General features: G+C 43.9%; 8 protein-coding genes and 1 long non-coding RNA gene across 23 annotated transcripts; 3 read left to right on the forward strand and 6 right to left on the reverse strand.

Moving 5' to 3' along the window:
• The first annotated feature begins 448 nt into the window (after window positions 1-448).
• On the forward strand, window positions 449-1,851 carry LOC118775974. The gene is made up of 5 exons (XR_005004900.1): window positions 449-578; window positions 894-1,013; window positions 1,426-1,488; window positions 1,598-1,641; window positions 1,765-1,851. It is a non-coding gene; the product is annotated as an uncharacterized LOC118775974 (long non-coding RNA).
• Window positions 1,852-7,502: 5,651 nt separating this feature from the next.
• Window positions 7,503-33,574, reverse strand: msi1b (musashi RNA binding protein 1b). Of its 3 annotated transcripts, none has more exons than XM_036527093.1 (15): window positions 33,480-33,574; window positions 33,006-33,046; window positions 31,760-31,841; window positions 31,503-31,587; window positions 23,028-23,069; window positions 21,657-21,749; window positions 14,989-15,037; window positions 12,849-12,931; window positions 12,567-12,684; window positions 10,963-11,043; window positions 9,872-9,928; window positions 9,055-9,114; window positions 8,386-8,540; window positions 7,851-7,896; window positions 7,503-7,697 (listed from the first exon to the last, which is right to left on the reverse strand). In XM_036527093.1, exons 1-14 carry the CDS (start codon window positions 33,536-33,538, stop codon window positions 7,855-7,857), a joined length of 1,047 nt encoding a protein of 348 aa, XP_036382986.1. In that variant the 5' UTR covers window positions 33,539-33,574; the 3' UTR covers window positions 7,503-7,697; window positions 7,851-7,854. The 3 variants fall into 3 exon arrangements, with proteins under 3 accessions (XP_036382986.1, XP_036382985.1, XP_036382987.1); XM_036527092.1 differs by having other exon boundaries at window positions 9,049-9,114; XM_036527094.1 differs by lacking the exons at window positions 33,006-33,046; window positions 33,480-33,574 and adding an exon at window positions 32,133-32,171 and having other exon boundaries at window positions 9,049-9,114.
• Window positions 33,575-46,218: 12,644 nt separating this feature from the next.
• On the forward strand, window positions 46,219-54,455 carry hnf1a (HNF1 homeobox a). Its single transcript, XM_036528002.1, is given in 11 exon segments — window positions 46,219-46,419; window positions 46,421-46,543; window positions 48,143-48,342; window positions 49,781-49,961; window positions 50,302-50,504; window positions 50,908-51,053; window positions 51,521-51,662; window positions 52,176-52,364; window positions 52,770-52,885; window positions 53,248-53,332; window positions 53,892-54,455. Coding segments are annotated over 11 exon segments (1,686 nt in total). The 5' UTR covers window positions 46,219-46,249; the 3' UTR covers window positions 54,023-54,455.
• Window positions 54,456-55,783: 1,328 nt separating this feature from the next.
• c4h12orf43 (chromosome 4 C12orf43 homolog) lies at window positions 55,784-58,938 on the reverse strand. Its single transcript, XM_036527941.1, has 6 exons — window positions 58,797-58,938; window positions 58,397-58,427; window positions 58,138-58,236; window positions 57,720-57,805; window positions 56,798-56,885; window positions 55,784-56,315 (listed from the first exon to the last, which is right to left on the reverse strand). Exons 1-6 carry the CDS (start codon window positions 58,930-58,932, stop codon window positions 55,787-55,789), a joined length of 969 nt encoding a protein of 322 aa, XP_036383834.1. The 5' UTR covers window positions 58,933-58,938; the 3' UTR covers window positions 55,784-55,786.
• Window positions 58,939-59,622: 684 nt separating this feature from the next.
• unc119.1 (unc-119 homolog 1) lies at window positions 59,623-67,740 on the reverse strand. The gene is made up of 5 exons (XM_036527189.1): window positions 67,431-67,740; window positions 65,602-65,715; window positions 65,148-65,256; window positions 64,155-64,327; window positions 59,623-63,268 (listed from the first exon to the last, which is right to left on the reverse strand). The coding sequence occupies exons 1-5, from the start codon at window positions 67,660-67,662 to the stop codon at window positions 63,156-63,158; spliced, it is 741 nt and encodes a 246-aa protein (XP_036383082.1). The 5' UTR covers window positions 67,663-67,740; the 3' UTR covers window positions 59,623-63,155.
• Window positions 67,741-71,308: 3,568 nt separating this feature from the next.
• On the reverse strand, window positions 71,309-76,556 carry mlec (malectin). Its single transcript, XM_036527091.1, has 6 exons — window positions 76,373-76,556; window positions 75,795-76,008; window positions 74,439-74,617; window positions 73,894-74,070; window positions 73,512-73,569; window positions 71,309-72,901 (listed from the first exon to the last, which is right to left on the reverse strand). Exons 2-6 carry the CDS (start codon window positions 76,000-76,002, stop codon window positions 72,657-72,659), a joined length of 867 nt encoding a protein of 288 aa, XP_036382984.1. The 5' UTR covers window positions 76,003-76,008; window positions 76,373-76,556; the 3' UTR covers window positions 71,309-72,656.
• Window positions 76,557-80,447: 3,891 nt separating this feature from the next.
• cabp1a (calcium binding protein 1a) lies at window positions 80,448-105,720 on the reverse strand. 2 transcript variants are annotated; one of them, XM_036527949.1, is made up of 7 exons: window positions 104,736-105,720; window positions 83,336-83,366; window positions 82,893-83,036; window positions 82,251-82,360; window positions 81,784-81,858; window positions 81,567-81,639; window positions 80,448-80,762 (listed from the first exon to the last, which is right to left on the reverse strand). In XM_036527949.1, exons 1-7 carry the CDS (start codon window positions 105,438-105,440, stop codon window positions 80,737-80,739), a joined length of 1,164 nt encoding a protein of 387 aa, XP_036383842.1. In that variant the 5' UTR covers window positions 105,441-105,720; the 3' UTR covers window positions 80,448-80,736. The 2 variants fall into 2 exon arrangements, with proteins under 2 accessions (XP_036383842.1, XP_036383843.1); XM_036527950.1 differs by lacking the exon at window positions 104,736-105,720 and adding an exon at window positions 85,155-85,262.
• A 13,108-nt stretch (window positions 105,721-118,828) lies between these two features.
• On the reverse strand, window positions 118,829-123,593 carry asphd2 (aspartate beta-hydroxylase domain containing 2). 12 transcript variants are annotated; one of them, XM_036527003.1, is made up of 4 exons: window positions 123,460-123,593; window positions 120,394-121,703; window positions 119,640-119,753; window positions 118,829-118,977 (listed from the first exon to the last, which is right to left on the reverse strand). In XM_036527003.1, exons 2-4 carry the CDS (start codon window positions 121,256-121,258, stop codon window positions 118,868-118,870), a joined length of 1,089 nt encoding a protein of 362 aa, XP_036382896.1. In that variant the 5' UTR covers window positions 121,259-121,703; window positions 123,460-123,593; the 3' UTR covers window positions 118,829-118,867. The 12 variants fall into 12 exon arrangements, with proteins under 12 accessions (XP_036382896.1, XP_036382895.1, XP_036382899.1 ...); XM_036527002.1 differs by having other exon boundaries at window positions 120,394-121,708; XM_036527006.1 differs by having other exon boundaries at window positions 123,346-123,593.
• Window positions 123,594-128,403: 4,810 nt separating this feature from the next.
• LOC118776869 (glutathione hydrolase 5 proenzyme-like) lies at window positions 128,404-141,226 on the forward strand. Its single transcript, XM_036527482.1, has 12 exons — window positions 128,404-128,603; window positions 132,211-132,338; window positions 132,989-133,075; window positions 136,329-136,518; window positions 136,869-137,029; window positions 137,218-137,364; window positions 137,943-138,073; window positions 139,573-139,754; window positions 140,177-140,268; window positions 140,429-140,541; window positions 140,661-140,771; window positions 140,906-141,226. The coding sequence occupies exons 1-12, from the start codon at window positions 128,428-128,430 to the stop codon at window positions 141,050-141,052; spliced, it is 1,665 nt and encodes a 554-aa protein (XP_036383375.1). The 5' UTR covers window positions 128,404-128,427; the 3' UTR covers window positions 141,053-141,226.
• Window positions 141,227-143,120: the final 1,894 nt, after the last annotated feature.

Here is a 143,120-nt window from a genome sequence, read left to right on the forward strand (position 1 = left end):
GCTACCGTACTAAATCTACTACGTGTCTAAAATTGATTATGAATAACCAGTCTCCTGTAGGGAACAACGATTTTGTCGTGGATTCTTTATTTTTCCTTCAGCAAGGATTCCATTAATAAACGGGAGGGACAGAAATATTAGTGGATGAGTATGCACTTTTAATTTTAAAAGATTTACATCAAAATAAATGAAACATTTTAAACAAATTCGCTACAAACATGTAAATGACCCTGTCCTCCTTACTCATCTAGCTCCAGGCCATGGTGCTGATTCTGCTACAGTTCATCAGGCGCCCGGACCCGTTAAAGTGAAGGAGGGCGGGAGTGTCAACTTGAGCTGTTTTTTAAGTGGCAACTTCGCAGAAACTGTCATAGTGAGTGTGGACTGGTACAAAGAAAATGCGTCCGTTGGTTTAGCTCAACGCCACAATATATCTGGAAATCAGAATTGGACTTTTTCTCTACCTTTGAATCCACTCCAACGCAATGACAGTGGTCGATATTTTTGTAAAGTGTTCCTGGCGATACCTGAGGCAAAATTTCTGGGCAACGGAAGTGGCACATTTCTCACAGTAGTAGGTAAGAATCATCATGGGAATAAAACATTTATTAGCTCGTTATTGTTTGTGCGACGGTATTTTCACGTGAGTTCTGTGTGTATCTGAGAAAGTGAAAGAGTCAGAGACACGCAAAAGAAGCGCTCTTTCCTCAATGATCCTGAAGTTCACGCAGGTTCGAATCCACAGCATTAATGAAGAACTTGCATAACGCTCATTTTCAAGATCGTATTAATTGTCCCTGAGGAAGTGAAAAATGAACTCTCTCAAATATAAAGCGGTATCCTTATTATGGTGATGGGAAAATTGAAAGTTTTGCTTTCATTTCGACGTGCAGCAGCAAATTCAACGTCACTTGGAGCCAAAGATGAGCCCTCTCCAGTTGTAGTTTGGACATCAGTGTTGGCGGCCGTTTTGTTCGTGGGAACAGGTTGTGTGATCTACTGCAAACGTAAAGGTAAACTGCAAACTTCAGTCAATGTGTGACGAGGACAACAGCCAGGAATACGATAGTGATGATCAAATGGATGTAAGCGTTGGACTCGCCCACAAAATTACAGTCGAGCGACCGTTAAGATCCAAGTAGTATTTGGCAGTATTTATTGACTCTCACCTGTATTTTATCTAATCCGTTTAAAATATTGCAAAATCAGTGAAAAGTTTCATCACGATTTCCTGTTTTTTCCGAAAGTGGCTCATTTTATATTTAGATAACCTCTTTCTGTGCCACACATGAATGCATATTACGTTACAATCGTTGAGTGAAATGTTACGTTTCAGTGTATCAGACAGTGCGAATGTACCTGTAGAAACGTATTACGCTATTAGTATTTGGCTTGAACTCTCCCTCATTTGGACATCATTAACAGGGGAAAAAAGAAAGGATGGGATAGAGGAGCGATGCCGTGAACAGATGACACGAAAAGGAAGTGGTAAGTGGCATTTTTATATCAGCAGACAAAACCAGTTTGGGATTGTGAAAACCCCGTCCCGAATCTTCGTCTGGAGCTTCACATAATTCTTCAACAAAATTTGTTTCAGGGAACAGCAGAGCCGATTCTAATGGACGGGATTCGGAGTCACAAGTACGTATCCTTGCCGATTAACCGTTTAGTATTGTAAAGGTGGATTGCATCATCGCTGCAATATAACGCAAGATGTGTAGATAAATGAGCAAATGTGAATAAATTATTGAAATGTATTTACAGGCAACTGCTGCCCTGCCCGCACCGGTTGAGACTGAGGTCCTTTACGCAAAACTCAACATTCCATGCTGTCCAAACGCTCATGAGAAAGACGGGAATCAAGAAAATGTAAGTTCATTTTAAAAAGCATATTCAATTGAGTCTACATTTTTTATTGCTCGGAATGGGTAGAGAGGTATGATGATTCAGAAAAATCAAAGCAAATTTAGAAAAAACTCACCAGATGTATGATGAGTTTTGAATGCTTTCTGTTTCAAACAAAATATTGGAAATATGGAAGGCATGGATTGTGCTTTAGCAACTGTGACTGTTGTGAGCTCTTGATAGAGGATGCAGAAACCTTACATTTGAAATGATTGTTTCTTTCTATCCATTTTCATTTTTTGTGTGATTTCTGAATTGTATAATGCCTACCTGTAGGCAATTAATTCACATCCTCTTTACAGTAGCTTCTGGTAGCATTATTTTTTTTATTTACACCATGAAGTAACTGTTGCGCTTATGGTGATTACATTGGTCTCAATAAGCGAGCTTGCATTTAAAAACTCCATGCCTCCACTCTCAAAGTCATGAATCACCACCGTTTAAGCAAGTGGTCGACTGAAGTCAGGCTCCAAATTGCATCGTACAGTAGGCAATATGTCCTCTGAGTTTTGACATAGGTCAATTTTTATGTATTTCAGAACTGTGTCGAGCCTCAGGGTGGAGAGAAAACATCAGATTCAACATGCGTGACACCTGCAACAGAGGAAAACGTTGTGTATGCTGAAGTCCACACCTCAAGAACTTACAGTAAAAAAAGAGCTAAACAATGATTTTAAACCTGAATTGATACATTTTTAGCAATACATCCAGGGGACTGGCTTTTACATTCCAATTATAAATTGTTCCTTTAGATATTGCATGCGTCTAATGTTTTCTTGATTTTCTCATCCAAGTGCGAATATTGCATTTTTGAAGCGATAAATCCAACTATTTTATTCTGATAAACTACACTCTCTAAGTTCTGGTAGAGCTGATACCAAATTACCAGATTTTACTTGCAAGTCGGTAAATGAGTTTATTGGTAGTTTACTCAATATTTCCCAACAGTACATTGCAAGATGTGAGATTCATTTTCATTTTTATAGCACCTAATTCTCTTTTAGTGCTGTACATTAGGCCCCAAACCCAAATTTTATTATTATTTTTTTAAATAAACACTTGAAAATGTTTTTTGTTCACTGGCTATTATTTAAACAGTTTATTTTTTTTTTAATGAAATGTAATTAAAATTAATTTTTATTCTACATCTACATTTGGTTAATGTATTCACTGTATAACATCATGCATTGCTGGTTGCCCTGGTTTAGGGAATTTGCTAAATGATTTATTAAGGATATATGATTTTATATATTATATATATACTCAAATAGGATACTTGGTTATTGGCAAAAGATTAATCAACTGACAACTATAAAAAAAATTATATATTTTTAGAATTTAGTGTGATTTTAAATTTGTTTTTTTTTTTTATTTTAAACATAATAACAATCGCAGTGGATATGATATGGCATGTGGGAATGCCGTTGATAATTTTCACCTCAGAAAGAATACCATGTGCAGTGCACATTTAATGTGTGTAGAATGCTTTCAAACAGTAAAACCACACAGACAAAACTAATGATTTAAGTGAAATTAGTAAGAACTTTAAAAAGATGAGCATGTGTGATGAGACTGTAGTCCAGGTCTGTCTGCAGAGAAATGTTGTGTTTGTTACAGAGAATGACATCATTTTAAGGATACAAACTGCTGAGACTGTACTGTTAGATGGGTTATATCTTCTTGGATGCAGCATAGGTAATATGCACTTACAAGCTATAACTGTTCTAACAATTGTAGGAATGGGACATGCATGTTATGATATCGTACGCTGTTTCGCGAGTTACATTTGCTCATATTTTTGAGCTATTTCGGTTCAGGGTTTTGCCTACCTGCATCATTAAGTCCGAAACTACCTGATACAGAGGCATCAGAGAATCAAATGAAATTAGGTCTGTGTGCTATGCATGAAAGTGAGGCTGTTTACAAAATTGAAAAAAAAAGAAAAAGGGAACCTAGTATTTTTGAATGTGGTAGCACGACACGGCAAATGCAAAGCGTCTTGGTTGGCTCTTCCTCTGACCAACTTCTGCTATCACTAATTATAATCTGGGTATGGCGCTGAAGTTTGCAGAGTTTCCTAGCAGCTCGGGGCCTTGCCTGTGAGGTGGTGGGTAGCGTGACCACGGCTCTGCTGTGGTGAAGAAATGAGGGGGAGGCGGAGTGGGTGGGGGGGGGGGGGGTGTCGGGCAGGTAGCGTCTAGACCTGTGGGAGTGTGTGAGACGGTGGGTTGGTTTACTGTGACCCCCTGATTCTGAGACCAAGCGAGCGAGGCAGAACCCACAAGGGTGGGTTTTCCACACGGCGTGCTGCGCTCTCGCATGCAACACATCGGACACCTTTTCACCCACCCCGTCCAGCACTTCAAAGGTGTGCATTTCCCACGCGTTAGCATACCGTGTAGTTGTGCGTTACCCAGAAATTAGCCCTGACAAAAATAGAAAATGGATCTTGTTTTCATTTAAAAGAGGAGGCACCCTAACCAATGTACAACTGCCTTTTGAAATTTGGCCTCAACTGCCCGTAGATGAACAATTGCTTACTAACAATTACTGTGCAGAGGAGCGCAGTGTACAGATATGAGGGGCACATGTTGTCTGTAGTTTGTGCGGAAGTTTTGCTCTCACCATCTGTCTCGCCATCTTTCCCCCACAAACACCTGTTTCGGTCTCTTCCTCAAGACAGCGAAAGACGACCACAACCACAGCCGTCAGTGGAATGTTTTAAAATAATTTATTAGGAATTTTAAAATGAAGTTTCCAGAGGAGAAATAAAGGAGGAAGACAAAAAAAAAAGAAACTTAAGTTTACAGTGTTGACTAAGACATCACCTCTCCGTATCAACATAGAGCCAGGCCCCTCCTCCTCTCGCCAACCGTCATGAACACCAGACTCCATCCCCAACTGCCACCCAGACCCCCCCCGGCCCCCCCAACCCACCCCTCCCAAGACAACAAAACAAAAACACATACATTCTTGAGAACAAATCAAGATCCAGTCACCAGTCAGGAACAAACACAGCTTTGTGTTATTAAAACGGTCTCAAAAATTAAAAACATTTTCCGAATGCCACTTGATTCATCTTAGATCGCGTCGCCACCTTATCATTATAGTTTTTACAAGAAAGAAAATAAAAATCATATTGCTTTTTGTCTGTTAAATAGCTACAGTGTTTGTGTCGTGCAGTAGTCTGATGGAGTCGCGATCAGTGCGGGGGATGGGGGGGGGGATGTTTGTAGGAGCATCAGAATCCCTTAGTTTCAGGGTAATAGGTATGATCTAAAAAATAAACAGTGGAAGACAAGTTATGATCAGTGTTGTGGGGCAGATCATTCCCAATATATTTTAAGGCATTGACAAATGCAGACATTTGGGTTGAGATAAGGGAGAGATGCCAACAGAGGACCGAACGAGGTGGTTGTTGTTGCAACAGTAGTAATTTGTGTAATCCTGCAGATGATGATGTATCATTGCCATCTCTTGACCTCAATATGGGCTATAAATGCATCTTTTTTTTTCCAGTTTCACACGGAGCTTCTCTGCCTCTGTCTACCCCATACAACACTGACAGAGACTAGGAACAGTTTCAGCAACAAAGCTGAAATTCACAAGAACCATGTACAGCCAATTTACAAACCAGTACAGCCGTAAACCAACATCCCAGCTCAGAAAAACATGCACACACCCTGGCTTGCACTCGTTTGCTCACGCACACGTCCACACACATGCACACGCACACTCTTTGCCTCACAAGAGGAAGTATTCAGCCAGAACAGAACCATGATGAAACAGCCTCTAGAATTCCTTGCTTCGAATATTCGACCTTCATTTTTAAGTCAGCGATAGTTCAATGGAACGGCATAACAAAAATAAAAACACAAACGAACAAACAAACAAACAAAAAAAAAAAAACAGAACATTGTGACACCACAATTTTTTTTTGCAAGACGCAATTAGAACGTTAAGATCCCACCCCTCATACCAACCCACAGTTCTCATCTAATCCTTCAGCCCCAAATTGCATCAAACACCTCAAGTTCATATTTCCCATTATTGTCACCCCTCAGGGGGGAGGAGGGGTGGGGGGTGGGGGTTGTCCTGCGAGATCTGAAACATCCCCAACTACCAGTGTAGTTTCCCCATGCATCACACACCCAGGTTCATTTCACAACCATCTGACAGCCCATTAGCCCAGTGTGGCCCTGTGTCTCTCCTCTATTCCTACGTACTGCTGTTCTTAGGTCTGCTTGCTACTGCACTGAGACTGGCACATGCATGGCTTAAAGCCTTCTTTGTTCACTAAAGCGCGCCCCAAATTCATCAACAGTACAGCCGGTGCAATCCATCCGCACCATTGAGGAAGTTCTTGAAGGGCGTTAAAATCGCTCAGATTTCATTTCCAATGTGCAAACAAGTACAAAAGGAAAAAGGAGTCAAGAGCTGCTGGGGAACCACTGACCCCACAAAGGTGTTTTGTAAAACAGCTTAACACTGTATATCCCCATTAGGGATAACATCCTTCAACAGCAGGGGGATACATCATTACTACAGAGATGCTGACATCAGATTTGACCAGCACATGGTCCTTGTGTCATACTACTTGTACCCATTAAACAAAAATGATCAATCTATGGGTGATCAAGTGTGACGGGTGCGTAAACGCTTCTTAACATACCCTACAAGGTATTTGTGTCCTCTAAGGAAGAGTATGATCCCCAGCTCTGGATTGATGGTTGTTCAAAGGAACCAGTGGGTAGACACAGTGTGGACTGTCTTTTTCTCACCCCCATGACACTATGGTAGTTTAACACTTCAGGTATTCAACACTCAAGGTGGTTTATGCAACTTTACAATCAATTCCAGATAATAAAAAGGCCCTCCCCACCCCCCACCCCAAATTTCTCCTTCCCCTTTTCAGCAAAATCCCAAAGACTGAGCTATATTTACAATATTTTACAGGAAGAAACAAAACATTGTTTAAAACCAATTATGGAAAATACCTTCTTGATTATGATCATTACTAATATCATTATTAATATTACAAATGTTTTTGTTTAAAAACTACCAAAATATACATTTGTTTTCCTTTTTCATGTCTTTTTGTAAAAAAGCGTTCAATTAGAATTCTTCTGTTTTTTCTTAAACATCGTTAAGAACCTAACACCGAGACACAAACATCCACACACACAAACAAATCATTGCTCCCGTCCATGTACCTCATTATATGACTAGAGAAACATGTTAATCTTTTTCTCAAAAGTATTTTCTTGCTCTCTCCCTCTCTCTGTAACACCATGACGATGGTTTTAATTTCTGACAAACAGCGTAACCCGAAATAACAAAGACGACCAAACAAACAAAAAAATTAAATTAAATTAAAATTCCTCAAGAGCAGTCAAGTAAATAAGACGAAATAAAAAGGAGCTACAATCCTCCGAATGATTTCTACAATCAAACTTTTTTTTTAAGATTTTTTTTGTTTTTCTGTTTGCCTGAAAGCAGCTCTCCTGTTGTAGGAAACCCCAGGCAAACAGTTTCTAAAAAAAAAAAAGAAAACCTATCAGAAGAGATCTACGTGAAGGTAATAACAGGAACGAGGGAAGACAGGAAGTGATGTTAGTACAGGAAACAGGAAATGAAAAGATCTTCAGTGGGTGGGTGGAGTCAAGGGGAGCCAGGATCAAGTCAGAGCTGCTGCAGCCAATGTGGTGCAGGAGACAGCAACACGCAGCAGAAAAGAGGGGTCTGATTGGCTCAAAGCAGAGTTGACCCCTCCCATCTTCTGATCTGACAGCCTTTTAGAGAGACAGAGAACAGAGCTTTTTAAGTCAACTTTATACTGACATAAACACTGCAGGATACAAGTTAAGACTGACAAACTGCCAATACCATTATACACATGCAGGAACACAGGTTTCACAAGACAGAGATAAAAAGTGCTGGCTTACCTTCTCAGTGGTAGCCATTAGTGAAGGCGGTAGCAATCAGAGGTCCCTATAGAGAGAGCAGAGATGAGAGGAGGAAAACAGCAGAATTGCTCCTGATATCACACAAGGACTATTCAGTCACTGAGAACAATCCCCTTTCTTGTGTCGTTCATGTGGTTGACACAGTGAATTAACTCTTAAGTAATACTTAAGTAATACATGATTAAGTTGTGGAAGCAACACTTTAGGCCTCTGTGACTCGTGCTTGTTAAGGATACTGGGCCACTGTGACTCATCTGTCACTGTTCCACTGTGGTTTGGTTAAAGCACGTCTGTATCTTTGAAAAGATGCCCTACTTTGCCGCTGACAGAAGTCCTGGTATGTCACTACTTTGGTACGCCAGATTGCTGAATGTGCCATTTGTAATTTAGCCGTTCATCCATAACTCTGCTTGCTAGCATGTGAATACCTGTGTCAATGTCATTCTGGGCAATATGTAGACATGCTAACTGGGCTGTCAAGGAGCCGATGTGGGAACATCAGACTTTGTCATACCCCAAGACTGTGGCCAAATCCAGTGCTGGGGGCGGGACTTGCAGCACTGATGTAACTGCTGACTCCAGAGTCCTGATTAGCTGCTCCATACAAGTCTGCCATTGGCCCAGGGCTGCTGGTACCTAGGAACCCAGCTGAGCGTGAAGGGGTGGAGCCTCAAGACAAAGAAAAAGGATACACCTAATGATTGTCTGGACAGACTGAGAGGAACTTCACAACCACAAGCAACTTCCATGAATAAAAACGGTTTAAACACAGAATACGTATGTAGTTATTTTACATGACTATGTTTGTCAGAGGTGTCAAAGTCAGTTATTGGAGGGCCATTTTGTGCCATTTTTGATTCCCAACAATACCTCTGGCTCAAACAGTCCGATCATTTAATTACCTATAATCACAAATGTAATCATAAACACTGAATTTTCAAAAATACACCACAGTATACTACTTACCAAGACTACGACACAAACAAAATCTAACATAATATATTATATTAAAATATATTATGTTAGATTATATTTATAATTTAATCTCCCAATATTTAAAGAAAAATGTAAATATATTACGTTTGTCAAACTAAGTATAAGTACAAACCCTGCCTTTGGTACTCAGTCATTCACAGACAAACAGAGAGGAATAAATTAGAGGAGCAGCGCCCCCTACCTGTACCTCTAACCACTGCTGCTGCTGCCGCGGCTGCCATTGGTCCATAGGCTGTCAGAGGAATGGCTGTACAGGACAGGCAAAAAGACAGAGGGATAAAAAGGATTAACTTCTTTCCCCTGCATTCAGAACACAACTGTGTATTTCCTCATTTCTGTGGTTCATACAGTCCCTTCATAAACATCGTCTTTATCATCATCATCATCATCATCATCCCTTTACATCCTTGAATTTTTACCTCGGCAAATACAAAAAGGCAATGTAGCAGTCATTAATTGATATAACGAATACATTACAAAAGCTATTAGACTAAACTAAACACTAAACGGTTTACCTTCATGTATTTCATATATTATGTTTGCTGGCTCTCCATAGGAACACAGGACAGATGTGCCATGCTAATTATGCATACAATTTTTATATATAAGATTTTTAGAGGCACACCACTATATCAGTTCTCTCTAAGCTAAATCAGTGCATATTTTGTCAGCTCGTGTCCAAAGCCCTTAATAAAACATCAGTTTTTACTAATATGTTTTTACTAATAAGTGACAATGGTCTAGGCTCGGAAATGCACAGTCCTTTCAGCTTCCCAGTCTAAAGTCAGAGCTTTGATGTGGCGTGTTCAGTGACTGACTTTGCCCTTCTTCTGACCCTTTTTTCTTTTTTTTTTTTTTACAGCAGGTAATTTTTCCGCTTTGCACTGAGTCTGCAGAGGAACAGCGCACAGCACGGGACCGCAGTGCGTAGGGGTGACGCAGCGGGGCACTGTGTCGGACACACTGAAGACGCGCTGCTTGTAAACCCCAGAGGAGGGACCGACCTGTGATCTCGGGGGGGTGGGGTGATGTCAGAAGGGGGGTCCTCTCTAAATGGAATTCTAGAACAGAAATATCAGAGAGCGCTTTAAAACACACACCCGCACACCACAGGCTAGGGCAACACTCACCAAGAGAGGGGGGGGGGGGGGCAAGGCATTAAAAAGAAGGGAAGGAGGGAGGGAAGGAGGGAGACAGGGAGGGAGGGAGAGGAACAGGAAGAGAGAGAGAAAGGGAGAGGAACAGGAAAGAGAGAGGGACGGAGAGGAAGATGGTGTGAAAGTAAGAAGAGAGGGTGAAACAGAGAGCAGAAGGGATTAAAGATAGAAGAAAAAAAAGAAAAAAAAGAGAAAAGAGGGAGGAAGAGGAGACCAGAAAAGAGAGATAATGATAAAGGTGGTAAGTGGGTGGGTTTTGGGACTCTTAGGTGAGAAATACAAATGGCTAGATAGAGAGAAGGTGAAAACATTCCATTGGCAAGGCAAGCAGGAGCATGTTTCGTGGGAATACATGAGTTAGATAGAGGGTGAGGAAGAACTTTGGTGTGGGACAGCATGGTGGTGGCAGGGGGGGGTTAGTGGGCCCTGGTTATGAGCATAACCCCCCCCGTTCCACGTGACATGGTTCCCAACACCCTCTTCCACCCAGCTTACAGACACACAGAGGCTAAAGGCACAAGAACAATTCCACTCCCTGAAATTTACAAGCAGCCAATGACATCAGAGTTGTGGGTGTGTTTGTGTGTATGTGGGTGTGGGTATGCTCTAATTTAAATATGCCTAAAACACTTCAATACCACACCCAACAGTAAAATGAAGTCAGACACTTTGTAGTAAGTTCAGCTGCTGTTATACTATAAATTGCATGGCAGTTGAATCAATTTTCTGCATAATGCAAGATTTTTTTTCAAGTGATGTGAAAACCAGAAGAGTGAAGAGTGGCCAAGATGCATTGCTGATTTAGCACAGGCAGACACAGCAACCAGATGTCACAAATCTGACCCTGTCAGGGGCATGTGTGTTTAAGCCAATCACAAACCACAATTGGACCAAACTGGCCAACTGGTGTGTTAGATGAGGCTGCGAGGCGGGCTTACCAGGGAACTGGTAGGTGTATCCCGGGGTGATGCCAGTATAACCACGACTGGCGTACGTGGCAGCCTGGAATCCTGGGTAACCTATGAAAGAGGAGGGTACTGAGTTAGCATTAGCCTCTCTATGGAAAATAATATGTGCATATCATATTCAAATGTAATACATATTGGGGCGGCAGCGTAGCATAAGGAGCAGGACTTGTAACCGAAAGGTTGCTGGTTCAATTCCCCACTGGGGTACTGCTGCTGTACCCTTGGCCAAGGTACTTAACCCACAATTGCCTCAGTAGATATACAGCTGTATAAATGGATAACATTGTAAAGAACTGTAATCTATGTAAATCACTCTGGGTGAGAGCATCTGCTAAATAATGTAATGCATGGGATATATTCACATAATATTCACTCTCTGGATTCTGTGTTCTAGTGACTGATGTGTGGTAGCATACTTGGCTTTCGTTGCCTAGTCCGAGATTCACAAGGTAACTTGTGGTAGAGCTTGAATAGTGTTATGCTCACACTCACTGGTCTGGGGGGTGTTGCTAGCCTAGTCTGACACTGTTCCTCATTTAATTTGAACGGACAGACTTCTGTTCTTTTGTGCTGCTAGTTGCTCTGGATGAGAGCGTCTGCTAAATGCATGTAATGTCATTTAAGTTTAACATCCCTCAGTGAGACAGCAGAGCAAATACTGATAATGAAATTGTCGCACCCTTAGTTTGCGCCATAATTGAGCTGAGACTGACACCATCATTGGTTATTAGTTACTTCTATATGGGTTGCATTAAAGCACACTCAATGAGCAGCACCTACTTTGAAAATGTACCACAGTCACTTGGTGCCAACACCCTCACCCCAAATTATCTGAGCTGAAAGGCAGGGACTTATTTAGCAAATTAAGCTAGGGGATGACCACACAGTATCAAAAGAGCCAAATTAGGCATTTGTCTTGGACATTTTGTGGGAAACGCCTTTCTGTTTGCGGTAAGAGCCATGAACACCGCTGAATCAGGACCTCAGATTATTACCTGGTGAAAAAGACTGCATCTCCTACAGCACAGAGCCCCCGTCACTGTAGTTGGTTTTCTACCTGGTCCAGAGAGGTGACTAAGCCCTTCTGCCCCGCTAACATAACTTCTACCAACCTGATTTTCCCTGGGGGTCTCCTAGGAAACCAAGCCTAATCCCATTTATCTTCTGCCAACAGGGAAGCGATGGCTACAGGGTGGTATATAATCTATTACACTATATTGCGCCAACAGATCAAGACTTCTCAGAAACCATAATTAAATAAGGGAGAATGCTGGCCACCACCTCCCAAGTACAGAAGCACGGGGCACTTCAAAATGACATGTGGGTGCAGTTTTAAGATTGTACAGCAGATGGTGCTAGAGCTCTATGGTTACCCAAGTACTTCCGCTTAGGGCCAAACTCCCATAAATATTGGATAAACACGACAAGACGAATGACAGTGTTTCTGCTACTTGTTCGGAAAGATAAACTCAGGTTATTTGGCTGCCGTGAAAAGAGGTGACAGGGCACAGCACTCAGCTACAGCCTGAGAGCTCCGAGTTCAAATACAAGGTAAGACAACACTGTTAGCCTACCTAGCATGCCAATCCCCAACATAAAGGCGTCCATTCCATACGGCATAACCCTGGAGCGCCCCCTAGCTGAGCCTGTCGGTGACATCACTTCCTTTGGCTGGGCCTTCTTGCACTCCACCTTCAGAGAAAAGTGAGATATTACACCTGCGTGCACGCACAAGCGCGCACACACACAAAGCCACAATACACACAGATGCTCAGTGGGGTAAATTAATAAACAAATACAATTATAATACACTGACTAACGTCATAGGCTACAAGCACTGATGGCCCCCAGTTTACCATTTTGTTGTTGATCTCATGGAAGTGGATCTCGCACACTTTCTCCACGACGTCCTCGTTCTCGAAGGTGACGAAACCGAACCCTGGGGACGAAGAAACACGACTTTGTGACGCCACTAAAAAGCAGCTGAACGGCAGAAGAGTGCACGTGAACCCACGATTAACACAGCAGCTCGGAGAAGATGCTGGGAAGTCCCCAGCCTTTATGGGACCTGGCCTGAACTCAGCCCTGAGTGGCATACGACACAGGTGTGGGAGTTCAGCATTCCCACTGAGCCAAAAAAAAAAAAAAAAAAAAGTTTGCAATCAAGGATTTAATTAAATTCCTCATTGCACTCTGATGCATTTTCAACCCACACCCAAATTAGACCCCCCCTGTTCTACCTTCCGGTACAGAAGCCCATGCAATCCAAAGTGACAGCCACTGGCAGGAACCCTTAAGGAAAACCCCCGTCCCCCCTTCCTTTTTCTCCGGCTGATTACTGCCACGTTCGACGAGCAAAATTATTCAGATAGCAGCGGCATCGCTAATTTGAAATTGCTGGATGTTAATGTTTATTCTGCCCTGGAATGATTAAGATTTAGGCCTTTCGTTCTGCAGGGGGCAGAGCTGTTGTTGTAAAATGCAGTTGTCATCATGTTTGTTTTCTTTTTAACCGCTTTTATCCAATTTCTTTATTTCATGGTAAATTATCAATCTGGAAAGCAACCAAACAAACATACAAAGATATTGATCTCCTAACGTAGGTGATTTTCAACAGAGGCATGGTACCAATAATAATGTGAGGGTTAGAAAAACAAGGAGGAGAATCATGGATAAGATGGTTTACAAAAAAAAAAAAAAAAGAAAAACCCATCATGATCGGTAATATCCAAAAATCAAACTCGTCTGGCGTTGCTGAATCGGACATACTCTCCTGCCACTGTAATAAACTGCATCTTTGCTATGGCACTCTATCAAAATCAAAGCTGTCTGTTAATGAGGCCGAGGTTGAGGAACAGTGGGCCTGGTCCCCCCCCCCCCCCCCCCCCCTCACCCCCGCCCTCTTCACAAGCACGCATTCTAACCAACTCCATTGTCACTCTCTCTAGCATGATTAATGGCCTGACTCACCGTCCTGTCATGGCTCCTCCCTCTCTCTCTCTCTCTCTCTCTCTCTCTCTCTCTCCCTCTCTCTCCCTCTCTCTCCCTCTCTCCCTCTCTCCCTCTCCCCCTCTCCCCCTCTCCCCCTCTCTCGGATGGTCTCTTTCTGTTAGTCTCTCTCTCTCTCTCTCTCTCACTAACTCACTGGCTGCTCCCTGCTCCTCTGGTCTTCACCGCAGGCCTTCTTTATCCACCATTTCTCTCAACTCCATCTCCCGCCATCCTCTGCCACGAGGTCTCTCTCTTGCCCGCCCACCCCCGCACACCCTCTCACCTGCCCTTAAATGCCTCCCCCTCCCCCCTCCCCCTCTCACCTGTTCTACTTCGGCTCCCCTCCCCTCCCCGAGGTCTCCGGCCTGTGAGATATTGCCAAGCTGGCTTGCTGTCATAATCGATCAGTCGGGAGGTTGGAGGGGGAGGGCTTAAGGAGGGTTTATCCTGAGCCCTGATTAACGAGCTGACTAATTAGCACAGCCTAGTTCCGTTGCTTCACCTCAGCAGGCCCTGCTCATCCAGCATTGGGGGGGGGGCAGGAGAGAGGTGAGTGGAAGGTAGGGAAGGTAGGGAAGGGGAGGGGCAGGATTGACAGACGAGGAAGGGAGAAGGGAGGGGCCAACAGGTGAGAGGTGGAGAGAGGACAGTGAGGAAGCAGAGAGGAGAAGGGAGGAGGGAAGCGGAGGAGAGAGGTAAGAAGTAGGACAGTGGGGTAAGATGGGCACAGGTGGAGGCTCAGGGGACACAAAGGTGGGGGGATGAGAAGAGGTAGGAAGGGTGGAAGGCAGAGGGCAGGGAGGAAGGAGGAGAGCTGTGACTGACTCCTGAGATTCAAATGACCCATCAAACGGTTCTGGGGACAATCTGTGCTGGTTTCCAGTTGTGGTTCTTTTTTTTTTTTTCCCCCTGAAACTCCGCTCATTTTCTGTAAGCCACCCGAAACCCATTGCGCTTGATGCAATCTGCTGGAGGTTGAACTGGGGGAAAGTCAGGCGGCCTCACCTCTGTGCCTGTTGGTTGTTTTGTCAAACATGAGCATGGCATCGTCGACCTGCGGATGGACAGAGGGAGACGGCGAGTTAGAGACTGATCAACTGCGGGCACAGGGTGCACTGTCCGGCCCAGACTCCTGTTGAGACTGATAGAGAGGCCAAGGAACAGATGGAGAGAGAGAGAGAGAGAGAGAGAGAGAGAGAGAGAGAGAGAGAAAGACAAAAACAATGGACAGTACTGGGAAACAGGTGACAAAGGAGATTTGGGGGGGGGGGGGGGGGGGGGCAGTAGTGAGTGGGGCCGAGAGGCCAAAAAAAAAGATGAGGAGAGAATTAAGAGGGGAGGGGTGATAGAGGGAAAAAAGAGGGAGTTTGGGGAGAACACAGACACCCTCATCCATTTTTTTCCACCCTCTGAAAGTTAAACAGAGCTGAATGTGTCTCTCCCCAGCTCCCTTGCGATCTCGCTCTCTGAGAGGGAAAGGGGGGGGGGGTGTTTAATCTTTTCACAAACTGCGTCCACTTCTTCCTTTCACTTTCCACAAAGTTTACCATTCCCATGGAAACTGGCCGAAGAATTTCGATTAGAAGGGTTTTTACCACTCCCCGTTCTTTCATTGTGAATAGACCGGGGAGAGAGAGAGAGAGAGAGAGAGAGAAAGAGGGAGAGCGAGAGAAGAGTGAGAGAGGGAGGAAAAGAGAGAGGAAGGAAAGTTGAGAAGACCAAGATATCGGAGTAATACAAGTTGGGAGATGAACTGCTGAGGGAGAGATGTGAACAACATGTGTGGTGAGAGCCCATCCAACCGAGGGCGGAGAGAGAGAGAGAGAGAGAGAGAGAAAGAGAAAAAGAGAAAGAGAAAAAGAGAGAGAGAGAGGCAGTGATAGAGAAAGTTAGAGAGAGAGAGAGAGAGAGGAGAGAGAGAGAGGAGAGAGAGAGAGAGAGAGAGAGAGAGAGAGAGAGAGAGAGAGAGAGAGAGAGAGAGAGGGGGTAAGGACAGAGTGGGAAAGGAGGAGAAAAAGGAGAGAGACAAAAGGAGGGAGAGAGTGAACAAAGAGGAGCAGCGGCGTTGTTGTTTGTTGGCACAGACGCCTGTCATTCCTCCTCTCCCCCCGCTTTTCTCTCTCCCTCTTCTGCCTGCCTGCCCCCATCCCCCCTCCCTCCCTACCTCTGTCCTCCAGCACTGACAGCTTTCTATCCAAAAAAAAAAAAAAAAACACACCCCCTTGATTTGATGGTGGACAGATCTTTTTTTTAAACAAAACTTTCCAAACTTTTGACAAATTCTGTTCGAACTCACACTTTTTACACATAAACACACAGACATTTGCCTGTTTAAGTTTGTTCCCGTTTGGACTAGTGCTAACTTGCTATTTTGGGGTATCGCTTAATTCCACACTCAGAAGCTCAGATCCCCCTCTGGTTGAAATAGAAGTAATCTCAAGAGTGACGATGTTTCCACTGTTTCTGGAAGCACCCCAGTTCCTAACGCAGGACACTTCCCCCAGATATTCTCATTCTACCGCCAGCGAAACTTGCTCACACGCATATACTGTTCCAGCAGTGTGTGTGTGTGTGTGTGTGTGTGTGTGTCCGTGTGCGCACCAGAGCGTATGTACCTAAGGGCACCTTAGTGCAACTCGACCTGGGAAAGGTCAAAGGTAAGAGGCAGGGGCCTCCTGCCAGTGTGAAAGGGGACCTGTTGGTCCGAGCGCACCGAGGCCGCTCTCACACTCTGACATTTACACATTAGTGTCTGTCCTTCACTACTCTCTCTCCCCGCCCGCTCCTGTCCAAACCCAATGACACAGCAATGTCAGCGGCGAGGAAAACAGTCTGCCGGGCCGGTGACTCGGCAACTCGCGCCCACTGTGGCGGGGCGATCCGCCCGTTCCACGCCCTGCCGGCGTCTCCGAACGGGCGATATTTAAAATGAATGGCTGTCCCTGAACAAGTATTATTTAAAATAGGACCATGAACAGCCAAGCATAAAACTATCAACTGTACCTCTCTCTGCCTCTCTTTCTCTTTCCCTCTAAACCCCTCACCCCCTTCTCTACATTTCTCTCTTTCCCTCTCTCTCTCATCCCTCTCTCCACCCCCTCTTTTCCAAACAGGACAGCAGACAAAGGCTTCAGTGGGGCACTCTAATCGGGAACTCGCATGGGTGGCTGGAGCCTAACTTTCTCTGTCCATCTCTCCCTCCCTCTCTCTCATTTTAATCATCATTCTTTTGTGGGGTTGGGGAATGGGGTTTGGTGGTGATGGTGGTAATGGTAATGGTGGGGGCGGGGGGGGGGGGGGGTTTGCTTGGGCAAAGCAGTACTGTACACAGATTTTTCTCCTCTGAAAAAAAAAGAAAAACAACCAAACCGAAAACAGCCAATTACCATTGGCGTCCAAACCCTGAGAAGAACAGCGGCCTCACACACAAAAACAGGCCAACCGTTCGTTCCAAAATCGCAGCCGCCGCTCTGAGGCACAGCGATTCATCGCCAGGTTGCCAGATGAAATGGTGACATAATGACACTGGCATTCAGAACTGGAAGTGGGCTGAGGGTGAGATGGGGGGCGCTGGTGTTTGCGTGCGTGCATGTGTGTGTCTGTCTGTGTGTGTATGTGTGTGTGCGTGTGCGTGTTTGAAGGGGGGTGGTGATGGTGGCGGATGGGGGTCTTAGTGTTTGCGTGCTTGTGTGCATGTGCATGTGTGTGAGTGTGTGCGCGCGCGTGTGTGTGTGTGTGTGTGTGTGTGTACAGGGGGGCCGTGATGGCAGCAGGTAGGGGATGCAATAATTCGCTCTGTGGCTGTGGAGCAGGCCGCAAACGGAGAACCTGAATGAAGCGGGAGGCGTTTTTTTCCCCCACCGCTCAGTGACGGCAATAAGGCTCCTATCACTCTCACCGCTTCTCACATGAGCGGCGGTGTACCGATGCGGGGAGCCCGGGGGCGATCGTTTCACACCGACTCGGCACCTGCTGGACCTGCAGCTCCACAGCGCACAGCTGGGACGTCCCAGAGTGGCCGGGGGAACCTCTGCACTGCAACACAGCGTCCAATCACGTTGCTCGGAACCTCCTCTCGGCCAACGCAGCGGCCCGGAGGACCTCAGAATTCCCGGAAAGGGAGCATCGCGGTGGTGAATAACCACGATGACCACAATACGAGCCGCGGCTGTATTGTAGTGTGTTCTGAATGAAGTTCTCCAGAAGGATGGTGTCATCTTTCCCCGAGTTAAATGGGAATGTTATTATCATGCCTTTTTTGTGTGAAGTTTTTTTTTTCCAAAACAGCAGTCTTTCCTTTTCATTCACACAATCAATCAACTTCCATTTTGTGTAAGGGTCTTTTCGTTTCATAAGGAACTGTTTCCATAGGTAACGAAAACCCAAGAGATATTGTAATATTGTTAAGACATCACTCGGCAGACTAGGATACAATCTGCTGGCAAGAGTTTTTTTTTTTTTTTTTACCTGTTATGGTGTCTATACCCAAAGTGTATCCATCTGGAATGATTTCAATGCACTGTTAAATTAATAAAAAAAAATATGCATTGATAATATACCTGGAAATTCTATTCTATTCTGTTTTGTGTCAAAAACTGAAAAGTTCCCAGATGCAATCAGTGTTCATCCTTAACTTTGACTAAAACACATGAAAAGTGTTCCATGTTTTAAATAAACAATTCTTTAATAATTTTGATGAATTTTGTTGAACGTGTCAAGCTGTGTTTATGAAGAAAAGCACACATTTATTGATTGTCAAAGTTATGGACAAATGTTGATTGAATTGAGGGGGATATGGTCTCAGTTAGCTATCCATTCAACATATTTTGTAATTGAAATAAAATAGGGGGAAAGGGGGAAAGGAGATGCTTCACCCCAATATTAATTTGCAAGCTGTCTACCTGATATGCCTGAAATGTGGTGATTAAAATCAGGGAATGGTAAACTAGTTCAGGTAAACTAGTTCAGGTCAAACTCCTGACTAGAAATAAAAGCTAAATTAAGGAATATGCTTGTGTGGTACATTTATGTGAACAGACAGGTCAATTCTGGTTTGTGTAAAATGGGGAAATATGCCTTGTTTGGCCTCACTGAGTACTAGTCATTGAAGCATGTCACACCCAGCTCTCATTCTTAAGTACATGCTTAAGTGAAAACATGAAGACTACAAGCAGTACAGGGTCCTTTTTAAGGCCTTCAACAAAGATACTGTGGTGCCCTTTACCCTGAGTTACAAATTTAAGCAAGGTTTACTTTTTTCCCTAACTTGTACAGAATATTTTGATTTCAGTAACTGCTGATGATTTTCAAGGCTTGAAAATATTTAATACTTTCTGAAGTTAATTCACTCAAGGTTAGGAGTAAAAAAGCCACAGTGATTAGAACAACTGTTCCTAAATCTGTCCATACAAGAGGCGTGGGATTCCACCAGAACTTACAGAAGAAAAAAAAAATAAATAAAACAGCAAGAGCTTCCGTGACAGAGGAAAACTCGCTTCAGATCTTTCCAAAGAGGTACTGTAATGTACAATTACTGAGGGCCGGTGGAATTGTTGTCTGTTCCCTGAAGGGAAAAGTATCGGTGGTTAGGTGGCTGGCACAATTACTGCGACTGTGTGCCAACAGCCATTTCTAAGGCCGACGTTAAACAAGACGGGCTTCATGAAAGGGACAGAGGCTTCAGAGCACTGAGCTCATTTCGCCCCTGTCCCCCTCCACCTTGGTCAACGCCCCTCCGCGGTGAGCTCGGATGATCCGCGCTTACTCTAAATTTTTCTGAAGCGGAGCCCTTCTCTCCACTGTTCGCTAAAGCAAAGAGCCCGTGTCGCCCCGGTAGCAGGATGCTGTGAAGCAAGGTGCAGCAGCAAGGGCTTTAGCAAATTGCTCCTAATGGCATTTCAGACGTGTCAGTGTCAGCGTCAATTTGCCGTCCTGCGTGTGGATGGGAATCTGCATTTGCCTTTGCCTCTGACCCCATAAACCGAGATTGACCTAGGTCAGAGTGCGTTTCGGACAAGGCACTTTCCACAATGGAAACTGCAACCGAGTCTCTCGTCCGGGACAACCCTTCATAAAACCTCCACGCGCATGCAGTTATTACCTCCGCCCTAATCTCGCGCAGAGCGAGTTATTAAAAACTTCAGTGGCCCACAGCCCCAAAGTGCACTTCACTATAAATAACAGGCAGGGCACAACGTCGTCTACTTCCAACGGCCCTAAAGCCTCACGTCAGCAAACTGGCAAGACCGTAATCCTACACAACAAAACCTTCGAAGCAGGCAGAAGCTGATAGGCCAACAGCAATAACTGCACACAGCAAGCCTTTAAGAAACTCGGGTGTGTGCGCAGCTCGAGGGTGTGTGTCCGGTTGCAAACTGAAATGCTGGTGCGACTGTCACCGGTGTCTGAGCAAAAAATTTAATTCGCCCCCGTCCCCCTCCCCTCCCCTCCCCCCCTTGTATCCCCTTTTATTCCGCCTTTGCTCCAGCCCAGCACCCCTTCATCCTCTCTCTGTCCCTCTGCCCTCCTCACTCCTTTCTTCTCCTTTGTTACCACATCAGTGACTCTCCCCTCCCCTCCCCTTCCCTTCCCCAATTCAAAGCCCCCCTGTCGTTCCGTGGCCCGTTCTGAGTTTTCGAGAGAGAAAAAAAAAAAAACAACTTCGCAAAAAACGCACCGCTCCTGAGAGGCCTTTCAATTGCTCTAAAACGGGACCGAAACGATCCGTGTTAGGATGGAGAAACGGGCAGATCGGGGGAGCTTCCGAGGAGGCCGAGTGAACGGGACAGCTCGGGCTCATTTGCGTCTGAGCTATTTTGACCGTTAGTTGATCAGTGTTATTGTTACAGAACCGCCCCCCCCCCCCCCCCAATCACCTCCCCACAATACCCCTTGCCCGCTGAATTACTTAGGGACAATGGACAAGCCGGGTCACCAAGGCAACAGGCTGGGAGGGAGGCAGGGGGCTGGAGATGGGGGGTGGGGAGATGGTGGTAGTTGGGGGGGGTGAGGGTAAAGGGGGGGGGTGCAGGAGCAGCTGTTACATCAGATTAGTTCAGATTCTCATAATCCCTCCCCCCTTGCCCACCACCTTCTTTGACTCCCTCTCCCAAACTTTTTCCTGTTTCTCTCTCTCACGCTTGCTCGTTCTGACAGTTTGGACTTGCCCCTCTTCTCTCTCTCTCTCTCTCTCCTCCACTCAAAGTGCCACTCGCTGAAAGGAAAGGCCTTCTCCCCCATTTGACATCACGCTGCCTCTCCCTCGCTCCATTATCTCCAGACCCTCAATCCCTCTTTTCTCTACAACTTTATCTAGCTACGTTCACTGCTCCACTGTTCATTAATTCCGGTTGGTGCATCGAAAACCGGTGGTGGTGCCAGAGAATTGAAAAATCCTCCATCTCTGAAACGGGCCTCTCTGCTTTCTCCTCCCCTCTTTCCACCCCGAACCGTTCGCTCTTCCCTCTTCTCTAACATCACCCCTCTCTCCTCCACCACCATGTGCCACCCAGAGCACAAAAAGGCCTTCTGCTGACTGCCCTCAATACGCCCTGCTCCCTGCTAGGTACTGGGACAGGTCATCAGTCAGGGGGGGAGGAGGACCTAAAGCCTTGTTTTAGGGAGACACATCTATGCCATGAATCCAGGACACCCTAATAACATGCCGCATTTACCTTTCCGAACTGGTCGAAATACTGCTTCACGTCTTCTATGGTTGTGTTCACTGACAAGCCCCCAACAAAGATCTTCTTCGTGCGAGTCACCAACTGGAAGGGGAGGAAAAGATTTTTTAAAAAAATCACTTTTTAAAAAAAGTGATCAAAATAACAAACAAACCTCTGGGTTTTTATCTAATATTTTGCAACTGTTGTAGTTGGGGTTGCCCATTACTTATGAGCATGGTGTATCTTGTGTTTGGCTTTTTTGGACTTTATTATTTATGGACAGAAACAACTATTTGCCAATCATCCTAAATCATTCCCCTAGCCAATCAAAAATATGATAAAATTAAAAAAAAGACAAAAACAGGAGAATAGTTATGGTAGTCATGGGGGGTCTACCTTGGTTACCTTTCTTAATTACTATGCTTGATTATGTTTTGTGACTTCTTTATTGTGTAATTGCACAGGAAGCGTTTTACTACTTGACTAGTCATTACTGCACTTTGGATATTAATATTGTCTGTATCTATTCATATCTCCAAACGCATAAAAAGCTTACGCTGCAAGCTCCTCTGAATGAGACATCTGGTAAATGACCTCCTAATGACGTTAATAACCCAGGAAACATGCATCTCTGCTTTGCTATGTCTCCAAGCTTAAGCTCAGCTTTGATTATTCAGGCCCCTCTCCCCCATTCATGAAAGGGACCGTCAACAAATGCTCCCACACCACTAAAAGCACGCACTGTGTGGTGCCCCCTGACCTTTCCCTGATTGATTTCAGAAGTGGTCTGTAAGAGCCCATCACCGGCAAACCCTTGTTAAAGAGCCGAGGTGCCCACTTGGACTTTGAGCTTAATGCCATTGAGGGAAACAGGGCTTATGAAATTTTCCCGGTATTGTCATTCACACAAAAGCTACTTTGTCACACGGTGCTAATTGCAACAGAATAAAATGAAATCAGCTGGTGTTTGAAAGTCCGCAGGCAAACACATGATGTAACTGTCAGCGTGCTGGAATGAGAGGTGTATGTCGAACGAATCTTGAGGGTTGAAATTTGATGAGTCATAGCTGATGTAATGACTCCATCATTCGATCACACGGCAGGAAATAGTCTCCCTCCCCCCGGGCGCCGTGATGATGTCATAATGACAGCTCTGTCACTGCCCCATTGCTGGGAATTAACCCAGATTCTGCACATCAATATCCTCCTATGAGGTCAAACTGATAGGGAATCATACTGACACAAACACCAATTGACTTCTGCCCACTCAATTCCTCTCGACATACACGCCGGTTTCTGAAGCACAGAGACGCACGGCGTTCAGAAAAAAAGGGAAAGATTTGACAAGGAGAACATAACACAACAGCTACCCCCACTTACCTTCGGCTGTGCTCTGCGAGGGAATGCCACTTTTGGGTCAATCTGAAGGGAAAAAAATGGGAGAGGGGGAGGAGGTCAAATTAACTTTTTATATACATGTAACAAACATGCCCAGAGAGGAACTGGGGAGGCCTGCCACAGGTCGACCTATTAGCTCATGAGAACGTAGAGTCTGCAGTTCTGTGCCCTTGGTCCTACCATTTCCCCAGTCTTCCGTGTCTCCTTCTCCCTTGAGTTTGTAGTTCAACAAACCAGGATTTCTCTCGACTCGCATAAGGCCCGTGTGCCACTCTGCTCTCTGGAGCAGAGCGCTACGCCCTGCCCGCGCACGCATTTCACTTCCTGCCAAGCAGAACGTACGCGTTCGTGTCGGGCTGAGCTTCAAAGTCTCCACGCAAAAGAGCGAGCTTTGTGGGTAAACAAGAGTAGCGGAACCGGGTGAAACTCTTGCGCTGGAGGTGAAGTCAGAAATGAATTTGGCTCACTATTATCCCACTGTGAATGCCATAGACCCCTCCAGACAGATATGCTCTGGCTCTCTCTCAATACCCCAACAATACTCTAAGCAATAGGGAGGAGGGGTAAGGACAGTGGACAGGGAGGGGGGATACCAACAGAGGAGGGGAAAGAGGACAGCATGTGTGGGGGGGGGTTAAAAATAACGCTATAGAGGAAGAATGTTTAAAAGGCCTTCAGGAAGTGTTTGGGGAGAGATGAGTGAGTGAGAAGGAGAGAGAGAGAGAAAGAGAAAGATCGACCAGAATTAGGAGCTGTCAGTTTCACCTGTGACACAAAGGAGAGGGAGGGGGAAGGGAAATGCAGAGATGTGGGGGGGGGGGGGGGGTTGTGAAGGGCCCATTGTTCTACCTATACAGGGCGATATAAACCGCACCACCTCTTCTCATCTCTACCTGCAGCGGCACAGGAGGAGACCCGACTTCCATATGCGCCTGACCCCGATTCCCCCCTGCTCAGCTCCTTTCCTTCCTACAGGTGTGTGTGAAGAGGTGGGAGCCCGACCAGGTGCTTCCAGCCCTGAACCTGTAGCCCACTCGCCCACCCAGCTCCGAAACTCAATCTCGATCCGCGCCTCAGTTGTGGCGTGCGCGACAAGCAACAGACTCCATAGATCAAAAAAGCCCTCCTTTAAAGTTATTAGCAACACTTGATCCCCGTCCTTGGGCGAAGCTCATTTAGGGCAAAGCCAAAAGACGGGATGAGTGCGCATTTAGCGGGAGCAGGGTGGATCTCGGCCGCGCGACTTGCAGTGTGTGAAACTAAGCGCGTCCACCAGTTTGAGGCTGGCTAACGCAAGAGCAGCCCAGACTGATCAGTACTGGGAGTAGCCTCTCCACCCAGGCCTCCTTCCCCCCTCACATCCTCTATGCCACCCTTGTGTGACATGTGATCTTCTGGAATCTCACACAGCCACTAAAATCACAAACACATCTCATCTCCCACCGAACAGAAGGAGAGACACGGGGAGACGGAGAGAGGGAAGAGGAAAGACAGGGAGGGAGAGAGAGGGAGGGAGACAGAGAGAGGGAGCGAGTAAGATCAAACAGGGGAGACTGAGTAACACGCACACACTCGGACAGCAGCCTCGTTTTTTTTGTTTTTTTTTTTTGTTTGTTTGTGTTTGTTTGTTTTTGCTTCACTCTTCCTACAGAAAAAAAAAAAAGAAAAAGAGAGGATCGCTCTTTGGCAAAACTACCATTTAATCGGTTTGTTTCCTGCCCTGGGCTGGCACTCTGAATCAGCACTGCAAAAAGCCTACAATTTAACGGTCTGAACCACTCGGCCATTTTCACACCACCGGCCACACAGGAGGCCACCGGTCAGTTAAGACGCAGCAGGACTGGTTTCAACAAAAAAAAAAAAAAAAAAAAAAAAAAAAACTTAGGTCAGTAGCAGAGAACAGAATTACAGCTACAACCAACAGCGCTAGTACTGATTGAGTTAACACTGGATAATCACTCTACTCGTCAGTCGGAACTACGGTACAGTGTACAGGTTCAACATGCCACACAATAAAAGACACCAGCAGGGCCCTTAAATTTAATCTGTGCTGGTTTAGCAGCGCTTGACCATGTCATGGCGAAAAAGACGGTGTTGAAAGGCTATGTCTATGATACAGGGCTATAGAGTACAATGCTAAGATCTCTATATTAGTCTATGCTGATCTAAAAGAGCTAAAGTACAATGCTAGACTACGCCATGCTGTACTGTTGTTATACCAGACAGTGAAACAGAGAGACAGTACAGCGCTAAGAGTTCTATATTAGTCTGTAACCATGACAGGGTAGAATAGAGCTACAGTAGAGAGCTTGGCCTCTATGGCCGCCTGCACTCTGCTTTAGAGTGCGGTATATCACAGTGTTTAGTCTATATTGTGACCTCACTGAAGATTCTAAAATACGTAGCTAAAAAAAAAAAAAAAAAAGAAAGAAAAAAAAATGAACTAAGCTAGACTGTACAGAATCAGATGCGATGTCTACTGTTTAGTGCTATGGTCTCTAGACTACTCTGATAGTCACCTCACGTCACCAACCCTTCTGTTGTCCAACACTCCTGTACACATTCAAAAACAAACAGACACACAAACAAACAAACAAAATCAACAGACAGCAACTGACACACATAAGTGGGGAGGGAAAAATTAATGGACAGTCATTATTTCGGTATCAACATGTAGAACTCGAAATTGAAATTACCTGGGGGGGGGTGGGGGGTGGGATGGATACCCATCGTTGAGGAGCGTACAAAATTTATTTGTGCCTTCTTTTTGGTAACAGGAGCCCTTTCTTATAAAAAGGATGGGTTTTGAGCCAACTGTAGGAGAAGTAGGTGGAGGTGTGGCATGCTTGTGTGAGGGGAAAAGGGGCTAAATTTAAAAGGAGACCCACCGGAGGAAACATGCTCTCAGTCAGTGCTGTGACTCAGCAGACCTCCACGGCCATTTCATTAATTAAGGAGGCGGAGGAGACGCGCGCAGATGAGGCCGGCTGAAACAAACGGGGGCTCCGGAGGCGGGCCGAAGGAGCACAGAGCCGGCGGCGGGCACAACCCACCTCGCCGAGGGCAGAGCGTACACGCCCAACCCCACGTCAAACTCGACGCAGCCCAGGATACGCATGATTCACTCTTCCTCCCATTTTATTGCACGTTCTAAACTGATTGCTAGAAAATAATTACACTGGTATTTGGTGAGGTAACCATGACATATTAGTAGATTAAACACATTTTTGCTCACGGCCTGGTAAACAGTCCTTTGGAAATCGGAAAGGCGTAGATGAATAAATGAAACGCACTCTGAACGTCACTGTAAAGGACACTGTAAACGTCATTGTGAACTCCCTCTGGACACCATAATTCAGAGCTGAAACTCCCGCTGGACCCCATGAGTGATCAGGCGTTCTTTAAATGTTTGTGGAGGCGTTCATATGTCAGGAATCAACCGAAACACAGCAACATTTAGGTTGTGAAGGTAGTCTCGTTAACACAACAGTTTTGCATTTATTTGCATTGCACTTTGATTAGCTCCTTGACAAGTATTCAGATTTGGTTTTCATGGATTGACTATTTTATGGATTTACTATCTGCTGACTTCAACCGAAGGCCTAAACCGGGACAATTTACACAGGTTAATCTTCACTTTCAATCCATTTAAGCAGCTACATATCTTACAGATGCAATGCCAGTGAATTAACGTGATCAAAGGGTCAAGGGGTGTCTCTCAGAACTCAACCCCACAGCTTCAGGCTTCTGAATGTGCTCTCCCCCTCTGTAAGACTTAAGTCAGCACGTGGAGCATATGCTTATCAAAGAGAACTTTACGATGCAGCTCAATATCAGCGGTCAAGCTGGTTTGGTTAGTTTACTGTGAAACAAATGAGCAGACCCATTACCCTGCAGCAAGATGCATCAACGGGAGGTGTGTGGATATCACCAGCACCTCTTCGACACAAACAACATGGACAGCCAGTGTAAACCGCTGCCTCTAGCCATCAGGTCATTTGACACTGATCAACGACAGAGAAGCCATCAGATATCTGTCAATGTGTTACACCAAGTCTTCCCTTGCCGACGTGTAGAATGTGCGCGAGACTGGGCGGGACCGATCGGTGAGCCGAGACTCTTTGCAAACACTTTGAAGCACAAGCTTAGTTCGATCTATGCAGTACCTCGGAAGTACAACCCAGTTTGTTTCCTTCAATCCGATTAGCAGCATTTGAGATCCATACTAATCACCAAGGGGGTTATCCCCTTCACCCTCCCCCCACACCCTCTCCTGCTCCAGTCAGCACAGTCAGGGCTAATCTCTCCGGGCCAACCCCAACGGAAAGGAGACACAGGTTGGCTGCAACAAAACACCTTAAGTAAAACAGACCAGACACCATTACACCTATAAACAAACCAACTGATGCCTTTGTGCCAGACGTTATGGGGGCTCCACATTGATCTCTGATTGGTTATTAACGTTTTCATGTAAGCAACACCTACCCGACATAAGCCTTCCAAACCCAATTCTCTAGCCATATCAGCGGCCATTCCCTCACCTCAACTGTCCCTTCCCTTTACACCTGGAATTTATGAGTTACTACGGAACCTTTTCCCTGGCCTCAACCTCACCTACCCCCCCCCTTCCCCATCCACTGGGAACATGGAAACCTCCCCCCACAGCTGTCAGTGGGGATCCTTGGGGGCCACTGATTCTCACTCACTCCACTGGAGCACACGCACACACAATCCCCCTCCCTCTCTCTCTCTCTACTAAACACACATTTTCTCTATCAGAAAACACCAATCTGAAGTCACAGTAACTTAGCCAACTCGGAGACCCTCTTCCAAATCAGTTTACAGACAGGTCTCTGATTTTCAAGCGGGAGATCTGGCGGTAGATGGCAAGAATAAACAGGATGACAATAATCACCTGTGTCAGAAACCAATTTTTCTTTTTTTTTTTGGAGAACACAGTTATTATGTGCAATCTGTTTTCACAATGCAGACATTCTTCACAGGGCTGACTTTGGGCAAACATTTGCTCAGATTCCCTCCAAACACTGATATGATTAGACATCCACTCTCTCCCTCTCTCTCTCTTTCTCAGACACAACACAGCCTCTCTGTCCCTCCTTTCTCCTTCCTTTCTTCCCTCGACCTCTCGCTGGCGGAGGGTCAGGAAACGGTTCAGTCGGACCCAGCGTGTCGCATTCTTTCAGTTGTCAGAGGAGAATCTCCTCCTCCTCCTCCCTCTTGCGCCCGCCTGCCCGCCTTCCCCGGGCGGCTCAACAATGTCCGTTCCAAACTGGGGAGGGAGAGGGCAGGAAGTTCGGCCCCTGGGAGCCCCTACTCCACGCCATCTCGCTCCGCCGGCCGCTGAATGAGCATGCTGGCTCAAAGCGAGCACGCGGGCTGCAGCAGGCACAGGGTGTGAACGATGCCAACAGCCCCCCTCCCCCCAACACCACCCCCCTTCTGGACCCACCTCATCCCCCACCAGAGTGTACCCGGCTTCAGCTGGTGAGGTCATAAAAAACGGACAGGTGCCTATGTGAGACCCTATCTGCCATACACGCAAAGGTCATACATGGATTCAAGTTGAGTTCAAACTCATAAACGCCACGCTCAATGGGACTTTTATACCTTGGTTGTCTTTAAAATCTACTCGTTTCACGGGCCTGCAGTAGCCAGTGCTAACCTATTAAAAGATCCAGCTCACGAGGGATATGGGAAAAAGCAATTTAGAACAGTTCACTTTGAATGTTGCCATTATTCGTGATCAAAAGTGGCACATATGTATCTGAAGTGGCTAAAGCATAGTCTTGTTCAACAGCACATCTTTTGACAGATGGGTTCAACAACGCTGCTGACATTTGCAGATCAGGAACAGGCTATCTCCAAAGAAACAACTCCCTGGCACTTCTCCACTTAATGCGCAGTTACCAACTTCCTGTTGACAAATCAAAATGTCAGCACCCCAATAAACATCCCTACAGGTCCCTTTTTTTCCTCACTTTCCATCAGTTTCCAAAATGATTAAGAGAGGCTTGGCGTGGCTGTACTGTGTTTGTATCCTGCTCATTTTGGAGAGACGGGGGTCACTATGGAGACAATGGTCCCATGACGAAAAACCATAACGCCACCCCTGGTTACGAACATCACCATACCGATCCTGCTGCAAGTGAATATGAGGAGCTCATCCTTTAGCTGCCAATCCACATTAAGCCATACTATTACTGATCTGCAGCGTTTTAAACCTGCTGTGTGCTTATTGTTTCCATTTTCAACACTTTTGCCTAAAGCTTTTTCTGTTTTTGGCTAACTTTATACATCTCCTTTACTTCCATGGTACCTCTCTCTCTCGCTCTCTCTCTCTCTGTGTTTATTCTCTCTTACACGCTGCTTGCCTTGTGTTTTTTCCCCCCCTTGATAATTTCCGGCCCTCTGGTGTTGCGGTGCTGAGAAGGTATACAGTTCGCAACACAAAAGAGACAGAGCTCCAGAAAATCTCAATGCGCTGACCTCCCCACAGCCATCACCACTCCCTCCCTCTGACCCCCTGGGGGTGGGAGGTGGGGGGGGGGTACTCACCGATCCCCATGGCGACGAACGGGCCGCCATTGTCCCTAGACCCACCCACATTCATTAGAAACAAAGACACACGCACACACACACAAAGTTTCACACAGACTTTTCAAGAACACCAAAGTTTTCCTGTGCCAAGACGCAGTGCTATGTCATGTAATTAATACCGCATACTGTCATAAAAATGGTGCATTGTGGGATGTATTTTGTAGCAAGGATATAGTGACATCACCCCACTAGCCCTAAATTTGTCCATTGGGCCTTAAAGCATGTCAGTCCTTTGTAGGAGCACTAAAAACACTTACATGGAGGTGGGGTGAGGGTCAATGATTTGAGAAATCATCATGCTAAAACATTTATTGATTATATTTTTTACATCAGTAATACCACCTCACAAATCCAGTGAAGAAACTAAGGCATGCCATACTGCTGTATCCCAATCTGACTTTTTCCTGTGTGTGTGTAAGTCAATTAGCCCAAACCCACTTACTTCCATTTGCAATGTAACCACTTAGGATGTCACCGTTGTCACACGCTAATCCGATGTACCAGCACTTACACCCTTTACTAGCTCAGTACCTTATTCCATTAAATTGCTGTCCCGTCCTCCCACCTGCAATGGGTCAAAGAAACCAAACCACTGGAGAATCTTAAGATGGACTACAAATAAATGCCTCCCAGCATTTTATCCTTCAACATCAATTAAATTCCCTTCCTTCGACTACACACAGTGTGCACCTATAATGAACCCTCTCAGTGTTCCGTCTTATTTTTTATACCAATATTCTCCCGTGAAAAAAAATCCAAAACAAAGAGTAATGAATAAAATGAAAATCCCGTTTCAGTGTTTCTGTTATAAGTTCTCCAGTCACACTTGCAACCAAGCCCCCTCCATAGTTGGAGCGTTAAGAGCCACCCTGTCTGGGTCCCCCGGTTACCATGGCGATGGACACCGAATAAGAACGCGCTCCTGACAACCTCGCGGTGGGAGGGAGAGGCAGAGAAAGCTCATTCTGCTGTATTCCTTTTATTTCTTCAATATTTTCCTCATCAGCAGCTGGGAAATGGGGCTATAGAAAGGGATGAAAAAGTGGAACCAGCGTCCTCCCTTGCGAGGCTGGCACATTCTCTCCAGTCATATCTAATTGCGCACTTTCCCCTAAGCACATTTGCATGGCTTCTTGATTTACATTTGAATTGAGTGGTAAACTATGAAAAGTGTCCCTGGAACAACGTTTAACGAGTATGACAATTTTAAGTGTATTCAAGGTATCCTTCATAAAAGCTAATATTTTTTTTCAGGTAGCCTAGTGGCTTCGCTGGGCCAAGACTGTTGGCAAAACTCAAGGCCTACAGTTAGAGGTTGAATTTTTAAGCACTTCGGGCGGCCAGTAAACAAGTTTCTCATTTTACTGTGTTGATACTAAATCTCTCCAAAGGGCACGGAGAACGACTTATTACGTCGATTTTAACTTTCGCTTGTAACAGTATTTTAATACCGTACACAGGCTGTTTTAAATAATTGCCTATAGACAAAAAGAGTTCAGGCTTTTAAATCGGATAAATACTTAAACGTGTGGATTTAGCCCCCAAAATAATTTCAAGCAGAAACTTTCGGTCTAGGTTTTCAGGCGTGTCTGAGAAAAAAGATCATGAATCACTTAGGGGTAAATTAGCATGTAGGGTTATATTACATAATTTACAATAGGGCAAAGGTAAAAAAAAAAAAAAAAAAAAAAAAAGACTGTAAAGACCGAAAAAACACGTCCATCTTACAACCTAAACAACTACCTGCAAATGCTGCCTGTGGTGTGCTTATTCCGTATTTATTTCAGGGAACAAAAGAAACGGAGACAGAGTGACAGGGCAGAACTGATTGTAACTTACAGTTTTAGAATCCAATTCGTGCCTGGGTTGAGCCAAAACTTTATCCACGCCAGCCTGGTCTACGTAAGTAACAAATCCGAACCCCCTGCAAGTAAATATCAGATCAGATTAGACAAGTATTACGCGGACATGAAAAACAATTACAAAACGAAATTACATGAATATATATACATACATGGAAGCGTGTATCAGTGGCTTGTTGTGCACCATGTTTGAATGTCTGTGATAGGGCGCCGCGGAGCGCACGCCTCCCTTACCTCGACCGCTTTGTAACCGGATCCCGCATCACCATACACTCCTTCACTTCGCCGAATTTACCGAAGTATTCCTTTAGACCCTCTAAGGGAGAAGATGGGAAGAATGAGTCATTTTTCTGAAGATAGAAATTTACATAATGTGACAGACAAGGTGGTAACCACTGAATGATAGGGTATGCCCGTCCGTTAGGTGCTCGAGTAACGTCAAGCGTTTGCTAGCTGCTTTCAGAATGTTCAGCCATTGAAATGTTTTAGACTGACAACTACTGTATGCTAGCATAATGTATACTACTGTTTCCAACTAGCGTATACATTCACAGAAAATGTACGTCTTTCTGCACAGAACATAGGCTAATTGTGGCTCGTAGTTTACCTGTGTTGCAAAGTTGTGCGGTGGTCAGTTAGTACTTAGTTTTAGCAGTTTTTTCAGTGACTTGTGTTGACTTTATGAGCAATCTATAGTCAAGCAATCCATATGGGTATTCACTGGGTGTATATATATATGAAATCAATAAATGTTAGCTTATCTTCCAACCCATATTTTAGTAAGAGACGCCAGAGCTTAAAAACAATAAGATTCTCGTTTAGGCATGGCCTGTCTATCCCTCAATGACCGTCACTCAGCGGATTACTGCCCAGGCTGACTGTATTATTATGCGTGATTCAGCACAGCTCATGCATAGCCCAACGACAAAAACAAATTCAGTGATGTCGATTCCCGCAAAGCGAACCCTCCACAAGCCCGTCTTCCGAGGAGAGAAAAGGAGGTGGCACGGGTTAACATTAAGAGAGCAGTACCCAAAAAACAAAGTCAGAAGCGGCGTCCTAGAACCTGCCAGTTTGTTTTTTTTTCCCTTTGGAGATGTGCTCACCCCGTGCTCAGAATCTTATATACAGTTCATACTGATTTCCTAGACTTATTTCCAATTAATCTCACCCTCTATGGGTTTGTTTGTTTCCATTGAGCCTGCTTTTAAAATCCCTGCCGACTGATCCCCATTGAATGAACGCTTTGATTTCGGCCAGTACAGCCTGATCGTTTTTCTTTCTTTTACATCACTACAGGACCTTTTGTAAAGACCCCAAACACGTAAACAACTTAACCAATTTGCCTCCATACCAGCCCGGCAAGAAATGTAACAATAAACATCATTTAAAGTAGTGAAAAAAACGAATCAACGACGGACCTCTGCAGACTTTCAGAAAGTTGACTTCTAAGAAAAAAGTAGCTAGATAGCATGCTCACCTTGTGTCGTCTGCCAGCTCAAACCGCCGATGAACATTTTGCTAAATAAAAAAGAGACAGTGTGAAACAGCATGCACCTAATTGATTTAAACAATAACTACCCTATATTAGACTTTATATAATGAAGCCAATGAAGTTTAAATAAAACGGCCATGTTGGCAGAACAGGTCTACTTTTGAGGTCAGCCAGGCCGTTATTTCAGTATTAAATCTAGCCACGAACACACACACACTTCACTCCACGAGCAGCAGAAAAGTTTCGGTAAATTATAACCATCCTTGCTCGCAGTGCATATAAAATAAGACAAGCGCGCGGTCCCGCGGAGTGGATGGGCAGTGATAGTCCTGCACAGCGCAGTGAACAAGCACGCTGTCTGTCTTTGTTTCGGAACTCCAGCGGTCCTCCCTCAACTCCTGGTTCTCTCTCAGAGCAGCGTCCGGGCTGAGCAGTAGGTAAGGCAGTGGGGAGGTTTACCAGGGGTCGTGGGGGGAGTCCGCGGAGGACAAACTGCTCTGGCTCCCTTCCGTGTCCATTCCGTGTCTCTGTTCCCGAGTGTGCGGTGTGAGAAAGCAGCGAGAGCGGTGTGAGGGGCGGGGGTTTGGCCGACGGGGAAGGGGGGACGGGCTGTCTCAGGGAGGAGGGACCAGAGCGCACTAAGCGCACAAAACGCCCGCAGACTCCACCTCTCCATCGCTTTTTCTTCCCTCTCCCGACTCTCCTTCCTCCCCTCCCCTATCCATCTCCGCCTCTTTCATGTTACCTCTCCCGTGCTAACATTTTATTTCGATGTTATTTTTTTGCTTACACTTCCTCCCTCTGCCAAATCTTTATCATGGAAACGTCATAATGTGTTTTTGGGTTTTGCCACGGATACACAAACCACAAACCAAGGTGAATAAAGATTCACAATCTTTGTGGTACAATAAACTTTACTTTTAAAAGTCTTGAGAGGTTTCTCTTGACGTCTCTTCGATTAAAAGTCGGCGATTGTAATGTCAATTTTAACCTCAACGTTTATCGCTTCCAGTTTGAAAGGAAAAGAGGGATTTGATTAGCTGAATTTGCCAAATCCAGTCACCTGGTCAATAAATTCATCCCATTGAGAGTGAGGCTTGCATGTCGTGCATCCTGACCTCATGACAACGCAGGTTCAAACACAATAAGCAATACCTGAATTAACGTGGTTAAAGCGCTCACTTCTACCACATTCTTAACCTGTTGAGGAAAAAAAACTGGCAGGAAGTTATAACTGATCACGTCTTTCAAGTCAACTTATTTTCAAATCCACATAAAATCCTAACTGTACAAAATGTTAACTGAATTTTCCGCAGGCCTATGGTGAGATCTGGATGTTGTTTAATTTTTTTTTCCTATGTGATGGTCATTTGATGAAAGCGTTATATATCAGCTTTGTAGCGGCCAGTGACAAGTTGTTCATTTTTGGACTTTACCTGAACATTTTAAAATTTTCAAAATTTTATACATGTTGAAAATGACTGGTAAGTTCATGGTCAACAGGGACCAGTTCTCAATGCCCCTTAATTACAGGTTAACACAGGCACGTGTATGTTTAGGATTGGGGAGGAAGGGGGTCGACTTGGGGGGGGGTGCTGAAGCCGCTACCCCTCTGGCCCCTTAAGCCATGCAGTTTTTTGAACGTGAGCCCGTGCCCTCCAGAAAGTCTGTGCTCGGGCCTGGGCTGAAGTAATGGCAAAGCTCTTCACACACAGACAACGAGAAAACACAAGAAATTGATTCAACTCTCAACTTCATGCCAGAAATACTACCCGTTTTTAACGTATACGCTAAATCTTTTGCAGCCCTGATGCCATGAGTCGTCATAACTTTTTCTTAGCATTCTTTTACTGTAATCACGAGATACACGTGGATTTCATGCTCGTACTATGTTTACTTAAATCCAGAAGGAGAGTTCTTATATGTTAATGTTTTATTTATTATAGAACAGACTCCACAGAGCCCTCAAAATTAAATCAAATGTCTGGAGACTCTGAATATTTTCTCTAACAACAAAAGTTATCTCACGGCTGGTAACTTACCCTAATGCGTGTAGTAATAATGTAAACCTCACATAGCTAAAATGAAATAAATAACGAATTTAACACTTTATTAGTGGAAGTTAAACCTCTTTGGTTTAACAGAAGATCGACACGTATCAGTGTGTTCCTTGGTATTCTTGTACTCATATTTCTTAAGAATTAATGTACCTTTATTTGGCAATTTCTAAACAACCAATTACATTAATCATTATGACTACCATTATGATGCCATCACGAACCAGTAGCGCTCCCTCCTCTGGATCTAACGATCTTTTAAACAGATCAGTAACACAATTATTACGCAGTTATGGAATAAAACATTAGTTTATTATTTAGGTTTAAGTGCAGTAAATTAATCCAGATGCGAGCAACACTGAGTTTACTGTATTACTTGTGTCGTAACAGTATGCAAATTAAACAAATTTATTTCATTATATATTTATTTCGGTTATAACATTTCATTCAAGACTGTATAATTCGGGTCTTTTATTCGCCCATGTAGCTACTTATTAAATACACACGAATTCTTTGCAACCGTGATGGAAGGACAGAGCTACAAGGTGTATGGAAAATAAAGCACAGCTATATTCAATGGCCCTCAGTGGACACAGGGAGTTCGAACGTGCTTCTGATCTGTATGGCCGACCTGACAACTTTGCGGCTCGATCCTATTTTCATGACAACATTGGCATTACGAATGTGTTTTACTCTTTTATATCTAAGTGATTTGACTATGCGTTTCTCGAAACGACTTCACAAGAAAACTAAATCAGAGAGGAATTAAGAAATACAAAATCAACTGAAATTCTCTATCGGGCGTGGTTCAGCTATGCCTGAACCCTTGTCTAATTTTGAGAGCCATGGAGCTGACGATATGCGGATTAAAATAGTAATAGGATTGCCGGCGCGGTTCCTGGTGTGAATCCGAATCTACGTGCCTTGTCCACTCAAGTCCATGACCCCACGCCACGCCACATCTGCTCGCGACCTGCTTTAATTTACTCTCTTAACAAGCGCTAGAGGATAGTTACTAAGGCAGCTAAACATATGGCGAATTACATCAATCCCTCAGGTGGACTGCTGATTGTTAACGGGTTTAAGACGTGGGCGTCTCTTACTGCTGTTATTGCTAAATCTTTTCGTTCCACGTCCATGTTGCACATGCGTTTCTGTTTAGTTAAGTACTTCTGATGCGTCTGCTAAAGCAATTTTTAATGTCATCAGTCAGACACGTTACCGCCAGGCGAAATGTGCAGTAAATTGTGTTTACAGGAGGCATTAACTGTATACACTGAGGGGTTTGTTTCCCCTCACTTTTCTAAAGACATCCTTACTCCACATCTCACAAAGCTAGAGCGAAGACAGCAAGAGTAAAACTACTAAATGAAGTGGAAATCAGAGCCACCCCCTCCCTTTCTAGAGGTAATTGTACTAATAAGATCTCAGGAGAGCCTTCTAAGATGTTCGTCACAATACATATGCAAAGCATTGGTGTGAGGCTCAATGGGAACATTGTCAGAAGCTGGTGTCAGTAGTATCAGCCTCACTGGCAGAAGCAGTAGCCTACATGTCAATAGAGGCAGTAGCAGTAGTATCCATTGCAGTGTCAGCGGCTCTAGCCTCAGTGTCAGTAAATTCTGTATAAGCAGAATCAGTTTCAGTGTCAGTAGTCTCAGTGCCAACAGTCATACTATCAGTAGTCGGTGTCAGTAGTAGAGGTGTTATTGTCAGTAGTCTGTGTCAGTGGCAGTGCAGTCAGGAGCAGTCAGTACTCAGTGTTAGTAGCAGCAGTGTCAGTGCCGGTGCAAATGGTCAGTAGTCGGTGGCAGTGTCAGTACTCAGTGTCTGTAATGACAGCATCAACTTCAGTACACAGTGTCAGTAGCAGCAGTGTCAGTAGTCGGTGTCAATAGCAGCAGACTCAGCATCAGTGCACTTTGTTTCAGCAGTTGCACTCTCCTTGTTAGGAGATTCAGCAGCAGCAAACTCAGATTCAGTGTCAGCAGTCTTAGTGTTAGATGTAATCGCAGTCTCAGTGTCAGCCATTTCAGTCTCAGTGTCAGTAGTTGCAGCAGACTGTCAGTTGCAGTGCAGTCAGCAACTTCAGTGTCAGTAGCCGTGGGCTGCTCCTAATCTCTAGACGAGGCACAAGAGCAGCAGCAGGTTGCAGGAGTATGCTCCTTGCTGGGTCTTAAGTATTTAATTCGTGCCAAGCCAGCCCAAGTCTGCCTCCTCCCCCATTCCTGCCCCACACTGTTTGAGCATGTGACTTGGTAACAGGCTAGGTGGCAGATTACCAGCTTTTCTATGCTGCTTCCTCCTCCTTGTAGTTAAGTTCAAACTGACTGTGGTTACCCCTGGCAAACTGTGCTATTTTCACTTTGAATCACATGCAATATTCTATACTGCCGTTCTGATACAGACCAGCATTTAACTTGTGAGAAATTTATCTGCTAACAGTGTTACATATAACCTTTTTTTTTTACCAGTTTCCGGGACGCTTAACAACACTTAAAAACATATTTGTCAAATAGAAAGTAAATTGACACAAATGAAATGTTTATCTGTGGATAAAGAGCAAAGGCTTCCAAGTATCTGTAAGCAGATAAACATCAATAGTTAATTTCTCTTGTATTGAATGTACATTTCAAACTGAAGTTTAAACCCACGCATACAGACTTGCGCGCATGTACATACACACACACAAGCACACACAAATATACGTCACGCACACTGTTCCACTGTTCTGCACTCAACTCAACAAGGACAACTACTCAGTAAAGACTGACATTATGCATTCATGGCAATACCAGGTAGAATTAGATTCGATAACCTACAAATACAATCGTTATAAATAATGTATAAAGTGTTCTCTATTAAATAAAGAGATGTGAAATCACCCGTGTAATGTTTAGGAAATAAGCATAATCTTTACCCACAGCTCTGAAAGAACAGATATGTGTGTCCTTAGTGAGTATGTGCATGCATATACATATGCATGCACATACTCTATTCCCTTGGTCTCCCTATATGTATTCTCTCTACCCTCCTCTAAACTCTCTCTGCTCGTCATTCTTGAATTTCCTTGCATCCAGCATGTTTGAGGATTAGTTGCCCTTAATTGTCTGTTGAGGCTGTGTTATTGTGTTACGCCTTGCAGACAAAAATAGTTTTGCTCCTTTTGACGCTCTTTATGTGGTTGCCTGAGGGGCGGCGATGTAGAGCAGTAGGGTGTTGCTGTTTTACCTTTCAGCGGGGCGCTCTATGTGCCTTTCTTCACTGTGTACGATATATAGATAATGCATACATTTTACGTATCATGTAAAATAGCTGTGTGAGTCGTTTTGGTTAAGGACACCTGCTTAGAGAGTAAACAGTAAATGGTGAGATAATCACTAAGGGATTTTTTTATAGATGTATAGGTGTAATCCTGCTTTTGTATTCTTCGTGTGATAGTGATATTCAACATATTAATTTACACTATTGCCAGAACTGCAGGAAAAATAGGGGGAATGTTGGGAAAATGTGGTGAAAAGAGTCCTTGTTTCCCACATGGTGCCTCTAGGCCTGAAAGAAATCCTCAACTTTACAAGCAGGTTCATTTATATCCACCAGAGGGCAGAGTACCTCCCAAATATGAACTGCCTGAGCAGCTGCCTGTTAAGAACGATAAGTTAAGCGACTATTAGACAGAAATGGGGGACATTACAAAAGCTGGTCTTGTCTGGTCAGCACAAACACACACACACACACACCCACACCCACACACACACACACGCGCACGCGCGTGCATATGTGTGTGTGTTTGTATATATAGACAGTGTTTTCACAAGACATGCAACTGGTTGACAAAATTGAGCGTGTGTCTATCAGAGTATGCTAAAGACTGTGTGTGTGTGCTTGTGTGCACCTTAATGTCTTGTCTAGATTGTAGATGTTGTTTGTTTGTGTGTATGTGTGTGTGTGTGTGTGTGTATGTGTGTGTGCGTGTTTTGTATGTATAGGTAGTCTTTGTACAAGAACATAGACAAAATTAAGAAGCAAACACTGTGAGCATGTGTCTATCAGAGTATGCTAAACACGGAGTGTGTGTGCTTGTGTGCACCTTAATGTGGGCTCTAGATTGTAGACTTTGTGTGTGTGTGGGTGTGTGTGTGTGTGTGGCTGAAGTTCAGAGAGCTGACATTTGGAGAGGGTGCGGGTGTAGAAGGCTTTGGGGTGTGAGTGTGTGTGTGTGTGTGTATGTGTATTTTGGGGTGGGAGGGGGTTGCACAGTGAGAGGAAGCTCTGTATCTAGGACAGGGTCTTTTCTGACTGGAATTATGGGCGTGTTAAATTTCTGCATGCATGATCAATAGGGTTGAATAGGGAGGGGGGTGGGGTGGGGTGGGGGGTGCTGGGAGAGGGACGGGTAGGAAGAGCAAGAGCAACAACCAGAGGACAGTGAGAACAATAAGCCAGTTATGATGGGCAGGGAAGAGCAGGCAGCAAAAAGGGATGAAATGACATGGAACAAGAACAACAGGAAGAGGAAAAAGGATTTTATTAAAATGCAAGAGACAGACACAGAAAGAATACGTAAAACAAAAGAGTGAAAAGAAAAACGGAGAGAGCGTTTGTTATACATAATGTTGTGCTCTGTTATTTTTATTCTCTAAGTTTTGGAGTCCTTCAGCAGGACTTGTGTCAGTGTGGCTTTATGCAACAAGAAAAGCAGACTGAGATAATCAATTGAGATAGAGAGGTACACAAAGACAGGGAGTTTGAGGGAGACTGGAGAAAATATCTTAAGTAAAAAGTCGATTGTCCACAACATCAATGTCTTCTCTTGATTAAGAAGCCAATTTGATTTAGCAGCACAGTGTTTTCCCATAGTGAAACCCTGGGAAAATATAAGAGTGAGTAAAAAAAATGTCTTTTTTGCATGCAAGAAATCTCTGTAGTTAAAAGCTTTGTAGTCGGAACCAGCTGTTTTTTTGTCCATTTTGCAATTGTTCATCTGAATATTGTCTGGAAATGGATGGAGGTGCGCAACCTCTCTCCCTCGCTCTCCTCCACACTCACACTGCCACGTCAAAACACTGGCGTCAGTTTGTCCAATCAGAATCTTCTCTCCTTTGTTCCCTTGACCACGGCTGACCTCTTAGTTGAGAAGCTATTGTTCACTCCTGACCTACGACCTTTGACCCCCAAGGCCCTGGGACCTGCTCTGAAAGACGCAGGACTGGAGTGGGGGGCGAGTTCTGTATCTCTCTGCCTTTTTTGTCTTTGTTTTTCCTCCTCCCATTCTTCGACAGAAAGAAAGTGCAGACACAAATTAATGGCAGGGGAGAAAAGGGAGGGGGACCAGAGGAGGACTGGGAAAAGAGAAGGTGTATGATAATCTGCACAGAGTGAGGAAGACAACCTGTTGGCCTAGACAAGTGAACTTATGTATGTGTGTGTGTGTGTGTGTGTGTGTGTGTGTGTGTGTGTACTTGTACATGTGCATGTTTGTTTTTCTGTAGGTTTAATTTCAAAAGTTTTTTGGGGGGTGGAAGAGGTTGAGAAGAGGGTCCATACAGCTGTAAAATAAATGTGTGATAAAGGACCACACTCCTCACCTCATCGGAAAAGGAGCAGACATGTTCCCCTCTACAAGGAGAAGACAGCGATATCAAAGATGCAGAAACAATCTCAAGAAGAGGGTACGATGAGAGTGTGAATCTTGTGAATTGGTTGCATGCATGTGCGCACACACACGCACGCACACACACGCACGCACACACACACACACACACACACACACACATACACACACACACACACACACACACACACACACACACACACACACACACACACACACACTGTGTTAACCTCAGAACAATGTTTATGCCTCTCTTTCTCTTCCTCAGGGGAAAGGTGTGAAGCAATGGAGGATGAGGATGGGGAGGAGGTGGAGAGGGGATACGGCGGGACAGTGGTGCAGCAGAAAGGAGAGAGCGCTTCTCCTCTGCTCCACTCCTGTCTGTCTTTATGTTCCTGAAAGTGCAGAAGGTCAGAAGGTTTTTGGATGGAGCACGCTAAGAATTATAGTCTTTAGTCAAATGGGTAGCGTCCATATTGTTGGAAAGAGTGTCTATAGTTTGTATGTTCCATGAAACAATAAAAAAACTGAGGTACCTTAATGACACAACACACACACACACACACACACACACACACACACACACACAAACTCTCTCTGTCTCTCCTTCCTCTCTATATTACCTTTTAATCCTTTTTCCGCTCCCCTCCTCCTTACTCTAGAACTATAAATGCCTTTCCTTCCTTCTATTAATAGGGCTTGGTTGCCATCTACTCCTTGTCCAGCCAGGAAAGAGAGAGAGAGAGAGAGAGAGTAAAGCAGATGGAGAAAAAGGAAGCCTAATGCTGTGACTGAAGGCAGCAGCACAGATCCACTGTTGTCATTTTACAGTAGAGGAAGGCAGTAAGGACACAGTAGCGTGGTTAGTGTTTTACTAGAGGCCAAAAGAAGCAGCACAGCTTAGTGTCTGTTACAGTGTAGGATCAGGAGAGAGCAGTAAAAAGATGCAGCAGCACAGGCATGTCACTGGGAAGGATCACAGTGAAAGGTATCGTGGTATTATTTTGGCACCATGAAAGGTATAGGATAGGGGTAATTTTCCAAGGAATGGGGGGGAGGGGGGGTCGGTGTTGGTGGTTATCAAACTATTCGGCAGTGAGCAAATGTTCTGCTCTACATGTGTGAGCTGGAACGTATCACTTTGTGAGGTGTGAGGGCAGAAAGGAACAGCCGAATGAAGACTCAATGTTTTCCTGATTCGGTGATTAAAGACCAGTTGTGGGGTGTAGAATTTCCTCTCCACCAATTACCCACCAGGTTACCTCAGTATCCACTCCGCCTACATACCTGGTCACCAAGGAGACAGCCGTACCTGCTTGCCAGTCAGCCTGGAGGTACACCAGTAGCGTGTGAACTTGCGTGTGTGTTATGGAAGTGTGTGTGCATGTGTATGTGTGTGATAACTCCTGTTATGAAAAGTAAAATAGCTGGTCAACCGGAAGCTGACCAATAAGAAAAGAATACACAATTATAATTTAATATTGTGATTATGATGCTGGTCATTACAATTTTTATCATAGTTATTAATTATTATTGCTAGTAAAGTGTTACTGTGGAAAACACCATTGTATAAAGTTTGCTCCGATGTACAAAGAATTACAGAATAAGCTTTGGGGTGTCACCTGCTGTGGGACCCTTGTCAGTAGTTGCTGACTGGACCCTGACTAAATCTCATCCAGTCAGGTGGTGAAATATTATAATATGAACAAAACTGAAGTTATTGGTTTTTGTAATGATGCTGAAATCAGACCACCATAAATAGAAAATAATAAAGAAATCAAAATTTTTTTTTTTTTTTTTTTTGCTTGAGTGCTACTGAATGGACTTTATCACGATGGTGAACAAGCTTTGAGAGAGTGGGGCTGATACGCGGCTCTCAAGCTGAGCCGAAATAGCAGGACATATGAAGTGATTAGAGAGGACAGGAGGAAACCAGGCTGGGTGGGGAGTCAGGGCTCTTTTGTTGGGCTCTGTGAAGCCCAGATTGTGCTCCTCTTTGGGAAAGTGGAAACGCGACACGCTGCCCGGAGGTCCTGTTACCAGGAGAGAGAGGGTGGAAGAAAGAAAGAGAGGGGCGGAGAGGTAAAGAGAGAGAGAGAGAGGAGGGGTCAGGAGAGGGGTGGAAGGGAGGAGAAGGAGAAAGGTGAGCATGTGAGAGAGACAGAAAGAGAGAGAAAGTTGGAGGGAAGCTGGTAGACAGAGATGGCTACTGTGTGATAGAACGAGAGAGGGAAAGGGGAGATAAGGAAAGACATTGATTCACAAAAGCCCTTTATTTAAGCTATTTTTTTTAAACAAGGAGCATGAAAAAGTACTATTTGCATATTTACATATACAAAAGGAAGGACAAAAAAAGAACAGAAACACAAAACTGTACCCTCACCAGAAATAAAAAGAAGAGCCACAAGGAAAACCTTTTCACACAAAACTAATTTGGTTAGCGTGTCACTGCGATTTCATCGAGCTCATTTACTCCACACAGTACACCATTCAATTGCCCGCTTGCTGCAGAGCACAAAAAGATGATCATTCAGCTTATAATACACAAACTGAAGATTTATAGTAGGGGATCAGCAATCACTGCAACACAGTCGTAGGCCCTCCTGATGTTCTGTATCTGCTTTGTGAGTACAACTGAAGAGATGAAAGAAAGATGGAAAGAAACTGGTATGCAGAGAAAGAAGGAGAGAAGCTTCTAGACGGAGACACGCAGTGTGTGCAAGATGGAGAGAGGGTTTAAGTTGGACTGCAAGGGTGGAGTGACCAAGTTCAATTTGCCACAGTACTGAGAAAAAGAAGGTGTTTGGAGATTGGAACAACGATGGAGGCTGTGCGTGTGCCATCAATCAATCTAGTGCCAGAGGGATATTGTTTCAAAGTGTTATGATGGCCCATGATATGTGTGTACTTAATCTCTCAGTCCGTGCTCATTCTGATATTCCTCTGTCAAAAATACTCAGAGATGAAAAGAGCAAAAAAAGACAGAGAAAGAAAGAGAGAGAGTGAGGGAGAGAGGACAAATGAAAAACACTATTTCCTCTTTTTTTTTTCAATATACTGCATTCCTTTCAAAGAATTTTGCATAAAGCCTGGAGTGGTAGCCTTCAATTCCATCTGTTCTGGGTTTTTGAAATATTTGACCCTTTACATCTGATCCATATAATAAAAGGCCTAAAACACTTTGTAATGTAAATTTACAAAGTTGCAGCTTCTGCAAAGCAAAAACAGCATCTAGCTTGATTCCCTTGTCTTGCGGCAGCCGCGTTAATGGTAGCTGCAGCGTGTCTATAAAATGCTCAAAGAAGCACACAGTAACTACTTACCTACACTGATAAACACACATGCATTCTGGGGCCTGTACAGGACAATTGATGGAAAGGCAAACAAGCTTCGAACGAGGGTTCACAACAGTAGAGCAAAGTTGCAGAGGGGGTGCACACGCATTACCTGAAATCAGAGTTACCTGCCCTCTAGACCTACCAGGTTAAAAGGGGAACTGTGCAGTAAATAGCTCTGTGATTACAGTGGCAATTTTCCTCTGTGGCAAAGCTGCTCTCGATCAGGTTTGAAGACTGTGCATGTCCTTGCATTGAGCGGCCTCCAGTGGACACAGACAGATCTGCAAGACCCTCCTTCATTTCTTTAGTTGAGTTCAAACATCTTAACTTTTAAATTCGTTTAAAATGAAAGCAAACACCTTTAAAGTGTGGTACCGGAGGCTGCTGTGCAGTTGATCTTTATCTGTAGCCACTAGACAAACTGAGACAAAATCACAGAATGCAGGATAATACAGGAAAAAATATGTATATTTCTTCAGAATATGAAAGTAGGGGTAGATTATTAAACAGTATAGATGTTATTAATGGTTTCAGCCCAAATCCTTTATTTTTTTATTTCATTTTTTTATGCCAAATGCAGCAGAGGAGTCACTCATAATTGCTTTCAGGTCCATTTGCTATTAGCTGTAATTTTGTCTGATAAAATGTTTAAGACGGGTGGGGTGGAGGGCATGATGGCCATATTTCTTAATGTTCTTGATGTTAGAGTGGTGATGGTCTCTGTGATGGTTAACATGCTGTCCCAGATTTGTTTGTAACTGTTAGTAATAGGCCTTAATGCCTTTATTCCTAAGTGTTCCCTTCTGTGCGGGAAGATAAAAGAGATTCGACCGCTGAACACATGTAGTCCTCGGCTGCGTCAGTGTGCGCATAGAACTTAGTAGATTCACATCATAATGCTGACCAACCTTTTAATAATATTTCTTAAAAGGTGAGATTGGAGTGTGACAATTATGCCAGTACGCTGTACATTGGCTACCACCTACATTTTCCCTTTTCAGATTCAGTGTACTTCGCGTCATCGAACTACACTTATTTCATTTAAAAACATGCTTGCCGTTTTACTTACATTTACTTGGAGTCATAAATAGTTCAGCTGCTCAGATACATTCTCCATGGCTGCTGTGTATGTGCAGCTTGTTGTCTACTCCTAACATGTACACGGATAACTGTGTCACCCACACTTCTCAGGTAGATATGATATCCTGATGTGAAATGTGAAACAAGGACGGCCTTGTATGAAGCTATGTGATTGTAGCAGAACATTACTTATGGTTTGTGTATATCTGATCTTATCCGGGTTATACAGGCGGCCATTCCCTGAGTGCTACCACACATTTACTTCCACATGTGTGCATCCTAGAATATTTGTTCACAGTGAGGTTTTGGCCAATCTGCAAATGTTTCTGAGAGACGGCTGTCTTTCTCCAAACTAAAAGTGCTAAAATCTTTTCCTTTTTGGGCATTCATTCAGAAAGATAATTACAGTTTGACTGGGATTGAGAATAAAAAATAAAATACGATGTTAGAAAAAAAGCAATATGTGTTTGGGTACTTTGGTGTGTGTGTCTGAAGGAAATTCATTTCGATTTTACAGCTCAGTTCAGACACCACACACTGCACTTTGTCCACAGCACTAAAAGGGATGGAGGGACTTGGGGGCAAAGTTCATCCCGAGAGAGGGAGAGCGAAAGAGAGAGAGAGAGCAAGAGAGAGAAAAAAAAAATTAGACAGATAGGGGGAAGAGACTCCAGAAGAGGAACAGTTACAGGAGGGCTGCAAGTTTTTTTTTTTTTAAAAAAGCAACCTTTGGCAGCAGGAGAGCAGGTGGAAATATAAAACCAGACAGGCGAACGCAGAGACGAAAAGCAAACAGGGATAAAACGAAAGCGAGCAGCTCTCATCCGTAAGCTCTACAGAGGCAAAAAACCAAACAAGCACACTCAACCAAATCTCTGGGCGCAGGAAAAAAAAAGAGGGGGGAGGGTGGTCTTTGCAAGAGTGTCTAAGATTGTCACAGGAGGCAAGGTCTCTATATTTAAGTGTGTGTATGTGCGCGTGTGTGTGTGAGTGTGTGTGTATGTGTGTGTGCATGTTTGTGTGTGTGAGACCTGTGATTGAGACAGAGAGAGATTCCAAGCAGAGAGTGTGTAAGGGGTAAAGGTTGGGGGGTGGGGGGGGGCGGGGAGGGTTGAGGGGGGTTGGTGGAGAGGGAGTTTGATGGAAGGACAGGGGGAAAGAGAGGCAGCCATGGCAGGACGACTGTCCGCTCTCCAGGAGCAGCTGGTCTGGGCCCTGCTGGGCTCCGGACTGTCACGGGATGTCCTGGTTCAGGCCCTGGGGGAGCTGGAGCGGGAGAGGGCCTCGGCGGGGGGTGAGAGCGGGGACCGGGGGGGGCGGGGAGAGCTCGGAGGACGGAGAAGAGGACTTCCCGCCGCCGATATTCAGGGAGCTGGACAGGCTTCCCCCGGAGGAGGCTGCCCGGCAGAGGGGTGAAGTGGACCGGCTACTGCAGTGAGTGTCCTCCGCGCGGGCCTGTGCCCTCCTCCCAGTCCACATCTCTCTCTCTCTCTCTCCTTCCTTCTCTCCAGCCTGTCCCTCGATCCTCTCATATTCCAGTCTATTCCATTCGGTTCCTTCCACAATAGAACAGTCTATTTGCCAATGTATCGCAGGCCTTTTTTAATTTTTTTTTTGCTTTTTCCCTGTAGGGTTACAATATAAGACATCCTTTGAAAATCCGTAAAACTGAAGTTTAGTTGGTTGAAGATGGCGTCTTTTTCTTTGTTCCTTCTCCTAGTCCACAAAAATGTTCCGCAAAGTACCTGAAAGCTGACTGCATTTACGCGTTACCGTTCTCTTACCTCCATCCTTTGCGTGTCTCCAGTTTGGTTTTCTCCCTGAACCCCCCAGCATCCCCCTTTCCCCTCTCCTTCCCCATCCCTCTCCCTTTCTTCTCTGTCTCTATCTGTCTGTGTGGTGCATATAAAGGAGAGGGTTCCTCCTTTTCTAGTTACTAATTACCCATCCCTTCATTATTCTGTGGTCATTTCTACCTCTCTAATAAATGAGCTACATGGATGGCTTAAGATTAACAGACAGATACACACACACACACACACACACACACACACACACACACAGATAGAGCAGGAGAGAGAGTGGCAAAGAGAGTTTACATAACACCTGGAGGAAAATATCTCGTCCATGTTGTGTATTCTGAAAGATTACAGGTTTGCTTAATAGTGTACTCATTCTAATGTGCTAAAATGAGAACATTCAAATCAATGCAGGCACATGAAATATTCATTTAAAACAACCTTGGCAACATCAGTTATGTATTTCTAGGAACAGACAGTATAAGAGTAAATGATTTTTAAAAAATTAGGCCACAGTTGTGTGTGTGTAACACAGTGTAATGCACTAATGTGCAGTCATATATTCCACCTTGATTGTGGAGTATCTAAATCTAAATGGAAACTGAAGGTGTCAGGTGTGTGTGTGTGTGAGAGAGAGAGAGAAAGAGGCAGAGACAGTAAATGATTGAAAGTGTGTATTAGGTGTGTGTGCGCACCTGCATGTATTAGTATAAATGGCTGTGTGTGAGAGTGTATCAGGTGTTTATGTGTGTGTGTGTGACTACAAATGGTTGGAAGTCTGTGGGAGTGTATCAGGTGTGTACATTTATTTGCTGTTTATGAGCAAGCTTGTTTTCCAGAGAGCTGGACTTTGACCTGCTGTCCTTCTCCTTATCACTCACGGTCAACATCTCTCTCTCTCTCTCTCTCTCATGCTCAAATCGAAGCAAACATTTCTGGCAAAACCTACAAAAACCGTACTCGGAAAAATGGTTGTCTTTTGTCCTATTTACAGAGTAACCTACATTTTTCTTTACTGGCCACAAATACTTTTATACAAACACCTTAAGCATGATATCTGTGTAAATCCAAAAAAACGAGTATGTACTAGAAGCTTAACATACAGAAATGTTAGTCTATACTGGGCAAAAAGTACACTGAAACTCAATGCACCCTCTCATGAGTGAATGAAAAAGTGGCAATCAAGTGGAAAGTTAACACTGTGTGTGTGTGTGTGTGTTTGTGTGTGTGGCAGGGAGGATCCATGGCATGTAGCCAAGCTGGTGAAAAGCTACATGCAGCAGCACAACCTTCCACAGAGGGAGGTGGTGGAATCCACAGGACTCAACCAGTCTCATCTCTCCCAGCACCTCAACAAGGGTACACCCATGAAGAACCAGAAGAGGGCAGCGTTGTACACCTGGTATGTCCGGAAGCAGGGAGAAATCAGCCAGCGTGAGTATAAACCGTCTACGATGCCACACATCCTATCCGTTACTCTGGGACTCTCCTCCTCCGGCCAACAGTCAAACCAGAGGTTCCGGCCCACTGGTGTGCACTGAATCATGGGATTGGGGGAGATTAAAAAACCGAAGTTCATGTCTGTCTGTGTCCAGCGTGGGAGAAAATCCCAGGTGTGGTCTCTTTGTAGCTGGTGAAACGAGATGCCGGGGCCAAAGACAAAGTCCGTCAGGTTTATTTCAAAGCATTTCGGGGGGAAAGGATGTGTAAACCGGGCCTGCAAACACCACATGCCTACTTCCTCCTTCAACTGAAATCAGAGAGCCCTGAACAGATGGACACAAAGAACACCACACAGCCCCCGCCCACCCTGCACCCTCACCACACACACACACACACACACACACACACACACACACACGCACGCACGCACGCGAACACACACGCACGCACACGCACACACACACGCACGCACGCACACACACACACCCACACATACACACGTATGTCCCGAAACACAGGCTCCCCATCGCTTGAATGCATGTACAGTCACAGCTCACATGGTTCTTAATATTGAAACCCTTCACATCCTCACACTGAGAATTTTTATACAAATGTTTCTATGGGCTGCAAATGTATTACTTTCTTGAATGGCTGATCAATTTATAATCAGGAAGTTGCCTTGTCAGAGTTCCTGAGATGCGTATGGAAGTTATGGGAGCTACACCGATGTACCCCTTAACCTCAGATTCAGTCATTGACCATTGCTTTTTTTTTACCCTGAATAAGTCGCTGTTCTACATCATCAGAAATGCATGTGGGAATTCACAGTTTGAACACTAGCCCTGAGCTCTAGAAACATAACTCAATATATAACATTTATTAATAAACTATGAATAACCTATGAAAACGCTTGGCAATATGGTCTGCACAGCAGTCAGACCAATGCCTCCTGACCCACAGATCCACATGAATAGACTATGAGTAATAGATCATCTAGTCATGCTTAATTCCTTTCCATTAATTCACCCTGGATCATTTTAAGTGAAATTGACTTGGCATACCTACTGGGAAAATTTCCGGGTTCATTTCATTTATTGCCCTTGTGAATTTATTGTAGCAAATATGCATTTATGGTAGCTCCAGTTGACATAACACTGTTTGAGGAACTGACACATCTCCCTATGTCATTGACTGTGTTCTGTACGTAATGCTGTTCCTGTGACTTTATTATATTTGTGCTCTTATTTTGTAAGTTCCCCTGAATAAAAGTGTATGCTAATTGACAACAATGTAGTGTAGTACAATGTAATCCGAACAGTAAAAATCCTAAAACACTGATTGAAGTCCTAAGCTGAAACCAGTGAAATCTGAGTGAAATCTGTGAGTGAACTGGAGAGTGTGCTCTCCTTACGTCTGCCTCTCTCTCCAGAGTTCACCAATGCCAGCCGGGGTATTACAGTGGGGGAGGAGACAGGAGAGGACTCGAGGAAAGGTCGGAGGAACAGGTTTAAATGGGGTCCTGCTTCCCAGCAGATCCTGTTCCAGGCCTACGAGAGGCAGAAGAACCCCAGCAAGGAGGAGAGAGAGGGGCTGGTGGAGGAGTGCAACAGGTGAGAGGGTGGAGGAGAGACAGGTAACAAAGGGAGGAAGAGAGGGAAGGTAAGGGGGGACACGTCGAGAGGAAATTTGTGCTGTCCAATTAGTCCTGAAATGACACTGCCTGTGTCCCTTAGTGTCGGTGACTGTCAGTGTTGGAGACCCTGAGTGTCAGTGTTCCTGTCTAGTGTTTCTGTGTGTGTCTCTCAGTGTCAGTGTTCCTGTCTCAGTGTTTCACAGTATCACTTTTCCTCAGTGTCGGTGTCTCTTACAGCCAGTGTTTATCAGGGTTCCTCAGTTTCAGTGTTTCTGTCTCAGTGGCTCTGTCCCTCAGTATCAGTGTCTATCCCTCAGGGCGGAGTGTCTTCAGAGGGGTGTGTCCCCTTCCCAGCTGGCTGGACTGGGCTCTAACCTGGTGACAGAGGTGCGAGTGTACAACTGGTTTGCCAACCGCCGCAAAGAGGAGGCCTTCCGCCACAAGCTGGCTCTCGACACACCCTTTAACAGCCAAACCACAAGCTCCTCAAGCCACACCCTACCCACAAGCCCCTCTCATGGTAACTAGAACATGGCACCATCTGCCAATAACAAATGACAAATAATACTTCTGACCATAAACTGTGATTCAGAAAGTCATTTAGTAGTGTTCTTCATTTGGGCCTCTAAATACCGTGGTAGTTCCAGTGGCTTTGTGCATATTGACATGCAGCCAAAAACCCACTGATAATAAGAAATGTGGGTTTCAGCAAGCACCTTGAAAGCCAGTTTAAACATATGGCCGATTTGATCAATGTTCAAGTTTCTCCTGGCAGACATCAGATGTGCTAAGAGATGAAGACAGAGAGAGAGAATGAGAGAAAGAGAGAAGTAACGCTCTGCCTAAGTACCTGGATTGAAACCTCATCATAACTCAATCAACCTCACACACCTTCTGCCCTTCTCCATCCCTATATCATTCAGGCATGAAATACAGCCAGCAAGTCACCAATGAGAGTCTGGGATCTGCCACAGGTCATCATGGAGACAGGAATGTCAGTGGCCGACTGGTTGTCAGCCCTGTCCAGCTGGAGCCAAGCCACACCCTCCTGGAGACACATCACAAACCAGTGAGACCAGAAACAATGCCACACAAAAGATACTCAAAGAATACTTGATTTTCCAACTTTTTACCTAAAAAGGATAGGAATCATAGGAAAAGGAAAAAAATAAGTAAATAATAAAAATAAATATAACCGTAAGAAGGATGATGAGACAATCAAGACATATCAAAATAAGCCAGTATGGATGCCAACACTTTGAAAATTATGCGATACTTATTTTAAACATGAGATCACACAAAAATGAAAATGAGGAAAGAGTCAAGCAAGTACTGGCAAAGTCAAGACCGTTTTTAGATCAACAGAAAAATATATCAAGTATCAAGAAAAACAGCAGTGCAAATATGATTTGAGAACATGATGATTGCTAGGCAGCTGTGAAAACCAAGTTCCAAGCTGTGATACTGGGAACAAAAACTAATGTTCTGGTAATATTGTAATGAAAAAAACCCTTCCCCATGCCCTCCCTCCCCAAGGTGTCAGGAGGTGGTCCTCTCCCTCCGGTCAGCACCCTGACTGCCCTGCACGGACTCTCTGCCTCACCTGCACCCCCCCAGGGCCTCATCATGGCCTCCCTGCCCAGCGTCATGAGCCTGGGGGAATCTTCGCTTCTTATTGGTAAGCTGCCTGAACCACCTGTCCAATCACAGATGTGCTGATTGTGATGGTGCAAGTGTGTGGCTCCATGAACCTCTAGGACTATGGACTTGGTGACTCACTGATTTGATTGAATCTTTGTTCATGTCACCCTAGTTGACTTAAAAAGGCACACTGGCAGACAGACTTCCTCACACACTCACTAACTGCATGGGGAACTTTTATGGAGGCCTTGGCAAGGCTAACCACTTTACTTGAAATGCTTCAGTACATTTTCAGCTGAGTAAATGATGAACAAGAAAAAATCTACACTTGACAGTTGACCTTGAATTAGGCCATCCATGAAAAAAGCAAAGTAACATTATTATTGAGACACAGAACACATTGGGTAACTGGTATTCACATTGACAGTCGGTGTCCCGGATGATCAACCTTAATTAGGTATTTGGATTGTCTGCTACTATATTGGCAAAACTGCATTACCCAGCATGCACCAGCATCAGCATTCCATCCTGCCTGTCTCTCTTTCCATAGGTCTGGCCTCCACTCAGCCACAGACCGTTCCAGTAATTAACAATGTGGGCGGCGGATTCACCACCCTTCAGCCAATCTCCTTTCAGCAGCAGCTCCATACCTCGCACCAGCAACCAATCACGCAGCAGTTCCCAGGCCACATGGGGCACAGCTCCTTCATGGCAACAATGGCGCAGCTTCCCTGCCACAGTAAGGGCACTTGGGTGCTTGGGTGCTTGAGTTACTTGTGTACCGGTGTGAATGTGTGAAATGAAATTGGGGACAGTGTGGCATAGTGGTGAGGAGCAGGGCTCATAACTGAAAAGTTGCAGCTTCAATTCCCCACTCAGGCACTGCAGCTGTACCCCTGGGCAAGGTACTTAACCCAGAACTGCCTCAGTGAATATCCAGCTGTATAAATGGGCAACATGTAAAGTTGTAACCTGTGTTAAGTTGCTCTGGATAACGTCTGCTAAATGACAATAATGCAATGTAAAGGACGTGAATCAGATGTTTGGAGCTGATTCTGGGAAATCATAATTTGGATCTGCAGTGTGTATGTCAGAGGAGCGCTGGAGTCATGTTCCCCCCCCCCCCCCCCCCTTTCCCTCACAGTGTACAGCAAATCCGAGCTGTCCTCTTACACCCCGTCCAGTCTCCTGTCCCAGGCTATGGTCATCACAGACAGCAGCAGCATCGGAACGCTTACCAGCCTAACTGCAGTCAGACAGGTAACACTCTCCTGTGCCATGGACACAGCACACCAAACACTGTGTATTCTGTATGTAACGCACAAAAAACAGGTAACTCTCTCAGTCATAGCTACAGGCATGTATCGCACACAAATAAGATGCAAACGACCAGGAGGATGCAGTGGTCAAATGTAACCTGTTGCTGTCCTCCAAATGGGATGAAAGACTTTCTGTATTTTGGGAAATATTTTCCAGACACACCACCATTCTCTGGTTTCTCTAAAAATAAGTAATTTCACAGCCTTTCAGGCTCTTTTATTAATGTGGAATAAGACAGGTAACATCCATATGAAAACAACACTTGCTTTATAAAAATTTGCAAATTTGCTTCGGTCCTGTAGATTCTACCTACAGACCAAGAGGATCAGACAGACCCCCCAATCCAGGAGGACTCTCTTCACCTGCACCCCAACTCACCTGTTCCGGGTAATACTCACCTGATATTAAACACACAAAACATTCCAGAGCAAAATCAAGGTTCGCATCTACAGAGACTACCGTCTTCAATTCTCAGCCTATAATGCAAATATATGGATCGCAACTGCAGCAAGAAAAATGTAACCTCTTAAACTTGGTTCAATACAGCTCTTTGCTCGATCCAGAAAAAGTTAAAGGTGAAGCAAGCAAGTGACATGGTCGACCGATTTGCATTATCACAGTACATGATCTTTTGGACACAAAGCAGAACTAACTTTTAAATCCAACACAGGAAATAAAAGGGCTCTTATATACCTTTACAGTAAGCCTTACCAGTGTGGCAGAAACTGATACATTGAAATTGTGGCACCAGCTCTGGATTTTTATTCAGTTAACAGACAAAAGAAACTTCATTTGTAAAACATGCACTTTGCAATGTGATGTATTCAGATTACATCACAGTTGGTAAGGGTTTCATCAGTCTCTTATGCTTTAAAGTGGTATTATTGTATGTACCCCTAGGCAACAGACGCATCTCACTGGCTTTCTCTCACCCTGTGTCTGGCAGTGTCCTCTGGGAGTTTGGAACTTTACCCTCAGCCACAGCCAACTGAGACCCATCCACCTCATCTCCTAGCTTCTCCATCAGCAGACATCGACCCCTACATCCCTACACAGATGGTATCTACTGCACAATAGCAACAGCAGTGCATGAACCTACCATTCAAGCAAGGAGAGGGGGCCAAAACAGTATCTGTTGTATATACACAGAAGAAAATTATGAGTGTGGCAGTAATGGAGAGATGCTTTGCAGACAAAGACATAAGAACAATATATTTTACTGCTTGCTACTACCTCTGTATCAATCAGCCATTACTCACAAAGAGCTGAATGCCTTTCAGTACTACTGTATGTCACTGCCATTGGTCTGATCAGCTGAAGTTGCATGACTTCACGAGTGTCTATATCAATACCTCGGTCTCATACTTTTCCACAGTCAATGAACACTTGTGAAGAAGAATCACCATAGTTTATGATATGTTGTGATAACCGGTAATTCTCACCGAGTAAAGGTAAACAAACCCGTCTCAACAGACATGTGTGATTTGCCTACTCATTGCCAATCCATCCACGACAGATTGTTGGTGCATTTGGTAACCAGCAGTCTTACCCATGAAAGACTGGAGCAACAGCTCTGCCTCCACCACCCATCAAAGATGATTCATAAGCACGATCCACTTACGACCAATCAAAATCCATTGGATACAGCTGCAAATTCCCATCACTGTTGAATTAACTGCAGGTGACTCTCTGATGCAGCAGTTAAGGAACTGGACTGCAGGGAACTGCCACTTTAACCTTACCTGGGGTACTTTACCGAATTTCTTCAGTTTATATGCAGCAGTAAAATATAAGATATGAATAAAATAAACACAAAATATCCCGGATAACAGCATCTGCCATGCAAATAAATAGATCTTTCAAAAACTACTTTTATTGATTAAAAAGAAAACACCAGAAAAGGTAGACACTATACAATAAAAAATATTTTAATACATTAACTGTTCTCACACCCAATGAGTGGCCCACAGAGATCTGATATCCCAGCGCTGTTACCATGACACTATTGCATGTGTAGACACCATAAGTTAACAGGCAAATATTTACAAAACGACACAGCGCAATAAATGTTTCGGTCACTGAAAAGACCGTGGCAACAAGACAGTGCATAGCCCCTAATCCTCCCATTTACGTCACTGAGGTTTCAGATATATTGTAAACTGTTATGAGATAATTCACACCCATTGGTCAGAGGAGATACTTCAGGGCCAAGCACACATGCAATTCCCATAATGTGTGGCAGCCTACCTTCTCCTCATCAAACAGGTGGAGTTCGGCAAAATATATCTGCAAAACAGTTCCATCCAACCCCATATAAACAACACAGGTAGGATTATTACAAGTATAAAAGCAATGGGATGAAAATGAGAAGCCATCTACTACCAAAAAGGAATAAATATGTCCCAGTCACTCCAGCATCTCAGATAGCTCCCCACTTCTATACTCATAATTACTGTATATCTATGTCTCTAGAATGGAGGGAAATGGATTATGTGTTACATAGAGGAGGATTGAGGCTGCTTAGAGTTCTGGGCATGGTAATTCTGAGATTGCTCTGGTACAGGAAGTCTGGCTTTGGGAAATGTCACTTCATTCCTAGGCGCCAGGCACACAGACAGAATTTAACACTCCAAATCCCACATGCCACCACCTGTTGTTAAGTCCTTCTCAGCACTTCGAACCCCTTATAGACAGGAAACGAAGCCTGAAAATACAGGAATAGTCCTGGGTGCAAAGTTCAGAACACTAAAGAATCCAAAAAAAAAAAAAAAAAAAAAAAAAAAGACAGGACAGGACAGAAATCCTGCACAACTGTCTCTCAGTCTCACAGTAGTCTGCTTCTCACTCCTCACCCTCTTTGTCACTTTTTTTCTTTTTCATTTTCTTCTTCACTGGGATTTCTTCCTGTTGCGGCTGACGCTCAGAGTCTTGCTGAGGAAAACTCTCCTTCTCTGTGTTTCCCTGCTCCTCCGCCTCCTCTTTATTCTGCAAGGGATCCGTGCCGTTTGTCTCCGTCTCTCCCTCCTTACTCCCTCCCTCCGTCGGTTTCCTCTTCTTCTTTTTCTTTGGAATGGAGTCACAACTGCCATTCTCCTGGTCTCCTTCCTCTCTGCTCTGTCCTCCATCCACTTCCTGTTTCTTTTTCTTCTTCTTTTTCTTTGGAATGGAGTCACCGCTCTCCAGTTCTCCTTCCTCTCCATTCTCTCCTCCGTCCTCTGCCTTTTTCTTTTTCTTCTTTTTCTTTGCATCAGGGAGTGGCGCAGGTGAGGAGAGGGACTGAGGCATGCTGGGAAGGCAAGAAGGGGGCAGGAGGTCTGTGACCGAGACTGCTGCCTCTTTGAGCCTCATCTCCATCTCACTGTCGCTGTCACTGTGAGCAGAGGCAGGGGAGAGGAGAGCAGAGCTTCATTAAAGCTGTGACATGCATCCATTACTTCACAGAATTAGACTACTTGGAAACAGGCTGAAACACGCACGCACACACACACACACACACACACACACACACACACACACACACACACACACACACACACACACACACACACACCTGTAATCTGACCTTTATCCCTCCTGAACAGCTTTGAATACTTAATACCACATTACACCATCCTCTCCAATTTCCTACAATAACTGCACACAGGGCACTGAATGAAGCCCCAAACGAAATCTCTTTAAATGGCATATTTGCTCAAATTCCTAAAATTCAGGGTGCACCAACTGTACCCACAGGGCTGCAGTCAAAGACAGAAACCCACTGTACACATACACTCAACTGCTGCAAAAGAAAAAAGGAAGCAAATGGCAGTTCCAGGCCCTGGAAAAGGCACCACTGATCAGGTGATTGCTGACCTTGAGCTGGGGATAGGGCGTCGCCGAACAGGTGGGGAGGGTTCTTTAACACAAAGTCCCGGGACAGAGGTAGAGAACAGCCGAAAACCTGGTGGTTTAAAAAAGAAAACAACCTGCATCTCTTTCAAATGCATTGTCTGTGACTGACCAAAACAAAAAAAAACTACAATAGCTGGATTCTGACACTTCTGACAATTAGTTGCTTACCTACAACCAAGTGTGCTGAGACATCACCATTCCAATTATGACCTAATCTGTTTCAACCCTCTTTTTTCCTTGGCTGACATCTTCATGTGTCTGGATTTTGTCACCATATTTCCAAACCAATCTGCTCACAGCCTGGGCCACAACTTCAATAGCCCCTTTCAACTCTCTTTCACAATTTACATGCAATTTTTTGTTTTTATATTGACACAACTACTTGTCCAAGCTCTCCAAGCATGTTTTACATTTGATGTACTGAGGCAAATGTGAGTTAAGTACCTTGCCCAAGGGTACAGCAGCAGTGCCCCACTGGGGAATCGAACTGGCAACCTTTTGGTTACAAGCCCTGCTCTTTACCACTATACTATGCTGCCACCCACAAATCCTCTCTCTCTCCATCCTCTCCAATGCCTAGTCCTCATAAATATCCTCACCTTACATTTCAAAATCCAGATAAAAATCTGCACTCATTACTGTAAATGTTCCATTTCCTGATTCTTTTACCTATTCTCCCTGGACCCTCCATCTCTATCCCTTGTAATTCTCCACTTTTTCTGTCCAATTCTCCATCTATACTGAGTTGACAAAACCTTCCACTGTACGACTTAAGAAACATTTCAATTTCAATTCACCCCCCCCCCCCCCCCCCCCCGTTTATTTTAACATTACTAACCTCCATCCTTCCTTTGCTCATCTTAAGCACCCCCCGCCCCCTCACCTTCATCCTCATTGCCATCCTCATCCTCGGCTCTCCCACTTCCTGGTGGAACAGTGGAAGTGGCTGGGCTACCATCAGAAATGCAGCTGCACGTCAAAGGAAGAGAGAGGGAAATGGTTTCAGTTTTATGAATACTGTGCTGGTCACTCCTTGTGAAATGGTACTGCCTTTGAAACCAGAGCTGCCTAAAGGACGACTTGTCAGGCATGGCATGAAAAATAATTGCTGTTTCAAATAATATCTCCTCAATTATTTACGATATGAATTAGAAATTGCCCGTTTGCCTAAATCTCCACATCACACATGTTTCATGCAAAAGGCCTTCCTTCACTCAGAATGCTCCAAATGTGACCGTGGATAGCCAGTCAAAAAAAAATGACATTACCCATATGTCCCATCAACACCACTCAGTACCCACCTATCCAAGAGTGCACCCAATTTCTTTGCGACATGAGCACGGAACTCCGGGGTCGTTTGGAGCTCGTTTCCATCATGGTCGTGCTGGGACACCTTCACTCTGTCGACCACCAATACGGTAAAGGGTTAAATCACAAGGTCAATTTCTACATCTAAGAGGTGTTGTCTAGCTAGCCGGGTAATGGTGTAAAAAAATTCCTCCCCCCCCTCCAGTGACAGCCCAGAATCATGCAACTGACATCAGACGAAATTAAACTTACCTTCGGCTCGGCTTGTCGTTTCTGTCTCCCCCTAAACATGGAGAACACGCATTACTACACATTTTTGACTTTCATAAGGACTGCTACCTAGCCACTTTACATACATTTACCTGATTAGCTAACGCTAAAACTTCACTAGCGAACCTGACAAACCATCACACATGCTGCTTCACGTAAAGCACAGCTAACCAGCTTGCACACACCCCGAACAACATGACCAGCAAAACAGAGAACAGCCAGATAATTATTTTTTCAGATAACATCTAAATCACAAGTATTTAGCAAGCTAGCTAGTTTATTAAGTTTGAGTTAGCTAGTTTACATTGTTAACTACCTTGCTGTTTGACAACAATAATCTGTGCAGTTTTTATTTCTTAAATGTTATCCTTTACGTATCTACCTGTCGAATAACTGTGGTGGACCGTGCCGTTGGTACCTCCGGGGCCGAAACTCCATGCAGCCTCCTTGAATTTCTCCTGATCCTCATCCTCGCTACTCGAATCCTCTTCATGCACGGTGTCTCCGGGCGCCGCCATGTTCAAAATGCACGCAAGTATGGCAGGTAGGAAGGAGCGTGTGTGCAAAGCATTGTGGGTATTGAGGTTCTTTCAAACGTTCTCGCGTGCAGTGCACGAAACGACTCGGGTTTTCCGTGGAATCTACTGGAACTACAGGTAGCTAGTGATGAGACATTTTGAGATTACACACGCATTTAAAATGAACAACATTACAAGTCCTTACATTTTTAAAAAGTCGACACCGATTCACGGATGTAGGTTACATTGTAACACGTACAAAAACTCAGTATTGTTGATACTCATCTGAATTTAGGATACCTAAAAAATGAATAAGCAAACTTGAACACAACTTACTAACACGTTTCATACGCGGTTAGTTAATAAAAGAACAATGTAGTTGAATATCTGTGAATTTCAATATAATGAATATCTGTTGCCCATCTGTACCAAAGAATATATGCATTCATGTGCGCTTGCCATATGTGCTAGTTATGAATAAGAAACCAGACTCATTCACGACCAGAACAGACAAGCAGTGAAAATCAAAAGTTATTTATTATCCTTCTGTTGACAAAATAACATTTTGTACAAACACCTGAAATTCACTCTGAACATAAAAATGCAAGATGTTACAAACACAGAGGAATTACTTTTCTTACCTCATTTTTATAGAGTAATTCTACAATTCCACAAAAAGACAAGGGCAGACATGATAGCAGTAGCTAGCATCAAGTCTAAAGTCCCTGAAAAATGAGTTTAAAAAGGCAAGAACTCTTCTCAGCGAATGTGGACGATTCCTTCATTCGGTGAATTTCCTTTATTTCTGTTCAAACTGGGCCCTGCTTGGGTTTTTTTTTAAAGAATGTTTCAACAAACAACATGATAATAGTACAATTAAATGAAAACAAAAAAAAAACCTTGTATAAACCAAGTGGGTTCCAGTTTACACATTATCAGTTACAAGCCAACAAGCAATTCGATGTTTAAAAAAAAAAGACATCAAAGTAACATCAGCAGCCTTTAAACAATAGTTTGTTAATGCCGTCATTAGTGTTCATAAAAAGGTGCCATTCAAAAACTGTCTAAGCGCAATTATACAAAAACCATTCCTTTCAGCTCACCAGTCAGGAGCCATGTTGTATTTTCCATCATCAAAACCGTGTGGTGTAGTCAACCAATGTGGGTTTTCTCACGACTGACACAAATTTACCGGATACTGAACTTATCAATTACATATTTATGGGCAGGTCTAATTTCAATGGTTTGTAACAGTTTCCTTGACCAACTGAACATTCACAACTAGCAAACATTTGCAGTGCCCTGAAAGATACTAATACGAATGTATAACATTGGTCAGCTGTTTCATCAGTCAACCACTAGCGTGTGCTGCTATATCAAGTAATGGTGGGCAAGCATGATCATGTCTGGTCATCAGGCAATCTTAGGCTTGAATTGCTTGATTCTGGAGTGATAAACTGTCCTATCTCTAGGAAAACCAGCTGCTGAATAGACATGGACACCTTGTCTGAGCCCACAGGGTCAGAGGTCATCCAGATTTCTCAAGAAAGAAGCATTATTTACAGGAAACATCCCCTTGACAAGATGCCACTGCAGGGCTGCAACCCTGCCCCCCCCCCAACACACTAAACATGTGGCCATGAATCCTGCTAATGGAGGGGATTTCATGAAGGCTGTAAGACAGAGCAACCTTTGAGGGCTAAGGCTTCCCACCGCAGTCTACATACAGTATGTATTCACCATCTATGTCAAGAGAATGCACAAAAGAGCACTTCAAATCACGCATTCTTAGCACTGACAGCATTCCTGTGCCAGAAGTTCCCTCAGCTTTCTACAGAGTCAAGTTGAGACGGACGGGAGCAAACACAATTTCCTTGCAACCCACTCAGAGAAATTATGGGAATGGTTAAAAAAAGGCAGAAGTTTAAATATTTACCCTCAAAGCTGGTTCAGGAATTAAGCATTCTGATAATTACTACTGAGCTCTTGACCCAGAGTATTTGTGGGGCATTTTTCACACTCACAGCCCTTGATCTGGGACTAAATCACACATTTGGCCAAGGTACATGCCTCAGTGTGTGATTCAGTCCCAGATCAGGAGTTAAATAAGGATTTTCCCCAGACTGGGCTTGGTGAAGATCCTCAGGCACTCCAATTTTGTTTCACTGAAGTAGAGCATTGTCTGCATGTGCATTCTAGAGAGGGAAAAGAGTGCACATGCATTTGACATTGAGTGCGTGCACTGGAGGGAGGAAACAAGGGATGTACTGAAGCAGTGACCCAAGGCACAGTGACGGACAGCTGGCTTTGACAAGGAGGACACTTGCGTTACAGCCAGAGACGCACAAAGGCCTTCTGTACATGGACTGTACTCTGTGATTAATGCTGAATGAGTGGGTGTCTATATCAAACTGAGTGTGTGTTTCTGTGTGTTTGTACATGACAGTGTTTAAGGGTCTGTGGCCATGTATATAACAGTGACAGAAGCAGTATCCATGTCTTTAACTCTACTGAAAATAAACTTTTTCTTGGCTTGATTTGCCAGTGCCTCCACCAAAGCCTAAGTAAATCAGTTCCTGTTGGCTCTTCCACAGTCTAGAGAAATACAGATGAGAAGGATTTGTGGTCTTTGGGCTTTAGAGAATTGTCCCAGCATGTGTAGTTTCTCTCATACCAACTCCCCTTCCTACTGCAACTCATTCACACCAAATTTAGTTTTCTCTTCTGGCCCACTCCATTTCCTTTCTTCCCCCCTCAAAGTCGTACTTCCTCTCAACCACCTGGCATGTACTGAATTTGTAGGTCCTTTAAAACATACAGCAACATTTCAGCAGAAAACCAAATTAATTGCTAATAAGTAGCATTCTCTCCCATAAAATGTTTTCTTTTTCGGTATGTTTTTCAGACTGTAATTTGTGTTGGGAAAAAGAAAAACATTTAATGCGGAAATAGTTTTGCCAGAAAATGTGGCATCAGTCAGTTATTTTAGCATGGACTGCACAGCTAACACAATATTCTTAAAATGTTTCTACCTCACAGCCAGTAAGCTTTAGCTGGGGAGATCAAGGGCTTTTTGAGAGGTGTGATCAGAACTGTGTGCTGCCTAACATATGCACAATAGAAGTTTGAATCACTCTTCATGTAACGGAATTAACAAAAAAGGAACGCTTTTTTGATAGCAGTAGGCCCTGCGGCCACAAATGCAATCAAGCAAAGCAGAACTGGGCTATATCAGCCAAGTCTTGCTACAAGTCAAGACCACAAAATGAATACCTGAACTGGACCTGAACTGACACGAATGCTAGTTTCCGACTTTTGTCTTCCCCATGGACAACACTTCCATGGTCAACAAACCACTTTCTCCTTCTTGGAATGGGGGAGTAAGAGCAATGATCTGGCGGAAAGCCAACGGGTTTCAGATAAGAAACGGACACACTGCTGTAGGAAGCACTTGTCTTTGGGATAATGCAGGGAGGACCTTGACTTTCCGTGATCGTTAACCACCTCATAGCACAAAGAGTCGGAGAGCAAGTTCCTTGCCTAAACTGCTGACCACCTAACCATCTCCCCAGTTTTAACTGGCTACAGTAATCCTTGCTGATGCGGCACAATGGCTGTCGTGCATCACTACGGTATCTGCTACATGTGTGGCTCCTGTCGTCTTTGTAAAGCATCTGACAAACAGCCCTCTGTAGAGGCAGGGAATTATCATGATCATTACCGTCATTATTATAATTACCGCCACTATACTCCTGTGAGGCCAGGCAAGGCAGCTTGGGCTATGACAACGGCCATGTGACCCACGCATCATAGCTTTTTTTTGGAGGTGCAAGGCATGTAGAGTGTTTTTAAGTACTGGACTGATTCACAAGTTAAAAAAGGCCTGAAAAGGAATACATTACCGAGAAACATGATGAGATAGACACTGAGAGTTAAGTTTACTCTGTGTGCCCTCAGAGGCAAGCAAACAGCAAAAAAAAGAGAACTCCAACAAACTATAACTGGGTGGAAAAGAAAAAAACCCAAACTGTCTTTTTTTTTTAAATGTGCTGATCCCCAGACCTTGGTGTGGAGTGGTAAGGCTTACTGGAATGTCTGAAGTCATACGCGCGAGTTCCGGGTTCCGCAGGGTGTGTTCTGAGCGGCGGGTGTGGCCTTCCGTTGCGCTGTGCTGCTCATGCGCCTCTCAATCCCCCCCGTCCCCCCCCCCTCCATCCCCGGCACTACTGGCCCCCGTTGTAGGCGTAGTCTGCTTTGTTGTGCATGATGAGTTTGTTGTCCACGAAATAGAAGCTGTCTGATCGGGTCTCATAAGGGTTCTCCACCATCTGACGAACTGCGCGGAAAGAGTGAGGGAGAGGGGGGGTCAGAGAGGGGGGAAAAACGCCATTGTCATGCCAATGAAGGCAATATTAATGCAACTTAAAAGGATAAACATGTGAACATGGCTGCATTTGCATACAGAAGAGGGCAGAGGGAGGAGGAGAGGAGAAGAGGGGAAGGACAAGCAGACACAGAGACAGCCTTTGCATATCTTCTCCTTCATCAGTGAAATTTTCCATTGTCCAGGACAAGTATTGATTTATAGTTGTTGCAATGTAAACATTAAGTCATGACTCAACGCCGCCTCTTGCAGTTGAGGAAACTGACACACAAACACATTGAGTTTGCAGGAGGTGACATGCTGTGTTGATGTTATTCAACCAATAAAAGATTAGGATAAGCAGAGAAAAAAAAACTCTGCCTCAAAGCCCAGAAGTCAAATCCCCTCAGCCTTTAAAAAGCACAGGGACAGTCATCACTATTAGATTAATTTCCTCAACATTTTTCCCCCTGTTATTTTTTAACCATGATTGAATTCAGTACCAGCCCATGTTATCATTTAGCTTGCTACATTTTTCCAGTCATGTTGCCAAGATCTCGAGGAGATATTTCTGTCAAAAGACTGCACATTCTTATAGTGTGCGATTTCTGCTGTTCTGTCAGAAAACATTGTGGCTTTGTATGCATCAAGCCAGACAACTTTTTTCCCCAATTTTCTACACTTCACATAAGAGGAATTTAAAGTACTCAAGATGAAAGAATGAAGCTAAAGGGACTTTCCTGCCTGCATTCCATGTTGTCCAACTGTGCCATGGGGAGGGAGAGCAGTTAAAATTAAACTGCTATGAATTAAGCGCAGACAGGCTATCAGGACAGAGAAACTGGGTATGCAGACTCACTGAGGTCCTCGGGAAGCTGGGGAAACTCATATATGTGCTCGCAGGTGTTGCGACTGTTGGGGATGCAGAAGCCAAAGTCGAAGTCGAAGTTCTTCAGGAGGCGTTCTCTGAAGTAGTGCCTCTCAATCATTCGGAAGCTGTTTACTGGCCGGTCGCCCACAGTGAACTCCACACTAACCCAGAGAGAGACAGAGAGAGAGAGAAAGAGGGAGAAGGAAGGAGGCTAAGGATGTCTTCAAATGAAAGTGATTTTGGAAATACAGAAAAAAAACAGGGAAACATGGGGACTCTAATGCAGACTGTTTTATGAAACTCCTGTGCTTATGTAGTGGGGCTGCATCTATCAATCAAACCACTAGCAAGTGTGGCACTGAGGTGGAGAACAGCGATACCAAGTGGGTTAGACACTGCATCAGTTACTGTTTTCTCTCTGCTATTGAATATTGATTACAGCACCCATTGTCTTAATTCTTCAAAGTATCAGCAGGGATTTTTTCAGCTGTGACAGGAAGTAAGGAGGAGGGTGGAGTCTCAGTAGTGATTTGAGTCTGTGTCCTGTCCTGGCTGTGCAGCGGTATACAAGCCCGACACGGGTGTTGATCTGATAACATCAGAGTGACTAAAAAGGACACCAGACAAAACGGCACATCAAAAACCCCGCCCGCACGCGGCACATATCACAACGTCAAATGGGGGATCAACTACAAATGCTGGTGTCCACTGAAACACCGGAATACAGCACTGGACAGCAAGGGGGAACACAGTCATACATTGCAGGGCTTGTTGGAAAAGTAAAACTAAGAGTAAACTAACAGGAACAGCACTTTTCTGGAGCTCTGACTGCTTTGGAGGGTCCCCTCAAACTGGTGCGTTTTCGTGCATTGTAGTGAAAGGCGTGCACTGTTGTTACTCTGAGGCAGGTGCTAGCTCAGCCACAGAGGGACTGAGGGACTGAATGAGGTACGCTGCTTGACGCATCTCTAAGAAACTTACGTGGCGCCTACGGTGCGCAGACGAAGGAAGGCGGGTGTGAACTGGTAACGGACAAAGCGCCCGGCGCTGGAGTCTGCCTCTCCGTTCTCTTCGTCATTCTCCTCTGGCTCTGAGGAAGATCACACATTTTAAAACCTGCACACCCAACACTGCATGATCTCCAGCCTATATTTTTAGACCTCCCACAACTGTCTTCACACATTCTCACACACACACACACACACACACTCTTACGTACACATAAACACAAGTGCACGCCCACACATACACAGAAAAATGCATCCAAGCATAGAGAATAGCTTTTGCTATTCTGTTATTGGTTGAATAACGTCAAATGCATCCACGCATACAGAGACAGACAGAGAGACAGAGGGCCAGATGGACACAGACAGACAGAGACAGACAGACAGACACATACACGCACACACACACACACACACACACAGAAGAGTACCGCAGTTGGGAGGTTTGGCAATCTCAAACAGCACTGTCCCCGTCTCCAGGTCTCTGATCTTGAAGCGCGTGAAGTCAATGTTGTAGATGTTGTCCTCAGGTTTACACAAGTAATCTGGAGGGAGACCGAGACGTAGGGTCACCTTACAGATCCGCACGTAAAGACAGGGCTCCATAAAGGGGAGAAAGACTCCTGAGAGCCCTCATTCCACGTCACAGTCACACCTTATTTTTAGAAGGTCCTCAGTGGGTCTAGTGGTGCAATTCCCCAAGACAGCGGGATGACCTGATATGGCTATGACGTGGCTATAGTCTTCCAAAACAAGCAGACCTTACCACAGTACCTAGCTGCACCATGGATCACCACTACATTCCTGTTTAAAAAGAACTTTAATGTTCACTATAAAAGGCTACTTAGATATCATCATGAATCCGCTTTGTTCAAAGCATATGTCTGTGTTTATCTAAACAGATTAGTGTGCAATAGATAAAATCAGGGCCTGGACTTATAAACTGTTAGAATCTGGTCAAGGCAGATAGGGAATTTTTGGCTCCTTGCTTTTCATGAACTTCCTGCTGGGTGTGAGACCTACACACCTTTTGTGCAATGCAATACTGCAGGACACTGTATACCAGTCCTGGTAAAACACTAGATACACAGGTTATGGCTCAGTTTTCATGTCCCTAGTTAGGTATAAGCTATTCATTTAACACTCACACACACACACACACACACACACACACACACACTAATACTATACATATAATGAATAATAATGTAACATATCTTAATGATAGAATGATAGATAGAATTTTCCCTCTGAAAAAGTTGCGGTGCTTGAGGCGCACGTGCTAGCAAAGATAAAAGGTGTTAAAGTCAACTAAAGTTAACAATAGCTGAACATGGGGCACCTGCCTCAAATAATACAACTGTATTATACAACTGGCCTAACTGTTCTAGACACAATAACAATGCTCAATGGACACACTAGAGGCAGAGTTCAGATGAAAATGGCATGAGGACGAAAATACAGAGATGTCCGTGTTTCCCTGGGAAAGATCTACATTATTTGATAACCTACGGGACAAAGGTCTGAGAAGAATGTTACCCGAAGGCAGCTCTGGTTATCCCTGAGCGGTGGGTAAAGGAAAACCAAACAGACACAAGACTTTAGTGGAAGAGCTAGTCAATCCTCCCAATAAACCACTTTTGTTAATAGCTCTGTGGCTTTCAGTTGCAAGACAGCCACAACCGTTGCCCGGAAAAGCTGTCACGGTTAACGTTAACTCATCACCAAAAAGCCTCTTAAAATATCGATGGAAAAACATTCCCAAAAGAAACCGCTCAAGTTTGTTCTCATGCCAACTAGCTAAGCTAACGAGCTAACGTTAAGCTAACTAGCCAGATATCTTAATTGACCATATCAGTTTTCATGCTCATAGACTAGCTGGCTTTTTGATGCGTTACCGTTAGCTGAGTAGCTTCTGCATGTGAGTATTAGCTAATTGCTGTGTAACTTAACAGACCAGTTCTTGAGCAAATGCCAGTTTCATTCCAGTCTGACCAGACAAAACTCTGGTTTTGATTGTCAATAGCACCTGCCACAGCCAGACAAGGGAGCTAAATACTCAGCCTACTGGCTATTCTGAATGCGACAGAACAATTGGCTCGCTAGTTAAACGTTAGCTAATGTGGATAGCTAGCTCCGATTGCTCGCCAGCGTTAACCACAATCTAACAATGACCAAACCAACCCAAGATAAAGCAAAAAAAAAAAAAAAATGATAACACCATCCCATCCATCTCCTCTCCTCCGCTCTAGGATCGTACCGCGAGTGACAGCCCGCAGACCCAGAACTTCGTCTGGAGTGATGTCTCTCCCAAGCGCCCGAAGCTCGTCTTCCGTAACAGGCCGTCTATCCGGTTGGTTTCGCCGGGACTTGAGTCTCTTCAGCACCCCTCCCGCAGGCTTTCGGTCTCTAGTAGGACCTGCAGATGCTGGGTCGGTGTCCGGGCCGTTAACGTTGCCTGGCATTTCGGTTCGGGGCTTAGGGCCGCTCATGTCTCCCGTCTCCTTTTTTTGTGCTGGTAACTGGCTACCTACACCGAATGCGTGGAAAGAGACTCCTCTTAATTCAAGATGGCGTCCTGCGTCTCTATGGAGAGACTATGCCGAGAAGAGTCGCTCCTCATTGGCTGCACATGTTCGGCCGTTGCCATGGCTACTCGCACATATGCGCTGAGTGTTTACTCACTCTGGGTCCCCCACCTTGTTGCATCCACCTTCACGGTTTCCACCGTTTATTTCTGTCGTCCCAGCCAGTGCATCATCACCCGCTCCTTGTCATTAGCGCCGTGTGCTTGATTGGATTGCTACTTTCAAACAGTTATACGTTTAGAATTGTGCTGCAGTGGGCTCAGTAACTGCAACGACCACCTTGTACATGTAGCTGCAATGAGCTCACTTGGCTGCACTGTTGGCCCTGTCTCTTTGCCCTGTAAATGTGGCCGTATCAATATTTTGAGTAAATGGTGTTGGGTAGCTGGTGTCTCAAACAAAACACCTGTCCAATGCCGGAAGTTAGATAAAATAGCACATTTATTAAAAAGAAACAGCTGTAAGTAACATTAGTCAGCAGTTCCCCATTTATATGTATTTTGACAGCAGACTGTGGGTGGTGGCATGGGGGGGGGGGGGATGGGGGGGTTTCTCTCAGTTCTTTTGAGTCTGTCCATTCGTGTCTTAAATGTGTAAACGGGAGAGAGAACAAATAGGGGAAGGTGGATACCATACTGACAGTCATCATTGCGTTCACCTGTCTCTCACACACCTCCATTCAGCTACTTACACAGAACGTGGATTCAGTGCAGAGTATGTTGCCTACACCTCTACAAGTGGAACAGTTGTTAGTAGTGTGTCAGCATTTCACAATCCTAGTTTACCTGTTAGTATGTCTTTGGTTCCCAACTGGAGAATTAAAGCAAGGGGTGTGTGTGGGGAGGCAAATACAAATAATGCATGACTGATACTCAATGATATTAAAAAACTATGTGAGTAAATTTAAAAACAAAGAACAATGATCAACCGTGAATAAATGAATCATGCAAACTAGAAACAACTCACACACACACACACACACACACACACAGAGTGAGTCATCGCGAAGGATGGTAAAGCATGTCTGCATGTATTCAAAATCAAGGCAACAAGGAATCAAATCAAAACTATACACAAACGAGAAAATGCTCTTTAAAATTATAACACCAGGCAGTGCAAAAAAAAAAAAAAAAAAAAAAAAAAAATTCACACCAATAAAATAAAAATATCATCATAAAAAGTAAAACCAAACATAAACCGAGATCCTGAGGGAAAAAAATTAAAAAGCTACAAATGCTTATTAATCAATTATCAATATTATTAATTCCGTTTTAAATTATACAATACAAAAAAGCAAAGAAACCCACATTGTGAGATCACCCCCCCCCCCCTCTTCCTGACAGTCAGTCAGTGTGTCTGCCAGGCCAGTTTTTTCTCCTTGACCACGCCCTCCCTTCACCTCTTTAACAGAAAGGCCGTATTGCCCATATTAAACAAGACAGCCATTTTAAAAATCACTAACGCCTCAACAACAATTTTAAAGAAAAAAAAAAAAACCTCTTGCCACACTATAACAAGTGTGTCACTTTGTACCTTATATACACACGCACTGTGTAGAGATTTTAAATTTACCAGAACAAACAGAAAAGCTTCCAACTTTGGTGGCAATAGTAATTTACTTTTTTGTTTTCGATCAAAGGAAAAAAAGGTGCTTCTGTTGAATTTTTATGATTGCTTTCATGTCATTTCACTGCCCTGGAAGGATGGCACAAATCTCTCTCGTGCTGTTTTTTGCAGCATCAGACATCTTGCCTGAAACCTAGAGGGTGAAGGGTGATTTTTTAAATACCTGGCTATCAACAACTCATTGTGGCTAGTTGAGGTCTTAGGGACTACGACACCAGTGGTAATGGTTTTGAGGTTTAGGTCACACTTTTAACAGAGGACTGAAAATAAAATCTTGGCAATGGAGAAGAGATTTGTTCCCTGTTCTTTAGGGCTGTGTTCCTGACACACACTCACAAGTACAGGGAAAGATGCCTTTAGACAGACGGACAGAAAACTACACACACATTATCTATTTGTCGAGCGACATTCTGTCCACAAACACGCAGAAAAACACACACACACTGACAGATGCTTGGTGGTTCAAAAAGGGACACACACACACAGGAGTGGGTTAGTGGGTAAAACTTGAGTGCTGCTGGTCTCTGAACACTTTTTTCATCACACTCAACTCACTAATATAAGGCATATCAAGGTGGAGATTAAGATGAGAGGGGAAAGTATATGGGAGGTGCAGTTGTAATGAGGGGAGCAAGAGACAGAGAAAATGGGAGAGATGAGTAAGAATGGGGATGGGGGCAAGGGACTGACACCAAAACTTAAATATAGAAGCAGGAGTTACATCTAACCTCTCTGCTCTAGCAAGCTCTAGTGTCTCCACTGAAAGCAGATAACAGGCATTCTTGATCGACCAGAGAGTGTCTATAGTCACTTCATAAATTCACCTAACTGGGCTCCTTTCCAGGCTGTCCTGTAGGGCACTGAGGTATGACTGGTTCCACTTGATCTAAATAGGGAGCTCAAGGGACACTGCAATGTCCACAAATTGGTTTCCCAATTATAACAGCACCTGCATACACAATACATTAGACCGAAGAACCTCCAGGATTGGGAGATCTCTATGACAAACATCAACCACAGTAGCCAATCAAACACTGCGCTTGGGCTGTTCCCAAAGGCACGTGCACGCACGGAACCACAAGTCCTTAACCGTTCATGGGGTATTATACTCAACACGACAGCACCAAAGATCTGAACTCTTTAATGTAATTCAAAAATACCTCTCAAATAATATAATATTGACATACCATATGTACCTGTATTTTATACAGCGTGACGTGATGTTTCACCAAATTCTATAACACAAACCATGACCGCAGGGATTATATAGCACAGAATGAGCATCTAGCGCTATGCTCCATACTCAAGCACACACACAAATTACTATGAATGAGTGGATTGTCTTTGGACAAACAAAACCAGGCCTGCATAGCCCTAGGTGAAAAAGGCAGTGATGGTGTCAAAGGACAAGATCTTCACACAAAAAAAAACCCCAAACAAAAACCACAAACCAGTATAACAGAAAATGTCTCTTCACCACCAAGACAGAAACACTCCAAATACTTAATCAGCCCTCCCTGCCATGAGTTATCAGGCTTTGTACCGTTATTTTAAGGAAGCTCAAATTTTGATCGTATTCCAAACCTGTTTCTCAACTGTCTCTCACAGTAGGGCTTAGGTCTAGGCGGCTTCTTATCACTGAGCACTAAGGAAGTGTAAATCCAGGACTGTACCAATAAGAGGGACAAAGATGCAGACGTTGGGGCATTTCTGAGTGGTAAAAAGGAACCTAAAACCGTCACTCCCCAAGTTCACTGCAGTAATCCTCAACAAACTGGAAGCCCGTCTGTGTCATTGGTGAATGTGGTCTCCAAACAGACACCTACTACAGAACCTACTTACACAGAACAAAGCCCTAGGTATTTCACCTTTACTGTAAACATTTAAAGAAAACTGTAAAGCAGTAAGCAGTAATGCACGCTGGGGAATACCAAACTGAAAAATTGTTTTCCATTTTAAATGGTGAAATAAAATGATTTTTCACCATTTAAAAATGTACAACAAATAGCATCCGGAACAACAACCCAATTTGTGGGGAAACAAAGTTTTCGTGCTTGAAAAAAGCACATGTGGTCAGCCATGTTGCTTAGCTGTTTCAATAAGCAGCGCTTGCAGTATGCAAATGTCTTGCTATGTGTGGTCTGATGAAAAGAGTAGCAACAATGATGGTGACTGAAACTGACTGTAAAAAGGCAACGTGTGAAGGACAATATGGCTCTTGCAATCCAAGCAACTTTAAGGTTTATTCTGATGGTGACCCTTATCAGTAGCTGAAATGTCTTAAGTGTTGTAAGTTTCCTCACAAACAAAGCTGTGGCATCAAGTTTTATATCCTAAGCTACATCAATTAGCTTTATCACATGGGCATGTTTGGAAAAACTTGAAAAATTTAAAGCACAAATGATGCGATGAAAACTTAAAAAAAAAAAAAAAGGCAGGCAAGAATAAAATATATGAAATTGATGGCATGCCACACATACCGCATTTGCAATTTTTTCAAGTCTCTCTTTCAAATGCTTGCTTTTGCATTTCTCCAGAACACACAGATACACCTTGCTTTCCTCTCCCCTGAAAAGTTCACTGGATTGTTAATATCTGAAGTTATGCAAATCTCTTCAACCCGAAAGGTCTGTCTCACTGCGGCACCCAATGTCTTCACTCCCTGCACATCTAAACCTCACCCCCAACTAGAAGCAGTGCTCACAGGCATTTAAGAGGACAGCCAATTGCCAGCAGCATCCCCTGTATGGCACTTCCATTTCCTGCAAGACCAGACAATCTGGTTTGGAAACAGTCCTGTCGTGTGTGTGTGTGTGTGTGTGTGTGTGTGTGTGTGTGTGTGTGTGTGTGTGTGTGTGAGCGTACGATTTGCATTGTATACTACAGTGGTGTTGTGTTTGGTTGTGTTATGGGTCAGAGCAGAGTTAGAGACACACGCGTTCACACTCGTTTTTCTCGCTCTCCCTCCCCCACTCTCTCTGGTTAACGGAGGAGGCAAAGGTTCTCCATTTTTTTTTTTTTTTTTTGCATTCCTTTTTCAGCTACACCCATCCTTGCTGTGACCCTCCAACTTCTCCATCTCTACCAGTCTAGCTCTCTCCCACAGTGCATCTGTCTCCCTCTCGTCTCCCCCGTTTTTGCTCCGCTTGCTGTCCTGTGTCAGTGTACCTGCCTTTTCCTTGGTTCCTCCCCTTCCTCTGCTCCCCCTCTCCTCAAGTTTCTTGTCCCTTGCTTCCCCAGTCCTCCCCCTGTATCCCCCCGTTTTCTCGGTCTCACAGCCGGCAGAGGCAGAACAAGGTGGGGATGAAGACCCCGAATGCCACCAGGATGGGGAACATCAGGCTGCTGTTGTCGGCCGCGTACGGGTTGGGCGTTCGGGGTCCCGACTGGACCCTGTGCTTGGGGGCCGTTGAGGCACTCTTCTTACCCCCCTCCTCTCCACCTTCCCCGTCGTCTTCCTCCTCTTCCTCTTCCTCACGCTTCTCTAGGCCGGGGTGAGGCTGAAGTTTTGGCACATCTGACAGCAAGGAAGGAGACAGAGAGAGATACGGAAAGAGGGGACCAGGGGAGGACAGCAGAGGTGAGGGAATGGGAGGGGGGGGGGGGGGGTAAACCATAAACAAGGGCAGGAGACAAACACAGACGAGGGTGGGAGACCAAGTGGGGAAAAACAGGGAGAGGTGGGTTGGAGTAGAGTAGGAAAGAGGACAGGTAAAGAGTTGGGTTAGGGTAGCGCAGGATAAAAGATAGGTAAAGAGTTGTGTTGGAGACATCGGGGAAAGGAACAAGGAGGAGGAATGCAGAGAAGAAGGGGGGAAGGGGAGAGCGCATATTGGGAGGCATTAATACTGGACTCTACCTCTGAATGGCTGGATGCTACAGTATGGTAACACTGCTCTACGACTCCGCTAAAGAGGGGAAAGAGGCCTAGCATTAAGAGGGAGGGGAATCAGGGATTGGGGGAAAAGAGATGGTCATTTCAGCAGACAAGGACAGTTGGAGGAACACTGGAAATACAATCTCTCTCCCTAGAAATACTGACAACGCCACAATTGCCCAGAAATTAAATGTGATGACAGCTACTATCCCCTCTCCCAGTTCCCCCAGCGCACTGACGCCTTGCTCACCTTCCAGTGTCCCCTTCATCACATAGAGAGCACACACCTTGGGGTTGTCATAGTAACCCTGCAGAAATGAAAAATCAAATGTAATCAGTTTATTGCAATCAGAAATACGCACATACACGCACACGCAGGAGAACACGATACACTTCAAAATAAATTACAGTGATGCACAAACATAAAATACTTGGACAGACAGACGTGTGACAGTGTCAGGAAAGCTGGGCAGAGAATTATGTGCTTTAGCCTAAAAAAATTCCACACACACGCATACACACGCACACACACACACACACACTCATATCTCTGCGAGTGTTTAACCTTTCCAATAAAAAGACAAACACAGGAAGTCAGAGTGACCCAGTTTATGCACGTTTACACCGCTCACCTTGACAAACTCCACAGTGAGCTTGCCGTTGAAGGTGGACACCTCCCCCTGCACACTCAGCTTGCCTCGCCTGATGGAGAAGGGCACAATCTCATCGTGGGCCGTGCTGTGGCCTACCCGCTCGAAGATATCGAGGTCCTTCACCACCACGTGGCCGTTCAGTCGCACATCAAACACCTGACACAGGAGAGAAGCATTTGATCGTGGGAATCGCAGATGGAGTGGACCAGCATCAAATTTCCCCCCGTCATCTTGCACACACATGCATAATGGTCAACTGCATCAAATAATCCAGGCTCTGCTCTCTCACTCCAGAAAATCCAACACAGTAAGAGATCACAACCAGCTTCACAAAATGAACCAGTTTACCCCTGTAAACTGGTAAAGTTTCAATACTAAATATAGTTTTTTCTTATCCATTCGGTGGTAATTACTGTACGATTCTACTAGGGAAGGGAATTGCTTGAGGACACCACGGCTGTTTAAAGCTTCACATGCTATTGCTGGTTCTGGTGCGCGAGATTAAGCCGGGAGCGCCTCCGTACCTTCTGCTGGGACTGGGCAAAGTAGACCTCTGCGTACTTCATCACCAGGATGTAGTCACCCTCCTCGCGGATGGGCACCTCGTAGCCGAATGTATCCTCGTTGTATCGCTCCGTCTGGTACAGAACCTGGTCCTCCGGGCTGGAGCGCAGAATGGGTAGACGCATTCCATAGTCCGAGGCTGGAGTGAGGTGGGGGAAAAAGAGGAATAAACTTAAGTCCGCCTCCACTCAAGCAAACCTAGCATTAGAAATGAATCCATCTTGCTTTACTTTTTTTTCTCAAAACACAGACCGCATTGTTACATTGGTGTATGTGCTCAACCACCTGAAGAAGAACATTGTCTATACATAGGGCCCTACTCGACTGTTATGCTGCATTTTTTTCCCCACGTTCTGACAAACACTCAATGCAATCAGACTTTAATAACTTCATATCAACCGTCACGGCGGATGGCACATCCACTTTAGCCTGCTTTCAGTTCTGTATAATGCAAATTGTGCCTCTCTCGTCCAGTACAGCAAGAGTGGTGAGAATACTTCTGTATATTGTGGAAGTTGCTCCACTGACGTGACAGCAGGAGCGACCATCATATGACCTCCCATTTGCTTTAGGGAAATGGAGGGTTCAGGGTTGACTGGTGTTAAGATAGCCACAAGGCTAATCAGATGGGACATTTCATAACGCCGGAATCGTGTGGGACAGTGACCGGATCACCGGGATACTAAAGTTCCATTGAGAAAAAAAAAAAGTTCACTGTCTCAGTTTTTCCACAGTTAAAAAATGCACTTGCATTCGTGCGTTGGTTAACGTGTGAATTCAAACGGTAAGTGTTGCACTGAATGTCGCACTTCAGCACCTTAAGGTACCGAAAGGATAAAAATGTAGCCAGGTGTAACGTGGAGCAGCTGGCTGTAGAGGTGAGACTTCACAAACCAGTCTCCGAACTTCGAAAGCAGTGACTCGAGTCAGGTAGCCGGCTAGTTAACTACGTGTAATTATGGTAGAATGTTCTGCGGTACAAGTTTCACTTAAAATTAATTTCTGCTGATCAACTCATCTTCTTATCTGAATTAGGACTGCTGCTGATATCAGCGCTAGCTAGCTGACTAGCCATCATGAAATGTGAAACAAGCATGCTCAACACCGGGTGCGCTGGCTCATGCATTCTTTTCGACTACTGTACAGCAATTACTCAGCTAGCTTAATTACAACCAACCAAATTTAACCTAGGGCTCGCTAATTTTCTTTTCATTACGCCTGCTTAACTAGCCGGCTAGTTACTTTCTAACTAAAATCAGGTACAAGACACTGTGGCTCGGTAACATTGCCCTCACCGCGACTAAGCCAGCACTCACCTTTCCCGACTTTCCCCTCCAGCGGGTCCTTCTTGAAATGAATACCGTGCACATCCGTGTGAGCCTCTCCGCCGGCGTTCACTGCCCAGATAACGCGTTCTGCCAGGCTCGGGCCCCCGCCGTCCGCTCGACAGTGCTCTGCCAATAGCGACAGCACCGCCACGACCAACCCGGCACCCCACGGCACCGTTACCCGCCGCATATCCATGCACAGCTGGGAAACACACCGACACACACCCGTGGGTTTTGAGAGGCACACGAAGCAGGCGGCAGATGTCGAAGACAGCCAATGAAGCCTCCGAGCAGAATATATTTACAGCAAAATAGCTAGCAGTATATTACCGACAGATGAACAGGAAGGTTGGTAACTGTACCATCTAGGAAATGAGCACCTACAGTAGCTAACCTAGCCAAGCCGAATACTCCCTCTAAAGATCACCAGCGCTGCTGTTTGAATTTTGGAGCAGCCCCGGTCAGCTTGGCTGCTGTGCTGTCCCACTCAATGTGTGTCTACCTGTCTAACTGACTTCCTTCTCTGTCAAATGTTGCCAGCTGTAGAATTGCAGGTATTTTCTTACATTTAAAATTCCTATGTACAACGTGCTTCTCTGCCGGTTCCTTGTGCAAAAATATTCCGGATTATTTGGTTATTTTTGTGTCTCTACACAAAACCCACTGCAGTTATTCCTTGTATTATTGCCTCTATTATTATTAGCGTTAGTTTGTACTGAGGCCCGCACGGTACATTGGCTTGTGCTACTGGTGCAGGTTGAGGGGGGGGGAGAGGAGGGCGAATCTAACTTGCTGGTTGGGTAACATAGGGTTGGACCGACAGCAGAGACGTCCAATCGCAGAGCAATACAAGGTACTATTTACACATTCATAACGTGTTTACATATTCATTAGGAAGCCTGCCCGATTCTAGCGAATCACTACGCAGTATCAGCGGGACCGGCGACCACAATGTATCGACTTTCACTTCATTATACTAATGAAAAGGTAAAATTGGGCACATGGGAGGGAATAAAGAACTGGGCCTTGTACGTTTGGTTGAGCTGCAGTGCTGTTCAGTTGGCAGAATGCGGAAGGCAGACACACAAGCACGCAGAGATAGGGGATTTATGCAATCCCCATCTGATCACTCCTTAATAAATGACTTTGTAAATATAAGAGTACAATTATTTTGGAAGATAAGTTAGTTTTATGCGTGAAAGTATATTTTTTTCTTCCAAGTATGTTGACATTTTTCAGACATGTTGCACAGAGTTTCGTATAATCACCCTTGTTAAGAAATGGTTTTACCTATCTCGATGTCATTCAGGCAGCCGACAGTATGTGCTCGTTGACCACAGGTAGAGCTGTAACATTCTTCAGTTTCCAGAATAATGCGTTACCCAAGATAAAATATTTTCAACCTGTATCACATATTTGTTATTGCGATTGACATAGAGTTTAGTTTGAACAGGACAATATTTTACGATCATATTTCGCTTTACCTATCAGAAAATACAGTCACTCCCTTAGATTTGATAATGTGGTTTGTCTACATGTCATCCAATCAGATTGGTCCAGCGCAGCGCGCTCGCGGTGCATTCTGGGTTGTCAGAGGAGGAATGAATGAGCAGACGGAACGTTGTTATAGTGACGGTTGATGCGGTCGTGGTGTATCCGGAAATTAGTGGAAGTTGTGTGCTGTTGCGTTAGTTTGCTCTCAGGTTGAAAAATATGGTTTACAACGTGGATTACTTTTTCGGCAGAGGGAATCCTTTGTTCTCGGGTTCAAATGGCAATAGCAAACTAGACACAATGGGAGTTTAAGTCTTAATTACGTATAACACAACACGGCTATTCGATTTCTGGTTTCTAGTATGTATTTATTCCAGCTACTGTACTGTCAGAGTCTGCCTTTGACCAGGAGCCACCATTGTCCACCATTGCTAAATGTTAAAGGTAGAAAATATGGCTAATGACAACTAATTTACAACGTGAAAAACGGCTGGAGGAAGAGGACAGTAATGAAAGTATTCAGTAGAAAAGAGTAGCTGTAAAATTCCCCAATAAGGACAGTTCCTATGACCGACAGCATTCACTCACAAAACTCACAAAAGAATGTAAATTGCAGCCTCTATCAGTTGATGGCAGGGTTATAAATGCGCTTGCACGTCTGTCTTCCATCTGTAATAACATCTTGAACAGAGAGAGTTGCAGCCTCTTGTTTGTGGATAGCAGAATTGGTATTATCCTGGTACGGGAGTTGACGATAAGTACGGATTCTATACAGAATCTTCATTGCTAAAGCTACCGGAGTTTTCTGTGGTGGAATATCAAGCTACAAATAACAGAATAAACCATCGAAAATAGCGAGACGGTAATAGTAAAATAACTGCGCGCTTTACTGCTCCACGACGAATAATTATACGTTTAGCTATTTTACAAACTGAATCACTGTCGAAAAAGCGATGCCCTATATTTGGACACCTCATTAATTGACATTTCTGCTGAAAGCGATTGTGACTACATGAGAAGTACATTTTCCATGTTCACCACACGGAGGCGCCCAAGTCTTGCATTGGTATGGTCCGAGGAAAAGACGAAATTGTTGCCATGGTAACTTGGCCATTTCCGTACCTGTGGCAGATATTACTGCTGATCAGTGCGTTTGAACCGTAGTCGGGCATGTGAGCAGCGCCTCCCAGTACACCATTTCGTTTCAAAGAGGTGTGCTATGTGCTGTGGGTGAGTACATATAAAAATACACCACAATGGTTCTCACCCCCTCCCTTTAACTCCACCTATTTTTAGATTTTTACTAGCCTACTCGCTACCCCGTCAACTCTGTGGATGTGAGCAAATTCTTTTTCAATATGAGCTGCGACTGTGTGACTAGATTTTGCTATACGGTAATTACACGATTATTGTATTTTGAAGATGACAAGAACTTTAGATTCTACTTGTATTACTGCTCCTGACATTTGTGTTGACATTCATACTTGTGTTGCTAACTGGGCAATTTCACTGCCAGATCTGAAGACCTTTTTGATGTTTCCCAATCAATCTTGCATTTTATGTGTCTATTACAACAGAGGGCAAAACATTAGTAAGCATACTGAACATGAAGTAACTGTCCTTCTGCTCAGCTGCCAGTCTTATCTTTTTATGAGTTCTGTCTACAAAGAGACGACTATTGAAGGGCAGACTGGGGACATTTTGGTCCAAAGAGGTCAGTATCGGTTGTAGAGGATACTTCAACAGCAGAAGTTTTATTGCAGTAGATATCAGTAGGTATCTGCCACCAAAATTAACAAAGTCCTCACACTTTCATGATCTGTGAACAGCACGTCATTCAACTTATCTGGGCGTGAAAGTGTTGTGCTGCTGTTACATTCATTACAATACGAACTCATAATATTAATTTTAATCTACTGTTTGTATGCTGCTGATACCCAAAAGCCCAAAGCTTCGGTGACCAGTGTGAAACGAGTAAACATCAAGTCGTTATTTGGAATAGAATATTTATTCATATCTCCTCTGAAAAGAACAGATGTGTTTTTTTGAAGTCTGTATCCTTTTTGGCATGCATAAAAACACAAAATGACACAAGACAGAATGCAGACACTGGAACCGGCATACAGTACATATAAAACATATAAAACACAAAGACACAAATGTAGTCAAGTCATCTCATAAGTGCACCCATATGTTTTGATGTTGTGTACGTAAGGTCAGGATAAATGAAGTTAGTGCAACAGAGGTGCACCTGATTTTTGGTCACTCCATTCCAGTGCAATAGAAGTGAATGTCTCTCACAGATGTCCATAACAAATGAATTGAAAACATTGAGGTTGGCGTATGGGACATGGTACCCGGGCTCTCTATAAATAGGACGAACTAGTAACACTGTATGGTAAACGGAAGGATGAAGTACAATTTTGTACATTAATGAAAATGCAGACAATACAAAAACATCATGGTCATCACATGGCTTTGTGATACTGTTTAATACGGTCAATAAACCTCCCTCCCCGCTAAAACCAACATTAGTCACAAATGCAACAAATACCCCGATGATTTACAATGATGTGAGTCAGTACTCTTATATCAGAGAGATGCAACGGTTAAATCCCGAAAACAACATTTGAGTGTTACATAAGACATCGATGAATAAATAATATGCAAAACCGAAAGTACATCCTCTTCCTCAGTATCTTCTGTGTAATGATGTGATTCTACTGAGGAGACGCGACATGTTGTCTGCTACCCAACGTAATGAATGGGATGATTACACGACTGTCATTGCTTTTCCATCATTAAATGACTGTATAAGAAGTGGTGTCACACCATCAACTGCGACAAAAGTACTCTCCTGTCTCCTCCTATCTGTCTGTGGCAACAGTTGAATTACTTACTCCTTTAATTCAGTTCAGACAAAAAGTCAAGTAACACAACTTAAATTAAACACAAAACACACAGACACAGACACATACATGCATAGAGACAGACAGACACACGCACTCACACACATACAGATGAACAAACATATACAGACATTAAATATAAAGAAATGATATTGCAATTACAAGGAGGGACAGGGGGTACCCCCATTCCCCAAATTAGATATGTACAGACATTTGGGGAGTGGGGGGGGGGGGGGGGGGGGGTTGAAAGTGCTCAAACTGTCAGTCTGTCAGTCAGGGCGTCTGGTTGGGTAGGGGACATTTTGAGGAGGGAGCTCTGATGATCTTTTTTTTTTTGTAGTGTGTAGTTGAGAGTTCAGAGGTCAGAGGTCAGGATTTAGTTTCCAGTTCTCGTCAGGAAAGGTGGCTCAGCGCAGGCTTAGTGTTCTCGCTCTCTCCTCTTCCTCTCTCACTCCCCTCTTCCTCACTCGTTTACAGGGGCAGGAACGGCAGCTGACATCCAGTGCAAATGGCCACGTCCTTGTCTTTCAGCGGGACATCATTCGGACAAACTCTGAGGAGAGTAAGAGACAGAGGGAGGCAGGAGACAGACAGAGGACGAGGGAAAAAAGAGGGAGACAGAGAGCGGGGAAGGAGAGGGAGAGAGAGTGGCCCATTTAAGCACACACCATTGAATAACATTTACTACTGTGAAATGCCAGACAGCCAATAAATACCATCATGAATGATGGCAAAATATAGTGGCCTGTGTAAATGACACTGATATGTGTCATAATAACAAATACACAGAAACTACTGGAAAACCATGAAAGCACTGCTTCAGTGCCATGAAAATGTCCAAGGTAAAAGAGAGGAGAAAAATGGCGAGGGAGTGAACAACTGGCTGAACCCTTTCATCCGTCTGGTCCTCTCTATCGCTCTCTGTCTCTCTGGGTGGTGGTCCATGAGGTGACTTAATCCCTTGGAAAGGAGATAATCTCACAAACGGTTCCTGTATCCTTTATCCCCTCACCTCCGTATCAATGCACTTTTGGAACACCACACTGCAATTCCTGGGTCTGGTGTTTGCGGTTCAGTGATCAGCTACAAAATAAAAATTGTCCTTTGTAGAAGGACAGAGTTGCACAAAAACCCTCTCCCTTCCATTTTCCATTAAAACTAAAATTAACAAATGAAATCCCTCCTCTATTCATGCGCTTCTTGACATCCTTTCTCCCCCAAACCATTTTGTCTGTGTTTCTCTCTCCAGCGGCAGAAGGTCTCTGCGTTTTGTGTTAAAATGGGAAAAACAAGCATCTAAGTATAACCGCTCACTTGTTTTCTATGAGAGAGAAATGGGTCGGTCGATGTGGCTCACCTTCAAAGTCTACATGGCCATCTCCATTCAGGTCAATGTCCCTCAAAATGTCCTCTAAGTCTCTGTGACCAACCTGCCAGAAGAAGGGGAGAACTTGCTGTTAGACATACACCCAGCTGCACAGATAGACAAGCAAACAGACAGTCAGACAGTCAGCCAATCTGACAGACAGACAGACAGGCAGGCATAGAGGCTGAGACTTTCTCTCAGGTCTCACCTGTTGTCCTAACAATTTCTTCATGGCTTCTCTTAGCTCTGCTGTGCTGATCTGTCCGTCACCATTGGTGTCAAACTGGGAGAGGGAAGGAGGAAAAGGAGTTGGAGGACTCTGAGGACTCTGCCAAACAAATTATAAAGCTATCCACCTCCATTCTGCCCACCTCTCTCTTCAGTCAGACTACATTTAAAGGAGTTCTGCTCAGGCATGCTCAACAATGGCCATATTACAAACGCAATAGACAATACAACTTGTGTGTCATTTATGAGAATTTCTGAAAAGAAGAAAGGAGATATCCTGGAGGTAAGTCTATGGGAGTCAGAAGGAACAAGACACAACTCAAGACAAACAAAACAGACAAAATACAGCTGGTGTCGCTTTTGCATGTCTAAGGATTAAATGGTATAGTATCGCGCGCTCGATGGAGGCCTGTCTCTCTCGCCAGGGCCTCCTTCCCCCTCCCTCACCTCTTTGAAAGCGTCCCTCAGTTCCTTCACACCAATCATGTCCGCAGTTTCAGCCAGAAGTTTGGGTCCCATCAGTTCCACAAAGTCATCGAAATCCACGTGACCCCCCACTGCAGAGGCAGAGGGTGGGAAAGAGAGAGAAGGGTGAGGAGTGGGCAGAGACACAAACACTCTGGTGAGAAATTCCCACAGAAAGAGAGAGCACTGCAGTGCTTTTTAGTGGCCAGCATTAGACGCTTTCATGCTCGCTCAAAAAATCTGTAGACATGTTCTCTATGTGCATTTTTATCTTCTACTCATTGCCTGCGTGTTGTACGGTGTATTTTATCTTATAACTCCTCTTCAGTGGTCCCCAGTAGTGAGTATTCTGTTAATTACATGACATGCATGCATTTTTTTATTGGAATTTTCTGTGGAAATATTATTTTGAAATTGGAGAACGACACGTTACTTACTAATTTACTTATCAGTAAAAGGAAAGTATCTCATCCTCTCTCTTTCTCTCACGTTCTCTCCCTTTCTCTGTCACACAGACTGACAGACAGACAGATGACAGACACACAGACAGACACAGACACAGACACAGACACACACAGACACACACACACACATACACACACACACGCATGCACACCCACTCACGGTTCATGTTGATCTGCTGGCTCAGTTCTATCAGCTCCATTTCTGTTGGCATGTAACCCATGGTTCTCATGCAGTTGCCCAGGTCTTTACAGCCGATGAATCCATCTTTGTCCTTGTCGAACTCCTTAAAAGCCTCACGCAGCTCTGCAGAGACAAATTGTTGTTTTAATTATTATGCAGTGTTTTTATATAACCTATTTATGTAATCTGCACTGTATGAGAACATCGGTCACATATTGATAATGATTATTGTAATAACAACAGTGGAAATTATAGGCATGGCAACATAACTAGATTGGAAAACAATTCAAGCTGCCATTTCTGCTATGAAATCTCCGGTCATCTCATCACAACTTGGAGCTCCTTGATGCAACATTTTGCTCAATCTAGCCAATAATGACTGAATGTCTACAGTACATTTCCGGACAATGTGAAAGACTTACCATCAATCTCTTCTGGCCTCAGTTCTCTGTCCTGTAAAGGAACAGAACGCAAAGTGATTGACATAACCACGCTGTCTATCTATGAAGAAATGTAGTCATCATCATCATCATCATTAAAAAAAACAGTCATGTGAGTGCAGAATATCCCCCAGGGCATGATTCCACTTTGATGTGTGTTTTTGAAATTCCGTCAAATCCTGTGTCACTAACGGTGTGACCCCAGGGTGACTGAAGCTGCCCTCTAACTCGTGACACTTTGCATTAAGAGCGATGCTGCAAGGGTCTCTACCCCCCCGGTAAGGGGGGGGTTTATATTGGACGGTGACATCACTGGAATATCTGAGAGACCAGTTTCTCGTGCCTTTGTGACGCGCTGATCGGCAGACCTGTCTCAGGCTAAACAGAAGCCCGACCGGTCCGGGGGGATGCGGCTCTATTAAAACGATGAAAGAAAGAGGGAGACTTATTTTCTGCTCTTTGACGGAGGTATGACGAAGGATTCCAACGGAGTCGGCCTCGCTGACGCGGGAAAGGGGGGGGGTCGGAGAGGGGCGGCAGGGTTGGGGGGGGGGGGGGGGGGGGGGGCTTTGCACCCGACCCACCATGGCAACAGCCTTTAAAGGAGATGGCAGGCAGCAGGGGAGAGACACTTCCCAGACCCCTCAGGGGTTAACGAAAGGGAGCAACGAAGAGGATAAACACATCGCGCTTGCTGACGTCAGGTCCCTCGCGCCGCCCGACCGGAACCGCCGACACGCACCGGGGGAGCCTGAAGAGGGCCAGAGGGTAAGAACCCGCAACCCCCACCGCCCTCCCCCACCCCCACCTCCATCCGCCACTGGCCGCCCCTCCCTCTTAACAGTGTGTTAGACCATAAATCATCCACCTTTATCCTCAGTGGGCTGCTTCCCACTCCCTGTGAGCGCCTTCTGAAAACGGTCAGGTCCGATTTTCTCAGCTCTACCTCATACCTGTACACACACAAAAGCAACGGGATGCAGGTGTCAAAAGCCCAATGTTTGCCCCTTCAGTTCAAACGCAGTTCGCAAGACACAAATTTAGGAATTACTCAGCTGCCCCTTCTAGCTTCCTTTTCTTTCTTCAGCTTGACGCAAACAGGACTCTGTTACAACAGCCTTTATTCCCATGCTAGTGCGGTCACTGACGATATTTCAGAGCACCCAGGAGGTTATGTTTCTCTGTGGGTCTCAGACAGACAGGAGAGTGGGGGCATTTCCATCTCATACTGACAAAGCCAACATATCCACCAAAACCAAAAAACACAGCTCAGACACTAAGAATTCCCTATGTATGCACATAAGCACTCCCAAGCACACACACGCACACACACACACACACACACACACACACACACACACACACACACTCTCTCTCTTTTCAGCAGCAATGAAGATTTAAATTCCTAGCTACTTCTTAAGTGTGCTACAGAGCCAAGATGACATACATTCCAACTAGTACTCAGTACTCTACAAACTGAGAGGCGGGTTAGACCGCAGCAGTTAGAATCGCTGCACATAAGGGTACACTGCATTGGCAGCACTCATCTTCCCACTGCTGTGTATAACTGTGTGTGTGTGTGCATATCTGTGTGTGTGTGTGTGCGCATGTGTTTATGTTTGTCTGTGTGTATGTGTATGTAAATGTATGTGAGTGTGTGTGAATGTGAGAGTGTGTGTGCCTGTGTGTGAGTACGTGTGAGTGTGTGTGTGTCTGTGCATGCGTGCATGCGTGCATGTGCTAAAGACAGAGAGACCGTCCATAAACACGCTCCTGTCAGTATGAGTCCAGACTTACGTACAGCCTGCCTGTTCTCAGCGAAGCCCTTGCGGAGGAAGATGCAGGCCGGCCCCAGAATGTTGTGCATGAGAGCGCAGTTCTGGGCAAGGGCCATAAGGGGCTCCTGGTAGGCCCCCGGGACCCCACCTGGGCCCCCTTCGTCATAGGACCGCACCGATCTGTACCTCCTCTTCTCATCCTGGAGTATCTTTCGGGGGGGGCCCAGGACATGTGGGTGGGGGGGCAAAGACACTATTAGACGTGGGGTTTTTCAAACTGCAAGCTGAAGACACAGTGGAAACAATGCAAGCATAGCACAGGCAGAGGTAGATTTTTGGTGGTGGTGGTGGGGGGGTGGGGGGTTCAGGGATGTGTATGGCTGTCTTTGTGAGTCAATCATCCATTCCGTCCATTAGAAAGTACTGCACAAGTCAGTTTTAATGTCCGTCCGTCCGTCTGTCAGTCGAGCAACTCACATTACCAAATGTGGTACTTGATGCCACTAAAGACACTTTAAGCCCAAGTGGATTGGATTATGAGCCTAAGTTCACATCATCAAGAGCACCAGGGCTCTGCTCAGTTCCCACACCGCCTCCTTGCCATGCCCTGCACATTGTCCAGACCCTCTTATGGAGCTGCGCACCGATAAACACACAACACACATCCTGTCACACTTACTCTGTCTTTGTCTCTGTCAGGCTCTGATTATTTAATAAGCTTTTCATTCCATCTATGAGTTTGATCTCTCTCTCCCTCTCTCTCTCTCTCTCTCTGCAGCATTTGGATCACCTTGTTGCAAGTCTCATTTGAGTTCTCTGAGAGGAATGAAGATCATTATTCTAAAGTTCACACAGAAACATATTAAAATACATTAGTTACCCATTGCACCATTATTTGTGCAGGCCTAAGAGAGAGTGCACAGCATAAACTGTGTTCTGCCAAAGAATCTTTACACAATTTCAGATGCAATTACTTGGGGCTTCACAGAAAATGGCATGATTGCAGAAATATGTTGGCATCAGCAGCACTGTTCTGTGAATACTAAAAACATACAAATATGCATACTGTATTTAACCATTTAAGCTTTTGCTTGGTGTTGAAGGGAAAAAGTCTTATCGTGTACACTGAACTGTTCTTTCTTGCCTTTTTTACATCCCACTATTATTTTTGAAGTTTTAATTGGAATTAAGCATATCTTGCCCTTTATATTTACTTGTATGCTACCATAGAACCCTTCTATGAAGGCTACATATTAATTATAGGCAGATTAATAACTGAATATCTTGTTATTATTTCATTTTTTGCATCTAGGACCCTGCCTCAGTATCTCATTACTGCAGTTTTCACATTCTTAATTCTTTCAGACTTAGCAGCCATTATTTCACCACAGCACTTTTTGACAGCTTTTTTTTTCCAGCTGGTAATCTTTTGAAGTGATTACTGAAACCCAAATCCCCTCCATTACATTTTACTGGCTCCTTCCTCCATTTAGTGAGTATCATAATTGCTTTCACTCTCCCAGTTCCTGTTCTGCCATTAATTTGAGTAAGCATTCACTTTAATCTTTCTCACCATGTTAATACACACAGCAGTGCCTGGTGGATTACCGTTAGCCACAGCAGATTTAATTCTGTCAATGGTATGAAGGACGTTTTCCCACTATTGTTTTAGTTGACGCAATTTTTGTGGTGTTCTGTGTTATCATTGTTATGGCCGCTGTGTGTTTATCACACAATTCAAGCCTCTCTGAATGTGCACCGAGTTGCACAAAGACAAGAAAGACAAAGAAAGAAAGAAAGAAAGAAAGAAAGAAAGAAAGAGGGAAGAAAAGAAAGAGAGGGGCATCTGTATATCCACATCAATAAAGAAACATGCGCTCAATTTTCCATTCATCCATCATAACAGTTTACTGACTGAGCTGTGTAGACTGGCAATGCAGACCTATACACTGTCAAGAGCACTGTAAACATGCTGAGAGTGTGAGGGGAGACTAAAAGGAAGGAGTGAGGGAGGAGGAGGAGAAAGCGTGGAAACAGTGGAAAAGGGGGGGGGGTGAGAAAAGGACAGGAGGAAAGGTGAGTAAAGCTAAAAGCAGGGAAGGAGGACAAGTATTAAGTAATTGTATTTTTATCGAACCTATAATTAGTTACGTGAAATAACATGCAAATTTGAAGGGGAAGGTACCTGCAAAAGCCCTTTTTGGGCTCCTTGCGTCCCCTTCACTGTCCTTTCTGTGGTGTCCGGATTAACTGTGAATTATTCATTTTGCGAATAAACAAATCAATCAAATGAAATCGAGAACCCTGGCATAGGGGCCCCCGCAGATGCCTAATTTATGTGGGCAGATGACTAACATGAGAGCTAGTTAAATTAAACAGGACACATGTTGAGTCAAGGGCACCATGGTCAAAACCTGGGCGTGATGCCTGAAGGTGATGAAAAAGACAGAGAGAAGGAGGGGGGGAAAAGCGTACACCTCGGCCCTTTCTTCAAGAAATAAATCTGAGCTGAAGTTTGTCTGTGAATACAAGTGAAAGCACTACTTCACTTGAACTTGTGCACTCTGTTGCCAGAGTATATCCCTGCAGTCCTCTTGTTTGAGGTCTTGAAGCAAAGACCAACACAGTACAGAGGAAGTGACCTTAGCCCAGAGGTAACTGGAATAGTCTGAAGAGACACATATTTATGTGCTCTAAGGGGGAGGGAAGAAAAAGAGAACCAGAGATACACTTCCTTTTAAAATACCATGGATCTATAAATAATGCAATATCAGTCATATTTTCACTTTCTCATTTCATTGAATTTCAATGGTGCGTGTGTGAGAGAGAGTGAAAGACAGAAACACAGAGATAAAAAGACAGAGACAGAGAGAGAGAGACAGAGATGGAGAGAGAGAGTGAGGGAGAGATAAGAAAGATAATTTCATCTCTTTGTAAGAATCGCAAGGGCTTCAATTAAATCACTCAGCCATACTGTTATAATGACAAATTAACCTAGGTATAGACAAGTGGAAGAACAATCTGTAATCTTAGTTCCCAGTTAAGGGTAGGCTACAGGTTAATTTACGATGAGAAACATCTTTTTTTTTTAAATCATGACCTCTAAATGCAATCTTCAATGCAACTGAGGGTAATTTTGCTCGACAGTCAAAGAAAATAATTTTATAATAATGTTCCATTGTGAATACTGCTAAAAAAATCTCTGATCAATAAACTATGTTGAGAGCATTTGCTATTTGTCTCATAAATTCCTCTGTCTACCTGTCCCCCCCCCCCCCCCGCGCTCCCCTTCTCTACCCCTTCATTCTCAACCTTTCTTCCTGTTTCCCTACCCATTTTAACCTTCTCTTCGTTCTCCCTCTCCATCTTACGAAAACACATCTTGAACGTGACCCCCTCTCACCTTAACTCCCGTCTGCTCTCCTTATCCCCCTGAGTTCTGTTACCCTTTGGAGTTACGTTCACGGCATGCAGGCACACTGACTTGCTAACAGACACACCGAGAAACCGGCTGAATTAATCAGCAGCGCACTTACTGTGTGCGCCAGCTGACGAGCAGACACACTGACAGACGAATGAGACTGTTTTCCAAAGTGACTAACTTAACTGCACCGCCACTCTGACACATTGAGTTGTGCCTCTGCTGGTTGGTTGCGTATTGTGCGCAGCTCCGCTGGCAAAAACCTCATTCAAGATGGCATTATCGTGCGCTGCAGATTGCCCTCTCTGTGCAAGGAATCAACAGCCGTGGCACTCCATATGTTGTTGTGCCAGTTGTAGTGCCAGTGTTTTTTTTCAATTACTGCCTGCCTTTCGGAAGCAGGGTCAATTAAGTAATCTAACCGACCGAGCAAATGAAGTAGGGGTGTGCAGCTTGGAATAAAAAAGGAAGCCACAGAAGAAACTCTAAATGCATTTTAATTACATTAACAGCAACAATGTTCACAACGTTACTTGCTACAGTACTACTGCTACCACTGCTATCACTACTGGTCCTGCTACTGCTGCCTCTAACGCTAAGGCTGCTACTAGTACTGCTACTGCTATTTCTACTACTGCTGCTACCGCTATTGCTACTACTGCTGCTAATATTACTGCTACTGCTGCTAATGCAACTACTACTCCTTCTGCTGCTGATAATGTTACTGTTACTACTACCACCACTGCTGCTGCTACTGATACTATGTGGGATCTGCATGGGGTGGGTGCCAGAATGTTGCAGTATTTCACTTAAGTGAAACCGATCTGAACTTTTGGTTTACTAAGGATGAGCTACACTCTGTCGTCCGTGTAATGAGTAACGGTAATGACGGTCAGTTATCTTATATTGAGTGACAGGATCTGCAATACAAGCGGTTATACAGGCATTTGCTAGTCCTTTCCACTGCCTAAATCTTAATCAAACCGAATATAATATTACATTATATTGTACATAATGTAAACACTTTTTCCCCCGTTAATTTTGGTATGAATATGAAAAGTAACATTTACATTTAGTCAAAGTTGACTGCATCTGGGGTCTCAGTGCACTGTAATGATTTGGTAGTCTATCCACACCTGCTCATAAGTGTCTGCACAGAACTGCATCGTATGCAAAATCCATTATTGCCTCACTCATTACTTAATACTCTCTAAGCACTTTTTCTATAGTTATTTCCTATGCTTTTGGATGTAATTTAGTGACTGTGTAAAATTAATATATATTGCTCATTATTCAAACAGCAAATTACCAGTTGCAGGGTTGTGATAAATGATCAAAAGATAACAAAAATTACTTCACATTTTCTTGTCTTTAGCCAAAATGTGTTTCACATATTTCCATTAATTATGGCTAAGTCAGCATGTTTTTGTGCTACTGAGTAATACCTGTAATACGATAAAATTCCTGCTTGTCTCCTTTTCAAAATTATATCTACTATCATAATTCAGCTCTCCTCATCCTGTGGTCTAAACAGTCGTGACGAATTTTCAGATCTACCGCAGGAGTGTCCATTATTCTGTAGACCTTTTTTTTTTTTAAAGAACCTATTTCCCCTCCCTCCTTATGTTAGAGTCCTTAGACTAGTACCTGTCACAGTCATAGTAGGCAATTTGGCAGCATTACGATGGCAGGGGCTACTCTGTGAACCTTTGCCCTGGACTGGTGTGGATTTCCACGCGCGACCCACCTGCCGGGCAACCTGCCTCGCTAACACCTTCTGCAGCCCGTCCTGACCCATGTGACTCGGTGGGTCGTTGCGTAATTGGACAGCCAGCCGGACTAAAGATGCGCGCTGCCCGCAAAGGAGGCCGATGCCAACACATCAGCGCCGGGTCGCACGGACGGGCCGATGAAAGCGCCACAAAGCTCTGACACGGCACAGCCTGTGCCAGGTCTTGTGCTACATGGGCCTGCGTAGCTCACGAGATAATATTATAGTTACACGCAGCCCAACTGGTCCGAAACAGCAACAAGCAGGGAAGTGCTGTATTACAGTTCAATCCAGGGCAGATTTACAATTGTACAGACCGACAGTGCAGTCTAAGACTGCAAAGCAGGAAAACACTACACTGCAGTGCAGCAAAATAAAATACAGCCAATAAAGCCATTCAACACTACCAGTCTAATGCAGAACGTAACAGCACAATGAACTACAGTGACAGCCCGGCAAAGAATTAAACATCACAACTTCTATCCCAGTCCGTTCAGCGCAGAGAAGTCTGATTTTTGTAAAGTCTGCTTTGTAGTCCTGCTACATTTCAATGCAGACACACATTGCAGCGTAAACAGTCCACTTGCAGTCCTATACAATACAATAGAGTCCAGCATCAGCTCAGTCTAGTCACTGACAGCTAACCAGGCACGGCACAGTCCACAAGCAGTCAGAGGTTCAGGGGACACCAAGCATAGTACTGCAAAGACAAGCTTACCTTCTTGGAGAGATTTCTGAGAGGAGATTTTACGCAGTTTCCCATAGTTAAGGATCTCTCAGTCTGTCTCCCTGTGTACGCCAGGATGTGTATGTGTGTGTTAGAAAGGGTGGTCTAGCAAGGGTCTTTCTTGGGGGGATGCTGAAATTGGGGGCAGAGGGAGGCATACTGGGGTTTCGGGAAAGACATAATGAACCTAGCAAGAGAGGCTGAGAGGCTGAGATGGAGGGAGGGAGAGAGGGAGAGAGAGAGAGAGAGAGAGAGAGAGAGAGAGAGAGAACAAGAAGGGGAGAGAGGGGGGGAGAGAGAAAGACAGGTGGGCTCGAATGGTAAGCACGGATGGGTGAACTTGCTGAAATGAGAGGAGCAAAGAAGGAGGGAAAACAACAACAGCTCACATGGTTGGGGGGAGGGAGGAAGGGGGGTTGTAGAGAGAGGGGGGGAGAGAGTGACTGAGGGAGAGCAAGGGAGGGGGAAAAGAGAAAGAAGCACGCTTGTCTTCCCATTGAAATCTGAGTGCTCAAAGCAGACAAGAAGGGTGGAAGGGGAAGGAAAAAAATAATGGCAAGATCGCTTATTCATTCGCCTGCACTCTCTCTTTCCATTTCACAGTTGATAACCAGCCATACAAACAGAGGGAAGGCGAGAGACTCAGGGAGACTCATTCAGAGAAGCATGTTACCTCAAGACACTAATCCAAACACACACACACACACACACATATACTCACAGCTCATTAAACACAGAGCTGGGGCATGGAGGCTTCTAAAAATAACACATACTCACACATACACACACACATACACACACACACACACACACACACACACACACACACACACACACACAAACAGTCCATTACACACATGTCGACATGGGGCATGGAAGCTGCTGAAAACACCACACAGACACACACATGCGCACACACACAGGCACACACACGCACACACACACACACACACACACACACACACACACACACACACACACACACACACACACACACACACACGCATTCTTGAAATGCATACAAAACTTCACAAGTTTTATTGTGCTACCAACAGCCAAGATCAAAGCAAAATGAATGCAGAAATCAACTGGCATCAAAGGACTTGAGTCCCAAAGCTGTAAAGCTGGACTGAACAAAGAATTACTGCATATTCACATTGCTTTACATTCTGATATATTTTTCTCTTTTTATTTTTCCTCATTCCTTCTTTAGCTTTACCTCCTCCCTCTCTATCAACACCTGTACCTCTCACTCTTTCAGAAAATCTCTCTCTCTTTCTGCACTTTCTGCCCATTCTTACTCCGTCTCTCTCCCCACTACTTTCTATTCCCGTCCTTTTCTCTTTCTTCCTATCCCCTGTCCCACTCTCCCTCTCATTCTCTGTCTGTCTCTCTTTCCCCTCTACCTCTCTCTTCCCCCTCTCTTTCTCCCTGCTCCCTCTGCTGATGAATCATCTTGACGAGGAACACATCGAGCCGCTGCCCCCCCCAGGGGGCTCATTGTGAACTTCAGAACACGTCACAAATCAGACGCACGCGTCGTCCGCTTGCATCATGTCAGCGCGGTGTGCGCACACGCGAACAGAGGCGCACACGCAAACACGGCATGCGCTAATCAGGGTTAACCACACGCACACATACACACATGCCCTCCGCACACATACATACGCACACATGCCCTCCGCACACATACATACGCACATGCCCTCCACACACATACATACGCACATGCCCTCCACACACATACATACGCACACATGCCCTCCGCACACATACATACGCACACATGCCCTCCGCACACGCGCACACACACACACACACACACACACACACACACATACACACACACACACACACACACACACACAGCGACTGTGAGAGAGATATTGGCAGCTAATCCGGAGTGGAATGTTGATCACTGCAGTAACAGTTTAACAAAGATCTGAGGTTGAGCTCAGACAGCATGGAAGGATAATCCAGTTTGATACAGAAAGAGATGGGGAGAAAGGAAGGAGGAAGGAGGTGAGAAATGCGGCAGGAAGAGAGAGGAGAGGCCAGGATGGAGATGGAGAGGCGGAAGGGCAGGCTGGCTCACTGCCCTTTGGCCCCCTGCTGGGTCCCATGCTACAGCTCACACTCATGCCCATGGCACGTTGCCCACCTTGTGCAGTGTTTGTTTATAGGTGTGTGGGTGCTGTATATAGAAATGCAAGCTTAACAATATTAGCTGAAATCTCACACGGAACAGGTCTTGCTTGCTTTCTGTAATCTCCACCCCTCGCCTTCCAATTTCTGTTCACTCTCCTTCTGCCTGCCCTTGACTCCATCCCTCCCTCTTTTTTTCTCTCACCCCTCATTCCTTCTCTCTGTCTTCAGCTCTCTCCTCCCATTGTGTGCAGTCTCCATCCACAGGTTGCCTTGAATATTACATTACTGAGATGACAGGTAGCGTCATGTGCAGACACACACACACACACACACACACACACACACACACACACACACACACACACACACACAGACACACACACACACACACACACACACACACAGACTTGCTCACACACACACACAGACTCGCGCGCACACACACACACACACATACACAGACTTGCGCGCGCACACACACACACACACACACACAGACTCGCTCACACACACACACACACACACACAGACTCGCTCACACACACACACACACACACAGACTCGCACACACACACACACACACATACACACACACACACACATACACACACACACATACATACACAACCAAATACTTTTACACGAGCATAAACTCGCGCACACACGCAAATACATGTACATGAGCACAAACACACACACACACACACACCACACACACCCTTGCATGTGTGAATACATGCACCTACAGAAACAAATACATGCACATAAGCGCAAACACACACCGCACACACACAGGCTTGTATGTGTGTACACACACACGCAAACACATAAATGCATTCACAGAGCACTCTTTGAACTTATGTGTTAGATGTCTTCTTCATTATATCCAGATCACCTGAGATGATGAGAATTCGGATACCCCCCCCACCCCCCGCCCAAAAAAAAGGGTGTCTATACTTTTAAATGCCTCTCTAGATTTTGAACAAAAGGAGGCAAACTGACCTCACACTGTGCGCATACTGAAGCCAGAGAGTGGTGTGATAAATATAACCATGCTTTTCCAACCTACTGTCGCCCCCTCTCTCTCTCTCTCTCTCTCTCACTCCTTTCTCTGCTTTCCCTTTCTCCCCGTTCCCTCTCTATCCTCACCTCCCTTCTCCTCCCCTCTCCTCTCCATCCCCTCTTTCCCACCACTAACCCCCCCGCCCCGTGAATTTTCCTTCCCTGTGGAGACCGCGGCAAGGTCACCCTGACCTGAGCGTGGAGGCACAAGGCCCGAGAAGGAAGGCAGGTGAAGGGGGGAGATAATGTCTCAGCCGGGCTTTTACATAATGTTTTCTTACGCCGTTTTGACAAACAAATTATCACATAATATCAGTCAGAGGAAAGGAGAGAGAGGCAGAGCGAGAGAGCCTGTTTTTCTTATATAACTACACCTCGATCTGTCTGCCTTTCCTCTGTTTTTTCTTCGTCTATTTCTCTCTCTCTCTCTCCCTCTCCCTCTCTCTCTCTCTCTCTCTCTCCCTCTCTCTCTCTCTGTCTCTCCCTCCTTCCCTGCAACAGGGTATCATGGAAGAAATGTTCCCATGCTGATGGCATGCCACACGCTGACAGACACATTGATTCATTAGCGCAGTGGCTAAAAGGCTTTTTACAATGAGTGACAGACGGGGGAATCTTACTGATGCACTTGCGAGGATTCACACCCAGCCTGACTGGCATATGTTTGGGAGACTGACAAGCTGGCGATTGGACAGGCCCGCTCCATCTGATCCGGGGTGTTAGCAGTCATCCGAAATGTCACTGCAGCAGTCTACGGTAGAGCATCCCAGCACAGCGCCACCTAGTATTCAAGTGTCACTGACCCACAGTCCTGCTTACTTATGGTCCTTGCCTGCACCCCCACCCCGATTTCGAACCAGCTCCATCACCATCCTTGCCATGGTTAAGACATTGTTTAAATTTTCATATGCTTTTCTATGACCTGTGGTCTGAGGTACGTAACATATCTCAGTTAAACGTAATTCATCCTCCTCGTCTTTGTGATGGTATACTTTAGTAACAGCATGAAACTGTAAATGCTGTTTCATTTCAGGCTCACTAGAGGAACAGAAATATGAGCAGGAACAAGATAATGAGTTTTACACTTCAGAAGACTTTTTTTTTTCCTTTTCCAGACAGTGGGAAACAGACTTTTTGTTTCCCTTTCCCTTGCGACCTGGACTCTGCCACGGTGGTATAGCACTTAAGCTCGAAGGTAACTTCCTCTGCCTTTGAGGATATCTAGACTCTCGCTTGGCTCTCCCCATTATTGTCTACCAAGTGCATGCCCCCATCTACCATTGGGACCAGCGTCAGAAGTTGAATGTACACTAAACACAGCCTCTCTAGGGGGGGAGGGAGGGGTGGACCCCCTGCCTGGACCAGGTGCACGATTTCACACAGTGCCCTTGGAGAGCTGTGGTCTGGTGAGGGGCAGTAGGGTTCTGCTGGCCTCAAGAAGAGTTCCGATGATGTCATGATTTGCAGACCCACCGTGATCCTCACTGTCAGCCCATTCCTTCTCCGTTTAACCGTTGCCTTTGCGCTACAGGAGAGGCATGGGGACTACAGGAGAACAAGGGTTACAGAAACTTGTTCGATCTTTTGAAGAGTTTTATCTTCCCAGCTGGGACACAGTAATGCAGCCCTGTAATACACTTGTCCAGACAGATTCTGTCTCATTCTTGTTTACCAGCTCCTCTCTTGAGGTCCCCCTCTAATCAATGTCCTACTGAATCAATGCACTAACAATGTAAATTCCAATAAAATATTAAAGAATGAGAAATACATAACATTAAGTGGAGATATAACAAATGCTCAAGAATTAAATTACTAATCAATGCGTATCTTGCTTCAGTGTCTTTCTGAAAGGAACATATGTCTAATATTTAACTAATGAAATAATTACAAAATTCAAAATTCCTCATTTTACCTTCAGTCCATTTTGTACCTAAAACAATATCATTAACCCTTGTTGGTGAACCTTGTTAATCCTCTCTGGGAATGTATGCAGGTTTTGGCATATGACACCTGGAATAAAAAAATAAATATTTTTTCTTTTAAAATGGCTATTATTTGGTATAATGAATTTTGTTGGCTAGACAGCCATCAATGGTTAATACCTGGTTAATTTAAGTTAAATGTCTGTCTCAGGTGGCATTTTGATTTTTCATTAATTTGTGAATTCACCTTTGTCACATCAAGTGCCACACGTTGCCACAGCACGAAAAGGGAAATACCGTTAACAAGCCAGCCTTTCCTCTCTCTTTTCCTGTCTTCTAATCTGGTTTTGGAGAGGGCTATATTTAGCAACTACTGCCGGAGCGTGATTTCTATAGGGACTGTGTGCAGGGGCAGAAATTGGCGAGAGAGACTGAGTAAGGCTAGATCTGTCTCCTTTGGGATGGTTTCAGATTTAATAATAGTCAAAGCTTTTTTTGTTGGAGGGAATGTATGTGAGCAATGTAATGTGTGTGTTTATTTGTTTGTTTGTGTGTGTGTGTGTGTGTGTGTATGTGTGTGTGTGTGTGTGTGTGTGTGTGTGTGTTTGTACATTCCTGTCTAATTGCAATAAACTGATTACATTTGTGTCTGATATGTGAGCAATGCAGTGTGTGTGTTTGTGTGTGTGCATGTGCGTGACTCAGTATTGTTGTATGCATCTCTTTATATATGCATAACTACATAAAGCCCTTGATAGCACTAAGTCTTTCAGGATTTAGCCTATGTGTACCTATTATGGAGAAGAGAGAAGCTCACCACACACACACACGTCGAAGCCTTAAAACCCTCACAAATGCACACAAATGCGCATGCTTTGTGCTTCTTGTCCCTGTTACGACAACCCATCATACCCAATTTTCCAGCATCCAGATCACAGGTGTCAGGGAAGCGGGTGAAGGACAACGTGCGTGCTTAGATACTGAAACACCGAAACCATCAAAAGAAAACTGTCAGGCAACTTGATGAAAAGTACACACACACACATGTTGAAAAGCCTGGCGTAAATATTTCAGAGGATTTCCTTTTAATCAAGTGTGACAAAACTGAAAAAGATTATGACCAGAAAACATCACCAAGATGTGTTATAACTGCATCAGGTTTGTGTGTGCCACCAAAAATGAGGTTTTTTTCCCATGCAAACCTTTTATACTGAGGTCCAAAATGGCAAAACATCCTTCAGTGACACTGCCCTCACCCCACTGAACTTGATAATTATGTAACCAGTAACACAGAAGGAGACATTTTCTTTTTACTAACTTCATTTCTAGAATCAATACCAGGGATAAACTGTTCTCTATTTGCCTCAATGTCACGAAGCCGACCTTGCAGTCGGCAGAGGAAGTATTTGAAAAGGAAGATAAAAGAAGGCTGACGGCACAGATCACAACACATATCAACAAAGGAACATGAAAAATAAGCACATTAAACTCAATTTATAGCATAAATATGTTACTGAGGTGCTGTGGTCTAAATGTACTGATTTGGGACGTCACCCCAGAGGACATGTAACAAGCCCTCCACAGCAGACAAACGGAGGCTGGCCAATAACACCAGGACAGAATCCCCCCAACCAGCACCAACAACCCCACAAGGCCCACCCAGCTTCCACCTCCACACCACCAGGAACATCAACATCTGTGTGGCTGCCCACTGCGCCCCTCACAAAAACATCCAATAAATGGCTCTGCCCAAATTACATTCTGTCCAGACTATTCCAATGTTAAGTGGAGATGTTTTTATCCCGCTTGAATGGGCCATGACATTTGAAGCTGAGAGTTCTCCAACAGCAAAGCGGCTGCAGCCCCCCCCCCCCCCCCCCCCCCCCACACTTTTGACAATTACCCCCTGTTCTTGCCATACAGCAATTTCACAGCCGAGCAAATATTAATTAGGCATGTCTCCTCATCGTGGGTCCCCTAGATTATCATTTCGACGTCTCGCCACCACCGCGGGTAGTGTTAATGTGTCAGGTCTGGTCACGGGTGCGGAGATAGTCTTAGATCTTTGGATCTTTAACCGACTCCTTCCCTCATTCGCCTCCCAGGAGGAGTCGCCTGATTCGCAGCACCTCAGAGTGACGTTTCTCATTCAGGGGGCAGAAGGGCGAGAAAATAGAAGCCATGATCCTGCTTCCTGCAATTTCTCCGCTATTCAACAGATGACACCGTCACGCTATCATGCCTGATGGAGCTCCTAATGGGGTAATTACCAGTCTTGGGGGGAGGGAACTATTGTGCCCTGACTTTTCTCTGACATTCCCAGAGTAGACTTTTCCCACTTATATACAGGCAGTCCCTGTTTTACAGTGAGCTGCATATACAGAACTTACAAAAATGCCATACTATTGATTATTTTTTTTTTTTATAAGACAAAATCCTAATTTTTTTTGGTGAGAGAGAGTATGGGGAATGAGAGATAATAGCCAGCAGAGCTACAAAATAAAAACTCTAAAAAAGGAACAATTATTATTATTACTATTTTTGCCTTGCTTTAGTTTGTGGTGTTGTGCTTTATTATTGTAGTATGTTGTTTTCATTCAGTGAACCCATGAGGGGGAACTGAAAAAGATTTATTTTTATTTTATCCTTTATGCATAAACGCTTGCAATAAACACTTGTCCGAGGGCTGTGCTTTCAGTCTTCCTGCTCTCCGTGTCCTGTCATATCTGCATCATCATGCACTGCTTCATGTAAGCATGAACAAATACACAAATATTTAGACAACATTAATATTTTATGAGTATTTGACTTCATACAATATTTATCTGTTTTTGCTTGCTTGTTATCTAGTCTGCAGGAACATCAACCCTCCCTTTAACATTACCTCCATGGGAAAATAGGATTCAATTACTAACAAGTGGGTAACAGAGTAAAAAGGTGGTCTTCTGTATTTGTGCATCACACACTTATCGCCCCCATGGCCAATCAGGAGATCCCACGATTAGGCTGCTACCAGAATTAAGCCTCCCAGGAAAGCTGATTCTCTGACACATTAAAACAAAGTTATGGATTGGAGGATCATAGAAAGTTAAGTTTGGGGTCTGTTAGCACCTGGGTTTTCAGTTCTTTGAGATCTGTGTTTCTCCAGCGGAGAACACACAGTCAACTAAGTCTGTCTACACGCAACTACAAGTCTGCAACACCCTTTGTCAGAAGAATACTGCTGGTTAGAGAGGACTGAGCACAGCAGACATCAACTACAATGACCAACAAGATACTTTGAACATCAAAGTGATATCCTTCAAAGCCCAAGCTAATGATAAACAGGTTGATATGAATGTTGATGTTTTGATCAATATTTGGACTGTAATATATGCGCCAAACTGCTTTGGATTTGAAATGGCACACATTTGCTTTTCAAACGCTCCCACTCCCTCGCGCACACAAACACCGAATTAAAAAGGAAACACACAGGTCGCCCCTTCCTTTGATTTTAGAGTAATCATAAATAGATCTGCTAAGTCATTTTAAAATCCCATGTTCTGCAACTGTGCGGTAGGCTCTGACACAAAAATCGTGAGACGCAGGCCTCGGGAAAGGTAATTTAAAAGGTGTGAATAACAACCCAAGTGTGAGAACCAAGGCTGGATGACTGGACACACAAGTCATTCCAAATGAGATTTATTTAAATGTTCCAGGTAGAAAGCAGGGTCTGTTAGCTGCAGACTCTCCTGCCACCATTACAGAATTGAGTTCTCTGATTTGTTGTTGGGTGCTCAGGGTAGCAACTGGCAATGCAAACCATCTGTGTTACAGTATTAACTGGCAGTGAAATCAGTGATAGCCAAGCGTTACAGCACAGGACCAATGAAGATCGCAAGTATAAGCCAGAAGAAGATCAGAAGTAAGAGCTGCTAACCATCGACCAATACAGGCTGAAGGAAACACTGGCGCCGAATGGATGCCTCAAAAACCCTCTTGCGCACACATCCGATGGCATCAAAGAAATCGAGCAGTCTTCCACAGTCACATCTAGTTTTGAAACAATTACTCTGCCTTGACAGCAGTCATTGTTCATAAGCACAGGGAGCCAAACCAGCTGGCTGACTGGAGTAGGAGGTTCCTGTCAGTCTGCTGCTAGCCGGCAGAACTCTGGTTTACTAATGGTCAGCAAATACAATGATTGAATCAGTGAATCAGGTCACCAGGACGCCTGGAACTTAAGCCTCTATAGGGAATGCCCAATGGTTTGACTGTAGTGGCGTCGAATGCTGTCATCTGAGGAGTTCATGTGAGGTATACAATGAACCTTATAGTAACACCTGGCAGTGGTGTCACTTTCTCTCAGAGAAGTGTAATGCTCCACCATACCTGCTAATTCTTCATATGCAACATTCAGAGAATAATCATCGTCACATTTATCCTTAACCGAAATATTTTGTGAGCATGTAGGATGACCCTCACTGTGCACTTAAACACTATGAGGCACAGAGTAGGGTAGATCTAGGCTAAACTACTTTTAAGGATGAAGCAATGCGGGACTTTAAGTTAGAGTGCATGATTCCGTTACATAACAGTGTGGTGTAAACCGAACACAGTGAATTACCGTGCTTTGCTAGATAATTCAGCAAGCGTGACGTGTTTGTCACAAGCATGTTCCACTGCTCGTTATCTCCTCTGTCCTCAGCAGTCTGAAATCCAACCTGTTCCAGCTCCAAAGGCACTATGAAACACAGAGCACATATTGGACCTGAAAAACCACAAATCACTATCTGTGCTTAAGCAGTTATCAGAGAATCTAGGAAGTCAGTCGGTTAGCTACCTGTATTTCACTTTGAGAATAGAATATGGAGATACAAATTAATATAAAACATAGATTTCATCCATTTCATTTCCCTCCATGCTTTAAATAAATATACGCTGCAGGTGAGGCAAAGCAGATTTAAACCCTGCGTTGCTGCTTGAATATTTTTCTGGGAAAAGACACATAAAACGTTAATTGCCATCTTTCAGTGTGCCTTTCTGGCATAGTGTGGTCGAGGTATAGATGCCTGAGGCCAGGAAGAACATAGTTATGCACTTCATAATGACTGAAATAGGACAGGGAATGTCTCTTCAGCAGGATATAGTAATGTACTCATGGTCCAGAGTGATATTCCCCATTGAGTTAGACTGTCATCTTGTACTCCTATTTTTTTCACTTGAGGGAGACTGATTTGGTTGAAACATGCACCAATCAAGTGCATGAGTTATTTGTTTCATTTTGTGTTGTTTTGTTTCTTTTTGAGCACTTCAGGTGTGACCCTTGTGAGACAGAGAACCAAAAACCCAACTCCTGATATAAGAAAGCCACACTTTTTTCCCAGCTCCTGTGTGTACACCCTTTAATATTATCTTTCAGGCAGTTTTTTTTCCCTTTTCTTCACTAACAATGTGGGTATTGACATGACAAACTACCTTCTAACACCTTACTCTCACAAGTGAAGACAACAGGCATCTGAGGCGATTCAGTGACATTATAAAACCAAGCAAAAACGTTTTACAAGCAAACAAGCATTTATCAAACCAAATTAGACACACCAAAATGATCAGAACCAAGAAGACATTTCTGGACAAAAACCATCACAGGCTAATCAGACAAATCTGACAATAAGCCAGCCCTCTTTTCCCTCGTGGCCTAGCTATCTCAGAAAGTTGATGTGAGATATGTACCATTCCATTATGTCAGAATGCCAGAATGTGACATCTTGTGTAATCTTCGTAACATAACTAAACCTTGGCATCTGGCTTTGATGTTCCCTGTAATCACATTTGCCAGAAAGTCTGAATTTGACATTGGGATGTACGATAGCCATGTCATGAAGACTACATAGAAGTCAAAACCCTGACGCTGGGGTTTGGTTTGCGTCAGTCAAAGCTGCATAGACAAATCTGACATTGCTAAAAGACATATTCCTTCAAAATATTTCTTTTTTTTTTCTGAAACTTTGGCATGATAAAAAGCCAGGGGTTGGCACAACCATCAAATATGTCTGATTTCAATCAGACTCTATGTGACGGCTTTGGAGCAATGACAACAACAACAACGAAAAAAAAAAAGCCTGCTGGGAAGGTGCCCCAACTTGCTTTAGAGGAAATTCGTCCTAGACGAGTGTGGTGTCACTTTATGCTTGAAGCTCTGGCATGAATTTAATCTGCTTAATTGAAGACAGCTGATATTGTCTAGCACACCACTTTCAGTAATTATAGCAAAAAGCTCTATATGGTGTTACACTACCATGAAAAAAATACCTGGATTTAGATTTCAGATAATCTTCTCATGGATACATTTTATTTTCATTTTCAACTGTATGTAACCATGTGACTATATGTCATATTGCATTTTTGTGGAATTCTTTCTTTAAACAAATACTATTGTTTCTTCCCAGAGTCCACATCTCTAATTTCCCTGCATGTCCATCAGTAATGCTGAAGGCACTTCATAGGAGAACCTATGCTATCTCTTACTTTGGAACAGAGAACACCCTCGAACATCAGGTCCAACTCTAGAACTTCCACACGTAGCCAGTGACTCACTCCATACTATGCTTTTACAATATGAAAATTCAGTATGTTCCTAAATTTCTTTATCATGCAAATCTGTCATGTTATAACACACTTGGTACATTTCAGTCACAACACACACCTGTGAGTCATCGGTTTCTCAATCAGCTGACGGACAGCAGACTGTCCTGCGGGCTGTACTGTTGCAAAATGTTTAGGTAACGGGACTGTTACCAGAAGGTAATGAGGTCTGGTTTCCATGTGGTGTATTATGCCCCTGAACAAGGTACTTGACACAACCCAGTTCAAGTAATATCAAGCTGTGTAAATTCAAAATGAATAAAATAAGCTGCTGCAATTAGGGCAACTATTTGAGCAAATAAACAATGACTTACAGGGGTGGTGTATGTGTGTGTGTTTATGGAGGAGATATAAGACTTAGTTTCACCGATCCAGGCAATGACTTCAGTAAAGAGACACTTCTGGTGGAAGAAAATGCCCAGACTCTCCGCTACCCTCTAACCCTTGAGACATGAGCTTTCACAGCTGACTGAGCTCCAGTGAAACACCCGCACCCTGTCATGATTCATTAGCAACAACCAAAAAAGCGCTCACTTCAGCACCACTGGCACAAAGACAATGTCATTCATAATTGATGCCCTTGATTCACGGGGTTTATTGACGCGTGGGTCCTCGTGGCAAGGATTCCACAAAGGGATGAGAACACGATCTGCGAAACAGGCTTGTTTCGATGGCTGACACAAAGACAATATCCTTATTCATATCACCGTGCATGATCAATTGCAGTGAGACGGCAGTCCCTTCAGACTCAGAGCAATAGAGTCAGACGTCAGCGTGATTCAGACTCCAAATATACACAGTTCCGATATTCATTTTTAACTCGCACTGGCCCGGTGGGCGTCCTTGAGCCCACGTTTGGGGTTCTTTGACAATTAGTCTGTCGCCTGCGAGCTCCGAATAAACATGACGCGAAGAACGATTCTCATTTTCGGACGCTATACATCATTTATTTCTGTTTTGTCATAAAATCCAGTTCTGAATTTGAAAAAAATCGCATTTTATAAGAGGCAATGGAAGTTATATACATCCTTTAAGAATGTTGTAACGATGCCTCCCTCGGCATTTGCTTCACGTTGGAAATTCATGCAATATATGCCATCTTTTAAAATTGAAATTATTATAAAGTAGTGCATTTTCCCATGATACGCTATAATGCCGATTCGCTTGACTTCGTGAACTTAAAATAAGAATTCCGTACATAAGACTAAATCTGTGTTGTGAAACACTCGAATGTGGTCAGCTTCTGATATCTATTTAGATCGACTGATCTCTTTGACCTGGCAAGGGACATCACTTTCTCGACAGGTTATGACAAAATCAAGGCGGTTAACAGCTGGAGTAGGCTATGAGTTGCTCTGAGCAGAGTGTATTTTATTATGGTGACGGCAAGATGATAATTAATTTGAGCTAGACAAAAAACTGTACAGTGCTATATTTTGATGCTTCGTCACCACCTGATGGACCGTAGACCACCTACATATAATATTTACGGATATTTCCTGCATCGGAAGAGATGTCTCCGCTTCTCTTCCTCAGCAGAGCACGCAGCAGGAATATTTTGTACATAATGTATCACCCTCGCCAGGCCTGGAGCCGTCTCGCCCGAAAATAAACTCCGTCCGAACGGTCCCTGTCATTCTAGTCTTTTGCTCGACCCCTCTACATCAAGCATGCCCTTGGCAACACGTAACAGTTCTGTAACCACCTACTTAGGAGAAGTTAGCTTCCTCTTACGGCACTAGAGAAAGTAATCATGTGCCACTTGTAGAGTTATAAGAGGCAGGACAGCGAATGCCACTCCAGCCAGCCTACATATTTTTTTCACGTGCCGCGTTGGTGTAACAGTGACCTGGCTTACCAGGCGTGATAGGTCGTGCACGGCTGGTAAATCAGGGCTAGCGTGATCGTAATCTTGCTGCTCGGCCTTACCTGTCCGAAGACTGAGCTGAGGATGGGGTGCAGGCTGGAGTCAGGCTCAGAGGAAGCCGTACTGGATCTTCCGGAGCGGCCGGAGGACCGACTAGAGGATGCGGGAAGCGGCGAAGACGAAGCAGGGGAAGGCAGGCTAGCGGGAGGGTCGGAGGCAAGGCTGAGCGATGAACTGGCTCTGGTATGATCCCTTGACTCGAAGAAGAACGCAGCATCGTCGGCGCGCTTGGAGAGAGAGTGTGTCGGTGAGGGGACCCGGGCTGGATGGGGGTTTCCGTAGTGATGGTCTGGAAGCATATCGTCTCGAGCGGTTTTCTGGTGGTGAGAGTGATGATGTGGGTGTCTGGACTGTTTGCTCCGCTCCCTTCCTCCCCGCCCGACCCCCTGTCTCTCCGGCAGTTCTTCCTGGCCGTATCCAGGGGCGAGGTGGGCGTGTGGATGGTGGGACTGGCTCTTAGTCCCTCGTTTCGTTCCGCTACTCCGGTTGCTGGTGAGTCGGGGGTGACATAAGGGTCTACGGGCGCTAGCGTCGCACTCAGCCGGCCAGCACGTCTCCTCTGCAGTGCTGCTGCCTCGCTGAGCGGCGGGGCGATGGTTGCTGCGGCGGCCGCTTCCAGCATGTTCAGAGCGGTGTGCAGACTTACGGCTCGCCGCTGAAGATTTCAGGAGGGAGGTCGTAGATTCGCTCTTTGGGAGAGAGCTCATTATTGCTGTTCCTCTTGTTGCTAGTTTTAATTAGCAGCGCGTTCACTGTTGAAACTGGAAGCGCGTCTTAGAATGTCATGTCCATGTGCAGTTGAAGCATCCCGCCAATGTGTCAACAGACTAGTGGATCTTTTCTAAGGATGACAGCGCATCCTTACAGCAGCGGTCTAGCAACACGCATATGCTCGCTGTCTCTCACTCTCTCTCTCTCTCTCCCCACACTCCCTCTCTGAGAGAAAATGGTAAAGTTGCAACAGCCACCTGCTCGCTCTGTAGCGCTGCGCCGTTATCCCGATACTGAACATGCACGCGTGTGTGTACCAATGTTGATGCGAGGGGGAGAGACCGTGATTAACATCGGTGCTGCCGCCCTCGTGAATCCGAATGCCTTAGGTGCTCAGGTTCATACGACAGCTGTGTAGCGTGTCGAGCGCTGTCCTTGGCCGCTGTACCACTGTACCTTCATTGCCTGGTCCCATGTGACGGCTGCTTTAAATGACCTGTTTTAAAGCCCTATATAATGGATATTAATTAGTTTCGAACCTATCCTATTTTTAAACCTGATTGGACGCAGTTTTAGAACCTCGTGAGATTCTTTATTTCGTCTCGTGAAAATAGCACCCAAAATGAGTTGGAACAAAATTAATTGACATCGGGTACATGCAGGACCGGACCACATCTTTGCGTATGCTGAACATGTCGCGACAGTGCCTTGCCAAAGCACTTTCACCCTTATGTTACCCTGCTTGTGGCTGTCGGTCGATAGCCAGTTATCGCTGTGTAACTGTTACAGGTCACACACACCGCAAACCTTCATGGGGGGAACTAGACTGGGAGCAGAGGAATCACCAGTATGGGGTGTTAGTATTTTTTCTATGACATTAAAAATTACTATCAGTGGTCAATGAAAAGCCTGACCCTTTTCACACAAGGCAATGTGGAACCGTTATTCAAAGAGGCTCTGAGAATAATACTCTCACCTCACAGAGAATTGGTCTAACTCAAATGGAAATTCCAAGCTATTCTGTGCTTTTCCAGCGTGGAGTTGACTACGGGGGATAGAAATTCACTCTTATTTATTCGTTTTATATAAGGAAGGGGTTACTTTTTCGAAGCTCTGACGCTTTGGTTCCTGGATCAGGTCTCCTTATATCCAGATTTTTTTTTATTGCAGTTTTAGTTTGTTTGTGTACAGGGTTTTCTGCTTCGTGTCGCCCATCTGGTCTTGTTGCTATTGAACTGTTGCAGTTGCAACCATCTAATGAGGAGCGACATGCTGAGCTGACAGCTCTGGAACTCTGAGTTCTGAGCTCTGAGTTCTGAATTCTGAATTCTGGAGCTTTGCGTGGTCTCTGCGGAAAGCCAGGACGTGACGTTCAGAGTGTGCCTAGAAAAAGTGAAACATGGCAAAGTCAGACGTCATACAGGGAACAGAGTTACTAATTTGAATTAATTTAATCATGGTCGTGGTGACAAACAAAGCCAACAGTGTACAAGCAATTCATTTCTTTTAATCTTCTTCCCGTCTTTCCCTCTTCAGACTCCCAACCCCCTTCTATTTTCTTTATGGGTTGAGAATATTCTCTACTTCTGTCTATTTTTACTATTGGATAATATGAACTCATACCAGTTATGTTAATAGGGGGGGGGGGGGGGGGGGGGGGGGGTTGCTTGGTACCCTTACAACAATGTCCAAGCCTAACCTGCTTTGAATTTCGTGAATGTCCAATGCACGTATGCGTCTTCACGTTTTATCTTACCCAGAGTGATTTAAAGAGCTCACATTTTTTCATGCTGTGACTTTATACAGCAGGAAATTTCCCGATGCAGGGTAAATACCTTGCTCTAGAGTACAATGGGAAATTAACCCATAACCTACTGTGTATTAGCCCACTTTCTATACTAACACGCCTTTTATCCTTACACTCTCCAGCATATTCAACAACCTCACATTCTCCATGAATATTTAAGAATAAAGAAGTCAATTCATAAAAAATTAATAATGAGGTGAGAATTTTGTCGTGCGGTGTGAATGTAAACATCATAAATCTAAGCCGTGATTTTCAAGATTTAAAAATTCATTTGGTACTTAGCACCTCGCACTAATCCCTGTTTTGCCTTGTGCGATTTCCCGTGAGATAGAATATGGGTTAAAATTAATAGCGTTCAGAATTCACCCTGAGGCAGGATAATGACCTTGAAGCAGGTTCACCATTACTGAACCAGCACTGCTGCCGATGCTGAGCACAGCAAACTCCTCAATGACACGGTGTTCGTCCACAGCAGAAGCGCTGCGTTTGTGTTGCCGTTGCTGGAGGATGTGGATTTTGATCACCGTGTGCAGACTTGTTGAAGGATTTGAGGTTTGGGAAATGACTCAGATCAAATTCTTGCGGTGAAAATTCCATGACAACATAATTGGATTTTCCCCTGAGAAAAAAAATAAACAGTGCGTTATTTTATGCTTCGATATAACTGCACCAAAAATATACAGGCATACTGAAAATACATACAAAAACAAACAGCTACCCCCTCAGGATCAACTCCAGTAAAAATGAAAATATTAAATCCAGCAATTCAATAATGGCACATTTGGCTAGTTAAATCCCTCTTTGGTTTCTATTAGATGACGATGATTCAGAGGGGTGGTGTTGTTTGATCTGCATTTGTAGAGAAACTACAAGATTCTCATCATTACAACTTTGTAAGCAGTTCTGTGTGACAGTTTAACCGTTCACAGATGCATGTATTTTTGTAAGTTTTAGTGCGAACTGAACTGGAGTATACCATTTTGCAGTGGAATACACAACAGCAGTGAAAGTGCTTAACTACACAGTATGTTGGACATTTTTTCTATGTACATCTCTATTAATAAATGGCACATTGATTTATACATAAGAAGTCATATAGAAAGCAATTAGAAGCCCTATCAGGGAATTGGTACGGCGAGTTGCTGTTTTCATTCCTAGAATTTTTTTTCCCATTTCAGGAAGAAGCATTTTTTTACTGAGAAAATTATATTTATAACTGTAGTTAAGAGTGAAATTACTAGGAATTTCACTCCTAATACGCACTGTTTTGGTCTTACACAGAACACACACTACATTTGACTAATAAGTTTATTGTTTTGTTTGAACATTTGTATTACATTTTACAGTCTCTTTAAAAATTCAATCCCTGAATCCCTCATCAAAAGATGAAAAATGCTGGCAATACCCTTTTAAAAAACATGAATATTACTGAGGGCAGGTTCACTCTCTTGCTGTATTTAAAGTCTATATATATAAGATATAAGATAAGGAGACATCAAACCAGACAAACAAGTAGTTGAACACACAGGGAGACAAGCTAAACCTAAATCTAGCATCCACCCATGTGTGGAAAAACTTATATTTAGGACTCTTGATGTGGATGCTTGGGACAAAGTAAGTTCACAGAGGTCCCTCTTGATACATGTACCAAGGACACGAGTGTCCAAAGCAACCATGTGACGAGTTTGTTCGCCCTAAGACTCCAGCTCCTCTGTGTTTCCATGCCGACATCTGCCTCTGCCTCTTGAGCAAAAGGCCAAATACCGTATCTCGCTCTGTCAGCCCTCTCCTCTCCACCGCTTCTTTTTGGGCGCCTGTATGATCTCTATCATTACTGTTCTCCATCTCCGTACCTCCCGCTCCTCTGTTGGCTTCCCGCCCATGGACGCCTGCCTCCAGACTGACTTTATTCCCTACTTGCCTTACTGCTAAAATGCCCCCCCCCCCCTTCGCTTTTCTTTTTCCTTTTAACCCCTCTCCCACCCACCCTTGGGGACATGCATTTCATTTCCCTCTCACCTTCAATTTATTTTCCCCGCCTGTCTCTTTCCCCTGTCTCCCTCCCTCCCTCTCTCTGTCTGTCTTCCCCGATTTCTCTCTTGATCACTCTCCTTCTCTCCGTCTCCCCAATCTCTGCTTGGCTGTCTTGCCCCATGTTTTCCATCCTCTCTCTTTCTGTTCCTTCCTCCCACTAGCTTGCAGTTTTAGCTGCCTTCCGTGTTTCCGCCACTCAGACACACTGATTTTCATAATGCATCACATTTAAAAAAAAAAAGGGCCTCCCTTTTACACTGCTCCCCCCAAGTCTTTCACTTGAGTGAGCACTGTGCAATTCAGCTCAGGACATCTGAGCTTTAGGGTACAATCTGGCCCATTTATTCTCCAGAAAAAAAACACACACACACACACACACAAAAATGACTTCTGCGCATAATAAGCAGCAAAAAGGCATGCAATCATCCCTGTGAGACAAAAATATCTCGCTGCTCCTTTCCGTATTCCTTCGCTGTCTGCGTGCAATGGTGGGTTATGTTTAACAGATATCTGTCTTCATATGACTTCTCTCTCACCAGCCTGTCCTATCTGCTTGGAGCCAGTGTACACCTTGAAATACTCCATACAGTCTATTATTTACATGCATCATATGTTTGTTGATTTGTTGCATTCAACTCAAAAGGGAACGGATCACCAGTGTCCATCGTTACTCTTGTTTCCCTCCTAATGGTTGCTGAGAGAAACATCTTATTTAACCTGAGGACCAAACATGATTGATTTCACTTTCAGATCTGGCCCCTGTAATATATTTGATGGTACAAGTGTCTAAATGAAGTGTTCCGTTTTGCCATCTCTTGCGTTTCAGTAGTTGGTCCCAGCTCCCACCACTGCTGATTGCATGTATCTCTGGTACTGTTTGGTGCTTATAAAAATTTAATCGGCAGGGTTAATAATTAAAAAAAAACAGCTGCTCGAAGCTTACAAGATTAAGCTATTCCAAGAAATTCTTGATGAGATATGACAGGGAGTTGCCTGAGTGCAGACAGAAAAAACACAACATCAGCTCAATCAGCTTTTTCAGACTAAAAGTATGACATTTAACATCTAACAAGGACAACATTTTTTTTGACATTTATTTGCTCGTGCAGAATATACTGACATACTTATAAGTATATCTAATCTCTCAAGGTATGCACTCTCATACATATATACTCACATTGCCAAAGATAGACAAGCTGTCTGCTATTGTAAAGCCAAGCAAAATTGCATGTGTTAATATGAATGTTGTGCAGAATCGAATACATTGTTTTTCAATAGAGCCTATAGATATACAGTGCATAACTAAAAGAAGGAATTCACAGAAATTATTTTAATATGAAACCCTTGTTGGCATTACCAGTAATAGTAGTGTACAGCCCATCTAAAACACGGAGTACCTCCCCAGTATTTTTTTTTTGTTCTTCTCTTTTATCACTCCATCTTCCTCTACCCTTTCCTCTCCTGACCCACCTCAACTTCACAATTTCCCCTCATTTGCCCTGTTTCATCTAGCTTTCATTTTCTGTTCTCCTCCACCTATTTATTTTAGTCATTCGCACTTTACCTCCACCACCCTCTGTATGTTTTTTTTTTTTTGTTTCTTCCTCCAAATCTCTTTCTCTCGTCTGCAGTAATGAGTCAGTGAGGTGAGCTTTCGTTGGTATCGATCTTCGCATTCGCATGGTGTGTGCGTGCGCGCGCATGGTTGTGTCTTTTGGTGTGTATGACTACATATTTTCTTTCAGGAACGTGGTGGGTCAAAAAAGAATATAAAAAAGCCAACAGACAAGAATGTCAGCAAGAGAGAAAGAGAGAAGGAGGGAGAGAGAGAGAGAGAGAAAGACAGCAGGATCTGGGCGACTGGTGCATGTTGAGGAAATGAATTTAAAAATACGCAAAAGCTAAATGGAAGGAGAAAGTGATGACGAAGAGCCAGAGACAGAAAGAGAATGTGGGGGGGGGGGGGGAGCGGGGGGAGGAATACCGTGACGCAGGAGGGGCAAAATAATCACTACTATTTATAGACACACAAAGACCTTTGTCTCTCTGTCAGTCACTCTTTCCCCCTCTCTGCCTCCCCCTGTAGCTTACCTCTTCTCTCCCTTTCTCTTCCTCCTTCCATCCTTTCCCACACACTTCTATCACCCCTGAAAACACTCTGTCTGTCTTGCTGCTGCAATGCAAGCAGCCACTTTTGCCAAAGCCTGAAAACAATATATGTTAAGAGCGCAATGGGAGAGTGGTGTCCTCGGTTTTGCTATCTCTCAGACCCAATGCAGTGTTTTGTCGGAAAACAATTTGCGTGCCGCTCGATCACTGCAGTTCATTTCTGGGGTGAGTCTTTCAGGCATAAGGGACACCTCATATCTTTCCTGTGAAAATGGATGGTTAAGTCGTCTTTCAGTTCGCAGGCTCTATGCTTGAGGATCAAGGTTGATCAGAGAAGCAGATTCTACAGGTACCTTCTGAATCCATTTTTCTGGGTTGGTATTTACTGCTGCATGTATCACACTGTACCTTGAGGTGCTACAGAGACTAAAGCTGGTACATTATATTCTGTTGTATAGTACAGCTATACTTTGTGCCATCTGTGATAGGACTATCCACCAAGGCAATAATCCCTGTGCTTCCAATAGGGTGTCATTCATATATCATATGAATATGCATATCTATCTGTCGATCTACATATACACACACAGACACGCTGCCCTCTGTATGTATTAAAATCTAATTAAATATGAACAAAAATATGATATAATAGAAGAAATGTATGTATTGGGTCTTTTTTTGCTTGAAGAATTTCCTTTAAATGTTATGTCATAATTGCACTGCATAGGGCAAAGTGATGTTGCTGTCAAATAGTGAAATGAAGGAAAAGGAGCCATATTTATTCACTGTCATTTAACAATATGGCTTTTCTCTATGCAGTACAGTTAACACCACATATAACATTCTTCAAATATTTAAAAAGAAAAAAAAAGATCCAATAAGTAATTTTTCTGTAGTTTCTCTCTTTTTCTCCTGCCACATGAATATAAGGCATCTTACCTGAAAATACATTTCAGATGTGTGGACTCCACCGAAATATTAGACTTGAGCCTAATTATGTCATGGGTGCTGATTGCTTTGATAATTAGGACTAATTAAAATTTGTGTTCTGGATAATTGGGGTCTGCAGGTCGGAGGCAAGCGGACAGCACCCAAACGTTATCACACCTTACTCTTTTTTTAGAGGAATGGAGGGAGTGTCTGACAGAGGTAGAATCAGTGAACCAAACAGTAGAAGGCAGGAAGAGAAAAGGCAGGGGAAAAAGGAAATAATCCAAATTTCCCTCTGAAATAACAATAGAGACCTGAGTATAAGCATTTGCGTGAAGCAAGGCCTATTTACCAGTTAATGACATGGGTGTCAGTTTGCACGGAGGCAATTAGCTCCTCGTTAAGATCTCTTTGTAATTAAAGCATTACAGCAAATGGCAGTGTGGGCTTAAACACGGCCTCTGTCTCCATTCATACCCCGTATTACACCCTGCAAGTCCTACGACACAGTCTACGCTATTCAGCCAGCAACCTGGGAACCAAACACAGCCCCCGGTGAACCTGAATGCCCTTCCAGCCCCTGAGAAACAGAAAGATCGCATCTGATTATATTGTCAATATGTATGAAAAGCTAACTGTTTTAAATTGTAGTCTGTATTCTGTGTGTTTAGGATGCTGGAGATGTGACTAAAGACAACACCCTTTTTTCCTCTTGTTAAAATGCAGTTATTCCTGTCAGTTTGGATTCCCGACTGTTGGCTGTAGGCCTTGGAATTTCTGATTCCGTTGCTTTGTTTTAATTGGTTAATAGGCGCTCGCCTGTACTGAACTGAATAGGAATAAATTATGATGCTTTATGTGTGATAATGAGTGTGATAAGAACATCTATACATAGTTATGTCTGTGCTGTTAATACAAAAACTAATTCACTTAAAATTATTATGCAATTTCATTTCCCTTACTGCACAGCAATTTTTTTTTCCTGTCCTATCATTAACAGGGAAACAGGGACTCACACGAATGGAATGTTTATCTCACTTGTGTACAGCAATTATTATTTTTTAAACTCTGCACACATAATCCAGCTATGTAGAGGTTTTATGGGTCAATGCTGCAGCTGATGTGATAAAGCTGATTTTTTTTTTTTTTTTTTTTAAGACTGGACAGAAATTTTTGCCTTTCATTCTCTCTGAAGATACTTAAGAATACACCACATTGTTCTGCCACTGAGGGTGCCAAGAAGTTGCGGTATGGCCCTGAGCAAGACTTTCGCACAGAATTCTTGAATAAATCTTTTTTTACACAGTATGCACACCAATCTTACAGAAAAATGACCTGCCTGCTCCCTCTCACGTCTCCATATTGAAATTGCACTTTGATCAATTCATTCCCACAGGGCACACTGGGTTATACTTTGCATACTGAAAAAGATTAGCTATTTTATTGCTCTGAGAATACTATCATTTGTATCATCTATCAAGTGTTCCTTCGAAGAGACTGGCTGCCTGCCTGTTTGACTACAATGATTGAAAAACCCTAATGTTCTAGTGTTGATGACAGTTTTTTTTTTTTTTTTGCTTATTTAGTTTTCTTCTCTGCTGCCATAATTCTAGACTTAAAATACATTTGTGACAAATTTGCACAGGAAATCATCTACAGCACTGAGAGCAACTGAACTTGCGCTCCTCAATCACTGTGCTGAGGCAGCGTGGGATTGAGGAGGTCTGCTTTATTGTTGGAGCTGTGAATTCATAACAGCCATTGCAGTTTTGCATGGATTTTTTTTTTAACTGTCTCATTGCTATGTCTCCATCTGTTGGAGATATACTAACAGCACACTCTGAGATCCCTACAGACACAACTGAACTGTAGAAGGCACTTGATTACATTACATTGCTTGCCAAGCAGATGCCTTTATCCGGACTGACTTAAACAACTCACATCTCATCCCTGTATACAGCTGGATATTTACTAAAGCAATCCAGGTTTAGGGTGTAACAGCAGTGCCCCACCTGGGAATCACTAGCCTTGGATGTTTTTTTTTTTCTTAAACCAATTTAATAAGATAAAATATGGCAACACATTGAGGAAAAAACCAACAACACAGGAAATACAGGAAATATAAAAAACATGCACATTACTTGTAAATATCCTGCAGTACAAACCAAGGCAAGCAAATAACAACTTTTACTCCCCCCCACACAGTTTAACACACATAAAAAAGGACATATCAAAGCTTTATACCAAAGTGTTCTGGAGTAATCAGTTTTGAGTTGCTCTCCAGAGAGGCGAGGCAGGCCCTTCGTGATTCACTTTCTCCACACAACAAGGAAAGCTAACTGCATTAGAATGTGAACTCGGGGGGAAGAAACTGGCAAATTTGTCCAGAGTACTATTTGACTCAATAGTGTTGCACCATACAGGAAACACAATTTAATTTGCTCTTTTGAACTTTATTACTATTTAAGGGCAAATCCCAGGCCAGTCTCAAAAAGTCCATAGAAGGAGGGACTTGAGGTGTAACTCCAGGAAAATACATTAGCGCACTGTGAATTGACCGTAAGCATACTTTGTACAACTGTTTAGAGTTCAGGCCTGTAGTCTTGTCTGAAATCCGAAAATAGGCCCAGAAGGGAGTTTTATTTATTTATTTATTTTAAAGTTTAAAGGAAAGCATGCACTTTATTCAAGAGGACTTTGAGTACTAAATCTATTTCAGAAAACCTGCCAAGCTGTCTTTTGCACATAAAAAGAATAAATCAATATAGTCACCCGTGTGATCCAATATTTCCATAGTTTTGCCACAGAAAGACTGTTAAAATGTCTTGCTTATTCAAAAAACATTCTTGCGTCAGTCTTTTAAGCTTCTTCTTTTAGATGATTATAAAATTGACTTTAATAACCATAAAAGGTATCTCTTTCATTTAGGATAAAAAACCTTCCGCACTGTAGAATACACAAATATTTAAAGCTATTTACAACTGAACGCCAATTCAATTGTATTAAAGACATAATTTACCACAGTCATGCCAGAGGAAAATAAATATTTTGAATGACTTGAAGGTGTTTGTTGTCAAAATGTAGTTATTGTCTAACCTGTCAGAAGAAAATGAAAGAAAATATTCAATGTATACAACTTAATCATAATCATAACCACAATCATAATCATATACAGCTGCAAACAGGGATCACAGGGCCTCAACATAATCAATGAACTGCAAACAAGCCTCTGCAAAATTGACTTGTTCCCCTAATATGCCAAGTTTAATGGCTTTATGCCAAACATTTAGAATGCAACATGTCCCTTGCGATCTGAAGAGATAAGTTTGCAGGGTCAGTCTTATCTGCACCACTGCACCACCAAACAGATGATACTAGTGTCGCACCAAGAGCTAAAGAATGTTGAAGAATTGATCAGCAAGTATTTACTGCAAATAAATTATGGCTGACAACCAAATAGACCCATTACAAATAGGGTGAGGGCAAAGTATACAATTTTCTATTACTTGTTAGTTATATATAGTGTTCACTTTGTCCTGGGAAGTGAATTATTGGCTGTAATCATTTGCAAAGTGTGTGAAATACAGTATTTATTGGCTTTAGGAAGTCTAAATTATTTTTGCTTCTGCATTTAACACATCTGAAAGATGGAAGTGCATTTATTATTCATACCATGTTTGTCTGAATCAGCACCAGATTTTTCTTTTTCAAAATGGCTGATATATGCAAAACACTGCCATATAACAGGAAACTTTTCTGCTGATCTGTGTCCGGTGGTCGTGAGATTTAGTTTTTGGTAAGATTCTAAATACTTAACATCCTTAAGGATGGAAACCAGGTTATTTGCATTACTGTTGCTTGGCAGATATGCCTATCCAGAGGGACTTGCATAGGTTACAATTTTATCCATTTATACAGCTGGATATTTACTGAGACATTTATGGGATAAGAACCTTGCCCAAGGATACAACAACAGTGCCCCAATGCGGAATCAAACTGGCAACCTTTCACTTGCCAGCCCTGCTCCTTACCACAATGCCGCACTGCTGCCACAGCCAATGTGCATTAAAAAAGAAATAAATGCTATGGTAAGGGGACAATGTGTGCAAAGTTTCAGACAACATCATCATAGTGATGGTGAGTGGTGAGTGGTGAGTTCTGATGACTTCTATCCATTCCTATTTAGTGCTGCCAGAAGTCTGGTAAGAATCATATTGTTGGACTGGCTATTTGGGATTGCCTGCCAAATTTGGTGACCTTCCAGTGATCCATGTGGGAGACAGAAGTAGAATAAGAACCAGATAACAACAGGTCTCCGGCTTCCCCCTAAATAATCATGGCAGTATTATTAACACTAACACCAATAATAACAGTAGTGCTGCAACTACTACTGCTGCAGCTAATAATAATAATGAATTACATGTATATGCCTTTCATGGACATCAAAACACTTCACAGTTAAGAGAGGGTGACTCACCTCAATCACAGTCAGTATGTGGTGCCCACCAGGGTGATGCGCGCTGGCCAGAGCGTTCGTAGCTCAGTGGAAACGGGTGGAAAACTAGGGGATCATTAGGTGGACAGATGGGACTCTGGTCTTGACCAGAACGCTTACCAGCATGACTGGCGTGCTTACTTTTCCAGAGTGGAAAGATTCTGTCCGGCCAGGGTTTCAGGGTTCACCCAGGACTTCTCCTTTGCGTCTTTAAACTACAGGATCATTAGGTGGACAGATGGCCAGAGGGGGACTCTAGTCTTGACCAGAATGCTTACCAGCATGACTGGCATACTTACTTTTCCAGAGTGGAAAGATTTTGTCAAAAAAATGTGTTCGGCCAGGCTCCTAGGGTTCACCCTTACTTCTCCTTTGGGTCATATCTTATTCTGACCTCCAACAACAATGCATCAAATATTCAGTAATGAAACAGCAGTCATCTTCCTTTGTGTACATCGGACATTGATACGGGCAGAGCCAGTGGTTTCTTCACTGTTCTTCACCGATGAAAAGTTTAATTTGACCAGTTGAAAAGAAATTAAACAGACTGGAAATTCAGTGGGCACACTCCATATGAAACGACAAGAATTTTGAAAATGATAATGACTACATTTGTGATTTAATCTTTTTTGTGAGATAGTTCCACTTTTATTGCTGTCATTCACAAATGCAGGGAAGTCAATTTCTGCCTGAATAAGAGTGTCAAATAAAAATCTACAAAACAAGTAGTGGAAATCTTGTGGCAATTTTGCCCTTCACAGCCAAGATAACTTGTAGTTCAGAATGAACTACATTTAATGATGACTTACTTCTGTCGTACTTAATTCTGAATCAAATGTCAAAATTAATATTAGGTCAAAATTCAAATGCCAAAAGAGAGTGAAAAACTTGACAGCACCTGCTGTTAAACCTCTCTGCATCCTCTCTCCCTGTTCAGGTGATGCCCGTGTGGTGTTGGGGCAGGAGATGCCAGTGAGAAAGTTGCAGGGCATTCTGAGCTCAAGAGCACACCCTAGTGGCCCCAGAAAATGCTGCACCTCCACCTGAAATGTGTGCAAGAATAAGTAACGCTGGGTTAAATAAATGACAAAAACACAGACATGAATAAAAAAAAAAAAAACACTAGTAATTTTTTTTTGTTGACCAATTTACTGTTGCAAAATTCACAGCACAGGAAGATATGGAAGCGGAATGTCACCATAAAATTGGAATGCAGCCGAAAAAAATCACAGAACATTGAGTATAAAATCTCACTCAACAGTAAAACCACTTCTCTTATAATTTGGAAAACTGTACAAAAGTGTGTCCGTACAAGAAGACCAAATATAGGAACAACTGATGCAATAACCTCAAAGTCACCTGGAGAAGAAAGCACATACACAGAAAAAGAACAAATCTAGCTAGATATGCATGCCCATTGTTCACGGAATGAGCCCATAACAGCTTTCACGTTACAAATTCCAAACAGTAAGAAATTGGTTGCTGTTTATTCCCCAACCTCGTCTGAACAGTAATACAAAGCGTTTGATTCTAAATTCAACATCTCCCTTGTAACCCCTAGTTTCTAGTTAATAGTAAAACCATACTAGAAATTTTTTACAGTACAGTGCAGGTCGCCTCAGACCAGTAAACAGGATTTCATATGTGCTCATTCATCTGTATGTATACAATGCGTGTGAAATGTCTATTTCTATTTCAGTAAGCGTTTCGGGGAGCATACTGATATTTACTAAAGTGCCTCTGATTGACAGCACAGTTGATTAGCACACTGGAACAGGTGTAAACCAGGTGTAAGGGTAGCTTAAGAGTGGAGATTGTAAACATTAAAATTACACATTAGATAGTCTGATAGTCTGTTTGGTCAATGTAAGTCCCAACAAGAGGAGAGATCTTAGTGTGACCGGTGATAAGAGTGGGAGAAAAGATATGTACACAGGGAGAGAAGAAGTCTCTTTCTTCTCTCCCTCCCTCTTTCTCTCTCTCTCTCTCTCCCTCTCGCTTTTTTTCTGCTTACTCCCCCTTTTCATCTTTCATGGTTTCTCTCACTCTCAGCGACCGGGAGTAAAGATGTAGTCCAAAGCCTGCCTCTCTGCAGCTGCCACATTGGGATGCCAGAGGTCCACCATGAAGACCACCCTGGGGCCATCCTCTGGACTGCCTGAATAAAAACACATGTTGGGATGGAGGGAGTTAGGTGACTTCACACACTCCCCAGTAAGAAGATCCCAAGACCCCCACTCCCTTCTCTCTTCTGTCAACTGCTCTTCACTTTTGCTGTCACTGACTGCAGTATCTTAAACTCCCCAATACCAGCAAGACCTCAATACCCCCACTCCCTCCTCTCCTCTTCTGTCAACTGTTATTCTCCTCTACTCTGCCATCCTTTACTTTTTTCCAATGTCATTTCCTCTGCCTGTGCATCACACCCTTCTCTCTGTTGCCAAATCCTGCAACTCCCCTCACATATGACCATCCTTCTCTCCTCTCAAATTTAAATTCAAAATCAGCCTTTAATGGCATGATCAACACATGGAACTGTACTGCAAATGATGCAAGCAATCAGTAACAGGAAGGAAGAAAGAAAACAAATAAAATAACAGCAGCAGTTATAATGTCAATAACAGTAGCGACTCTTCTTTTCACTGTCTCTCTAGTATATTAACTGCCCCCCCCCAACACCATAGTGTACTGCTGGACTGACCTCATTCTGCTCAAGTGGACAGAGGGAAACTGTTTGATATGTGAAGTTCCTTTTAAATTTTTTACATTTTCTCCCCCTCTCTCTCTCTCTCTCTCTCTCTCTCTCTCTTAATCCCTTACCTTCGTGGAAGGCCGTGTGCAGGAAAGAATCATCGAACAGCAGGCAGCTCCCCTCTGACCAGCACTGAGGCTCACCCCCGACCACCAGCTCACAGCCAGAGGGCACTCTCAGACCTGGGGAGGAGACAGGAGAGAGAGGGAGAGTCAGCTCTCAGTCTGCAACACAACAACACCAAGACAGACACAACCGAAATACCTTTGGGGGTTTGTTAACAGAGCACATTGGGGATCCCGAGGACCCCAGGGGACGTGATGGAGAGGAGAGATGAGCACCTTCGTGACTGTCTGTGCACACGTTCACGCTCGCGGTGCACACGGCGTCCTTTTTGATCTTTTGGTCACTGCATTGCAGTGGCATGTTTTTTTTTTTTCTTTTTTTTCTGTATCTCTTTGTCAGGAGCAAAGCAAAATTTGAAACACTGCCAGATTTAAAAGAGCAAGGTCGCCCAGCTGTAACAAAGGTGAGAGTCTAGTTTGGGGACTTCTGTTGCTGCAGCCACATTTTAGAAAATAATGTCAACACCCACGTAAAATAGCCCACAGCAAGTTAATTTTTTTTAAAGAAAAACACGATATCTTGGCTCACTCATCAGTTAATAAACCAGAGTAACATTTGATTTGACTGCGTCACATTTTAAATAGATAGAGGTTTTTTTTTTCCCCAATGGTGCCAATCTTTATTCAGGTGTAGACAGATAGATACCTTCCCCCCTACCTGCACACGAGTACCTTCCCAGAATCCCCCCTATCTTACCCAGATGGCAGCGCAACCTGACGTTGGTGGGGCCGTAGTGCTCGGTGATCAGCGCCCCGGGGCTCAGCACGGAGAAGCAGGCGTTGCCGAACACGTTGTTGGCGATGAAGGTGCGCAGCTGGCCCAACACTCTCCACGCCCGTGGGCACCGCCTGGCGTTGAGGGCGAGAGGCGTGCCCTGGTTCACCAGGTAGAAGGTCCACCACTGTCCGTGTGGGGTGCTGTTGGCCTTCCACCCGGGCGGCAGCGAGGAGCCGGTGCGGGCCGGGGGGTGGTGGTAGACGCTCTCAAACTCGGCCAGCAGGGCGGGGAAGCTCCTCTCCAGCAGCTCCACGTCGTGCTTCTGCGCCTCCCGCGAGAAGAAGGGGGCGGAGGGCAGGTCGGGCAGGAAGAAGACCTCAGGCTTCTGGATGGAGGGGCGGCTGGAGAGGTAGCGGCCCTGGTCCCGCACGCCCTTGTGCACCCGGCCCATTCCTGCCCAGGTGTAGCGCTTGGCGTAGTCCTGGAGGCTGTGGTAGAGCCGCTGGTTGAGGCCCTCACCGGCGTGGATGCAGCGGAAACATTCGGGGGAGTGGCAGTAGGCAAAGCCGTTCTGCTCCTCCACTCCAGCCGACTGTCTCCCTTTGCCCCGGCCGCCAACCTCGGGGCTGATCAACGCGCTTCCCGGCCCGCCCCCCCTGCCGGGGTCGGCGCTGTAGCCTCCGCGCAGAGGGGGGGAGCTGTGCTCGCGGCCCACCCGGTAACAGTACCAGACAAAGAGCAGCAGGAGGCAGAAGGCCGTCCCCACGGCGCTGGACTCGCACTCCCGCACCGACTGCATCCCGCCCGCCACCATCTCACGCACCCTCTCCAGGGACCACTCCATCCCGCCTCGCCTCGCCCCGCCTCGCCTTGCCCCGCCCCGCCCCGCTGCCGCTGTCGCCGCGCTGACTGACCCGGCCGATCTTTAAACTCACACAAGCGCTGACCGATTCCCGCAGCCAGGCCGGCGCATCGATTTCCGTTTTTTTTTGCCCAAAACTCCTCTCCCCCCGAAACCTCTGCCTACAGAGGGTGCGACCCTGGCTATTCCGATAGTTCCTCAGCCTCCCACTACTGTGCACTCTGAGACTCCCCGCTGTGGCACTCCGATACTCCAATCTGGCATTCTACAGCATGCACGGCGAATGTGTTTACATCCTCATGAGGAGGGTATAGTGCAAAAGGCGTGTGACATTGGATGCAGTCTGGCAGTGCGATATTTGCGCCGCTTTCTTCCTGTTAACTCTGACGAGACTCGAGCAGACAGCAGACCCCGGGGCATCTGTTCTCTGCACTGGAGAAGAAGGGGAGAGAGAGAGAGAAAGAGAGAGAGAGAGAGAGAGAGAGAGGGGGAGAGAGAAAAGGAAAAAGATATGAAAAGGGTACTGGAGACAGGGCTCAAACAGAGATGAGAGAGGGTCTGTGGCTTGGCGTGTCAACCTGTATCATGTGAAAGTTAGCCAAGTCACGGAACACCCACGGGCTAGAGCGGAATCATATTTCTGCCCAGGTCTGTCTGCCCCCTCCCCCCCAAAAAAACTCCATTTACTGTTTGACTGGCTAACTCCCACTCACCACACTACCACCCCCACAACGCTCACCCACACATGGCACTGTCCTGTACTCATAGGAATCAGCTGCGTTACACACACACACACGCACACACACACACAGTACACACACACAGAGCACTTAAAATTCAATTTTCTGCACACCTCCGCACTGCTCTGTGCAAAGCCATGACTCATGCGCATTCTGCTGCATTCACGCAAACACACGAAGAGAAGAACATACACGTTTGATGAGGGAAAAAAAACCGCGTATTGAAACACGCACGCACACACACGCTATCAAAATGTCCTTAGAGGTGTATGCACCTGTCAGCAGGTAGAGAATAAACAAGCTTTCTATTTGTAATGGTAGTCAGCTGCCAAAGCGCGTGCTGAAACAGATGAATATATGGTCAGACAAACGCATAAAGGGATGGATGGATGTTGGATTGAACGCAATGATATCACCGACGAATGCCTACCTACCCAGCGCACCGGGCTATCGAGCTTAATCAACATGGTCAATACCGCAGTGTAGCAAATGAAAAGGTTTTGCTCCAAACGGGGAATCACCACCACCACCACAACAACAACAACAATAACAGATTCCAGTACACACACCGACAAACTTCCTCGCTCCTGAACGGCCATCTCACCAAGCACGATCCAGCTCAATCCATCAAAGCCAGCAGCCGCTCCCGTACACTCACGAATACGACAGCCTCGGGGAAGGCGCACCGAGACCCCCGCACACTGCACCTACTGCGTGGACACTTCTCTCGTTATCTAATCAAATCCTATTTGGGTAATGACAATTATCCCCCCCAGACTAGCGTCACTGTTTCTTCCTCATCCCTATACACGTCCCTCCCTCTCTCCCACTCTCTCCTGCCTCTCCCCGTAATCGCTCTGCCTACGAAAACCTGTCAACCCGTCGGCCATGAAGTCAATGACTCACTGGAATAATAATACGGCAGATGCCCCGATCATGTCACTGGCACTTATAACATGCTATCTATCTTTTATAATGATATACACGGCACTGCAATAATAGAAGGCTAGCCATTAAAAAAAATCAAAAATCAACAATAATAATTACAATAATATAACGGTAACTACCTCACAGGCGCCGCTTTGTACAGGTTTACCCTGAGAAGATGAGCTTGGAGGAATCAGTCTGCGAAATACAGCTAGCTAGCTAGCTAGCTGCTATGGTTAGCTAGGAAGCTAGTTACACACACTGCATCATTCACTCCTGTCAATCACAACCGCCTACCTGACTGGCTGTCCACATATATGCGCACTGCAGAGCAACGGTAAATGCGGTTTATAACCGTGTAGCTTGTAGCGCTGTCAATATGGATTGCTCACACTAACTTACTGTTAAAAAAGCGAATCTCTGCTGAACCCCGAAAACCTCAGCAAGCTTGCCGCAGAGATAGCTAGAAGCGTGCCGTAAAGTGCTCCGATCGCCCTCCCGTTCGTAACAAGTCACCTTATTGATATGTCAGTTTATTTTCCCGAGGAACTATACAGATGCGTGGTCCATTTTCACGCTAAAACTTCAAAGTAACAGGTTATTCGTGACCGCAGCGTCTGTGTCAGCGACTAGCCAGCTAGCTGGCAATCATAGAAACTTCACTTCCCTGAATGCACCTCTTGTGATTCAGGGACTTCCGTCAACGTCAGCAAATCAATGACGCATATCATTAACTACAAACGCTGCGCTACTACCGTACTGCCAAAGTGAGGGAAGTAGTTGTATGACTGTTGCTACCGAGGAGGCCTTACTGTAATCAGTTTTTTTTTGTGCCGGAATTCACACTCGATAAAAACGCATATAATGTAAAGTAGTGCAATGCAATATTACTCAAAACTGTTAATTAAAAAAGAAGATATTAAAGAAAACATGCCTGCTGCCGTGGAAATATGATGGCCTACGCAATAGGCTGCCATTGTGGGTCACATGACAAAAGAAATCATCATATGCGAGATAAAATGTAAAAAAGGTAAAAATCTGTGTGATGAGTTGAGTTATGGGGCATCAGAGATGACATACCAGAGGCATGGAGAAATGATATGATTTCATCTTGTTATATTTATGATACATTACATTACAACCTTGTTACATTTCATTCTGAAAAATCTTACAAATCTCATTTACATATTCAGTAAATTGTTTTCATATTCCTCATAGGTTTTACTCTCAGTGTTGAACCGTCATTAGATTGTCACTAGGTGTCAGTATAATCTCATAGTCTCAGGGGTATCTTTCTTAACCAGTCCATGATTCCTCTCTCCTTCACAGTCCACTTGCTTTTCAGATCTGATAGGTGCTGGGTTTGAGATCAATTATTTGAAATATATTTTCTAATCTGTCATTTTACTGTGCATTAAAATGTACCATTTGATTGATATATCTGTCATCCATATTTGATTTCAGGGTAAATGTGTGGGTAAATGTGCTTGAAATGTAAGAATAACTATTGAAAACTTCAGCGTAGAATGACTTGCAACAAGGAATGGTATTTATACCGTGATACTTTCCACAAGACATGCAGACATGGAAACCTCACCCCACCTCTTCTTAACAGCTCAGGCAGTTTGATAAATCTGTTATGGCAGAACGAGATACCCATCAACTTCCCTTGAAAAACTGCCTTACGCCAGAAATAACAAAGCCTCTTTAAGAGCTAGCCATGTTCATAATTTCAGATGTGAAAGGGTGCCTGGAAGTTATATTTCCCTCCAACAAGGGTCTGACTGGTAGCAGGTGCCCATTGTTCGATTTGTCATGTTGAAAGCATATTATGGCAGAGGGAAACTGTGCCTTTATTATGAAAGCAGTTTTTCATTCTCTGATGCCAGTGTGCTTTCACAATCATGCAAAACCAAAGCCACGATTTCTTGATGTACAGCACTGATAGCCCATTTGAAGAAAATACAAATTTACTAGAGTGATTAGTGGTATTTATGGGGAGCTGTAGTACTTTGGCACGATAGTCACACAAACAGACATACACGCAAGCGCACACGCACACACACACACACACACACACACACAGAACTGACTCTTACCTGAGGCCTGTTCTGCGGTATTGATACAGTTGAACTGAGTGAAAATGATTTCAGCTGGAAAATGAGTTGCAGACCAGGGTCAAAACAGTTGCTTAGTTTATTATTGGTTCAGAATGTGAAATTTTGGTAACACTCTTGACTGATGGTGATCCCCCCCCCCTTACATTTACATTTATTCATTTGGCAGACTCTTCTTTAAGCGACTTACAAGTGAGGTACAATACAACACAAGCGAAAACCCATACAGAGTCAACAATATTCAAAAGCACTGCATGACCAAGTTTCAAAGGTTGGCCAGGCAAGGTACAAACTAGCAGGTAAAGCTAACAAGTATGTTAAACCATTAGATAACTTTATTTTTTATTTTATTTTATAGTTTAGTAGGAGACAAGGAGCTTGAATCATGAGAAGTTCCTTTAGGGGGGTAGTGTCTCAGGTGCTCCGGTGAGAGCAGAAGAGCTGTGTCTTCAGACGTTCCTTGAAGACAGAGAGAGACTCGGCAGAATGGATGAAGCGTGGAAGTTCATTCCTCCATCGGGGACAGCAGCGGAGAAAGTTCTGGATAGTGATTTTGCACCGTGATGCGATGGGACCACCAGGCGCCGTTCGGTAGCAGGGTAGCGGTCGGGAGGGAACATGGGGTTGCGGCAGCGAGTTCAGGTAAGTAGGTGCGGTTTTGTTGGTCACCCTGTATGCGAGTATCCAGGCCTTGAACATGATGAGGGCAGCTACAGGGAGCCAGTAAGACTTCAGCACATAAGTGAGACTTCAGCTTTGGGAGGAGATTAAAGTTGGATGGTGCAAGAGCTGCAGAATAGGAGGTGTTAGGTAGCTTTTCTTCTAGCGTTTAAGCACGGCTTGTTTTCTCCATTTGCAAGGTTGGCCCTCAAACTATCAACTTCCCCAGTGATTAACCTCAAAAATATAAACAAAAATATCAGTTTTTAACAGAGTGTTTCCGCATGACACTTAATAATAACTCATGTAAATGATATCAATCTACCACAGAGTGACTCATTTCTCGACGGGATTTCTGCTTTCAAATCCATACTTTGTGGGTTGTAAATTCACCACGGCTCCACGTCTGCAATAACAAAACTCTCATTGTGCACATAAGCAAAGTGGAGCCTTGGGCTTCCAGTTCACAATCACCCATTCAATCAACAGCGTGCTCCCAAATCTTTACCAGAACAGCCTCCCAAATCTCTACAGCAGCAAACTCCTGAAATCCCCCCAAATCGTTACATAAACAGTGCCAAGTAAGGCAGGTCAGGTATTTCCAGTCTTGGAGTCTAATTGCCTTCATTCACTTGTAACAGCCATTCCTCTTGCACCATAAATTTGTAAACAATATCACAGCCTTGATATTGGCATGCTAATTGCTGGTCAGGTGTTTTTTGAGGGGCCTTGCAGGAGACAAAAAAAAGGTGACACAAGTAACAGAAACATTGAACATTCTAATAGGTACTTAATAAGGAGGCTGCTAAGGGGGCTCTGTCCATGTCAAACAAATTTAGCTCGAATTCAACTATTCTCCGTGCTGCTCCACTGGAGGTCAGACACTGTCTAGCACTCCCACAGTTTGGCATGTCAGACAGCATTTAGGGTGAATTTATTTGACCAAGGTGCTGAGCTGAAAACGCAGTTTTCTGTGTTTTTGATACTTGCACAGCCAAAATATACTATCAAAACACCAGGGTGAGGGAAAATCGGCTATAACCAGAATTAGCTTCTTTATAGTGGATAGCAGGTTAACCTGCAATATACTATGCTTCCTTATAATAGACAGTAAGTTAAACCCTCTAGAGTCTAGACCCTGCAGCCTACCCACTAGCTAGCAAGCTGGACGACTATAGTGACTATCCACAGTTTCACTTACCAATAACAGGCTTGCCAGTTCTTGGTCAGTCTGAAGCTGCCAATCTTATTTATAATTTTCTCCACCTGTAAAAGCACCAAGGTCTTAAAGGTGTCTCCCTACAACAGCTCTTACAATCCTGGTTTGATTTCTTTCCACTATTTGCCAGGAGGATCTGCGTTTTTTTTTTTATTGCTGCTATGCTCCATTTCTCATGTCTAGTGACCCACAACTTGATGATGCAGCATGTTTGCTGGTGGTCAAAGGCTAACAAGCGAAACAAGTATGACGGTAATGTTTGGAATCAGCAGCACAATGAGTTTTGAGTTACATTTTTAAGCAATTGATAATAAGTGAATATATTCAGCATATTTAGCGTTTGTTTCCAATTTGAGAAAGTGCCCCACAAATTGCCTAGGACACCTTTAACTACAAATAATTGTGTGTATCTTTTTTGGTCCTGTTACAACCTTATGTGTTTTGCAGTCACAGAAATTACAGAAAATATTGTGAAAGAACAAACACTCGCTGAAAGGACAATGTGGACTGGAGTATGGGAATAGGAGAAGAAAATCATAAACCACGAACAGCAGCAGTATACTCAGGCATGCCAAACTGAGTTTGATGATTTGGATATTTGATCCGAAAAGTGCAGTAGACGAATAACCGTATTTTATAACTTAGTGAAGAAATATTTATGCATTTGTTTATTTCAAATAAAACTAGGTGAATATGTTGCGTCGAAAAGTAAAGGGCGTGTGTATCCTTACCGCATGACAGGCAGTTGAGGAACATTTCTTTTTAAGGTCTCCACCAACGAGCGGTCGGGGAGGGACTGCAATATGCTGCATCTGCCTTTTATCATCATATAACTGTCCAGGTTCCTACTCAGGGCCTACTTCCTGTCCTCAGAAACATCAACAATTGCCAAACTCGCACAAGAACAGGGAGTCATTGCAGAGTTTGCGAGGAATTGTCATACAGGTATTTAACGATAGAGTGGGAACAATACAGGTTTTCGAAATTAATTTAATTTTTGGAGAAGGGTTGCTTTATGAAAAGAAAATTGCGGTTATTTGTCATCGGATATCATATGAGTTACATTTACAACAGGTTAATTAAAGATCTCCTGGAACTGGACCTCCTGTAGACGTGCAAGTTAGTGGGGGCCAAACGCGCGGTGAATCTGCAGCGCTGTTCCAAATTTTGCAAGCGAGGTGCTGTAGCCTATGATCGCTCTTTGTCATGTGTTAAAAAAAGCAAAATGTCATCCTACTGAAGTGTCCCATCTATACAGTCGAATACCCAGCATTAATTAAAAGATGCCACACTATCAGCCGACATGAAACACCTGGATAATTATCAGTAGCCTGCATTTACGGAAAGTTTTAATCCAACAAGCGGCTTTCACTTTTTAGCTTGTCGCTGAATACATTATCCAGAAAAGGGGTGGAGAGTATATTCCGCTCCTGTTTTCACATATGACCGATGAACAGGTCGCATTTGGCCCACGGACAAGAGCTCCCCATGAAAAACATGGCCAGATCAAAGAGAAGAGTGCGCTTCTGCGTGTCTGCCGCTGTGCTGTGCGTAATTGCTATCGTGTTATGTGTCGTAGTTTTTACCAACCGAGTGTACTGCGATGGGGGCTTCAAACACGCGGCAGTGTCGGCCGATTCAGAAACATGCTCGGAAATAGGAAGGTAAGGTGGCCGGTCGGTTCTGTCTGTCAATGTCATATACATGCAAAACATCAGTCCTGGCGAATGATGGAAATGGAAAGTAGTATGACATAGAACTTCATTGGAAGTGACTGCTGCCTCATTTGTCAAGTTTCTCGTGATGAACCAGCTTTATTAGCTTAACCATTTGGAACCGAGTTGCACACATACCGGTAGTTCAACGTGATGAAGATAATGTTTCACTTTTAGGGGGACGACCATTCTTTCATTAACTTTCAGCTTTCCATACAATCGGAAAAAAGAAACGCCTCTAACATCATTTAGCAATTCGCTTTTGGATGGTATGGTATGAAATAGGTACCTTATAAATTCAGAAAAAGCCTTGAGGCTGTATGCATATGAATTTTAAAGCCACCTGTATGAACACGCACGCGAATTTTCGGGATGCCGCTGTTCATTCTCATTGTGCGCGTCAACATTTATGTGGTGGAACTCATGTAGAGATTTGGACAATGCCATTTTATTTTAAACAATTTGTGAGTGAACGTAATTGTTTGTTTACCGAGTTCAGCAGGGGCCGAACAGTATAAACCAAGCCCGCACCACGAGGCACATCTATCCCGCGGCACTGACAGCTTTCATAGTGTTGTCGCTGTTATTGTTCTAATTTGAATGGATAGATCGACGCAGTCGATATCACGATCCTTTTCTAGCAATGTGTTTTAATAGGCCTGTGTTTTTTAAAAAATACAGTTCATTTCATACTGATACAAGGAAGTATTTCAGACAGTGAAAAAATGCAAGACCGGACTTGACCGGACCGACGTGCTGAGCTGGGCTGTGTGACTTGTTCTTGTCTTAAACTTCGTATTTCGTTCTACTTCGTTATTTTTCCCCCCTCATGTTACGTTACGATGCCGTTATTTTAGGATGCTATTTTATAACCCCGTTTAATACGTATGATTATTTTCTGTGAATGAGAGCCAGCGTAAAAAGATTCAGATGCTGTAAGTTTCCAGAGCATTATAAAAAGCGATTATCCTACCGGTAGGACAGGTTCCAAACATTGAATATGGCCGCAGGCATGCCCTCAGATACTGCATATATTTAAACCCTGCCACGCGCTCGCGAATCTTGTGTCGAAATGCAAACACACATTTGAACAGATCTGCTTTCAATGCCCCTTACGAATTTATGCCTAGTCCCCTAGCAATTTCAACAGTATCACAAAAAGGAGTGGAAAAGGAGTAATATCACAGATATTGGAAATGACTTCCAACTGAATTTTGCAGCTCATTTACAGAATGTTAAGACTTTGGGTTCCAAAAGTGAATTTGCTGTCGATATCCGTTTATATCCAAAACAACAGGCCCATTAAAGCTTGTGTATAAACATGTTTATGCGGGAGGAATATACATACGAATATGTTCTGCCTGTTTTATGAATTTGCATTCATTTTCATATGATTCAGCATCTTTTTCCATGGAAACGAAAAGACATTTTAAAGCTGTGTCACACTAGGGTTAACCGCGAAACAAATGCATTGTTTCCAATGGTGTCATTCAAGAACTTGTTGAATGGCATGGACCCAGCCGATAGGCATCCATCTAAAAATATATAGCGCCTTGAGTACATTATCTTGAAGTACATCCTGGATCTCTCGCTGGTTAACAGCAGCTAGGGAAACTTTACTAGACAGCTTAAAAAGGGAGTCCCTCATCACTTTGGGCACTTAGCTACATGTAACTAGGCGGGGAAACGGTCCAGGCCGATAGATTGTGACATCCTTCTCTGTGGATTGTTATCAGTAGTTCTCTTTTTCATATTTGGCACTATTGCACAACTGCACTATTTATAAGATTTTATGCCTAGCTTCTTCCCCATACGTTCTTCTATAAACATACGTAACTTTGTGAAAATGAAGTGGAACCATGTCCCCAGCCTAGGGGAGAACTAGGTAGAAGAAAAAGGACAGAATCACAGATATTGGAATTGACCTCCAAATGAATCAAATAATTTGCCTGCAGAGTATGAAGACTTTGAGGTATTTGGACCTGGAGGTATTTGCATTAGCTCCGTGCCAGCTACAGCTAGGCAGTAACATTACTTAAAATGGTCGGACAATTCTTGCCTAGGTGAAGACCAGTGAAGGGCAAAGTCGTTGCTCACATCAGACACATTTTTAGAATTAATCAGTTTATCTTTTGCAGCACAACTTTGATTGTGACAGTTTGGTTGTCTGTAGAATGCATTACAGTCATTGAAAGTGACACCTTGTTTTTGGATTTTGGAGTGCCTGTGAGTTTCTGTCATATGCCTTCAAACCTGACATCATCAAAAGACGTGGCCAGGAGAACTGCTCTGTGAGATTACATCCAGATTATGTTGCCTTTGCTCAACCAAATTCCCCTCTGAAGTACAGTATGTAGCTGCAATTTTCAAAGCACAGCACACTACTTTGTATTGCTTTGGCGTTATGTGTCAAGATACTTCTAAGGAATAACTGTTGTATAAAAGCAGTTTCAAAACAGGGTTAGTTGAGGTCAAAACAACAAGCACCAATGGAGGACTGAAAACTCCTGCAACTTGCCAAAGAACGGAAATATTTGTGCTTCTGCTGTGTTCAGTGTTTTAAAATATTTCAATTTTTTTCTTTCTACATTAAAGTAAGCAAGGATACATGGTCAACTGTGCCTTGAAATCAAATACATGTGTGACAATAGGATTTTGTCTTTGAAAGCTTCATTTGACGCATGCTTACATGTACCTAGGTCAAACTGAATGCAGTTGTTTGGGGGAATGGAAAACTTTTAAAATTACCACACATTTAAAAAAATAAGACACGTCATTATTAAAATTATTTACGGGGAAAAAGAATGTGCAGTTTAACAATGATTAACTTCAAACAAAAGCGAACAAAAACATGTAACGTCTTATTATTTTCATACTCAAGTGTGTAATGCTGACAGATGTACCCTGAGAAACTTTCATATCCCCTGAGCCAAAAAAATTGTATAGATCCTCATATTATATATCTTCAAAATAAGCTGTTTGTTAATGAAATGCATATGTCTTCTTTACGTTAGTTTCAACATTTATTTCTCCTCAGCTTGGCTTATAAGACATTTCCATTAATCAAATTGGCTTCCTCTTTGCATCGTCATTGACATTTTTATGAAAACATTTGTTTCTGTCATTGTATTATGATGGCAATACAATATATGTTCAATGTAACAATGCGTGATTACACTGTGATTACATTATGCCATTGTATTATGATGGCAGCATATTTCACAATATGTTTTCATGACATCTTGCTACCTCGTCCAGTGAGAAGCTGACTTTGAAAGAGTGTCTTTGAAATAGTGAATGTCTGGAGGGAGTACTTCACTCTGGGGTGGGATTCAGCCTCCTTGCTTTTCTGTTGGCTTCAACATAAACAATAAATACATGAATAAATAATTGTGGAATAATTATTGTTTTCATACATCCAAAAAAGTGCTTTTGTTTCCATCTTAAATGAAGAGAAAGGTGTTTTGTAAACAACAGCTAAAGCAACGGATCCTTGATATTGTAGACCTAAACCTCTGTGTGAATTGATCAAAACCATTTTTCTGCACTGATGCAGGGACATCCTGCAACAAGGAGGTTCGGCAGTAGATGGCGCCATTGCAACGCTTTTGTGCACCTCCCTCGTCAACCCGCAGAGCATGGGCCTCGGTGGGGGGGCGATATTCACCGTGCTGGAGAAGACTGGTAAGCAGTCGTCAGATGCGTGTTTGGGCCATCCACGTGACCCCACTGTTGCGTGTGCCACTGCTCTCCATGTGCAAGATATTTTATGATAGGTGTGTGTGTGTGTGTGTTTTTTAAAACTCCCTGCTATGATTTCCTGAATCCTACCTTCGAACACCTGGAGTATTTTGTTATTGATATGCCTATGCTCTCTTTCTCTTTCTCTCTCTCTCACTCTCTTTGTCTCTCACTGTCTCTCTTTCTCTCTGCCCATGTAAGTCTGTGTGTGTGGTGGGGGGGTGTGTAGAGACTCAGTTTTTGATAAACTGAGTCATTGCTTAGCACATGAACAGCTATGATTAATATTAACTATCAAGTGCCTTTCAAGCACTTTATCCATGGCAGCTTTAAGATGTTTTTTGTGTTACACATTCCTTAAGCACTTATGCTGGTTATCAGCTATCAGCTATGTATCAGCTGAGTTAAATATTTAAATATGATAATACAAATTTAGTTAAATATGTTTGTAGTAACACACCTGTAACCTACAGGCTGGAAATTTGAAGGATGACTTCATGGATAGTGCACTGTCAGTAAGCCTCTAATCTGTTGTTTTTATAGTAATATACTAATACGTTATTGCTTAATTTATTTTGTTATTTTTTTGGCAGGTAAGGTAAAGGTCATCAATTCGAGAGAGACCGTGCCCAAGGTGTTCAATCCAGACCTAATAAAGCTATGCCCCCAAAACTTAACAGGTATGGATACCAGACTATTACATATGAAAAAAGCTACAGTTACCAGTCAAAAGTTTGGACACACCTGATTATTATAGTGGGAAACGCATTCACAGACGTTCTGAGCTAAAGACGTATGCTTAAATACTCAAAATTTGTTTATCATACAAATATAAATATTCACTATGATGTTGCCAATGTATGAATTTCTTAAAAAAAAAAAATTGTTTAAAAAATATTTTCTGGATACTTTGAAGAATGTAAAATATAAGGTTTTTCAGTCTCTGCATATTTCCATTTGTGTTTTTTCATAGTTTTGATGTCTATACTATTATTCTAAAATGTGTAAAACAGTAAAAATAAAGAAAAACCCCTCTATGAGTTGGTGTGTCCAAACATTTGACTGGTACTGTATTATTGGTGTCATTTTCAGCTGCCACCCTTGGCACCGCCACAGGCTTCCCTCACCACAAAAGCTTTGACCACCAGCCACAATTATTCAGCCTCAGGAAACACTTTGATCCCGCCCATCCTCAGTGACATGGGCCCAGTTCCATCTGAGAAAGGCCTGCGTAGGATGCTGTGTGGCAGGCTTTGGTCAGCGCATTCCACCAGGCCGCTGCTGCTGCTCCTCAGACTGTGACAAACAGGTGGCTGTGTCTTCTGTGTCTGGAGACCGTTAGAATGACAGCCAGTTCACTGTGTAAACGACGCGGGCCTCCATCAGCCCCCAGGCGGAGGGCCTTCTTCATGTGCAGTGCACAGGGGAGAGCAGACTCCCACACAGCCAGATGGGAAGCCTAATGGGTTCTTCTGTTTTTGTACTCACTCGTAACACAGGAGTTTATCCAGGGCTCCGTGTGCTGCCTGTTTGCACCTATTGTACCCATTATGTTCTGCATTGTGGGCCTTTTCATGGAAGACTTTAGAAAGCAATTTACAAGTCTGTCTTTCTGTCAAGGCCATAGCCAGTACAGCTGGTGCTGTGTGCTTAAGCAGCTATCATAGCAACTGTATTATGCCACATACACTCACATGCACGCACGCACACACCCACACACACACAGACATAAACACACACACGCTTGCACGCACACACATACATAAACACATGCACACAAAACTCAAACGCACAAAAATGCACACATGCACCCACACACACACACACACACACACACACACACACACACACACACACACACACATTCATTTAATGTGAAGAAAAATGTCCTGAGGGATATTTGCTTGATAATGGAACACGTCATGACACCTTACATCCGCATGTCCCAGCCCAGGTCCTAAGGGCATTCTGTGCATGCTGGTGTTCCTTTCGCCTGAGTGCTTCATTCATTCCTTTGGGCTGAGCTGTCAACGGAACACTGATCTCAGTGTGACATCACTGAAATGTCTGCTAGTAGTACTTTACATTACATTACATTCATTGGTACTTGAATGTAATGTAATGTAATGTAATACTTCAGTACAGATACAAATTGTTGGAAATCTGTTTGCCATAACAGAGTGATACAGGTCATATTCCTTAGAGTGATTACTATTTACTTAAACAAATTAGTATTACAGATTGACATTTAGCTTCAGTGATTGAGAGTGATTCATTTTTCAGGGGTCAGGAATAATTAATTAAAAACTAATTAAGCTCAACTGAGACAGCTTCCCCAGAATTACTCAAAGGGTGGATATTCACAAATATGTGTTGAATAAACAGCTTTATCGCTGTATTAGCATAAACACACCTCTATCAGCACATCCCCTCCCAAATAAGTTGTAGCAGCTCAATTAGCTGAACAGTTTTGATGAAAAAATGTTGGTATGCATTTCTGTATGTGGTGATGAATTACTTTTTAGTACCTTAATATGGGTACTATGACTACTATTACCGTTACTACTGTTGCTGCTACTACTAACAATCTGTTACCTTAATGAAAGAAGTGGTCTAACTGATACAGGATATTGTGTTTCCTGTTTATTTGTGTTACATCACATTCCTCAGAGACCTGAGAACCTGGGCTCTGGTATATATTCCCTAAGAACATTAAAACAGCTTGAAGTCGATCTGGTAAAACTGATATTGTTTGTAAATTGAACTGATCGCAATAACAGATCTTTAATCCTGAGAGGCATTTTAGAGCCAGACTATGTATTTAAGTTTATATTAATCTGATGGAAGAGAACCTGCATATTTACAAAACCACAAAAGAAAAATATTTATCAACATAATGATGCTCACCACTTCTATGCTGATGACGCTCAACTTTTCCTGTCTTTTCTGCCATCTAACACACAAGTCTCTGCACACGTCTCAGCTTGCCTGACAGATATTCCACAGTGGATTGTGGACTACCGCGTAAAGCTTAATCTTAAGAGTCAGATGCTTATCCAGAATGCAGCTGCATGACTTGTCTACACCCTTCCTAAATGTAGGCAAATTACACCTCTTATCACCTCACGTCATTGGCTTCCTGTTATCACTTGCATCACGTTCAAAACCTTGGTGCTGGCGTACAGGACAGTGAATGGGACAGCCCCCTCATACCTACAGTCAGATCAACCACCCAGATCACTGACTGCCTTTCCCATCCCGATGGGGTCACTCCTCTCAGAGACGATGCCTGTCTGTACTGGTCCCCCAGTGGGGTAATGAACTTCCCATGGGGGTCAGGACAGCACAATCACTTGGCAAGCATCTTGGTTTGACCTCAATCTTCACCCATAACACCTGCTACTTGTATTACTTGCTGTTTGTTTTACATGTGGTGTTGTGTTACAGATTCTGTGATCTACTGACTGTCATGTATAGTAGTGCGTCTACTTGGCTTCCCTTTCTAGGCTGTCTAGTCAGGTTGCACAACTTGCGGTAGGGCTGGAAGTGTTATGCTTACACTCACCTGTCTGGGAGTGTGTTAGTCTGGTCTGACACTGCCGTTCATTCAACTTGAACGGATACACTTCTGTTCTCTTATGCTGGAAGTTACTCTGGAGCATCTGCTAAATGAATGTAATGTAATGTAATGTAATGTAATAAATCTCAGCATGGGAGGGATTTCCAAAGGGAAAAGAAAATAGATCATCATAATCTGTTGTGAATTTCCCAAAGTATTTGACTAAAATGTATATCTCTTTAGAATTTTTGGAATTGATGCTCATTTAAGGTCAATGACAGCATGTGTGTGTAATCTTACATCCTTAGCACAAAGTTTTCTGTGTGGTGTATCACCTGGCTAGCTGGTACATGTCTCTCTGTCTCCCCCTGCAGGTGGTCAGTGGATTGGCGTCCCTGGGGAGATCCGTGGGTATGAAGTTGCTCACAGGCTATATGGGAAGCTGCCCTGGGCAGACCTTTTTAAGCCTGCTATCAGAATGGCCCGAGAGGGCTTCCCCATGCCCCCCATTCTAAGCCGGATCCTTTCGCTCACGCTGGCCGGCGCTGAAACTTCACCCTTATGGTATGTGATCGGCGCACTAGTGCTGTTTTAGAAGAGGGTATTACCCACTTGAGGTTCACTGAGTTTAAACTGAATATTTCTCATCACCATCAACCTCTGCTACTGTCAAGCATAATACTGACTAGTTTCAGAAGTTTGTGCTTCTGATGTTTTACTAAATTTTGAATGGGATGTCAATGGGTCTACAAAATTCCAGTTGTAAGGTTGTTCTGGGTTGTAAATTGTATACATTTAGAAAAATTGGGTAACGTTAATACATATGAGAGCTTTAGGGGATCTGCCTTAGGTATGTATGGTGCAATTGTGAGCTGAATGGAAAAATGCAGTAATTACTGTGATCTGTCTTGCAGTGAGGTGTTTTGCCATAAGAATGGGACGCTGCTTAAAGTTGGAGACACGGTGAAGTACAAAAAGCTGGCAGACACATTGGAGGTCATTGCATACAAAGGGGCAGGTGCCTTCTATAATGGGTCAATAGGAAGAGACCTAATCCAGGATGTAGAAAACGCAGGTACTGCAACGATGTTGGGAATTTCAGTCATGCAGATCGAATCACCACTGCCTGCTGCTATCCAAATATGCATAGTAAAAGCACTCAAGTTCATTTCACTTTGGAATGGCCAGACAAAGAAGTGGATTGAGTTTTGTTTGATTTACGGCACAGTGAAGCGTAATGCAGTGAAAGAATTTGCTTTGTAGGTGGAACGTTATCCTTGGAAGATCTGCAGTCGTTCAAAGTTAAAGTGACAGACGCGTGGACTGTTCCCCTGGGAGACTACATAATGCATGTCCCCCCACCGCCAGCAGGGGGAGCTCTTATCGCCTTCATCCTCAACATCATGAAAGGTCAGTGCTCTTCCGCCTCTCAAAGAACTGCCTGCTGATGTGACAGGACATGCTGTTTTCCCACACAGTATCATCTTCGTCTTCCACCTGCACTCCATTTAAGGTGCTGATCTCATTGACACCCAGACACCTGCCGAGTATCTGATCTTAAGGGCTCTGATAAGGCGCTGAAAATGCAATCACCGATTTAGAAAAGTGCCTCCTGTGTGAACGCCTCTAGTCTCTCCTGAGGGTATTCTAACAGATAGTCATCCTGTCGGCAGTGAGGGTGTTTCATTGAAGCTCAGTGGTGTGGAGTAGCAGTCTGAGTATTTCCCATGGGGTTAATACCAAGCACCAAGGCGCTGCTGCCGGACCTTTGAATGAAAGTGCTTCTCTCAGAACACTCCTCTGCAGATTCATTCATAAACCACGATGTGTACCGAATATGTCAGTATCACACGTGTAAACGCAAATGATTCTTTCATTGAGGTAAATTCGCAATAATGGTCACAGAATGACAGAATTTGTCTATTCAAATCTGTGCTGTGTTGCATTTACGCATGTAGATCAAGAGTGCTTCCTTTCCTTCTCGACAGGTTTCAGCCTCAGCCCAGCGTCCATGGAGGGTGACCAAACAACCCTGACTTACCACCGCTACGTTGAGGCGTGCAAATTTGCGAATGGGCAGAAGAAATATGTCCTTGACCCCAGTTTCAACTCTGACAGCGTGAGTCTTTCACTCCAGTTTGATAAAGAGCGAGGAGGAGACTCAATTAATCAACCAATCAACCAATCAACTTATCCATGTTTATTTGTAATTGCACTTTTTTGTGTTGGAGAGGTGAAGAGAAAACAAAGAGTGGCATAGAAACTCATGAATGATTGTAAGTGAAAATATTCATCCATTCACTACATCAGTCCAATGACTATTAAGTGGCTGGAGGGGTGGCCATTGGTGGGATATGATGGGCTTGGCTCGGGACGATCCAATCCAAAAGTAAGCAGGGGGTGGGACGTGGGGGTCTTCCTATTGGCCTGGGCTTTTTCTACGCTACTGATGCAGTGTGGAACAGTGGGCCGTGGGGTTGTTATTAACTCATTACTGTACTCATCCTGTTACCGTTGGTCCCACTGTCTCATATTAAATGGCACAAAACAAGACACCGAGTTACAGATCTGCAGTGTTGTGTATTTGTGCAGGCCGCTCTGTGTGGGTGTCCAGAGTGCAAATTTCACAAGGGGCAGGAAGTAATAAATGGAAAAGGGACTTCCAGGCTATTACAGCCTGCTCTCTTCATTAAAGGCTGCAGTTTTACCCACGGAGCACCCCATCATTCACTGCACACAGCGCTGGCTTTGATTGGCTGGTGTTGGCTCCCAGCGGTGATCTGAATGCTCAAACCAGCAGAGAGGGCCTCGAGTCAGCTAAAACATCCAGACAAGCCGAAGCTCCTCTCCTCTCCAAATGACATTAAGTGTTGTTTTGTCTGCTGTGGAAGTGGATGCGCAATGCCTCACTGAGGCCCTGGGGGGGCACCGTCACTCTTCCCGAGCTTCATTAGTTTCTCATTACGTCCCGCCGTTGCCGTGGGATACCGCACTTTAATAAGCCCCTTTATGTTGCATTAACTCATCTGCTGAGAAGCCCCTGAGCGCGCCCGATCTCTCTCTTATTGACAATATTCATCCACTCTTCTCTTCCTACGCAAGGAGTTCGAAACTTCCACAGCAGGCAGCTGTGAGAGGACTTTATTTACGTGTCATTAAGGTTGGTGGTAGGGGAAGGTGGGGAGTTGCCAAACAGATGTGCACATCACATTCTCTTCCTCCTTGTCTTCTTTTATGGTTGGCCATTGAGTGCATTGGGAATGTACTTTCAAAAGGTCCACCCTTCCGTCATTATTTTCAATGCATATTTCAGCAGTTATTTGACATTACATCTTTGGGGTCATTTAACAAGTATTTGTAAATGAAATCCAGGGAAACTGGGTTTGTGTTGACCGTTATAAGCACTGGTATAAATGCCTCTTAGATGCAGCCAGGTTTACAAAATGCTAAGTACACACTTTATTCAGCACACTTTGCTTTTCTTTACTGTTATCAGCTTGTTTACCAGCCTTGTGTAATCTTTATGTTCGCTACAGAGTCTATAAATGAGGCAGCAGTTTGTTAAAAAAAGACATAGCCATTTTGTGATGTTGAATCTTTCTCTTTTTTTATTGGTAGGCAGCATCCCGGTTGATAAGGGAAGAGTTTGCGGAACGTATCAGATCGATGATCAGCGGTGGTACCCATGATTTCCAGTACTATAATGTCTCTTCTTCATTGGACAGCCAGGGGACCACCCACGTGTCAGTCCTGGCTGAAGACGGCACGGCGGTTTCAGTCACCAGTACCATTAACCACATGTGAGTGCACGTTACAAAAGGACTGTATCAAGAAAGATTGGTCAGATGGAGATGTTTTAAGATTAAGACATTCCACCAGCAATCACAGCAGATACAACAGAGGATCACTCAATGCAAAGGAAGCTCGCTCATGCCAAAGGTAAAAAATAGTGTGTACAAAACTGTGGGTAAATAGGTAGAGAGCCCCACTTTTTTAACCTTTTGTAAATGTTGTTATTTTCCTTACAGACAATCAAATGGACTGTTTTTACAGTTATGATTGTTAGAGTGATGTCATAATAATGAAGACTTGCTTCCTTTGGGTTGCATGCCAAAGGTTAGGTCATGTGACCAATCCCTCTTGAAAATGTCCTTGCTCGTAGTGTACAGCCTGTTGATCACCTGAGTGCCGCTGAATGCTCTGTCTGCATCTCTTTTCACAGCTTTGGGTCTAGGGTTTACTCTAACAAAACTGGGATCATCCTTAACAATGAACTGGCTGATTTCTGTGGGAAAGTGGATCACATCTCTGCCGGTAACAGGAAATAACATCAGCCACAGCTGGACACCTGTGCCGTTTCTGATCCTCTTGGATTTTTTTAAACTGAACGTGTTTTCCATATTTTTCTTGCAATATGCCTTACTCCTAATCATTTTCATGTTTAACTGAAAGGTGACTGTTTTTTTTTTTTTAGGGGAGCAGCCCCCTTCCTCCATGTCTCCTCTCGTGCTGTACTCTAACTCTAGAGAGAAGACGCTGGTGATTGGGGGGTCAGGGGGCGGCATGATCATCACTGGCGTAGCCCTGGTGAGGGCCCATGGCCGCCCAGTCCTCAAATACATTAAAGTCACACTTCAACCTACAATCATCAATATCGCAAAAGTGCCCAGGTGTCACTCTCCTTACCCACTATCTCTATCCCCCAGACACTCATGAACCACCTGTGGTTTGGGATGGATCTGGAAGAAGCCATTTCTGCTCCTGTGGTGTTTGTGGACTCCAAAAACTCGCTTAAGTTTGAGCCCAAATTTAACAAGGTAAAGTCACGGCGCCTCACACTAGGAGAGTAAAATACTGACAATGTAAGAATGTTCAGTGATGCTCCTCATTATCACAGCGATGGCACAAAATAGTATGGATCTTTTTTTTTTTTCGCTACCCTTGTCTTTAGACTGTGGTGGAAGCACTGAAGGCGCTAGGACACACCGTGGCAGAGCAGAAAATCTTCTACAACGTCGTCAACGCTGTGGCAAAGAAGGGCAGCTGCATCAACGCTGTGTCGGATGCCAGGAAACAGGGGAAAGCAGCGGGATACTGACCCGGAGGAGGTGTGGTCACTGAAAGGCCATGTAGTTATATGCCTTGCATTCCATATTTTTACTGCAATATGCATATTTACTCGGCTACATGACGTGGTAACGGGTGGGCCTTTTTTTTGTGAGAGAATGTACTGGGATGCTTTGTTAAATGTGATATTTATGTAGTGATGTGATATTTTGTGGTGATTTACAGTGTAATTAAAATTGTGGTGTAGGAGAGTGGAATGTAAATAAACTTTACTTACTTATCTAATGTTGTCTGTTTATTCGACTACCGCAGAAGTGGTTTGGAGGACTTTCAAAGCACCAAAAACACAAAATATTTTGATGTTACAATGCTGACAACTGCATACAAAATTAGGTTTGACTTATGAAATTTTCTAACACACACTGTATGACTACAACAATTACCATAAATCGTCTCCAAAAATTGGAGCTGCACTGAAAGTCTATACCTCTTTTTTCAGGTGCTCTCTGCTGTGTTTTTTCAACCAGAAATGTGTAAAAATGTAGGCTATGTAAGTTACTGAAGAGTGAACAAGATTAAAAGTGTCTGATATTGTAATGACATTTCATACAAATCCATTTGGGCCAGGTTTTATTAGCTCTGAATGTGTCCAATTGATTGTAAAATGATGGATTGTAATATGACTAATGTAATGATGTGACTGTCTCCTGGCCCACTGTAGTCTGTGGCTTTCTTGCCTTCAATCCAATCTGTGTGAAACTCACCACATTCCGGGAAAATTTGTGATCATGGACATATTTCCTCTGCCCATTTGCAAATTTGTATGCTTCAACATAGCGATGATAAGTCAGGGTTGTTTGGTTACCCTTCATGGAGTCTGAGGTGGGGTTGTAGCCTGTCAAGAGGGAAAAGAAACATTGTTTATCTACATTTTAGCACAAGTTTAAACAAATATATGAAACATAAGAATTATTACCACTTTCCTGACATCACTTGGATTTGCATTTCTGGTATTTTGACATATTGTATGAGTTTTATGAACGGGCACTGAAGTTAGCAGTGTACATGACAATATTTTTATTTTGCAGAAACTCCTATCCAGAGCAACTCACAAAGGTCACGGATTTTTATGTGTTATCCATCTATACAGCTGGAAATGTACTGAGGCAGTGGGTTAAGTACCTCTTGAATTGATGATTTTGACCTTGCCTGGAAAAAGAAAAGTGAGATTAGAATATTGTATGAATTAAAATGACCTATTGTCTCTGTTTGTTTGATTTGAAGACTCTGTGCTGCGTACATTTTAGTTTCACATGTTAGGCAACATAATCACACAACCAAAACAGGAACCTGGAATGCGACAATAGACCATTATCCATGTAATCATTATCATCATTTGCAGCCTGTAGCTGTTTGGGTTGAGTTGAAATAAGAGTAGTGGGGCTTACAGAGGCATATATCTTTACGTAAACATTAGTTTGCACTGATACCAAATTACTGGTGAATTGTTACATGAGACGTTTTCCTTTTAATAATCACCCTTTCTTTATTTTTTTAGGCTTCATTTAAACAGCTGGGATGGGTCTGTAACACAGGTTCATACTGGAGTTCCACACTGTAGAAATCATGCCCCACAGTGAGTCTAAATGATTCATAACAATATATTTTCTCCTGGAGTATGACATGGCTATAAAACGTAGGTGTCTCACATTGCTAAGTTGCTTTAGAATTCAACTGAAATCCAAGAAGGCAATTAAATGTAAAAGGGCTGGATATAATTAAATAAAAAATATATATGTTTGCACCAAGTTGAATGAAATGATTAAATTTCTGAATGTCATTTTATTTATCTTTGCAATTCACTCAAACGTGCTTTGATCTATTGAGCCGATGACGTTAAGGCATGGCTATCTGAGACATGTAACTTGATCAAGACAAGGTAAAATGAAACAGCACGATCACTTAAAAATGTTACTTTTGAGTTACACATGTGCATAGTGAGGAGGTTCAGTAAAGTACAATATTAAGATTATGTCAAGTCAAGGTGCTGTACACAGTAGATTGTGGTGATGCTGGTGCCCTTCTGAAACAAACACACG

This window comes from Megalops cyprinoides, chromosome 4, assembly GCF_013368585.1.
Source record: "Megalops cyprinoides isolate fMegCyp1 chromosome 4, fMegCyp1.pri, whole genome shotgun sequence".
Classification (NCBI taxonomy): Eukaryota; Metazoa; Chordata; class Actinopteri; order Elopiformes; family Megalopidae; genus Megalops; species Megalops cyprinoides.

Coding starts and splice junctions, on each gene's coding strand:
- c4h12orf43 (XM_036527941.1), bottom strand. CDS start 58,932: ATGGCGGCGCCCGGAGACACCGTGCATGAAGAGGATTCGAGTAGCGAG. Junction 58,428..58,796: donor CCACCACAGTTATTCGACAG/GTAGATACGTAA, acceptor CTCCATGTTTAG/GGGGAGACAGAAACGACAAG. Junction 56,316..56,797: donor CGCCCTATCCCCAGCTCAAG/GTCAGCAATCAC, acceptor CTCTGCTCACAG/TGACAGCGACAGTGAGATGG.
- asphd2 (XM_036527003.1), bottom strand. CDS start 121,258: ATGGAGTGGTCCCTGGAGAGGGTGCGTGAGATGGTGGCGGGCGGGATG. Junction 119,754..120,393: donor CAGGTTGCGCTGCCATCTGG/GTAAGATAGGGG, acceptor TCTCCTCCCCAG/GTCTGAGAGTGCCCTCTGGC. Junction 118,978..119,639: donor GCACACGGCCTTCCACGAAG/GTAAGGGATTAA, acceptor GTTTTTATTCAG/GCAGTCCAGAGGATGGCCCC.
- cabp1a (XM_036527949.1), bottom strand. CDS start 105,440: ATGAGCTCTCTCCCAAAGAGCGAATCTACGACCTCCCTCCTGAAATCT. Junction 83,367..104,735: donor TCAGCTCAGTCTTCGGACAG/GTAAGGCCGAGC, acceptor GTTCCTTTACAG/GACAGAGAACTGAGGCCAGA. Junction 82,361..82,892: donor CCAGCAGATCAACATGAACC/GTGAGTGGGTGT, acceptor CTGCCTCTGCAG/TGGGGGGTCACGTGGATTTC.
- msi1b (XM_036527092.1), bottom strand. CDS start 33,538: ATGGACACGGAAGGGAGCCAGAGCAGTTTGTCCTCCGCGGACTCCCCC. Junction 31,842..33,005: donor GAGCTGGCAGACGACACAAG/GTGAGCATGCTA, acceptor CTTCTCCCTTAG/AGGGTCTAAAGGAATACTTC. Junction 12,685..12,848: donor ATGAGATCAACAACAAAATG/GTAAACTGGGGG, acceptor TTTTCTCTGAAG/GTGGAGTGCAAGAAGGCCCA.
- LOC118776869 (XM_036527482.1), top strand. CDS start 128,428: ATGAAAAACATGGCCAGATCAAAGAGAAGAGTGCGCTTCTGCGTGTCT. Junction 136,519..136,868: donor GCTGAAACTTCACCCTTATG/GTATGTGATCGG, acceptor TCTGTCTTGCAG/TGAGGTGTTTTGCCATAAGA. Junction 137,030..137,217: donor CCAGGATGTAGAAAACGCAG/GTACTGCAACGA, acceptor TTTGCTTTGTAG/GTGGAACGTTATCCTTGGAA.
- mlec (XM_036527091.1), bottom strand. CDS start 76,002: ATGGATATGCGGCGGGTAACGGTGCCGTGGGGTGCCGGGTTGGTCGTG. Junction 74,618..75,794: donor GGAGGGGAAAGTCGGGAAAG/GTGAGTGCTGGC, acceptor ACCTCACTCCAG/CCTCGGACTATGGAATGCGT. Junction 74,071..74,438: donor TTGCCCAGTCCCAGCAGAAG/GTACGGAGGCGC, acceptor CTCCTGTGTCAG/GTGTTTGATGTGCGACTGAA.
- unc119.1 (XM_036527189.1), bottom strand. CDS start 67,662: ATGAGCGGCCCTAAGCCCCGAACCGAAATGCCAGGCAACGTTAACGGC. Junction 65,716..67,430: donor TCTGCGGGCTGTCACTCGCG/GTACGATCCTAG, acceptor GTCTCCCTCCAG/ATTACTTGTGTAAACCTGAG. Junction 65,257..65,601: donor TGCCAAACCTCCCAACTGCG/GTACTCTTCTGT, acceptor GATCTTCCTCAG/AGCCAGAGGAGAATGACGAA.